Source organism: Chionomys nivalis, chromosome 19, assembly GCF_950005125.1.
Source record: "Chionomys nivalis chromosome 19, mChiNiv1.1, whole genome shotgun sequence".
Lineage (NCBI taxonomy): Eukaryota > Metazoa > Chordata > Mammalia > Rodentia > Cricetidae > Chionomys > Chionomys nivalis.
This window is the reverse complement of record NC_080104.1, coordinates 55877292-55999092: the sequence shown is the minus strand read 5'-3', so window position 1 is coordinate 55999092 and position 121801 is coordinate 55877292. Positions and strand designations below refer to the sequence as shown.

The window sequence follows — 121801 nt, the reverse complement described above, 5'->3', positions numbered from 1 at the left end:
GAGGCCAGCTGGAAGACAGGGTTAGGTCCTCCGTGTGTGGCCCAGAGCACACAGCCAGTGCAGCAGAGGCAAGGAGAGAGGGGAGAGGGGAGAATGGGAGGCACCTGTGGAAGGCGCCTGCTGTGAGATATCAGGAGGAGCCCCCAGGGGCCCTGTATTTCCAAATTTGCCACCCACATCAGAATGACATCATTGCCTATCTTGAAACTAAAGAGATACATGACTAAACCCATAAACCTACTGGTTTTCCATTTCTTGCTTTTCATTGGTATTTGAAATCACCAGCTTTGGGGCTAATGAGATGGCTCAGACAACAAAGGCGCTTGCTGCCAAGCCTGAGGATCTGAGTTCGATCCCCAGCACCCATATGATGAAAGGCGGGGATCGACTGCTCTACATTGTCCTTTGACCTCCAGATATATGCGTGTTCATCAGCCAGTCAGTCAATGTGGGAGAAAACGTCAAAGTTGGCAGTCACACAGGTGAGCTATATGCCATTACTTTATCAACTCTGTTGCAGGCAATGCCTTCATGTGGGGTTGGGGGGAGTTACTTTTCAGTGATTGTTGAAGCCACTGACCCTTCACTTGGACCCAATAGATGGCAGACAATGGATTACATTGTTAGAGTACGGTAATTACCGTGATGCCACTACGTTCTGAGTATGCATCCCAAAGAGAGTCACGTGTTCAGAGCCTTGCCCTCCATTTTCCTGTTCCCATCCTCAGACCACCTGCTTCTCTGCCCGATATATCCTTCAAACCCTACCTCAGGGAGTTGGATCTGAGACCTGGGTTTTCTGTGTTCTTCGTCTTGGGTCCCTCTCAAATAAGCATGCTCTTTTGAAAGATTCAGCATTGCCATGGGCTGGCACACAGATTAGTGGTGAACCCGCCATTGCTCGAGCGCACCGGGATGGAGCAAGGGGTGACGAGTGGCTTTGGCTTACCCGTCCCTAGCCACTGTCCAGGCCAGGTCGTGGGGTCACCCCGGGGGCCCGTTTTCTGAATGATTCAGACTGTTCCTTCTCCTCCCCATGCCGTTGGCTGTTTCTGGTGGCTCATGCACAGTCTGGAGCTTGGATGAACTAGTTTTGCTCCCATGGATGCATGAAAAAGCCACACATACAGCTTGGTTTCCTTCTTTACATCACTTTGAGATTTGTATTTCATTTAAATGAAATCCATCTTATTTATTCTTCCCTTTGCTTGTCAAGAATTGTTTGATTTTCTTTATTATCATTGGGGTATGGGTCATGTGCATGCCATGGCACATGTGTGGAGGTCAGAGGTAAACTTTGGGGAGTTGGTATCTCCTTCCACCTCATTGATTCTGGGTCTCTCTTGCTTCTGTCACTCAGATTGCTTCAGAATAACTGTGAGCTTCCAGGGTGCCTGGACTTCAGATGTGGGACCCTGCAGCTGACTTTTAGGCATTGAGGTGATTAGAATGGATCCCGTTGTATATGCTAAGCTAAGTGGTTACCACTAAGCCACGCCCCTCGTCCCTTGCTGATGAACTCAGTCACGTACTTGTCTCTGACTCCCCGATGCTTTGCATTTTTAAAATGGAAGTTCTGGGGATCTAACTCAGGTCCTTTTATTTGCAAAGCAGTCATTTTATAGTTGGGGGCCACCCCATACTTGTTCTGGTTTTGATCTTAATGTTTCCACCCAAAGTTCCTTCAGTGTGAACGAACCAGTTCTGCAGTCCCTATGGTAAAAACTCAATTTCAGTTTTCAGAAAATGCCCCTATTTTGCTCTGATTTTAAAAGGAGTGTGTAGCTGTGTGAATAACCATAGCCTGTTATTACTTCTTCTGGATTTTTAAGTAATGATTTTACATTTACGAGTGCTTTGCCTGCATGTATGTATGTGCCCTACGTGTGCACAGAGCCCACTGCAGCCAAAAGAGGGCATCAGATCCCCTGGAACTGGAAATCCAAATAGTGTTGACTGCCAAGTGGCTGCTAATCAAACCCAGGCCCTCTGCAAGAGCGGCCAGTGCTCTTAACTGCTGAGCCATCTCTCCAGCCCCTCTAAAAAAAAAAAAAAAAAAAAGAAAGAAAGAAAGAAAAGAAAGAAAAAGAAAACAGTCTTTTTTCATTATACATATCAACCCAAGTTCCCACTCCCTCCCCTCCTCCCTCCCCTCCTCCCTCCCCTCCTCCCATTCCCTTCACTTACTCCCCCACCCCCATCCACTCCTCAGAAAGGGCAAGACACATTGCTTTGGGGAAGGTCCAAGGCCCTCTCTACTACATCTAGGCTGAGCAAGGTATCCATCCAAAGAGAATAGGTTCCCAAAAAGCCAGTACAAGCAGTAGAGATAAATCCTGGTGCCACTGGCAGTGGCCCCTCAGTCTGCCCCAGCCATGCAACTGTCACCCACATTCAGAGGGCCTAGTTTGGTCCTATGCTGATCCCTTCCCAGTCTGGCTGGGGTCAGTGAGCTCCCAGTAGCTCAGGTAAACTGTTTCAGTGGGTGTACCCATCATGGTCTTGACCCCTGTGCTCATATTCTCACTCCTCCCACTCTTTAGCTGGACTTTGGGAGCTCGGGCCAGTGCTCTGAAGCAGGTCTCTGCCTCTGTTTCCATCAGTTGCTGGATGAAGGGTCTATGGTGATATTTAAGATAATCATCAATCTGACTACAGGGCAAGGCCAGTTCAGGCACCCTCTCCACCATTGCTTAGGGTTTTAGCTGAGGTCATCCTTGTGGATTCCTGGTAAATTCTTTAGAACCAAGTTTCTTGCTAGCACCATAATGGTTTCCTCAATCTAGATAGCTCTTTTCTTGCTCTCATTTCTGTCCTTCCTCCATCTCAACTATTTCGTTCTCTCAAGTTCTCCTTGCCCCTCCACTTCTCCTCTTCCCCTTCCACCCTCCCTTCTTTCCCCACCCCGATGTTCCCAATTTTGTCAGACAACCTTGTCTATTTCAACTTTCCAGGTGTATTTATATATGTTTTTCTTAGGGTTCACCTTATTACTTAGCTTCTCTAGGATCATTGACTATATGCTCAATATCCTTTGTCTATGGCTAGTATCCACTTATGAGTGAGTGCATACCATATTCATCTTTTGGGGTCTGGGTTATCTCACTCAGGATAGTGTTTTCTAATTCTATTCATTTGCATGCAAATTTCAAGATGTCATTTTTCTTTTACCGCTGAGTAGTACTCTAATGTGTAAATGTGTCACATTTTCTTTTTCTTTTTTTTACATTTGTTTATTTTTTAATGTTTATTTATTTATAGCATATATAGCATTCTGCTTGCATGTCTGCCTTCATGCCAGAAGAGGACACCAGATCTCATTATGGATGGTTGTGGGCTACCATGTGGTTGCTGGGAATTGAACTCAGGACCTCTGGAAGAGTAATTAGAGCTCTTAACCTCTGAGCCATCTCTCCAGTCACCAAGAGCACACATTTTCTTTATCCATTCTTCGGTTGAGGAGCATGTAGGTTGCTTCCAGGTTCTGGTTATTACAAATAATGCTGCTATGAATAAAGTGGAACAAATATCATTGTAGTATGATTGAGCATCCTTTGGGTATATGCCCAAGAGTGGTATTCCTAGATCCTGAGGTAGGCTGATTCCCAATTTTCTGAGAAACTACTATACTGATTTCCAGAGTTGTTGTACAAGTTTGCATTCCCGAAGATTCCAGCCCTTCTCTTGTTTTTTTTAAGACATTCTCCACCTTCTGCTCTTCTGGATAAGAAATCCAAAGAAAGTATTTCATTTCTCAGTTGGTAATCTGTCCTCACTTGCTGTCTGATTTTTCTCCTAGGGATGAAACAAATTCTGCACGTGGGTTTCTGGGGCTGAGAGGACAACCCATGCTCTGTTCCGATGACTGAGACAGGACACCCGGCTAGTGACTGAGCACATCTGCTTGCTGTGCCCTAGGGCTAGGCTGGGGGACCTTGGCTGGCCCTCTTCTGGGCCATCTACTTGAGCCGATGTGGGAGTCAGTGATAGCCCCATGGTTTCTGTGGTTGGGACTCTTTTTTGGTTAGGCCTGATGTAAACTGGTGTCCTGTGTCGAGAAGCCTGGCACCAAGAGGCTCTTAGATTGTAGCACTAGGGTCAGCAGGATGCTCAGCGGGTAGAGGTGACTGCAGCCAAAACTGATGACCCAAGTTCTATCCACGGGGCCCACATTGTGGAAGGAACCAACCAGTTATCTCTGACTACATAACACACACACACACACACACACACAAATATTATACATAGTGGCACGATCCCATCCCCCTAAATAAATACATTTAAAATGTAACAAACAATTTTAATGTTGATGTTGCCAGAGGCTGTTAGTAAGGAAGGCAGGCCTGTAGCTGGAGTCTGTGTCCACTCTGGTATCAGAAGTCACTGCCTTGCCAGTGTTCATGGGGTCTCTTGGGACCAGTGTGCCACAGTGGAGGATCGAAGCCCCTGAAGGAGAAGCCTGTGTCCATGGGAGTTTTGAGCATTTGTCCTTTTCCTGGTTAGTTTTATTGTGGACTTAACATAGCCTCAAATCACCTGGGAAGAGGGCAACACAATTAAAGAATTGTTTCAATCAGGCTGGCCTATGGCCATGTCTGTGAGAGACTGTCCTGATTGGTGTGAGCTGTACCGTCCCTAGGCAGGTGGGCCTGGCTAGATGAAACCAGGCATTGTGGTACACGCCTTTATCCCAGCACTTGGGAGGCAGAGGTGGGTGGGTCTCTGTGAGTTTGAGGCCAGCCTGGTCGACAGAGGGAGAGCAAGCCATGGGGAACAAGCCTGTCCAGCAGCACTCCTCCCTGGACTCTGCTTCAGTTCCTGCCTCCAGGTCTCTGACTTGAGTTCCTATCCTGGCTTCCTTTAATGACAGACCGTGATGGAAGTCAAAACAAACACTTCCCATAGCTACTTTTGGTTCTGCTGTTTATCACAGCAATAGAAAGAAAACTAACACAAAATCCTTAGGCTCACAACCCTATCCCAGGCCCTGGGACCTTCCCCACACTTGCCACCAATGTTGCTTTCGTTGGCCTGGCCTGAGATGCCATCTTGGGACATGCTGTGCTGGTCCAGGGTAAATAAGAGTGTTTTCTTGGCAGCACACCACAGTCCTGCTGGGAGGCTGAAACATAACTGTGTCCTATGGCCACTCCAGTGCCTGCTGGAGCCTCTGTGGCCCACACAACCCATTTAGAGACTGCCCTCCACTAATGGTCATTTAAAAATGCATGACACAGCTCCTGCCAGCTCCTTGGCTTTGAGGAAGATCGACACCATGGTCTCCAACAAAAGCTCAGGGAGCGGGGGACCTGGCTTAAGCCTGCCTACTTTTCCTTCACCCCAGAAATCTGCCAGAGCCTCACCCCAGTTTATGAGCTCCCCAACATCCCCATGTATCCTCTGGGATCAAGGACAACCCTCAGCTGCTCAGATAGGGTTGCGGACAGAAGGTGGCAGGCTCCAAATACTGAAAGCACACCCAGAAGCCATCGCTTATCTGCCTTCCTCCAGAGACTGCAAGGCACCGGCTCGTGGCCCCGAGTGGATTTCAGTAGAGGGTCCAAGCAAAGCACACTAGCTTTTTGGTCCTACCTCTTGTCCTAGAGTCTTACTTAGGCCCCGCTACTTCTGCAGGATTTGGTCAGTTGACCGTTCACATTATATCTCTAGATGCCCTGTCCCCAAGGTGCAGAGAGTAGAGGGTCCAAGCAAAGCACACTAGCTTTTTGGTCCTACCTCTTGTCCTAGAGTCTTACTTAGGCCCCGCTACTTCTGCAGGATTTGGTCAGTTGACCGTTCACATTATATCTCTAGATGCCCTGTCCCCAAGGTGCAGAGAGTGACACTTAGACAGTGTATTCCATCGTCACAGCACCGAGTCAGCAACCCAGCCCAGGACCCCTGCTCCCCGACCTCTCCCATCAGCTGGGTTCATGCTCCCTGATCTCTCCCCTTCCCTCCACTGGGCTTCCGCTGTCCCCAGATGCCTGTAACCAGAGACATGGTGGACCAGTGGCCTACGTGAGGACAGATAGTTTGTATTACCTCCCCTCTTTTGCCCCCTCCCTCATTCCTGCCCCAGGTCTTTGGTTCAGCAGCTTGTTGGATAAGAACAAGGATCCAGCTCCATGAGTAGCCTCCCTGCTCTCCATGGACCTGCACAGTATAAACAGCGACCTGAGCCGCAGTGTGGTTGACCTTGTTCCCAGTTTAGATGGTAGAAGTCTGGGAAGGGCAGTGTGGGGGTGTCTCTGGGGCTGCCAAGTACAGGGAATACTGTCCCCTATGATGTGCCAGCTCAGGACTGATTAGGAAAAGATGAGTTGCTGTTTACTAGGCATGTGTTTGGCTTCTGGGATGGTCCTCACTTGGTCTGAAGACTTGGGGCATCATCTGGCTGTGAGAAGGGTCTCTGAATGAGGGGGGAGTGACGTGGTGTGGGACAGGCATGCTATCTCTCTATGAAGACGAGGTTTTGACTATCTGGGACCTAGAAGAAGCATAGTTATTACCGGGTCTATTTAATGAATTCATGGCAAAGTAATGAAGAGTTCTGTGTTGGCGCTGTTAGGATTAAACAAGATCGGTCAGTGTGAGGTGGTTATTAATACCCCTGAGCTTGCAGCTGACAGGGGACCACGAAGGTCTAGGTGAGTGCTCGCTACTTACTAAGAGCTCTTATATCTCCAATTTCCCCCTCTTGTTAAGTTGCGTTGGCCTGATACTGGCACGGGTTAAACTGGTTTGCTTTGGCACATGCCAGCAGGCTTTGGGGCTGGCATTTACATATGCAGAGATGGCATCTGTTGCCCTGTTCAGGGTCAGGAAGAAACGCTGAACAAGAGAGTTGCCCTAGGATAGAATTCCACAGGAAAGTGATTCACAAGCCGTCAAGATGTATTTCTTGTGGTTCTGGGAACTGGAAATTTTGATGCTAAAATGTGGCAGCACAGACCAGCGGACCGAGAGAGACCAGACTTGCAGCAACAACCCTTCTGTGAGCAGAGCTCTTGGGACCTCATACAGCCACTCAGCTCACCCTGGCACTGCACTAGGGATTAAATTCCAAAAATGGGCTTTGGGGGCACAGTCAAACCCTAGTGACAATCACGAGGGTTTTCTTCTCACATCTGTTGCTAGGAGGGGTGACCGGGGCAAGCTTTCTGAGTTTTTTTTGTGACACACCTCACTTTGCGACTGGAGTCATCCTTATTGTTGCTGTGGACAGTCTGCTAACATTTCATTGGCTACTGGAAAGGTGTGCTGGTGACGAACTTCCTTAGGTGTGCCATCTTTGCTGGGGTTCGGCACTGATGCCACAGTGCTGCAATAAGAGGCAGCTGTCTGTCTTCCTGCTTTTCCTGGGCTCTGGGCTTCACAGCTGGTAGACTTCCCTGGGATGCTGTCTGGTCAGGTGGTATTGTGGTGGGGGGGAAAGGACTCTTCCAAACCTTCTCGGTTTATTCTCTGTGAAGGATCCATTTAGTTTCCCCGCAATGTTCCAAAGTCAGTTTTTTTTTCCCCAGAAAACAAAATTTCATCCTAATTTAAAATTTAATGTTTGCATTAGGGATAAGCATTTTCTTGTCTCAGTACTGATTTTTCCCTTCTTTTAAAAGTTTTGTTTGACCTTTGCTTATCCAAGCGACAAGTTAGCTCTGCCCTTTCTGTTCTCATCGGGGACTTCAGCTTTTATCGTTATTGATTCCTTCCTTCTCGTTTCATTTAAACAATATTTTCTAATCTTTCAAGTCAGTGCTGGGTTCATTTCTTCTCGTTCTTCCTTTAAAAGAATAACATTTGGGTCAAAACTGTTTTATGAGGCCTGCTCTAAGTCCTGCCAGCAGTGAACTCATCATCCGGGTTTTAGAACTAGTGTTATTGGGTTTATGTGTGCTATGGGGTGGGCCTTCGGTGGAGAGTTAAGAGGAGATTTGTAGATTTGCAGGTAGACTACCTGTTTGGCTTTGTTTAGTTTCCAAATTTTGTTAATTTTTGTTTAATGTCATCCTGGGCATTTTAGTCTGCAGATCTATTTCTTTGCCACGAGAAGAGGAACTGCCCCCTGCTGCCGGCTGCAAGAATGTCCCTTACATCTGCACTGTGGACAAGGTACTTGGGCTGTGGATGGGTTCACCTTCAGCTTCAGCCTCATTTGTGGTGGTTTGAATGAGAATATGCCCCACAGGCTCAGATATCTGAGTCCTTCATCCCTCGTTGGTGGCACTGTCTGGGAAGACTGTGGAACCTTCATGAGGGTAGTGCCTTGCTGGAGGAAGAACATCACTGGCGTAGTCTTTGAGTGTTTATATATTTCCCTATTTCCTGTTCGTTTCCTCTGTTTTGGGCTTATGGTTCAAGACGTGGGCTTTAAGCTTCTTGTTCCTGTTGTTGTGACAGCCGCCTGCTGCTGTGTCCCTAATTCCTCTGGAACCATGAACTCAGATAAACTTTCCTTTTGTGAGTTACCTTGGCCATGGATTTATTACAGGGACAGAAAAATAACAAATGTGGCTGCTCCTAACCCTGCTCAGCCATTCTCTTTGTTTCTCCTGAAAAAGTCTGCTGCTTTTGATATTTGAGGCAAAGTCCTACTCTGGAGGCCAGCCTGGCCTTGAACTTCTGACAGTCCTCTTTCATCGGCCTCCCGAGGGCCAGGATTACAGGTATGAGCCACCACACCCATCTCGAATATGTGTTCTTTAAAAAAAATGTATTCATTTTGCAGAACTGGGAGTATACCATGAGCTACAAACAGGCTAGGCAAAGTCTACCACCAAGCCCCTCACCCCAATCTTAGGAATCATCTTTGTGAAATTTTTCTTTGTTTAGTCTGCAGTTTGAACCTAAGGTCCTGTGCATGCTAAGCAAGTGCATGCTAAGCAAGCAATCTACCACTGAGCACAGAGAGATCTTTTTTGTTTTTACTTAGAGACAGGATTTTGATACATTGCTGTGCTGGCTAGTTTTATGTCAACTTAATACAAACTAGAGTCATCAGAAAGGAGGGAACCTCAACTGAGAAAATGCAGAGGTAGGGCATTTTCTTAGCGTTTGATGCGGGAGGTCCCAGCCCATTCTGGGTGGGGCCATAGTGATTGGTGGGGGAGGACCCAGCCCATTGTGGGTGGGGCCACCCCTGGACTAGTGGTCCTACAGGAAAACAGGCTGAGCAAGCCATGATGAGCAAGCCAGTAAACAGCTCACCTCCATGGCCTCTGCATTAGCTCCTGCCCCTGGTTCCTGCCCTAACTGCTTTTGATGATGAACTGTTATATAGAACTGTGAGCGAAACAGACCCTTTCCTCCGCAAGCTGATTTTGGTCATGGTGTTTAATCACAGCATCTGTAGCCCTGACTAGGACAACTGCCTTGAACTTTGCAATCTCCTAGTCTCTGACTTCTGAGAAGCTGGGATTACAGCATGTATCACCACATTCAGCAGCCGGATGCATTTTCTTAGAAAATCATTTTATTATTGTTTAATTATGTGTGTGTGGGGTACATGCACGCGACTGCAGGTGCCCATAGATGTCAGAAGAGGGCATCAGATCCCCTGGATCTGCAGTTACAGGTGGTGGTGAGCCATCCAAAGTGGGTGTCGGGAACCTAACTCAAGGCCTCTGGGAGAATAGTATGCTAGTTAGTTTTTGTCAACTAGACCCAAACTAGAGTCACCTGGAAGAGGGAACCTCAAGTGGGGAATTGTCTTCATGAGATTGGTCAGTCGACAAGTCTGTGGGATGTTGTCTTGATAAATGATTGATGGGGGAAGGCCCAGCCCACTGTGGGGGATGCCATCCCTGAACAGGGGATCCTAGAGTATATAAAGAAGTAGGATGAGGACAGGAGAGATGGTTCAGAGGGTAAGAGCACTAGCTGCTCTTCCAGAGGACCTGAGTTCAATTCCCAGCAACCACATGGTGGCTCACAACCATCAGTAATGAGATCTGATGCCCTCTTCTGGCCTGCAGGCATACATGCAGACAGAACGCTAGATTATATAATAAAGAAGGAAGAGGAAGAGACAGGCTGAGCAAGCCAGTAAGCAAGGAGCAGCGTTCCTCCAGAGTCTCTGCTTCAGCCCCTCCCTTCAGGTTCCTGCCTTGAGCTCCTGTCCTGACTCCCTGGACTCTAATCTATAAGCCAAATCCCCATTTCCTCTCCAAGTTCAGTTCAGACTTTGGTGTTTATCATAGCATCAGAAACCAAATAGAATAGGCAGCAAGTGCCCTTAACCACTGAACCATCCTACCCCACCCCAGGGTCTTCGACAAGAATTTTCTTTTGTCCGTGCGCTGAGAGATGGCACATCTGCCTTCCCTGGAGACTCTAGAAATGGACTTCACTGTCTGCTTAGGTTGAGGATATGAACACAAAGCCTCTGTTGAACCTGGGCAGAATGTTTACAAATCCTGGTGGGGGGATGGGCAGGATCAGCTCTGAGCGCCAGGCAAAGCTAGAATGGCATAAAGAATTTGTTGCTGGGGTCTGGAGAGATGAGGTTAAGAGCACTGGCTGTTCTTCTAGAGGTCCTGAGTTCAATTCCCAGCAACCACATAGTGGCTCACAACCCTTATAATGAGATCTGGTGCCCCCTTCTGGCCTGCAGGCAAACATGCAAGCAGAACACTATGTACATAATAAATAAATAAAATCTAAAAAAAAAAAAAAAAAAAAACCCAGAATTTGTTGCTGAGACATCCCAGGTGGGAACAGGGCAGGTGAACATTGGCAAGCCTCTGAGGACATAGGCCAGTCATGATGATGTCTGTCACCTTGGCCCTTGGTCCTGTTCTGTCCTGGAGAGGACAGCCAGCTGCTGGGGAGGAAGGAAGGTCTTTGCTCCCTGACCCCAGCCACAGTACTGGGGGCTGGCTAGAATAGCCACCAGCCCTTTGTGGGCCTGCTATTCCAAACCTGAATTCTGTGGTATGGAAAGCGTTTCAGAGACACTGGGCTTTCTGGGGGCAATGAGTGAGAACAGCTGAGGTTCAAAGCAGACCTGTTGGCAGCAACTCTCTGAGCCAGCCCAGCCCTGGAACAGTCGATAGACCTGGAACACTCAGGCACACAAGAGCCTGTGACCTGCTGCTTCCCTGGTGCCGGGCTGGATAACAGTGAGTAACATGTCTCCATTACAGTAGAGTCTGTGTGAGCAACATGTCTCCATTACAGTAGAGTCTGTGTGAGCAACATGTCTCCATTACAGTAGAGTCTGTGCGAGCAACATGTCTCCATTACAGTAGAGTCTGTGCGAGCAACATGTCTCCATTACAGTAGAGTCTGTGTGAGCAACATGTCTCCATTACAGTAGAGTCTGTGTGAGCAACATGTCTCCATTACAGTAGAGTCTGTGTGAGCAACATGTCTCCATTACAGTAGAGTCTGTGTGAGCAACATGTCTCCATTACAGTAGAGTCTGTGTGAGCAACATGTCTCCATTACAGTAGAGTCTGTGTGAGCAACATGTCTCCATTACAGTAGAGTCTGCAGTGCCCTGTCCCGGGGGTGACAGTGAGGACCAGAGGAGAACCAGGAGCCATCCAGGGACTGTGTGGCATCCCCTTGAAGCTGAATACGGCCACACTGAGCAAAGGGCAGGCAGTGGTCCTCCTAACCTTGTGCCAGCACCTTCCTGGTGGTGCCAAGAAGGTTCTCAGCTTGGGACAGGAGGGTGGCGCCCATGGCAGTCTTGGAGGCATGACTCCGGCTGGGCATCCTGTGGTAAGCTGAGAACAGGTGGCCCAAACAGCTGACACTCTGTGCCCTCAGGAGGACTGCTCTTCTCTTACCATTTAGGCCACCCGGGCTGGACAATGGACGGCACCAATTACGTAGGAACAACTGTAGACGTCCAGGGCAGCCAACTGCCCTGGTCCGACCTCTTCTGTGAAGTCTTCGTGTTCTCAGAGGTTGACAGGCTGGGTAATTCAACATTTCCTGGTCTTTGCTATCACCGCTGTCTGCTGTGTCACCCCAACTGGAGATAGGCCAGGGGCTGGGGTGAGAGGCACTGGCCTTGCTCCTGTGGCTAAGTTGGCTTTGGCTTCCAGGACAACAGCCCTGGCTGAGGTGAAGCTCAGGTGAGGACCTCAGTACAGTGGTGGCTCCTGGCCTGAGGTTCATGGGCACAGGCAAGGACAGATTTCCCGGGAATAAGCTTGGCATGGTGGGAGAGAATGAGGAGCCAAGGAAAAAGACAGCTGAGCTAAAGATAGAAACATCGAACAGTGTCGGGAACCGCTGTCCCCAGGGCCAGGTTGGATTTCTTTATTGATACTCATTTAAGAGACGTTGGAAGCCATGCTGTGCCTGCATAAGCAGATGGAGAGAGCCACCTCTGACAAGAGCACACAGGACAGGGACAGCAAAGAGGAGACCCCGAAGAAGAGGTCCGAGAGTGAGTGTGTGTGGTAGGGATACCCGCCAAGGTCCAGGAGAGCCCCTCAGTGAGACTGCCACCTCGGGGAGTGGCTGCCACAGCTTCTCAGAGCATCTTCCCTTTGGGCAGTCTGGGTTGTATGTTCTCACATCCTACCACCTCGACTCTGTTCCCGCCCTGGACTTAGTTTAATTTAGCAGGAGAATAATGTTTACATGCCATTTGCTTATCTCCCTATAACTGTCACTGTTTTTACCTCCCTGGCGGACTCTCTGAGCTCCTAATGAATACTCCTTAGGGAAGCATTCATTAAATGCCAGCAGAGAAGCGTCCTCCAGGGGATGGCTGAGTCAGACGTCTGGCCTGCATGCGCAGATGCTCCCAGATGCCTAGAGACTTCATGAGGGGCAGTGTATGTAGGGGGGAAATGCCTGAGACACCTCATGAATGACCTGAAATTCAGACAATGCCCCTTTCAAGTTGGGTGGCTTCTCAAAATAGTAACTGACAGCCAGCCGTGGTGGCGCACGCCTTTAATCCCAGCACTCAGGAGGCAGAGGAAGGCAAATTCCTGTGAGTTAAAGGCCAGTGTGGTCTACATAGTAACTTCTAGGACAATCAGGGCTACACAAAGAGACTTTGTCTCAAATAGCCAGATATAGATAAATAAATAAAATAAAACACTAAGCTGAATTTTGAGAGCATACAGATTGGCAGTCCTCAGAGGAGGGATGGGCTCATAAGTCCCTGTTCCCCGCTGGGTGTGGTAGTCAAATCTTAACAGAACTGCGGACAATGTTCTAACCAGGTGTGTCCGGCCCTTATCCATAACTGAGACAAATACCTGTGAAGAATGACCTAAAGGGCGACAGGTTGATTTTGGCTCAGTTTTCCAGGCATTGGTGAGCTCCATGGTTTGTGGTTTGGGATTGGTGGGAGGCTGAATGAACTTCATGGCAGCAGAAATCTGTGTGTGTGTGTGTGTGCGCGCACAGACGCACACACACACACAAAGTGGGCAGCTCCACTCCCTGATTTGGAGCCCTGGATTATATGAATGTAGAGAATGTCAGCTGAGGAGTGGCGTGGGCTCCATTCTTTCTGCTCCTGACAGTTGTCAGGAGGTCACTAGCTCCTTCACTTGCTTGTTTGACGGACCGTAGTCTAGAATTGTGAGCAAAAATAAACCTCTATCTGCTAAGAGGCTCTTTATCCCAGAAATGAAACTCGGTCATAGGGCATATGCCACAAGCCATAGGTCACAGGACAAGCCGTCTTTACTCCACCTAGGCTCCACCTCTCAACAGTCCCTTCACTTAGGAAGCCGTCATTGGGTTATTAGTCAAGAAGACTGGAGCGCTCCACCCTGGTGGCAAAGACGGGATAGCTGAGGGGCTGACCAGCCCTACGGCCACCCAGGCCCAGAGCCAGGGTTATGTGCTGGCCCACCCCAACATTCACCCCATCTGTGATCTGCTGGAATATGGGGTATGGTGGGGGTGGGGTGTCAGTCCTGTGGACCCAGGGCTGCAGGATCTCCAAGACACAGGGCAGCAACAATGCGGTATCCAGGAAGAGGCCCAGCAATGATGGTGCAGCAGAGCCCAGGGGCCTCAAATCAGACCAACGATTCTTTGCAATAAACGCCTGTGTGTAAAAATGTATGATAAAGAGCCGGGCAGTGGTGGCGCACGCCTTTAATCCCAGCACTCGGGAGGCAGAGGCAGGCGGATCTCTGTGAGTTTGAGACCAGCCTGGTCTACAAGAGCTAGTTCCAGGACAGGCTCCAAAAAAACACAGAGAAACCGTGTCTCGAAAAACAAAAAAAACAAAAAACAACAACAACAACAACAAAAAGTGTGATAAAGGGATTTACTGCGAGACTCACTGTGTCACACTGTAGCTTCCATGGCGAGATTTTTTTTCCTTCTTCCTTTTATTTCTTTCTTTTCTCTTAAATTTTAACTTGTTTTATTTTCTTTTGGGTGGAATCAGAAGGCATGATGTGAAAGACACAAATAATAATAATAATAATAATAATAGATTGGAGCTCTCACCATCCAATCATCTCTCTATGGCACCACCAACCAGATGCCAAGCCATCAATACATGAGCCTTTTGGGGAGGGATCTTCATATCCAAACCAAAACACCAGTTACCAACATCAATACTGTTAATACCATTCTGCTACAGGCCATTCCTCTCCAGGGGGACCCCACACACTATCTTTCATAGCCCCCACTTTCACTGTACCCCCACATTCCATGGCAACCTCTGGTCTCTCCACCTCTCTGGTGTTTGTTTTTCTACCAATGTTTCATGCTTGACGCAGCAAGGCTTGGAGGTTCTCAGCGTCCTCTCTGGAGACTCCCCCCAGTTGTTACAGTGACAGAGTTCATTCCTTTTCTTTGCTGAGTTAGTGTTCTAAGGTACAGCCAGGCCCCAGTTTGTCCACCCACTGAAGGACATCTATGTTGTACCCAATTTGGGACCACCCTGAGTAAACTGGCTATGAACATTTGCTAAGTTGCCGTTCTTTTTGACCCTGAACTTTGGGGGTGGGGCAAGCAAAGCCTTCCCTTCCATAAAGCATACATAATATCTAGACATATAATTGAGCACATCATGAGCTATCGGGAAAGACCGTTGAGTTCTGGGCCCATCGGCTTCCCAAACCAACAAATCAAACAAAGCGCTGTCTCATGAGAAGGGGATCTGGAAAAAACCCACAGGTATTGATTGATGGGGGAAGCAGCATTTTCTAGTAGAAAAGGGAAGGAATCAATGGGACCGTTTTTTGCCAAGTCCAAGTATTTTCTAAGTTCCTATGGGAACAGAAAGGCCCTAATAGACACTTTGTCACAGGAGAATGGCCCAGCAGCCCACTTCCCGTCCAGTGGAGCCAGAGTGCCACCTAGCACAGACTGCAGGCTCACCCTAGCCATTCCTCCCTTCAGAAGGAAAACCTTCCTGTGGCGCTGCCCTGGCTCCAAGCCAGTGCCCACATCTTCACAAGGAGCAGCTGTGGGTGTTTCCTTGGGGCAGCTGTACTCCGCTGTCTGTCCTGACAAACAAGAGACATGGAGAGCAGGCTGTGGAGCCCACACCTTCGTTCCCAGGAACTTTGAATTTTAATTTAATTTTAGCGATTATGACATAGTGGGGGAGGGGGAATATGTGAGCGAGAAACCAAGAGGCCGGAAATTGAACCCATAGCCTTGTGCTTACTCAATAAGTCTTCTCCTACCCAGCTACAGCATTAGCTAAAATTGAGAGAGAGAGAGGGGGAGAGAGAGAGAGAGAGGGAGAGAGAGAGGGGGGGGGCATTAATGAGGTATGCCTTTGGGTGTGTCTTGTAGCCTTTCCAGACAGGATTACCTGAGACAGAAGCCGTGTTCACAGTGTGTCACCATCCCAAGGCCTGGGGTCTTCCCTGTGAATTAAAAGGGAAAAAGGAGAAATCAAACTGAGGTTGGTCATTTCCCTATCCCACCCCCCACCCCCAGTCCTGGTCCTGATTTGCCCGGATGTAGGGAATTTCAACCATATCCTCTTGCCACCATAATCTACCATACCTTCCTGGCCATGGTGGCTGTATTCTCAAACCATGAGCCAAAATAAACCCTCCCCCCTCCCCTCTCCAGGGTTTCTCTGTGTGGCCCTGGCTGTCCTGGAACTCACGCTGTAGACCAGGCTGGTCTCGAACTCACAGAGATCCGCTTGCCTCTGCCTCCTGAGTGCTGGGATCAAAGGGTTGCACTACCACCTGGCTCTGTCCTCTCTTAGGCTTCTTCATATCGGGTATTTGGTTACAGCAACAAAAGTAGTGAATAGATCACAACAAGGCTAGTGTACGGTGAGCACTGTCTTAGTGACTGGAGAACTGTGACGAGACCCCATGACCAAGGCAACTTAGAAAAGGAAGCACTTAACTGGGGGCTTGCTTACCACACAGATGGTGAGTCTGTGACCATCATGGTGGGGAGTGTGGTGGAGGGCAGGCAGACAGGCATGGCACAAGAGCAGTAGCTGAGAGCTCACCTCTGACCTGCAGGCTGGAGGCAGAGAAAAAGAGAAAGCAAGCCTGGGTCTGATGTGAGCTTTGGAAGCCTCAGAGCCCACCTCTAGTGGTGCAACTAGTCCAGTAAAGCTATACCTGCTCCAACAAAGCCACACCCCTAACGCTTCCCACATGGTTCTGATACCTGGGGCCCAAGCAGTCAAACATATGAGCCTACGGGGGCCAGTCTCAATTCAGCACCACAAGCTCTCTCTCCCTCCCTCTCCCCTGATCTCTCTCCCTCCCCCTCTCCCCCGCTCTCTCTCCCTCTCCCTCCCCCTCCCTCCCTCCCTCCCTCCCTCCCTCCCTCCCTCCCTCCCTCCCTCTCTCTCTCTCTCTCGTTTATTTTTGTGGCACTGGCCATTAATCCAGGGTTTGGCACATGCTCAGCTTGTATTGGGCTATGCAGCCACCTCTCGTTCACTTCTTGTTTTTATGTTTTTGTTCTTTTTTCTCTTTTGGTGTGCCTGGTGTTTTGCCTGCCTATGTGTCTGTGCACCATGTGCACGCTTGGTTCCCACAGAAGCCAGGAGAGGGTGTAGGATCTCGGGGGGCCTGGAGTTAACCACATGGCTGTTTGCTGCCAGGTCGGTGCTGAGGATCAAACACAGGTGTCTGGAAGGTCAGTCAACGCTCTTAACTGAGGAGCCATTTCTCAGTCAGTCCCTTCTGTCTTGCCTTGAGGTCTTTTGTGTTCATAGAGTCAGCTAAATCTTTTTGACAATTTTCCCTGGTGGTTTAGCTATAGGGATGACCATCTGTGTCCTCACTATCATATTAAAGAATTTTCCACTTCAGGGCCCCGTGTCAATCTAATAAAGAAGTGAGGAGAGCTGGGCCTTGGTGTTGCACACCTTTAATCCTAGCACTTGGGAGGCAGAGGCAGGCGGATCTCAGTGAGTTCTCGGCTAGCCTGGTCTACAGAGTGAGTTCCAGGACAGCCAAGATTGTTACACAGAGAAACCCTGTCTGGGCCGGACGGTGGTGGCGCACGCCTTTAGTCCCAGCACTCGGGAGGCAGAGGCAGGCAGATCTCTGTGAGTTCGAGACCAGCCTGGTCTACAAGAGCTAGTTCCATCACTGCACCTTGATGTACCATGGCTGGTTGGCACCCACAGGAGGCCTGCCCTTTTCTGAAGAAAAATGAAGGAGGAGTGAATAGGGGTAGGGGGGCTGGGAGGAGGGAGGAGAAACTTCGGTTGGGATGTAAAAACAGTAAATAAATAAAACAAAAAAAGTGAGTAGCAGCTAGAGGGGCTAGCCTGGAACTTCCTATTTACTGTTTGTTGGCCATTCGTTTTTTTTTTTTCTTCTGGTTATTTGAGACAAAGTTTTTTGTTTTTTGTTTTTTTTTGTGTAGCCCTGGCTGACCTGGAACTTGCTAGGAACTCATAGAGATTCTCCTGCCTCTGCCCTCCCAGTGCTGGGATTAAAGGTGCATGCACTACCACTACTTGTTGTTGTTGTTGTTGTTGTTGTTTTTAAGATTTGCTTATTTATTATAGATACTGCATTCTCCCTGCATGTCCACCTGCAGTCCAGAAGAGGGCACCACATCTCATTATGAATGGTTGCTGGGAATTGAACGGCTGGGACCTCTGGCGGGAGCAGTCAGTGCACTTAAGTGCTGAGCCAGCTCTCCAGGCCTTGTTGGTTGTTTTTGGTGCCTTCTTTCCTGGGCCTGAGTGTCTTCATCTGACCCTATTTTCCCCCCATCTGAGGAGGTCTTCTGGGTCTTTCACACTCTGCTCTCAGGCCACGTGAGATGTTTTTATTGTCTGCTGCTACTTTGAAGGATAATTTGCATTTGGTACTGTTTGAAGCTGACGTGTTTTTAAATTTGGTATTTTGACTGATTCAGAGAGCAGGTGCGGTGGCTCATGGGGTAGAGGCTTATGCTGCTGAGTCTGACAATCTGAGTTTGACCCCGGAGTGGAAAGGACAAAACTGAGTCCTGAAAGTTTTCTCTGACCTCACACTCACACCACGGCATATACACATGCCTGTGCCACACATATGTAACACATGAAATAAATAATAAAAATTGTAATGAGTTTCCACCTCGTTTCAGATCTCCGGCTTCTGATAAGCAAGCCCCACCCTTATCGTTATGCCTTTGAAGGTAATGCCCATGTTTTTTTGTCTGCCTTACCCTTTCGTCTTCAGCTCTGCTCTGCAGTAGCTCACCTGCCTGTGATCTTTGTATGTGTCTGTCTTAGGGCTTTCAGTGTTGTGAGGAGACACCATGACCACCTCAGCTCTTTCAAAGAAAACAGTTAATGGAGATGGTGGCTCACCTTTTCAGAGGTTCAGTCTGTTATCATCATGACGGGGAACATGGCACCTTGCAGGCTGATGTGGTGCTGGCTACATCTTAACCAGAAGGCAACAGGAAGTCGACTGATTGTCACACTGAGTGAAGCTTGAGAAAAGAGACCTCAAAGCCTGCTCCACAGGGACACACTTCCTTCAAGACCATACCTCCTAATGGTGCCACTCCCTTTGGGAGCCATTTTCTTTCAAACCTCCACAATATCTCACTCAGAGTTTGCCAAGTTTTATTTTATTTATTTATTTATTATTTATTTATTTGGTTTTTCAAGACAGGGTTTCTCTGTGTAACTCGATTAGTAGACCAGGCTGTCCTTGAACTCCCAGAGATCTGCCTGCTTCTGCCTCTCAAGCACTGGGATTAAAGACATGTGCTGCCACACCCAGCTTTGCCAAGTTTTCTAACCTGTGCGTAAATAGCTCTCACTATGACTTTTTTGCTATTATTTTTAATTTCCCCCGGTCTTACTCTCACTCTCTTCTCCTTGGCAACTTCTGTTCCGTGGGAGCCAGCCCAGTCCATGTGCCCTTTTGGTCTCTGAGGTTTTTGCAGGTTTTTCTGTGTTAAAGACTATTCAAGGTGCCTCCCTCACCAGTCCCTCTAACTGGCAGGACTCCATCTCCAACACGATCAGATCATATCCAGTCCTTGCTGTAGGCTTTATTGGAGGGCAGGGACTGCCACAGCCTCTGATATAGGGCTAAGAATCGACTGTGATTGTTAAAGGGCTGCTAGAAACAAAAAGCAGGGGAAGGGACAAAAACCGTGCTGGCATGTAAACCAGAAGTCCTTCTGTCACTCTGTAGAGGTAGCCTGTGGCCTGGGGACAGGGTCTTTACTCTACGCTCTCAGGGGAATGTCCTGCTTTTGGCTTTGAGTGTCCTTGTAGCTCCCGAGAAATCTGGATCTCATTCCTGTGAACCAGAATTCCTGGAAAGGAGCAATGTGTGCAAAGGCTGACTAGTTACAACTACAGTGATGGAGAGTGTGACATTGAAGGTCTGGAGGCTAATTATGTTGTCACAGCCCAGCTTTCGCCCCCTAAATTGTCATTCATTGCTGATTGGAAGTGTCACCCCAGGCCCTGGCAGCCATCCTAAGCCCCTCTCCTGGGAGTTGCCATGGTCAGGACTCCAACCTCTGGGGAAGCCCGCTGAGCAGTGACCCCTCCCCAGGGAGGGTCAGGACCACTCCAATAGGCTATTTAGGCTGCTGCCCAAAGAAGGAATACGGGGTCTCCGGGGTTTGTGTGGTCTCCCCTGCTCTCTTCCCCTCGCCAGGCTTTCTTGGGGCCACCCGGCAGCACTGCATTAAACATGGGCATCTTTTATTCGGTCTAATTTGGCTGATTGGAATTATTTGTGTGGGCGGAGAGGCTCTTCTTAAGAATTATTCCTAACAATTGCCCATGCCAGAACTAGCGCCCTGTGACCAATAGATAAAAACCTTCGGAGCCTATCAACTTAGCGGACTAGCTTCCACCAACTCCAGAGCTAAGTAAGAATGTCACTTGAGACCAACAGGAGAGATTCCTCCATCTTGCTGTCAATGCGTCTTTGATGTACCCACAAATGTATTTTAAATTGTCTTGATTTATGACTTTTTATGCTCTGCTACTATAAAACGTCTTCAAACTGACTCCGTGGTGGGGGAACACGAAACCTGGGGTAACCTGCTTGGGATGCCTCAGATTTCTCCAAATCCTTGTTTCCTGGGCGGTTGGTCATTCAAATTTAATTCCAAAATAAACCATCTCTTATTCCATTAGAGGGAAGAGTTGTGTTTTTGCACCGTCATCCTACATGCTTAACTGAGCAGGGGCCACCTCTTGGGAGCCTTTGCAGTCTCTGCACCCCTCTGCCAGCGACAACTGCCCTAATCAGTTGCCCCGAAGTCCACACCAACACGCACCCAACAGCTAGGCCATGCTCACACATTCCATGCGCACACTGAATTCTATCTGCAAAAGCTCCCATAGGTCTATCTGCTTTATTTTTACGCTGTTCCAAGTAAGATTTGGTTTTGCGGCATTCCCAATACCCAGTGACTTCAAAGTAGTACCAGATACTGGTGGTCAGGGCTAGCGAAGGTGGGGCCCGGGAAGAGCATAGCCCTACATTTTGCGAGCCAAGGGAAAGAGTACTGAGTGTTGACTGTACGAGGAAACAAACTGTAAGGGCAGTGGGAAGTTGGCCTGCAAGGGGATGATGCACAAAAAGGATTCTGAGCTGTAGCTGGTGGATGGGAATGCTTTCAATCTCCGTTGCTTTGAGTTAGCACACTTGGCAAATCGGTGTTAACAAGCGTGCAGGGACTCAGCTTGGCACAGCGCAGCTGAGCTCGTCCAGAGGTAAAAACAGACCCAAGGTTTTTGATGGATTTTCTGAGGCATCCTGCAGAGGCCGGAAAGCAGGAAGCTCTCTTGGGGTATAGCGGGAATCCCGCAAGGAGCGGCGGTGGTGGCCCACGAATAGGAGCGAGGATGAGGGTCAGGGAGCATCTGCAGGTGCGAACCCGAGGTTCATCCAATTTAGGGAGGTAAGACGAAGTCAACCAAGGGTCCAAGGGTCCCGGAGCCTGGGCAGGTGACAAGCACGGGTCCCGGAGCGCAGGCAGGTGCACTACCCGCTGTCTCCCGCAGCCCTCGGGACTGCCCGAGCCTCGAGACAGAGCCGTCTTCTGCCCGGCAACAGCTGCAGCAACCTCACCTCGCTCCGCTCGCCCGCCAGGCACGCGGCCTTTTCCGTAGGAGGGCAGGCGGCGGCGGGGCCCGCCCCTTTGAGGCGCGCGCCCCGGAAGTGGTCACGCGGCGGCGCCGGGGCCGGAAGTGGACGCGGCCGGCGGCGGCGGGCGGCCGGCTAGGAGCTGCCTGGGGCCGGCAGCGCGAAGGCGCGGGCTCAGCGGGCCCCGCGCGGCCTCGGGTGCCCATGGGGGGCGAGGGGCCGGGCCGGTGACGCCGGACGCCCATGGACGCCCCTGAGGAGCCGCAGCCGCCGGTGGTCTACACCATGGAGAACAAGCCCATCGTCACCTGTAAGTGCGGCCGACCGGGTCGGGGGGCGCGGCTGGGCGGGGCAGCTCCCACCTAGGCTGACACAGTTGATCTCCGACCTTTCCACCGGTGACCTTCGACCCGCTGTGCAGCCGGTGCCGAGCAATGGGTGCTGCTCGGTACTGTCAGAGCTGCTGATCCGGGACTGGGCCGGCCTTCCCCGCGGATCGACTCTTTTGCGGGCTGAGCTGCGCACTGACCGCAGCCCCGGTGGGCAGGCCCCTGCTCTCCGCAGGGCGCAGGTGCTCTTCCTCAAGTAACAGACAAGCCAGAGTGGCACCCAGCTCTGGACGGTCGAATCTTCCTGTGCCTGCAGGCTCTTTCCTGAGACGACAAGGCTGCTCTACTAGCGAGTTCCCGCTCGGACAGCCCCTTCTGCACTTGTTCTTTCTCTCCCTTAATACACACACACACACACACACACACACACACACACACACCTGTGTGCGTGCGTACGTGCCCGCGCAGAGGGATTGTTTCTCTCCTACAGAAAAAGAAAATTCTTCCCATTTTTAAAGCATAACTTAAGAATTGAGTAGGTTTGCAAACCACGAACTCATGGGAAGTGTTGACATGTTAGTTGACGATTTGATGGCTTGCGGTGTTGTCTCTCAAAGTACAGGTGTAGGTATAGTCTCCCAAATATCACAGGTGTGATATTTGCCTGTTGGAAGTTCAGTGTGTATGTGACCTTATGAAGGTACTTTTTCTAAACAGGAAATGCTCTTTGCAAAACCTAGTGCTAGGTCCCGGGATTTCCCAGGTCCCCAGCACACCCTGCTCTGCTCTCTTCTTTGGGCCCTTGGAGGAATGGGCATGCTCCTCCCAGCCCCCTCCTGTAGCCTCCCAGACATTTCATAGTTAAAGACTTTCACTGCTTTGTCTCTAGGTGAACTTTCTCAGGGAAGTGGATGTGTCTCCCTTAGAGTTGGGAAGCTTGCATAGTTCAGCAGTAGCTCTCTCCACTCCCCCTCCTTCCCCTCCAGAATGCTTGGCAGCTGAAAGAAAGCCGTGCCAGACTTCATGGGAAGGCAGGTGGACAGATGTGGCAGAGCTGGTCTGGAGGCTGCCCCACCCTGCCCAGGTGCTCCCTGGTCCCCTCAGGGAAGTTGCACCCGATTCATGCTTGGATCCAATGTGTTCCAGGTACTGAGAACTTTCCCCCAAGTGCTATGCACAGTAGGAATCACGGATAAGCACTTACTACCTGGAGCACTGTCCATGCACCTGGTTGTATTTCCCACCCTTAACTTTGAGCATAGGCATTCCAACCCTCAGAAGCATTTATCAGTACCCTTCTGAAGGTAAAGCTCCATGCTCTGAGGTATCAGCTGTGACTAAAGGGGAGGGATTCATTACTCTGTTAGTGCTTGGAAATATGTGATATTCCCTTTCTTACCTTCCTGTGTATGGGACAGTGGTAGCATGCAGTGTGCCTTCCTGTAGGCCTGTTGGAGTTTGGGATGTTGGTGGGGAATGCCATGGCTTTGAGGTAGCATCGTAAGAAAGTGTGCGGATGGTGTCCCCAACTTGGAGGGTACAACTCTTCATTGGAGTTTCAGAAAACAAAGTAATTTCAGAGAATGATAAAAACAATCTCTTTAAAGTAAAACCTTTCTTTCCTTCCTTCCTTCCTTCCTTCCTTCCTTCCTTCCTTTCTTTCTTTCTTTTTTTTCTCTTGGAAAACCTGATTTGACAGTGTACACTCGATGCCATTTTTATGTTCCTGGGACTGGAGCTTTGGCGAGCACTCACCCTGGTTCCACTTCATTCCTTCTTTGTCTTTTTATGCTTTGAAGGAGAAGCAGTCAGAAGTCTACCCACAGGCCAGTTCACTCTTAACAACATTTCAATGCTGCACTTTACAATTCTCTTCGTGTTTGCTCCCCAGACAATGTTTCATCTTATTCAAAAAGTTCTTACTTTAGATCTCCTTGAACTCAGCCAGTCTGTTCATTTGAAGATGAAAGCAGAGTTCATGTTTATCATTTTGTGTATGTTCGTGGATGTACAGATTCATTACCTGTGGAGAACAGAGATCAGTCTCAGGAGTTGGCCCACCAGAACTTTGTACCTTGGCTTCTTTTTATACAGGGTCTCTCTGGGACCTGGGGCTCTCCAGTTAGTCTGCCGACTAGCGAGCTGTAGGAATAATACCTGTAGCTACCTCCCCATTGCTGTCACCGTGGCTTGCTTTTCACGTGGATTTTTAGGACCCAAGCCTGGATCCTCACGCTTCCCTGGCAAGCATGTTATGAGCTGAGCTGTCCTCCTTTGCCTTTTTCTTTGGACAGTGAATTCTGCTAGACTGTGGGCATGGGAAGAATGGAAAGTTCTCAAAAGGTTAGGGGGAAACAGAAGAGATTGTTGTTTGAAAATATTGCTGAGTTAATGTTTTGAGGCTACAAAGCCGTTTTTAAACCATAATTGGAAGATTCTTAACGTCCTGCCTTATGGGCTGTGGGGAGAGAGACCCCATCTACAGAGGGTCTGTTCGTGCCCTGTGTGGAATGTGCAGGGTCCCAGTTGGGCAGCCCAGTGAATCACCTCATCAGAATGATTAGATGCTACCATAGATTATTCATCATGAAACATGCTCTGATACTGAAATCCAGCCGGTCCAGTGGTTTACATGTTAAGTTTCAGCTTAGTTCCCCCCCCCCCCTTAAAAACTAGGTTTCTTTGTTTCAGAAAGAAAGACAGACTCCTAGGGGAGACCCGTGTGCTCATGCAGCAGAGACAGTTGATGTCCCACTGTCTGTAGCTTTCCTCTGTGGTGCAGCACGTGTGTTCACCTTGGGACACGAAACATCTAAGAGATAGCAGCTCACCAGGGACAAGTCTAGTGCTGTAGTTTTGAAAGGAGAAAGAAGGCAGCAGAGACCAGCGAGTGTGCTGTGTTTTGTACCTGGTTGGAGTTGGACTTTCCCCTGGAGGTGAGAGTTTATAGATTTGGATTTCCTACCCAGTCTGAAAGTACAAAACAAAGTAACTGTGAAGTGTGTTTTTCTTAAAATTAGTAAACATAGCAGTGGCAGTGCACACCTTTAATCCCAGCACCAGGAGGCAGAGGCAAACGATCTCTGAGTTTGAGGCCAGCCTGGTTTATAGAGCGAGTTCCAGGATAGCCAGGGCTACATAGATAAACCTTGTCTCAAAAAACCAATAAAAAAAAAGGTAAATATAGATGTGGGTGGGAGCAGGAGGGAGTCTGCAGGCATGGCAGGCAAGAAGAAGAAACCATATAATCACCTGCCCTGCCTCCCCAGTGGTGGGATTAGAACCCAGGCTCTCACAGGAGCCCAGCAAGTGCTTAGCTGTGGAACTGTATATCCAGTCCTGTCTTTACGTTTTGAGACTTACTAAGATACCCAGGCTAATCTTAAATTTGGAATAGTCCTGCCTCAGCCTTTCAAGTAACTTTTGAGATTACAGGGTTGCTTCAGCAAGCCTGGCTGTGTAGGCTTGCCTGCCGTCCACCCATGCTGGTTAGGAGTTCTTGTGCTTTCCAGGCCATTTGGCCATTTTTATTTTGGAGAACCTCAGCAGTGAAATGGACAGTTAGGTTGACATGAAGTTAGAGGAATCAGTGTATGTAAAAGAAACTAGCCAGGAAGAGATCCCTAAACTTTTTCAGGTCTCAGTATCTTTTTTTTTTTTTTTTTTTGGTTTTTCGAGACAGGGTTTCTCTGTGGTTTTGGAGCCTGTCCTGGAACTAGCTCTTGTAGACCAGGCTGGCCTCGAACTCACAGAGATCCGCCTGCCTCTGCCTCCCAAGTGCTGGGATTAAAGGCGTGCGCCACCACCGCCCGGCAGGTCTCAGTATCTTGAATGTCACAGAATGTCATCTGGTTATTGTATTTAGTAAGCCCTTCCCTCGGTCTGTTCTAGCAGTCACAGAAGGGCTGTTGTACTAGGAAAGTTCTTTGTTGGCGGATAGTGTCTTCCTGTGAATGACATGGTTTAGTAGTGTGAGTGAGGTTTCCTGGGGCATCACAGGGTGAGCTCTGTGCCCCACCTGCAGGGGGTGGGGTGAGAGACTGCAGGCTGAAGGATTCCCTGGCACCTTTCTGTGCCCCCTAGCACCATGAAAACCAAAAGAAACCGAAGAACCTTCCAAGGCCTCTCAAGAGCCCCACCCCTCCCAAGCTAGCCTGTGATGCGGCCTGGAGCTGCAGAGTCTGCCCCTGCCCCTGGCCTAGTGGTCTCTGTGGCACTCTGATTCTCTACCTCCCTCTTTTCCCAGCTTCTGGGGACACAGTAGTTCCTTGCCTGCCTTGTGGTACCTGCTCAAATGTCACTGACCCCTAGGCCTGCTTTGCCTATCATACCTCACTTGTGTTTGGGATCCCGCTGACGTCACCCATCTTTCTTGGCGCAGAGCTCCTAAGAGAAATACTTGTTTTTGTCTTTGCTTATTGTTTCTCTTCACGCTGAATCAGGCTAGAGTGTAAAGCTTCATGACTGGGGGCTTGATCTATTTCACTGCTGTGTTCTTGGCACCTTGAATAGCATTTGGCAAGTACTGGGTGCTGAGTCTGTTTGTGTAGCAGATGAAATAAGCGAGTGCGTAGTCTCTCAGGGAACATCCTGTGGGTATCTCTTAACGCTTCCATGAGGTACGTGCTTCTGATACCGTAATGTTCTTTTCCTCTGCACTAAAAGCTGTAGAGAAAACTCTCAGAGACTACTTGACTTGTTCTTAGGTAAACTGAACTTGCCCATTCTGTTTGGACTTTTAAGTAGGGGAATACATGTTAATCCAGTAAAGCAAACCTAACCGGTATGCCAGGGGCATGTTTGAAAGCTAGCGGCAACTGTGTTTGGGTAAGTTTCCTTTATTGCAAGTTAGTGCACAATTAACATCACAGCCAAACCGAGGCCTCTTGGTCACGGGCTGGCCTTGTGCTGAGGGAGCCACCTGGCTTTTAGAAGAGGCCTCAGAAGATGCAGTTGTCACTCCAGTCATCTGCAAGATCACAACATGCAGTCTGTTTTTGGCGTCTTGGAGAGACATTGTGCGTTAATTCGTTCTGCTGTCAGCAGTTCCTTCCACCGATGGCTGAACAGGGAGCCACCATGTGACCAGTCTGCCTCCCATTTATTTGGTCACTAGTTGGTGAACTTTTGGATTGTTTCTACACTTTGGCTCTTGTAGTCCTGCTTCAGGTTTTTGTGTGGACTTGCGTTTTTATTTCATAGAGGATTCTAGGATAATGGCTGCATCACATGGTGAGCTTATGTTTAGCTTTTTAGGAAAGTGCCAGCTTCTTCCCAAAGTGGTTATACTGTTTAACATCCTTGGCACTGTGCAGCTTCCCACATCCTCACTGACAGCCTGTTGTCTGCCTTCTCCCTGTAGTGGAAGATTCCTCTCTCTCTGTTTGTTTTGAGACAGTCTCACTGTGTTACTGTGTAGTCCAGGTTGGCCTGTAACTGGAGCTGTTCCTGCCTCAGTCTCCAGATGATGAGTGCCCCACACTACAGCCCTTAGTGAAATGTTTGTTGAAGTGTTTATTTTGAATTGTTACTCAATTTTATTTTCCCGATAATGCATCTTTTTTATCAGTTACATATTTGAAGGTATCTTCTCTTACTGTCGTTTTTTCCTTTTGTGTGTGTGCATGTACATGTGTGTGCATGTACATGTGTGTGTGCATGTGTGAGGAGGAGAGAGATTGATGTTGATATTGGGTGTCTTCTGTACCCTGTCTTTTGAGAGCAGGTCTCTTCAGAACTTTGTACTCACTGACTGGTTAGACGGACTGACAGACCTTCCTTCTGTCAGTGCTAGAGTTGCAGACCCCACAGACAACCACAGCCACCTTTGACCATGTCCAGCCAGACATGGCACTTTATCCCCTGAATCATCTCCCTGGCTCCTCTTTTGTTAGAAGAACCCATGTTCTTTAGAATAGTGGTTCTCAGCTTTCCTAGTGCTGTGATCCTTCAATACAGTTCCTCGTGTGGTGGTAAAATTATTTTGCTGCTACTTCATAAATGTAATTTTGCTGCTGTTATGAGTCATAATGTAAATATCTGATGTGCAGGATACCTGATGCGTGACTCCCGAAGGGGTCGCGACCCCGAGTTGAGAACTGCTGATGTAGCACATGGAGAGAGCAGTGGTGGGTGTAGGACACGTTGTGTGAGATGATGGGCTCTTGAAGAGTCCTTCTTCAGGGAGGGTGGACTACATTTTGGTTAGGCTGCAGTTTCTTGGCATGTAATTCCCACATGTAAATGAGGACAGTCCTGATTGGTTGTTGTTTGGTTAGAGCAAACCACTGTGTATGCAATCTCCCCCATTCAGATGGAGCAGCTCTGTGGTATAGGATTGCTTCTGATGTGTTTGGTGAACCATTCACTCTTCCTTAATTTCAGAGCTGCAGACCAGGCTTGCATTGGGGACACGTTCCCCCTTTTGATCTCTCCATCATGGCCTTCCTTTCACACGGCCATGCTCTGCCCAATCTTGGGGGGTTGGTCGGAAGTCTCTTCTTTAGTAGCTTCTTTGAGCTGAGCAAGGGTGCTGCATGCTTGGCCCTGTCTGTAGTTGATTACTTGGCAGGAGTTCCTGGCAGGCCATGAAAAGGGAACCGTACTTGGCATAATTTTGGGAGAAGGTTTGCATTGTCTCCTCCAGGAGGCTTTGAGAAGTGGGCTGTCCAGTGCCAGGGGGTGAATATTGTCAAAGTGTCACATGGGCTAGCACTCTTGAACCCTAGAAGACATAAACTTTACAAGAGGCTAAAACACAGGGAGTCCTGAAAGTATGACTAGGGAGTGATGGAGGCCAAGGTGCATGTTCCTGTCTGGAAGTAGAGAGAAGTTTGGGCTCCACAAAGATGTGTATGAATCTCAGGATTTCTGCATGCAGTAAAAAAAATACTGAGCTATACCATCTTTCAGTAGTACCCAGAAAGATGGAGGCCATGGCTGCCCCAAAGGGGTTAGGGTGTTCTGTACATGAAGGGCATATAGAGGGATCCAAGCAGGCTTTTGTGGAGTCTCTTGAAGAGAAAGTGTCCTTAGTTGATTACCACTTGAATAGGCTCTCCTGCCTCTCCTATGTTTTGTGGGAGACAGGATTTTAACCTGGACCGATGAACAGGGTCCTGACAAGTCGGTAGAGCCTTTTACATTGGCTAGAGTGACCACTTGAACAATGCCTTGTAAACTTTTTAGACGTGCCAGGCCCTGGCTTACCCAGGTCGGGCTGAGAATCTGGGCAGTGCTGGTAGAAATTTGCTTTGGGATATTGCTAATTACATTACTCTTTGCTGGGCTTTCCTGTTGGGTATCTAAGACCATGTTGGTAGCCCTAAATTAACCTCTTTGTTATGGTCAGTCCAGACTCCTTAGGAGTTACTCAGAGACTTAGGAGCCCCTTGGCCCTTTTTATCTGAAATGGGTTAGGGGTCTTACTGATAACATGACTTCCCTTGAAAGCAGTGAGGACCTTTCTCTCTTTGTAGAAGGCATACAGATCTGAGAGTGGAGGCGCACAGATGTGGGTCTTCACTTCTCTCTGATCAAGATGACGGTGGCTTTGTCAGCTGCAGACCCTTTTAGAGGGGCTGGGAAGATCACTCAGTGGTTAAGAGAGAACCCATTTACAGTTCACAACTGCCCGTAACTCCATCTCCAGGGGTCCTAACACCCTCTTCTGGATTCTACAGTCACACACTCTCCGCATACGTGTGTGTGTGTGTGTGTGTATATACACTCACATTCACAATTTGTAAAATAATAAAAATAATCTTCAAAGATACAAGCTTTTAAAAACATAGCTACAAAATTTGCACTTAAAGCATTTTTTAAAAATATGAGCTAGTGAATTTTAACTCACTGTGTCCATTGAGACAGATGTTTGCCATGTGGCCCAGCCTGGCTTCAAACTCGTGATCCTCTAGCCTCTGTCTCTGAGTGCTGGGATAGTAACAGTTGTACACTACCATACCTGGCCTCCCGTGTTCCTTTACTTTTCTAAAAACATAGTTTGGATTAATATTCAAATAAAGGCCTTTTTAAAAAAATTGTTTTATTTTATGTGCATGGGTCTTTTGCCTGGGTGTTTTGTCTGTGTACTGCATTTGTGCAGTGCAGCAGAGGCCAGAAGAGGGCATCAGATCCCCTGGAACTGGAGTTACAGAAAGTTGTTTAGCTTTTATGGGTGCTGAGATTTGAACCCAGGTCCTGTGGAAGACCAAACAGTGCTTTTAATTGCAAAACCATCTTCCAGCTTCCTAAATGAAGTTTTTAAGTAAGTTAATTCTCTTAGAACCTCTGCTCCCCTCTTCCTTTTGCCTTCCAGTATTTTTGCAGCCCTATTGCAGCTGTCCTTCAGAATTCTCACTGTTTTAGTAGCTGTAGCTAGGAGCTCAACATTTTATTCCTTTTTGTTTTGCTTTTGCAAGATTGTCTCATTATTGGTGGTGTGTTCCTCCATCAGCAGGTACACGATGTCTTATTGTCTTCCCACTAATTCCTAAAGACTGTAAAATGGTGAGATTCTAATTTGAGTGGTTTTTCCTCATTTATTAGTAGGAATACTTGAGTTAAAAGCATTTATACATTCCTATTTATAGTACTTGGCATGCCCTTCACAAAAGTGTCTTCAGAGCTGCCCCACTGTTCTCTCTCTCTCTCTCTCTCTCTCTCTCTCTCTCTCTCTCTCTCTCTCTCTCTCTTTCTCTTGAGCGGGGGGATGTTTGAGACAGGGTTTCTGTGTATAACAGCCCTGGCTGTTCTGGAACTTGCTCTTGTAGACCAGGCTGACCTCAAACTCACAAGATCCGCTTGTCTCTGCCCACTGAGTGCTGGGATTAAAGGTGTGTGCCTTCACCGCCTGGCTCACTGTTCTCCTTAGTGACATTAGCTCTTCCATTATCATGAGCATCCTTGGTGTGTTTGGCCACTTACTGCTGCTGCTGTATTGGTGTGTACACTTTTACCTTTGGTCAGTTCAGAGCCTCCGTCTCTGAGGCAGGCAGGGCACTTTGCTGGGCTCTGGACTGTTTAGCTCAGTGTGCTTCCTGCCTCTGATCTGCAGCCACCATCATCCAAGGAACCTTGTTTCCTTTTAATAGAAATGCAGTCTACAAGCTTACCTTGACTTGGACACTCGTTACTAGGTGTGTTCAGTGGGGTCTTTTTTTTTTTTTTTTTTTTGGTTTTTCGAGACAGGGTTTCTCTGTAGCTTTGGTGCCTGTCCCGGAACTAGCTCTTGTAGACCAGGCTGGCCTCGAACTCCCAGAGATCTGCCTGCCTCTGCCTCCCGAGTGCTGGGATTAAAGGCGTGCGCCACCACCGCCCGGCCAGTGGAGTCTTTTTGTATTTTCAAGATTGTTGGAGTTAAAATTCAATACGGCAAGACTTTATTTACTCAACTATTCTATCTTCTATACATTCTTTCTTTCTGGGGGGAACTCTCCCCCTGCATCTGTAACTCAACTTATGACACTATATGTAATCAGTATACTGAGGCTTACACAGCATTTACATTAGAGCTATTTACAGTGTGTGGAACAGTGTGTGTAGGTTCCGTGCAAGTGCTGTGCCACCTTATATTAGGGACTTGAACATTGGTGGAGTTCCGTATCTATTGGGGTTTGGGACAAGTCTCTTAGATCTAAGGGACAACTGAATTCTGCTCTCTACTTTGGCATCTCCTTTACCTAAGCATCCTAATGCAATTTTATGAAATGGTTTCTCTCACTATTTAAAATAGTATAAACTTGATGAAATGGCTCAGTAGGTAAAGTCACTTGCTGAAGTTTGATCCCTCAGACCCACATAGTGGAGGAAAGGACTGACTCCTGTCCCCTGACCTCCACATAGACACATGGCCCATGTGCAATGCTCCCCCATCATTTTTTTAAACATATAATCTAAAATAGAATGTGAACATTTTTATTTCCCTCTCTCAGGTGAGATATTGCCAACTCCACTGGTTTCTACACCTCTGCTTTTCCCTCAGTGTGCCTTGCACTGTGCTGTACCTGGAATGTGGGCCCAGCCTGAGGAGCTCCACTGTGCCCATGTCTGTCTTGTTTCTGGCCATGCCAGGTGCTATGCCACATTGCTGGATTTGCCAGGTTCTTTTCTTTCTTCATTGTGCAGTGCTGAAGCTGCAGTTAAACCCCATTGAGAAGGTTGTTTTTGAACAAAGGCTTTAGGGTGATGAGGGGAGAACATGAGAAAAGAAACAAGGAACCCTTCATCCAAGGCAGGGCTCTTCTTTTTTTTTTTTTTTTTAAATATTTATTTATTTATTTATTATGTATACAATATTCTGTCAGTGTGTATGCCTGCAGGCCAGAAGAGGGCACCAGACCCCATTGCAGGTGGTTGTGAGCCACCATGTGGCTGCTGGGAATTGAACTCAGGACCTTTGGAAGAGCAGCCAGTGCCCTTCACCTCTGAGCCATCTCTCCAGCCCAGCAGGGCTCTTCTTAACGTACAGCACTCACCCAGGTGGCCACAGTGTTCCTGTTTGCTTTGACAGAAACCTACCAGCTAGCCCAGCACTGGTGGTGCATGCTTTTAATCTCAGCACTTGGGAGGCAGAGGCAGGCGGATCTCTGTGAGTTCGAGGCCAGCCTGGCCTACAAAGTTAAGTTCCAGGACAGCTAAGACTATACAAAGAAAGCCTGTCTCAAAAAAAGTCAAAAAATCAAAAAAACAACCTACAAACTGGAGCCCTCGAGATGGCTTCTCAGGTAAAGGCGCTTACTATGTAAGCCTGATGACCCGAGTTCAATTTCCAGAACCTTTTGAAGGCTGCAGAAGAGAAAGTTGTCCTTTGACCTGCACATGTTGTTGTGGCATATGTGCTCACATGCTCACATAATGCATGTGTATGTGAGTGCACACACGCATAATAGCAATAAATAAAGTTACGTTAAAAAGCTACCATTTACTAGGGCTTTTCGTGGTCTTATGTTGCGACACAGTTATGCAATCTTTTCCTTCTGAGATTCTTCAGCTTCCAGATTAGTCTGGGCTCTGTGAGTTGTTGAAGGTGACTGCTGTCTCCTTAGTTAAGTGATGCTGGCGTAAACAGAAAAGGACCTTGGCACTTGTGTCTTGAGACTGGTATTCATGTGTCAGTCACATTTCCTTTTCTGCAAAACTCCACAGCATGAAGCTTGTGGCCGCGAAGGCACCCTCCTGTGTTCCCTCTCATCACTCCTACTAAGGGAACTATCGTCGCATAGAGCAGGAACAGGGGAAAAGTCCTCGTGTGGGAATGCTCACTGTTACGTCTGTGTGTGCCTGTGCATGAGTGTGTGCATGTGCACGTATGCGACATGCCTGTGTGGATGAATGCATGGACCAGAGTCGGGGCCAGGAGGAAGGCTAGATGGGACAGACATAGTGACAGCCAATGACGAAGGGACAGGGTCATTGAAGGACCACTGGGGGCAGGTTATATGTTTAGTACTAGATTTCCCTATGACAGCTTCCAGTGTGAAGTTTTTATTAGTGATTTTTTTTTTTATTATAGTGTTGGCATTGTGTGTGTCACAGCAAATTCCCTAGTAGTCGAGAACAGGCTGAGATAACTTTCCAGCCTGTGTCCTTGGGTGTTTTACTGTCCATCTGAAGGTCTGTCTTAGCAAATGCTGTTCAGGAGAGATTAATGTGTGTTGGCTGTCAGATCAAGAACATGCATGCTTAGGCTCAAAGATTGGCCGTCCAGAGAGATAGATGTTCCGGCCATGTGGGAGCTGCCTGTATTTGGACTGCAGATCTTGTTCACTCTGCGACAGTGTGTGTAGAAAACAGCTATTTCTGAAGGTGTATAGACAGCACGTATTAGGTACAGTGTGCATTTCTTTTGACTCTTTTGTTCAGAAACGGAACCCTAGGGTCTTTCTTGGAGGATCATCTTAGTTTAGTCTCACTCTTGTGTTTCCTACCTTGGTGGCAGGATTCTTTGGTAATGTGAGTCTTAGCCCTGGCCGAGTGCCTCCAGTCATGCATACCAGCCCTGTGGCTTAGCTAAAGTCTGTCCCTGCTCCCCACTGTGAGTGCTGTGGAGCAGAGTGGTCCCTGGAGCTCATCTAACTTTCAAAATAGATGTGGTTGGTGAGAGCAAGGACAATCCGCTCTTAAACAGCGGTTTGGCTATCCATGGCTTGGCTCCTGTTGCTCAGGTTTTACTGACGTACAGTGTCTGCGAGCACTGAAGATCTTCCTCCCAACACAGGTCTCCCAGGTCAAAGTGCTGACCTAGAAGAGCATGACACCAGGCCTTTTTGACCCTTAACAGCTATTTGACTGTGGCCTGTTGGGAAGCACCCTCCCTCCCCCACTGCAGTTCCTGTCTATACAGTGGCCTCCTTTACAGGCCGACTTGAAGTTTCAGGTGTGCTGGACCAGACCCTACAAAGATTACTAGTGCTCTTGTCAAAGCGCCCACGACCTCCTCACCCCTTCCACCGCCAGAGGACACTGACAAGGAGGATTGGAAGCCCTAATCAAACAGTGCCTCTCTTTTTGGGCCTTGGCTTCAGAACTCGGAGATGTGCTTTCTGCTGTTTGGGAACCCCATTCAGAGTGTTCTGCTGTTGCCTGGGTCATAGGGCACCTAGTTTGATGAGAGGAGGTGCTGTTGGTTGTGCTTCTAGCACTCTCTGGCCCCGCCCAAATGTAATTAGCCCTCCTCTTCTCTGAGTGTCCAGTTTTAATTTGCCTGGGCAAGGCATGAACATGTGCTCTTGTATCAGTAGAAGTCTCAGCTCTGGCTCTCCTGTGGGCAGTTTTCTGCTCTGAGCCTCAGGGCTGTTGGTGGTCCAAGCAGCACACTAAGGCGGTGCCCACCCTTGCACAGGGCAGCCATCTCATGCCACTCCTTACTCTAACTGAATGTTCGAGGACTTCTGTGTCTGCCCTTTAGTCTGGCTCCATTGTGCTTAGAGGGACTTCAGTCTAGGTGGCCCAACACACCCCTGTAACTGGGTGTTTTATCAGTCAGGTCTCTGTATGACTCCCTAACCTAGCTTTTTTTTTTTTTTTTTTAGTTTTTATCCAACTTTTTTTAATAATTCATTTTTTTTTGTTTTTTTCGAGACAGGGTTTCTCTGTGGTCACAACCAAAAATATAATAATTCATTTTTTATTGATTTTTTTTATTGAGCTCTACATTTTTCTTTGCTCCCCTCCCTGCCTCTCCCCTCCCCTTCAACCCTCTCCCATGATCCCCATGCTCCCAATTTACTCAGGAGATCTTGTCTTTTTTCTACTTCCCATGTAGATTAGATCCATGTATGTGTCTCTTAGGGTCCTCATTGTGGTCTAAGTTCTCTGGGACTGTGATTTGTAGATGGCCTAACCTAGCTTCTTGACTCTGTTACTAGTCAGCTCCGAGCACTGGGGTCCACAGGGAAGGAGAGCTGTGCTCATGGCAGTGTTTCACATGACCTTTTCGCGGGAATCTGGGAAGGCCTCCTAATCAGTGGTCGGAGGTGGCCCTTTTCATAGCCTTTTGAGTCAGGATGGTAGAATAGAGGTTTCTGGGTAGGGTACTTGGAAGCTGTGCTTCAGGAACTGTTTTAGGAGCAGCTGGCCTGCCTGTTACAGCCTGCTGCTCAGGGGAAGTTGCTCTGAGCCAGGCTCTCAGGATTCAGAGACACTCCCTTCTCTAGTGAGCTGCTTCAGGAATCTAGGAAGAAATGTTGCTCGTTTAATCTCCTCCCTGTGAGTGGAGATTAAATTCTTCTGAAAATGTCAGCACTCTCCGTCAGGCATTGGGGAAAGCACCTTTCTCTGCTGTAACACTGATACAAATACTTATGACTATAGTAATAGTAATGGCTGTGTGATCTGAGATACTTACGGTGGCTTGACTTTATATTCTTTGTGTGTGTACAGGTGTGTAAGTGTGCATCTCTGTGCATTAAGGTCGGAGGCCAACCTCAGGTGTCATTGCTCAGGAGCCATTCATTTTGTTATTTGAGAGAGTCTCTCACCTTCCTGTAAACTCACCTCATGGCCTAGAGGACTGGATGGCCAGTAAGCCTCAGGGTCCTTCTGTTTCCAGGGTGGGATTATAAACATGTGCCCCCATGATAGCCTTTTAGCAAGACTCCTAGGGACAGAACTCTGGTCCTCATGTTTGTGGGACAAGCACTTTGCAGAATGAACCATCTGTTCAGCCCTGTATTTATATTCTTATTCATTTATGGCTTCAGTGGCTCAGAAGACTTTACTCTTATCAAAGTGAGGCTTTGATAAGTGAGGGCTACTCGAAAGACCACAAGTTCAGGATAAATGGTGCCGGGCTGGGCTCCAGTCCCCCTCTCCCTGCCTCATCAGGGCCATTTCCTTTGCTCACATCCCTGGTGGCTCCCTGAGCTTATATATTTTCTTCTCATCAGGACACTGTTAGGTTGGGTTTAGTACCTGCCCCCTTAAGACTTAGTTCCAGCTGAATTATCAATTCCAAAGACCCAGTCATTCATTGAGGCTCCATTCTGAGGTGCTGCAGTTCAGACATCAGAGACATTGCGATCTTGGAAGACAAAGCTCATTTCCTGATAGGAGTGGAAGCCAGGTGTTATTGCAAGTTAAATCCTACAGTGTGGCAGCTGAGGCAGGTGCATGACCCCTAACACTCAAACAGGATACAGCTAAAGGCTAGTCAGTTACAGAATGCAGGAAGGGTTGTTCTGCAGGTTGCCCTTACAGGCCTTTCTGTGGAGTGGTTTCCTGTGGAGAATGACTTGGGGATTTCTTACTTTACTGATTTCTGAGAGAGATGACTAGCAAGTAAATGAACAGGGTGAAAACCACAGCAGACTGTAATGGCTCCTGCCAGGTCTCGCTTGGTGGTGGTGGTGGGTGGTGGTGGTGGTGGTGGTGTGTGTAGCCACACCCTGGCCCTGCTGGCCCTGCTGGGGAGCTGTCCTTTCCCTTTCCTGTCTCGTGCTGCACAGGCACAGGAAGCACAAAATGCAGGCGTGTGCTGCTAGTCAGGAGCAGGCAGTCAGCCCTCCAGCGCCACACTGGCCGGCACTCGCAGGTGCCCAGATGCACCACTTCTCTCCCCGGAGAGTTGACGCTGCAGTGGAATCTTCAGGATCTGCTTTCGGCTCATGATGGCAAAATAAGAAACTGTGCTAATGGCTCACATCAGTTCCCCATCTCCTCTTTAAAATCAATAAAGGCAGTTAGGGGAGTGCTTTCTCGTAAAGAGGACCCTGGGTATAGCAGTTTAGTTGTCTGTAGTAAACAATTCCTTTTTAGTTTGTGTATGCTATGGTCATGTTGTCATTTCAGGAGAGCCAAATGAACTTTTAAGTTCTGTTAAATTAGGATGCAAGCTGCTGAGTGCCAGTGTGAAATCAGACATATATATCTATATGTAACTTCCCAGGCCAAACTTATGCCCCTACCTGCTCACCTCCAATTTCACCAGTGTCAGGGTCTCGCAGATTAAGTACCCAGTTTGAGTTGGGATCATGGGTCTTTCCTCCTCTTAGTTGGGGATGTAATCTCATGGAGTTGGTGTGTTTCAGTGCAGTTAGCTCTGAGTGACTGTGTTGAGACGGAAGGGCCTCTTCACTTCTCAGCCTCCTTTGCTTGTGTGATGTTTTCGGCTCCTTTGTGGTCTTATAAAGCAGTGCCCTCAGAGCCAAGGAGACTGGGCCAAGCTGCTTCCAAGGCAAACCTCATTCTCTGCGAGAGCCATACATCCTTGTGGAGGCTCCATGAGGGCCCTGTTCACAGTGTGCGTTAAGTGCTGGGTTCCTGAAAGTAGTTGCTTAAATTTAGGAACAAAAGAACCTTGCTTTTCCATCTACTCTACTGAATGTAAAATAGCCTAAGAATATCAGCATTGTAAACTTTAAAGCATATTTCTTCTGTATTTATCTTAAAATGACATAACTGGATTTTACTTTGTTCCTGTTGTAGGTGCTGGAGATCAGAATTTATTTACCTCTATTTATCCGACACTTTCTCAGCAGCTTCCAAGAGAACCAATGGAATGGAGAAGGTATGGTGTCTGTTTGGGCTGGATTCTTCTTGGGGTTCAGTTGCTCGAGTGAGCAAGTGAGACAGCAAACGCCTGTGCTGTGAAGTGCAGGCCACAGGATAGAGCAGTGTCCTGACTGATCTTCCTGTCGGAGACGCTTGAATACTTGGGATACCTGGCCTGTCTAGCCCACTTGTCGTGGATGGGAGCTATTGTTGTTTTAGACATTGGATGACAGTTCTTTGAGTTAGAGATCTGTTCTGTAGAAATGACGACTGATTTCTTTCCGCTAGCTAATCAGTACCTGAAAAGTGTAGGGTGTTTACAGAGGAAACCGTATTCTTAGCATCTCCCTACAGGTAAAAGGTGTGGGCTACCGCTGCGTCACCAGAGTCTCTCTCTACCTGGGTGCCTTGGTGCCCTAGCCTCTTTTTTTCCCCCCTCCACATTCTCACTTTGTATTTTTGGCTGGTCTGGAGCTCACTGTGCAGACCAATCCTCCTGCGTGTCTCTCAGGTGCTGAGATTACAGGTGTGTCCCCCAACTGTCCTCATACTGTTCTTAAGGATGAGAAACCATAGAGAAAGGCATTGCTTGAAAATTAGATAAAAAATAGAAGAGAAGGCAGAGGCAGGTCCAAGCTAGTTAAGTAACTTAGTCCTCTAGTTGCCCTGTTTCTCGTGTGTGTGTGTGTGTGTGTGTGTGTGTGTGTGTGTGTGTGTGGCGGGGGGTGGAGGATGGGAGTGTGTTGCCTAGTGATTTGACCAGACAAAAATCATTGATTGAGAAATTGTCCTGGTAAGCCAGGACACTTGTAGAAATGTGTGGATTTTGACTGGCTAGTCCAGGTGACCTGATTTTAGTTAGAGCATTTTAAGGTTCCCGTGGGTATGCTATTGGTGTGAGTTTGACTCTTATGTGTGTCTTCTTTGCAACTACCTGCTTTGCCGAACTAACACGAAAGATTAGTGTGATAAAGCTGTCTAGGGAGTGTCTAGTATTTTTGTGATTGAGTTTGGTGTTTCATTTAGCCACTCACAACGGAACAAATGCACAGTGCTGGGGGAGTGCTCTTAGAGAAAACCATTCAGCATTTGAAAAGGTCTGATGTGTTAAGGAAAGAAAGCTGTTGAGCAGATTGATGTTGGGAAGGGGGTGGTTAGTCCCTGAAGAAATGATGTGATCTGTAAAGGATGTCAGGTAAGTACATTACTAACGCTCCTGAAGACACAAGAAGAAATGTGTTCTCTATTTCTTCCCTTTCCTCGAGCCCCAGTGGGTGAGTGTAAAGGACTAACTAGCAATTATTCACAGGGACAGGGCTTTTAAACAGCATTATGGGCTGAGATATGTATATGAACAGAAATCTATTTGACTTGTGGTTCTGGAGGCCAGGAATTCTGAGATTGTGGGATGGCTTCTAATGAGAGCCTTTGACTCCTTAAGTCTGAGCTTGTTCCTTATGTCATTTCTGAAATGGGGACATTATACATGCTGCTTCATAAAAGGCTGTCTCAGCACCAGGGAAATATAGACTAAGTCTCTACATGGAAGCTTTGAAGGACTCATAAGAGCAGCAGCAGAGAAGGAGGGGACGGCATAGCAGGTGCAGGATGTGGACGTAGTTTTGGGGAAGAAAAACAACTGGAGAAGTCGAGAAAGAATGTTAGATCTTGTTTTATCAGAGAAGACTAGTCTGTGACAGTGACAAAGTGTGGAACCTTAAAATGAAGGGAGAAGCCAGAGCTGGGAAGGAGGTTGGTAGAGGTGCAGACAAGGAACTCTTGCCTCAGAGTCTCTCCTCCTCTATATAGTGGAAGTAACTCCTGGTCACCTCTGTCGATGCCCAGAGGCTCCTTCTGTGTAGAGCTCTAGGACCACATGTCCAGGCATGTGAACAGTAGCCACCACAGTAGGGTCCTGTGCTCCTAGGCCTTGGGGCAGCCATGTGGAGCCTATTGGATTTGGGCAGAAGTCCTGCTGGAAGCAGGATGTCTCTAGATTGTTAGGAGATGAGAAGCAGTAATCCCAAGGAAACTTCCGTCTTTGAAGAAAAAGTGCATTTAAGTCAGGCAATGTGTGGAGCTTGGAGTATTTTGAAGTAAAAATGAAGTTCAATAGCAGAATGGAAATAGATTGTAAACTTTGAAGGCAGCAAAACAAATCATGCGGAAAGGAAATTTGGTTAATCTTACAGAAGACAGGGAGTAGAGACCTTGCAGATAGGAAGCCCGCAAGTATGAATATAAGTACGATCATGGTTAATGCAGACTCCGTCTGTTAGACACAAGAGCATCACGGGAAGCAGCAGGGGCGTCTTACGTTGTTGATGAGCCACAGGTGGCCTATGGGTCTCTCTGGCTGCTTCCGTGGGTTGAAAGGGAGGCTTGTGCCACTCTTTAATTTGAGCTCAGAAAACAAAAATCTGTTCTTTTGTAGCAATATCAGTAGGTCATAAAAGCATTAGGGCTTTTGAGAGCTAAATAACTTTCTATACTTTTGACACCTGGGACACTTGTCTTCATTTTTTAGAGTGAGCCTAGGGTAGGTGTCCCTGCGAGAGTGCTGTTCTCACAAGTTTGGGGCAGCCTTGCTCAGGGGACCCTTGGGCTACTGTACCTTGTGTTCTTGAATAAATGACAGGCCATCTGAAGAGGGGGCTTTAACATGAGAGCTGTTTGTAATCGTCCATGCAGGGTTTCTACCCAGCTTTAATTCATGAGTAGCATGTTTTTGAGGTCTTAGGTGTGAATGATCCTGTTTTGTCACAGCCTTAGTTTCTCATCTGTGTTTTTCAGTTGTTTTCTCAGCGACTTTTAAAAACTGTTTTAGGTCCTATGGCCGAGCTCCAAAGATGATTCACCTGGAATCCAACTTTGTTCAGTTCAAAGAGGAGCTGCTGCCCAAAGAAGGGAACAAAGCCCTGCTCACCTTCCCCTTCCTCCACATCTACTGGACGGAGTGCTGTGTGAGTACTGGCTGGGGCAGAAAGCCTGTCTGAGAGGAAGCGTGACCCCATGATCTAGTGTGTGGGCCTGTCTTCTCTTGGTGCTATGTTGTCCTGGTTCCTCAGACAGGTGATATTGTCCCTGTGTTCCTGCTTCACCTAACTGTGGCTTTCCTGGGGAATCCCTGAGTATAGCATGGTTCTGACTGTGAGCCCTGGTAGCTGTGGTTTTAATCAGCTTGAGCTTGTTCACCTTGTGTTGTCATGTCCTTTCTTCCCCACCAGGACTTGCTCCACTTGGTAGGCCCCATTCTTTACTCTGCTTGGCACTGTAGCTTTCACGTGTGTTTTGTAATTGCGTATTCACAAGCTCAGATAGGATTCTCTTGCCCATGAACTAAGGGGAAGTTCTGAGGGTTATTTCTTCCGGTCTAAGTAATAAAATAAGCACTTAGCAGTGTGTGAATACAGAAGTCATTTCCTCTGGGATTCCAGCCTGCTCTTGAGGCTGCAGCAGTGTTTTGTAACTTGAATAGAACAGGATTCTGGAGGCCTGTGCCTGGGCTTTGCATGTGCTAGGCCAGTGTGTAACACTGAGATGCATCTCAACCCAAGTACATTACCTTTTTCTTTTTTTCTGGGATTGTGAGTGGGGCTTCATTGCATGTGTTTTCATTTTTGTGTGTAGGAATCCTGTTGATTTTTATTCATATTGACCTTGGTGACCTCTTTGATTGTATGCATTAGTTTATTGATAACTTTCTTGGACTCCAAGTCTAGATCATGTGATGTGGAGAGAGAGAGAGAGAGAGAGAGAGAGAGAGAGAGAGAGAAAGAGCCTTCTACTTTTTCAGTTCTAACTGGTAGAATTGTTTCTCTGTTGAGAGGTCATGGGGACATCTGCCTCAGCCTGACCTTCTTAGTGGGATGTCCCTAGCTTCTCTCCGTTGGTAGGATTGGGACACATGCTTCTGTGAAGGAAACAGCATCTACTCCTACTTTTCTCAAGACTTTATACTAGTTTACGCTAGGAATATAAGTTGATTTTCCAAAAGGCCTTTCCCTCAATTTCCTGTGCATGTACGAGTACCTGGAGCTCTAGGCATGTTCTCCTATCAAAACAGACCCGGAGTCCTGGTACAGGCTGCTCCTGCTCAGCCTGACACTGGAGAATGCTCACTGGAGTCCTGGTACAGGCTGCTCCTGCTCAGCCTGACACTGGAGAATGCTCACTGGAGTCCTGGTACAGGCTGCTCCTGCTCAGCTTGACACTGGAGAATGCTCACTGGAGTCCTTGGGACTCTCTGCTCTCTATTCTCTGTTCACACAAGGTTGCTCTGTAACTTCTGGTTTGTGCTGTCTTTATGAGGCTTAAGTACTGATACATTTATTTTTATGTGTTTGTTTTGCCTGCTTGTATGTATGTATGTAATTATGTATGTGTACCACATGCATGTTTGGTGCCCGCAGAGGGATGAAGAGAGCATTGGGTTCCTTGGAATCGAATTAAGGATAGCTGTAAGCTGCCATGTGGGTTCTGGGGAATCAGCTTGGGTCTTCTAGAAGAACAGCAAATGCTCTTAACCTCTGAGCCATCTCTCTAGGCCCTCAATATAATCTTTGAGTCATAAAATAATTGGGAGTTTCTGTTTATGGTCTCTTTCTGAGTCCATTTATGTTGCATTGGAGCTTCTGGCTGTACAGTTTGTGGGTGTTCTATGTGTGAGACTGAGTCAGTATCTTCCTGTGAGATCTTCCTTGAAAGCTTCCTGGATTCCATGAAATTGGTCTGTTTCAGCCATTAGTTAATTTTGGTAGACTATGCTTTGCTTAGAAGTTGCTCATCTTGGGGGCTGGAGAGATGGCTCAGTGGTTGAGAGCACTGTCTGCTCGGAAGAGGTCCTGAGTTCAATTCCCAGCAACCACATGGTGGCTCCAAACCATCTGTAATGAGATCTGGCGCCTTCCTCTGGCGTGTGGGTATACATGAAGGCAGAAAGTTGTATACATAATAAATAAATAAATCTAAAAAAAAAAAGTTGCTCATCTTAGTTAAATTTTAAATTTGTTTCCATTGAATTGCACCAAGTGGTCTATTCTGACCTGGGTGCCTGGTTCTTAGTTCTTACTTTGTGTGTCTATGCTTTCTTTCCTTGATTAGTTAGTTTGTCAGAGATCTACAAATTCAATTTTTTAGCCTGATTTATTGTTAGTCTGTTTTCTACCCAATTAATTTCTCCTTTCATTTTTATATAGTTTGTTCTTCTGTTTATTTTTTAGTCTAAAATGTATGAATTTTTATTCTTAAATTTTTATTAATAACAGATCTTTATTTAACATTACAAACTTTACTCTGGTTGCCACTTTAAATACATCTTAGTGTCTTATTTTTCAGACATGGTCATCATTATTATTCTTGTGGTTGTTATTTTTGTGAGGGGTTGGTATTGGTCTTCATATGCTACAGGCAAGTGTTACACCATTGAGCTGTCTTCGCCAAACCAAGAATTTTCTGTTTGTATTCATTCTTCTATAGCCAGTTTTTCCTCCTCCTCCTCCTCCTCCTCCTCCTCCTCCTCCTCCTCCTCCTCCTCCTCCTCCTCCTCCTCCTCCTTCCTCCCCTCCCCTCCCCTCCCCTCCTCTTCTTTTCTTTTCTTTCCTTTTCTTTAAGACAGAGTCTCACTGTGTGTTTCCCTGACTGGCCTGAAAGTTGCTGGCCTTGAACTCACAGAGGCCTCCTGCCTCTGTCTCCTGAGGCAAGGATTAAAGGTGTGGGGCATCCACACCTAGCTTTTTCTAGGTTGACCTCAGTTTCTAGAAACAGTTAACTTTGCTAATTTGATTGCATTATGTTCCCAAAGACTTTTTCATGCTATTTCTGCTTTGTGTCACTTCATTTTCCTCTGTGACTCCGTTTGCAGATTGTGGTGGTAAAATGTGGGTCCTAATAGTCGTCTTCGTCCATGTGTTGCAGAGCCCCTTGTGTTGTGGCTTGTGTCCTGGCAGCCTGTCTTTACGTGCTCTAGTGATGGCATATTTTAGATCGCTGGCATCCTCCTGCAAACTATCTTTCTGCAGGTGGGAACGTGGGTTGAGGACTAGACATCCAATCTTCTTGTTTAAATGGGCAGCAAATTGGCAGGGCACTATTTCCTAATAGTCTCCCCCTTTCATGTTTTGTGTACACACCACTGTGGATAGTTTGGCTCTGTTGACTGTTGTCTGCTATGGGGCAATCAAGCTTTTCTTACCTATTGTATAGTCTGTTCTTTTGAAATAATCCTTTGCTGACACATTTTAGTATGTCAAGTGTGTAAGGTGTATTTTCTGAAGATGGTTTTTTTGGTATGCCCTGTTCCGCATATTCTTCTCTGTGTGCCCAGAGACCTTTCTCTGTTGAGAGGCTGGGTCTTGTATATATATCCTCTAGTTCAGCCTGGTTGGGCTGTGATTGTTAAAGCAGTCTATACTATCTGCTGGCCAGACCCCAGTCACTGTGCTGTGAGAAACCTTGTGCTCTCAGAAGGCTATGAGGAGGGACCCAGCCATTAGAGATCCACCCAACCTTAAAACATGCGGCTGCCCCCCCTCATTTTCTGTTTGCAATCTGTGGGCACAGTAGTATTAGAAGTTGTTGCCATTTGGAGTAGTTTTTACCCAGCGATAGCTGGAAATGCAGTTCAAGAGACAGGAAGAAGGAAAAGAAAGTGGGGGAGGAGAGGAGACATGGGAGTTTTGATTGAAATTGTCTTGTTTAGTTCATTATTGATTAAGAAAAATTTTAATCGTGGTAAGTTTTCTTGAACCTAAGACCTAAAAACAGAAGAGTTTTTTGATGGGTCAGTAAAATCAGCATGAGTCTATATCAGTATTAAGAGAGCTGAAAATCCAAAGAGCCCTGGAGTCAGACAGTGAGGGGAACTGTTAAAGGAGAGGGGAGGGCCTGTAGGGATGGATCAGCAATTAAGAGCACTGGTTGCCCATCCGGATCCCAGCACCAACAATGTGGCTCATAACTATCTGTAACTTCAGTGCTAGGGGACCTAACACTCTCTTCTGACCTCTGTGAGTACCAGACACATATATAGTGCACAGGCAAACATGCAGACAAAACACCCATTCAATCACATAAAATAAAAACAAATAAATTGTATACATTTAAAAGGAGTATGTGTACTTAAACAATAGTTGTTTCTAAAAGTGTTAACTCAAAATTTTGAATTGTGGTATCTTTTGTTGTTGTTGAACCCAAGGTATACGCTGAACAAGGGCTTCACCAAAGCCAGCCCCAGTCCTTGCATCTTGGTTTTAGTTTTCTAAGTATAAATGGAATTTTAAGTATGGTACATAGGAGCACTAGAGATGAACAAGAGGAATTCTGTGCTGTGGCTCCTTGGCTTCGTTGGGGAGGGGTGCTTTATCTGACCACTTGGGTTAGTCCTGGGAGAGAGAAGTGGAACTGAGTTTGAGTGGAGCAGCTTCTGTGAACTGGGGCAGCTTGAGGGAGCTTGGTCTTATGTGGAGAAGTCAAGGGGCATGAGGTTGGATCAGGACCCTAGAGCTCCTAGAGGCTACAGGGCAGCCGTCAGGAGGCTAGGCTCCTGGCTGACCCATGAATGTGTCAGCCTTATGGGGCTTAGGCACAGAGCCCTGACCAAAGCTCCTTCTCATTCATGGACAGTGTCACTCGGGTGACCTCAGCTCTTCAGCCTGTGTGCTGTATCTCATGCCTTTGGGTGCCAGAATGTACTGGGCCTGGGACCGGTGTGAAACTGGGTATGGCACTTCAGGCTCGGGCCTCTGGGCTTTTCTCCATTCCAGTTTACCCCCTGGCTGCCCCGATGTTTCAACATTCTGTGACTAGTGCCTTTTTGTTATTGATATCCCATGCGTTGGAGAGCTTGCCTTCACAGTGACTTATTTATTTTTAGGATACTGAAGTGTATAAAGCTACGGTTAAAGATGACCTCACCAAGTGGCAGAATGTTCTGAAAGCGCATAGCTCTGTGGACTGGTTAATAGTGGTAGTTGAAAATGATGCCAAGAAGAAAAACAAAACCAACATCCTTCCTCGAACTTCTATTGTGGACAAAATAAGAAATGACTTTTGTAATAAACAGAGTGACAGGTAAGCGTGTCTTGCATTTTACCCCTTTTGGTTGATGTCAATGATAACCATTGACTCAACCAGTCTAGAAAACTACAGTGCTTCCTGCACAGGCTGCAGTGCCCTGTTCTGGCCCCTCCCTGACGGCTCTCACTGATGGGAGAAGAAAAGCAGGAGAAGCTCTGGGGATTTTGGGAAGGAGGCTCAGCTGAGCCAGTGTGTTGTCCTAAGGTTTTCCCAGCCTGCCCTTCGTGTCTTTGCAGGTGTGTTGTGCTCTCTGACCCCTTGAAAGACTCTTCTCGAACTCAGGAATCCTGGAATGCCTTCCTGACCAAACTCAGGACGCTGCTGCTCATGTCTTTTACCAAAAACCTTGGCAAGTTTGAGGATGACATGCGGACCTTGAGGGAGAAGAGAACAGAGCCAGGCTGGAGCTTCTGTGAATACTTCATGGTTCAGGTACTGGCCTCTCCTGACTGTGGGAGGCAGCTCTCAGGCTACTTCCTGCTGGCTTTCAGAGCCAGCTGTGGAGCCCAGAGTGGTGTTTCCATTGTAAGCAGATGACTGTGAGTTCTGTGGGTCTCCTGCTGCCTCACAGCTCAACACTGCCCCACCTCATTGAACTCATCTTTGTTTTGTTTGGACACAAGGGCTTCTAAAGTCTGCTGTGAGTTAGACAGAGGCGCCCAGCATTGGAGAATGACTGATAAGGGTGTGCTGGTCCACTGTTGTCCAGACACTGGGGTTTAGGGTGTTTTCTGGGAGCATCCCTAGCTCCAGGCTCCAGTAAAGGATTGTGTTAAGCCAGTTCTTTACTGGAATTCACCAAATTATTTAGGCTTTTGAATTGTTGTTTGCAATCAGCCTTTTGTTTTTGAAGGGGAAAATTCTTGGGTTCCATGTGATGCGGAGCTGTAGTAGTGCAGGCACGGGACCCTTGCTCTTAGGATTCTCTGCTTTTCCCCCATCTTTTGACTGGGAAAGCATAAGCATCATGTTTAGATATCAGCCATGCATTCATTGCTGAAGAAATGGCATATTTTGAATAAATATAAGACCCGTCCTGATTAGAAATTGGATTTTCTTATTTCTTATTCTGAAGCATCTAAGGTTATTAGGAAGGTTTAGCACAGGTCAGGAGATTTGAGTGCGCTTAATATATATATATATATATATATATATATATATATATATATAATTTATTGGTTTTTCAAAGCAGGATTTCTCGGTGTTGCTTTGGAGCCTGACTGGCCTTGAACTCATAGAGATCCACCTGCTTCTGCCTCCCAAGTGCTGGGATTAAAGGCGTGGGACACCACCATCCAGCTCTATATGATCGTAGACACCTTTCTAATGGCTCTGTCTGCTCACTTTTGAAGCTTATTAAGCTTAGTCTAGGAATTCCAGACAAGGAAGGGGAATGACTAGATGAAGACAAATTGCCAGAATTAGGATAGAGGTCAGTTTGAACCATACATGATGGGATGGGTGGATGGATGGATAGATACATGGTTAGATGGACTGGGGAGGCAAGTGGATGGATGGGTGGGAGGGAGGATGGATATACAGATGCATAGGTGTGTGGATAGATAGATGAAAGAATGGGTAGAAGAGTGGGTAGACTGATGAATGAAAATACAGGGGCTGAAGAGATGGCTTAGCAGTTAAGCACACTAGCTGCAGAGGATCTGGGTTTGATTTTCGGCATCAGCATGGCAGCTCACAACTGTTTATAAGTCCACCTCCAAGGGGTAACTGACACCTACACCTCCTTCTGGCCTCCTTGGTCATTGCACACACATGGTACACAGACATACATGTAGGCAAAACATCCATATACATAAAGTAAGAGTTAGGTGCATGAATGGATTTCATGAAATTCAAGTCAGAGCTGTGTAGTTAATAGTTTAGTACAAACAGTGATTTCAGAATTTGAGAATGGTACTGCAGTTACATGAGGTGTCAGTGTGGCAGGAAACTGACGAAGAATTCTGTACAAACCATCGTTTTCTTGGCAACAGATATTTATAAATCTGAAAGTAGTTCAGATTAAAAGTAAGAGAGCAACCAAGGAGGGAATGAGGAAAGAGCCCAACCTATGCCATTGTGAAAGAAACCTGCAGAGGACTTTGCTACATGCTGCTGCCTAGACAAGCTTCTTGGAGTAGCCTGTTTCACACACAGGCCATGAAGGGGATGGCCAAGCTCTACAGCTTGAGGGGATGAAAAGGTTATGGATGTTGCTTATACATAAGTGTGGATGTACTTTACACTGCTGTATAGATAAGCTGGTGCACGCCAGCCAGGCATGTAATCCTAGTATTAGAGAGGCTGGAGGCAGAAAGATCACACGTTTGAAGCTAACCTGGGACAAATAGTGAAAACCTATCTTGAAAGAAAAATCTAATACCACAATTGAAAAGGATTAACTTCTTGTTCAGCCTGAAAAGCACTTGACAAAAAAGAAAAGAAAAGAAGGAAAGGAAGGGAAGGAAAAGAAAGGAAGGAAAGAAGTTAGGAGAATCCTGCAGTGTCTGTGAGACACTGTCTAGCATTGTTTTCAGAGGCAGCAAGACACAGAACTGGAGGGGTCCTCGGCTTCAAAGGTCAAGCTAGCTGCTTTCCTGCAGCTCCCCTCTGGGTTACAGGTAACAGCTGAATGCACAACCTGGTTACTGTGCCAGGAGTGTGTTGGATTTGCAGGCAGGAACTTAATCCTCATACAGAGGGCAACAACTCCACTATCCAGGTAAGGAACCAGATGAGGAACCCAAGGCCCAGGTTTCTGGTCAGCCCAACTGCAGCTGGAAGGGCTGATGAGGCTGGAGTCTGGATCTGAAGTGGGCTGTGGGTTCCATCTGTGTTCCTTATCCCTTTTTCTTGAGTGCTGTGTGGTGCTCCAGGCTGTAAGAACAGTGATTGCGGCCACATGGAGTGGATCTGAGTGCTTCAGTGTGGATTTACACAGGTGTGTTTGACCCTCTGACTTTTCCTTTACAGTAAGGCAAATTACAGTAATTACAATGATAGAAATTGGGGTCAGGGTGTGGGGAGAGGAACTTGGCCCCTGGCCATCCCTGTTTGTTGTTTCATCCAACAAATACTAAGCAGCTGTTTGTGCTGCACACACCAGTGCCAGGGTGATGTCTACATATCACGTTCATGAATCTACTGTAAACTGGTCAGAGTGGAAAAGGACGGCACCAGGGGTCAGAAGTGCTAGGACCTCAAGCAGAAGTCTGAACAGGGGACACAAACATCTTGGGAGAGGCCAAAAAATAAGCTGTGTGGAGATTAGTAGGAAGCTCAAGAGAAGAGGCAGCTGTGGACCTGGAAGAGTGAGAGGCTGGGTTATGATGTAACTCTGGTAATGTGACCAGCTATGTCCAGTGCTGCTGGAAGGCTAGACCTGGCCTTGGCTTTTCCTTCTCCCTTGTGTTCTCCATCCTCCTATGTGAGTGAGGGCTGATGTGCTATAGAGGCTTTGTGATCACTGGCTAAGTCTTTTTCCTAGATAGCATTGTTGCTCTTCATGGCTGATGTGGCTTCAGGAACTGACTGGTGTTTTTGGTGACAGGAGGAGCTTGCCTTTGTCTTTGAGATGCTGCAGCAGTTTGAAGATGCCCTGGTACAGTACGACGAGCTGGATGCCCTGTTCTCACAGTATGTGGTCAACTTTGGAGCTGGGGGTGAGTAGATGCTCCAACCACTAAGCCATTGCTCAGCAGTTCCCCTACTTTTCATTCAGCTAGTCTGTTTGTCCTGTAATTAATCATTTGCTGTTATTTATGCAAATTATAAAGGGTACTCTCATTCCTGCTGGAAATAAAATAGATAATTAAGAATTACTCATTGGGGGGCTGGAGGGATGGCTCAGAGATTAAGAGCATTGCCTGCTCTTCCAAAGGTCCTGAGTTCAATTCCCAGCAACCACATGGTGGCTCACAACCATCTGTAATGGGGTCTGGTGCCCTCTGCTGGCCTGCAGGCATACACATGAACAGAATATTGTATACATAATAAATTAATAAATATTAAAAAATGATGTTTTAAAAAAAAAAAAAAGAATTACTCATTGCCACTTTTTGAGGAATCTCAAGTAGTAAAATCACTTACAAAGCTCCTTTCAGGTTACATAGTTCTAAGGCGAGCAGATGTCCTTCTCTGTCTGCGGCCCTCAGCGTTCCTTCTGTGAGCTTACTGTGACACTATCCCAGGAGCACTGTTGATCTGTCAAACATTTAAGTCGTTCTAAATTCTTTTAAAATTACAAAATTACCACAATGAAAACACATACAAAGAAAGCAGCTGAAAGCCAGGGAGAAAGTCAGTAGGTAAAGAGCTTGCACTGTTTCATACACACACTCAGTGAAGCACAAGGACTTGACTTTAAATCCCCACAACTCATCTGAAAGCTGGGTGTGCTGGTGTGTGCTTGCAGTCCAATGGCAGGGGCTCACTGGTCAGCCACTCTTCCATTCAGCAAGCTTGGGATTCGGGCGGGGGGGAGGGGGGGACCCTGCCCTAAAATATGAGAGAGCGATTGAAGATAGCCAACACTGACCTCTGGCCTCCACATGCACATATGTGCATACATACAAACAGGTATACACATATACAGACAAATAAAAGAACTGGCTGGGTGGTGCTGGTGCATGCCTTTAATTCCAGTGCTTAGGAGGCAGAAGCAGGCAGATCTGAGTTTAAGGCCAGCCAGGGCTACACAGAGAAGTCTTGCAAAAAAACAAGTGATCAGGGCTGGAGAGATGGCTCAGTGGTTAAGAGCATTGCCTGCTCTTCCAAAGGTCCTGAGTTCAATTCCCAGCAACCACATGGTGGCTCACAACCATCTGAAATGAGATCTGATGCCCTCTTCTGGCCTGCAGGCAGACACACAGAATATTGTATACATAATAAATAAATATTTAAAAAAAAAAAAAAAAACAAGTGATCAAAAAAAATTTGCTAATAGTAATAAATAAAATAAGTCATTCTATTTTCATTGTTTATTTAGATAGAAACAGTAACACATATTGAGACTCTTAGAAAAAAGATTTTTTAAAATTTACCCATATGTGCATATATGCCTCTGTGTATATGCACATGTACATGCAGGTACCTAAGAAAGCCAGAAAAAGGTATTGGATCCCCTGGAGCTAGAGTTACAGTAATTGTGAGCTAACCTGATCTGGGTGCTGGGAACTGCACTCGGGTCCTCTGCAAGAACAGCAAGCACTCTTAACCACTGAGCTATCTCTTCAGTCTCTTGTTGAGACATTTTTCTCTTTCTTTCTTGTTTGTACTGTCATAGCATCTCTCCAAAGACCCAATCAAATGCCCAGCTGTTTTTGTTAAAGGATGCACAGTATTTGAGCTGTCTCCTAAGCATAGGTGCAGATGTCCCCTGGTGCTAGACTTTGGGTTGTTTTCTCCTTGCCCTCCCAATCTCCAGGCAAAGCTAGACATGTTTTTAAGAACCTTGTCATTGTGTCTGAAGGAAGCAGTGATGTCTAGGAACTGTAGCAACAGGTGAGAACCTGCGGAATGATGAAGTACTAGGACAGTCAGCTTACCTGGACCTGTCCTAATTCTGAGATGGGTCTCAAAGTGTCGCTAATTGACCCCTCGTCCAGACCAATCCTTATATAATAGTTTGGTTGCCTTACTCTGCTAATATCTAGATACCAGTCTATAACCAAAGTAAAACATTTACTAATTAAACTAGAGGAACTGTTTCTCACATTTATTTTTTTTAAAGATTTATTTTTTTATGTGTATTGTTGTTTTGCATATATATATATATATATATATATCTGTGTGAGGATGCCAGGTTCTCCAGAACTGGAGTTACAGACAGTTGTGAGCTGCCATTGCGGTGCTGGGAATTGAACCCATATTCTTTGAAAGAGCAGCCAGTGATCTTAACTGATGAGTCATCTCTCCAGCCCCTCTCACATTTGTTTTTGTAATACATATCCATATAATATATATACTTCTTTTGAATATAAAATTGTTCTTACACTTCTCACAATTTCTTTGTTTTTTCTCAATTAAAAAAAAAAAAAAGCTGGGCAGTGGTGGTGCATGCCTTTAATCCCAGCACTCAGGAGGCAGAGGCATGTGGAGCTCTGTGAGTTCAAAGCTAGCCTGGTCTACAGAATGAGTTCTAGAACAGGCTCCAAAGCTACACAGAGAAATCTTGCCCTGCACAATCTTAATTAATTAAGTAATGTGGGACAGTTTAAAATCTAAAAATAAGCCCAGGCCAAGTTTTGTAGCTGAATGAAAAAAAAGTCCATTGTCTCATCATGGACTTCTGGAGGGCCAGGCACCATGGACCTGGCACCGGGCACGGCTCTGGACGCAGTTAGGAGCAGTGCAGAATCCTGCTCTCATGGGGCGGCCTTTTGAACATGAATGAGATCAGCTCCATTTGCAGCAGGAGTAGTCATGGACATAGGAGGGATTTGAGAAAAGGGATGTCTGAGACCACCCCTCTTGGGAAGTGTCATTTGCCCAGAGGCCTAAATTAGAACATGACAGTGACCATAAATTCTGACAAAGCGAACTGCCTGTGTGGTATCACCAGGCTTGATGCAGCAGATCCACTTAGGTGATCACAAGTGGGTGTGGTCAGGGAGGCTACAAGCTGGGTTGACACATCAGCTGTTGAATGATGTCAGTTACCAGGTTGAGCATGGAGTGGCTGTGAGGTTAAATCATACAGATGAAATGAGTTATTATAGATTCTTTTTTATGTAATGATTTATTTGTATTTTATGTACATTGGTGTTTTGCCTGCATGTATGCCTGTGTGAGGGTGTTGGATCCTCTGGAACTGGAGTTACCGACAGGTGTGAGCTGCCGTGTGGGTGCTGGGATTTGAACCTGGGTCCTCTAGAAGAGCAGCAATTTCTCTTAACCATGGAACCATCTCTCCAGCACCATAGATTTTTGTTTTAAGATCATATTTAGTATCAAGGCTATAATTTAGACCTGGGGACCTTGCTGGGAAGCTGACAGGAATTGCCTTTCCTCTGGTCGCTGCACCCTCTTCCCTGTCCATCCTGTCCTCCAGTACCTCCCCTCAGGGAGCTGGTAGGAGGAGCTACGAAGTGAGTAAGGTAAGCGTAGATGCCCCCAGCTCTACAGCTTGTGAACATCAAGGTGACTGCCTTGCTCATTGTATACCTACATAGGACCTCTTGGGCATGGTAGGATGCTATGTACTTTGTTCAACCACCAATGCCATGATCCAAATGGGTGTACTTATAGGAGCCACCCCATCCCAAAGCACTAGGTGATTGGTGGGGCAGGGGAGTGGTAGCTATTCGGAAAGCTGCCTGCTCTTGTATGAGACCTGGTGGTTCTGGGCAGGAGCTTTAGTTAGGTGAAGTGCCTGCAAGTCAGCATCTTTCATGGTGTGTGTTTGTTTAGATGGTGCCAACTGGCTGACTTTTTTCTGCCAGCCAGTGAAGAGCTGGAATGGACTGGTGCTCCGTAAGCCCATAGACATGGAGAAGCGTGAGTTGATACAGAGGCAAGAAGCCACACTGCTGGACCTGCGAAGCTACCTGTTCTCCCGCCAGTGCACCTTGCTCCTCTTCCTACAGCGGCCATGGGAGGTGGCTCAGCGTGCCCTGGAGCTGCTGCACAGCTGTGTGCAGGAGCTGAAGCTCCTAGAAGTGAGTTGGCTCCTCTCCCCACTTACCCTGGGAAGTGTTGGGCCTAATGAATATGTGAGGAAGCCAATGAGTGGCAGGAAGGGGTTGAATTGTTACCTGAAGTGATAGATAGAAGTATCTTAACTCTTTTGAGAGTAATTCACCTAGGGGACTGATCTCTTCACTTTAGTAAGGTGGTGTTTCAGAGGCCTCTTTGCCCAGAGTCTTCACATGTGCATACATAGGATGTCAGATCCACATTTCTCAGTTAAAACCTCCAAAGTGTCTTTCCCAGAGCCATAGGATATTGTTACATAACCTTCATCATCCGTGCCCAGGGGCTTGTCATCCCATGACCTGCTGCAGGCTTCCCAAGGGATCATCCTTGTATGGCCCAGAGAGCCTGTGGAGAGCCATGTCAGTCACATGCCCCTTGCTGTGAACAGCTGACTGAATCAGCTTAGAGGAAATTTGGCCCACGGCTCTAGAGGTTTTCAGCTCCACATAATAAGGAGAGTATCTAATGGAGGCTCCTCCCATCTCAGCGGATCAGGAAACAGAACAAGCCAGACCCAGGGGCCAGTCAATAACCTTCAAGAGTTTGCCCCAGAGCCCTCCTCCACCAGCTAGACCCCCATCTCCTAAAGGTAACACAGCTACCAGCTGGAGGATAGTTCAATAATGAGCCTGTGGGAGACACTTCAGATTCAAGAAATAGATGTAAATTTGCTTTATTAACTAAAATATTGGTAGGGCAGTATTTCATAATGCAATAACTTTGTTTTATACCCTACAATACTAAATGAGAGGCCCAACATGTCTTTGAAATAATCTTAAAAGCTTTATGCATGTTGTGGTCATGTGTGAGGAGAGTGCGTGTTTGTGGTTGTACCTATTGCTCTCCACCTTATCTCTTTAAGGCAGAGTCTCCTGGGGCTGGAGCCGTGATGGCTCGTGGCTGTTCTTCCAGAAGACACAAGTTTGATTCTCAGCATTCACATGTCCGCTCTTAACCATCTATAACTCTAGTCCCAAGAGATCCAGTGCCCTCTTCTGGCCTTGTTGGGCACCAGGCACACACGTGGTGTATAGATATACATATTTCACATAAAATACAATCGAAAGAATTTCGCTGCACTGGAAACCCAATGTTTTGGCTAGGGTGACTGGTTAGTGAGCTCCCAGGGTCTGTCTCTGCCCTCCACCCTCCATCACTTGAACTTATGTATGTGCAGCCATGCCTGGCTTTTTATGTGGGTACTGGGTTTGAATTCAGGTCCTTATGCTTTCAGAGGGAACACTCTTACCTATGGTACTCCCTCTTTTTCTTTTTAATCCAATTATTTTTACCAAGTTATTTTTCTTTTATGTAATCAAGTAAGTAGGAGAAATAGTTCTCTACAGTGACTCCTGTGATGATACTTGGTGGCGGGGACCCTGCTCCAGTGGTCTCTGTGCTCTCCTCTCCAGGGTCTTTTGTTTTCCAGTGTGTACAGGGGAAATGGTATGTTCACTTAGGCTCACAGACTTGCAGCCTGTCGTGATAATGCCTCCCCGCTCACCCTAGTGTGGGAGGTGGGGATGCTGCCATCCCGACGGGCATGCTCTTGTGGGTTCTAGTGCTGATCCCCTAGCATGGCCTGCTTCTGATGGAAGCCGTGCAACCGTGAAGGGAGCTTTTTCCGTGCTAGGATGAAAGTGAATAATCTCACCCTTCAGAAACTGACCATGCTATCATCTAAAGCAACACCAAGGGCATCCCTACTTCTTTCCAGCCTCTTCCAGATTCCACACTCTCTGGCCTCAGGGGATCTAAAGGAGGCTGTCGGGAGTGTGTCTCCTGAGCACAAGGTGACCTTCACATGCCACCAGTGCAGGGTTCGCTTGTGTTTCACTTTGAGTAGATCCAAGTGGTATGTTCACCAAAACTGAGATATCAGCTACAAGATAAACCATGTCAGCCATCAGGGGAAGGTGCACTTAGAGTTGGTTGTGGGCCAGAGGCCTTCCTGGGGCTGTCACCAGTTGTGGTGATGATGCTCCAGGCAAACTTGGAGTGTTGAATAGAGTCTGTGGTGCATGTTCTAGTATGTATCTGCCTAAGCTATAGGAATTCTTTAATTCTAACACTGCTTTGATCTGTTGTAAAGCATTCAGCTGTCGCTATTGAATGTCATTGATGTCCTTTCTGCTTTGTTGAACAGTCTGTTCTTAGTGTGCCCATAAAGTCACCTGAGGTCCTGGTGCTCCCCTCTCACCTTCTAGGCAGATATAGCCAGGCCTCATGCTAAGCCAGGTGATAGTCAGCTTTCCATAGACATTTATTTGTTTATATTCTGTGTATGAGTGTTTGCCTGCGTGTATGTCTGTATACCATACGTGTGCTTGGTGCCCTTAGAGGCCAGATGAGAGCATTGGATACTTGGGACTGGAGTGATGGGTGGTCTTGAGCTACCATGTGAATTCTGAGAATTGAACCTGAATCCTCTGGAAGAGTAGGAAGTGCTCTTAACTGCTGAGCCAACTCTTCAGTTCACATAGACTTTTCCAAATAAGGTTTTAAAATATATAACTGAAAATTGTATGCAAACTAAGTCCTTTATTGTCACCAGACACATGACTCAAAGATATGTTTGTACACAGGTTACTCCTTTCTGTGGCGTGTGATAGGTTATCCTTCTGTAACTTTGTGGATCATGGCTGTGCTACACTGTCTGAGAGCATCCTCATGTGCACGTACTTCTGTCCTCGTAGGTCTCTGTCCCACCCGGTGCTCTGGATTGCTGGGTATTCCTGAGCTGTCTGGAGGTGTTGCAGAGGATAGAAGGCTGCTGTGACCGGGCACAGATAGACTCCAACATTGCCCACATGGTGGGACTGTGGAGCTATGCAATGGAAAAGGTACCTGCTACTGTGTGAGAAGTGTTTGCATTGTCTCTAAGGGTGCCTGTGTGGCAGGTAGCATGGGCTGTTAAGAGAAATTTAGCTTATTTAGACTAGTTTGGATACTCTCGTGTCCTTACAGTGCATCTGAACACAGCCATGGGTCAGAGTTTCTTAGTTCTTGTCAGCTCCTTTAGCAGATGACAAGTGAGACAGTGTCAGTGTCAGGGGTGGGCAGGTAAAAGTAGGCTGCAGTAGGCAGAAATGCAGGTATGGGCCAGTGTGTGTTGTGGGTGGACTGCAGGGGCAGGGCACAGTGGGGAGGGGTGCACATAGAGCGGTCATTTAAAAAGTGGGGTACAGTTAGCTGAATGACAGAGAGCGGATTTACAACCTCAGCTCTATTCTGGAACTAACCTGAAAAAGGTGTGAGCTTGCAGCAATCCCATAAGGGGTGCTATAAAATTCAGACCATTTAGATAAGAAAGCTAAGTTTTTCCCATGATGAACAGGAGTCAGGATATTTACTACATTTGTGGATTGCCTACTGACTTACAACAAATGAACTCAAACTATGGGTTTCCCTCAACAGCTAAAGTCCTTAGGGTACCTGTGTGGACTTGTGTCGGAAAAGGGCCCCAACTCAGAAGATCTCAACAGAACAGTTGATCTTTTGGCGGGATTAGGGGCTGAGAGACCTGAAACAGGTATGATCACTGCTGGAGCACAGTGGGGGCTGCTGAAGTGAGAGTGCAGTCTGCCAGAGGGGCTCAGAGAGTGTGCGAGTCTGTGGTGCCCGCTCATGAGTCATGTCCTATTTCAGTGTTCGTGGTGCATGTTTCTGGGAAGTCCAGTCTCAGAGAGCAGTTTTCTGGGAGGGTCCTGGGCTGTGTCATAAATTGGAAAGGAATAGACATCATAATCTGGGCCACACTGGTAAAGCTAGTGTTTTTGCGATGCCCGTAAGAGTCAGGTCACCACCCTGAGGTCTGAGAGGGAGTGAACACAAGGGACCATTGTGCTGCTGCCGCGTAAGGATGCTCTACCTTTGTGTTTCAGCCAACACAGCTCAGAGTCCTTACAAGAAACTCCAGGAAGCGCTGTCATCAGTAGAAGCCTTTGAAAAGCACTACTTGGTAAGTGTGGCAAGAGTCCCTCCTCTGTCCACAGAGCCACTCAGCCCTAGCTGGCTTTGTTCTGCATGGCCTTTGGTATTGGATGCACTGGTACTTTAGACCCCTCATTGTTGTGGTAATTTACTTAGTATGCTGGGGGACTCTGTATAAACACTGGGTAACTGATCACATGTTGGTGCCCCTGATGCCATAGTTAGGCACAAGCACAACATTGAAATAATTAAAATTTTACTCAATGTAGGTTTTCCCTTTTACTAAGTAGAATCTGTAAGAACAGATTGTGAATACTCTTCTTTGTGAAAAGTGCCCATTTGTGCTTGGGTGGAGCTATCATGCTGGATTTGAAAGGTTGAATTTGAGTGGTTCCAGGAAGCAGTGGAAGGCAGACCATGAGCTGGGAGCACCTGCAAAAGTGCTGTGTGGGTGGGAAGAGTGCCAGGATGGGTATGCGCAGATGGAAGCAGGGAGGGAGGTAAGTGGGCTACGCTGTGTGAGCCCATGACTGTCTCTCATCACATGCTTCATAACACGTGAACAAGTTGCTGACCATGTATGGAAATTATGGCATGCCATGTGACAGTTTGAAAGTGGATGCAGGGTGAAAGCTGTTTCATCACAGTATCTTGCTGCAGCTTTGGGTAAAGTAAATGTAAGGTGTGCCCTGAAATTTTAAGTACAGGTCTAGAGGGCAGTCTCGGTGGTTGAGAACATGCCCTGCTTGTGCAGAGGACCCAGTTCTCTTCCCGGGACCCATATTGAATGGCCTATCACACGCTCTCCAGGGGCATCCAGTGCTTCTAGCGCCTGCACTCAGGTTTACTCTCCCTCACCTGCATACACATCATGAAAAACATAAAGCCAAAAAACCAAACTCAAGTACATAATTGTGCTCTTTTAACTTCTTCGCAGGACTTGTCCCATGCCACCATTGAGATGTATACAAGCATTGGGAGGATTCGATCTGCCAAGCTCGTTGGAAAAGATCTGGCAGAATTTTACATGTAATTGATGGTGACCTCTTTGATTTTAAACATTTTACACGCATATGAGAAGGTTTATACGTAGAGTGTAAAGTTTGTGTAACTTGGTAGATAGGAACAGGTAGAATCCATTAGCCAGTCCTTGTTTTGACTTTGAGTTTCTTCCAGAACCATATGGGGATGTTTTTGGCTTATTACCGTTTTTACTGATCTTTGACCTACTATACTTAATTAACTCTAATGATACACATCCACATACATGTGCACAAAATCTTGTAATTAACTTTAATAAATAATGAGAAGTATTTCAGAGCCTGCCTTCCAGGTCAGTAAACAGTCGTTGGTCATGTAGTCTTTCTCTAGTGTGTCACAAACCCCCTGGATGCAGGTGGGAGGGGTGAGCTGGGAGTAAGCACAGGAACCTGCTCGTCTGCTGAAGAAGAGCAATCTTAGCCTGGCTTAGTGGGATTCAGCTTCAAAGCTGTGCAGAGAGATAGCAGTTCTAAAGGGGGAGAGAAGGTGTATTCAAAGCCAAGTTTTGAAATCTGTACTTAAAGTAAATTTAGTAGATGAAAACAAAAAAACTGGTGTAGATTGCTAGATCGGGGCTTACAGATGCCTGAGTGGCTCCAGGTATCCCTCACCTACCACCCTCACCTGCTCATTCACGGCGGGGCAGGAGCTATGAGCAGGTTCAAGCAGTCACTCTCCACTTCTGCATTTGGGAGAAACTATATCTCTGAGTGCTGTGAATTTAGTGCACTTGACCACTGCAGAATCCAGAGGCACAGAATCCCAGTGCCAGGCATTGGCCTGCTGTTCAGAACCTGGAGGCTCAGTTTACTTTGGCCACATACTAGCTAAGTGACAGTTGCCTCCTCCTTCTTGTTAGATTCCCCAGACACTGTCTGCTTACTGGAGATTTAGAGTGCTTTCTAGCACTAGAGGTTATGACTGAAGAGGTATGGAAAGTTCTGGACCTTTCAAACAAACAGTGTTTCACAGGAGAACCAAAAGAATCCAGAAAAAAAATGTATTTTGCTAAGTTTAAATTTTACTTTATTTGAGAAACATTTAATTTGGGACTTCTGAATTCTGATTATGTCTGGAGTAGTGGAAATGGGGATTCCTCCCCAAGGATGCCCTGGAGAGCTTGGCAGTATTAGCTTCTGGCTAGCCCAGCATCCTAGCCTCTGGGGAAGGAATGGGAGCCCTGATCTCCTCGAAGTATAACAGGCCCTGGTGAATCTGTGGTGTAAACTTTACTTGGTTTTATTCTGAACATTGGTGTGGCTTCTTTGGAACTAGGAAGGCCTTCTGGTTTTGCTTGTCTAATCTTCGGTGCTCTCAGTCTCTGTAAGCAGCTCGTATCTGCCCAGTCATAGCTGACCTTAGCTCGATGGCTGGGCCATGTAGACTGTTGGCATGAGTCCAGTGTGGTGTGGCAGCATGGCTGTGGCTAGCCACCAGGACTAGGGACATGCCCTTCTCTTTTCCCAGCCATCCCACCTGCCAGTAAGAAAGTGTTCTTCTGCTGACCTTAGCCTAGCTAGGAAGAGTGTACAGTACTCGTGCCAGATGTCTGAGCAGCAGCGTGTTATCAACATGAGTCTACTGCTCGGAATGTACTCTGGCCATCCTTCATGGCTCCTCACAAGAGGTGGTGAAAAGGGCTGTGGGAGGAGCGGATGTGCGAGTGCCAGGGTCTGCCATGCTGGCCCCTGTGGTACCTAACAGACTTGTGTTTGCTACCTTTGCAAGGAAGAAAAGGTCACCCCAGAAGGCAGAAATGTATCTTCAGGGAGCTTTGAAGAATTACCTGGCTGAGGGCTGGGCCCTTCCTGTCACACACACAAGGAAGCAGCTAGCCGAGTGCCAAAAACACCTTGGGCAGATGGAAAAGTATCCTTTGAGTCCAGTGTTGTGAAATAGGAAGTCACTGTCTGATACATGGTGGCGTGGCTCACAGTGAGTGTGCTGGTAGCTCCTGTGGAGCATAGAGCAAGTGTCCACTCTTCTTTAAATCTAACTTTGAGTTTCTAATTTTTTTTTTTTTTTTAAGTGACAGCTCTCCTTTGGGCTGTACTTTGAAGGCAAGAGAGGACATTTGGAGCCCTTTTGCCCACTGTCCTACTCGGGAGGTCCTCACTCCTGGCCCTTAACTCTCCACTCCAGCTACTTGCAGACCAGCAGCCTTCTAGCCAGTGACCATCATCTGACAGAGGAGGAGCGGAAGTACTTCTGTCAGGAGATCCTCAGCTATGCCAGCCAGCAAGAAGACAACCCAGGTGAGACTGGTGGCTAATTATGTGCCTCAGGCGTTTTCCATGCAGTATGGAAAGAGGAGGAGTGAAGCCATAGCGCCTGCCTGTGCACCAGCCCTGGGTCTTTCTCTTTGGTGAACTTGAGTGAGACTTCACCCAGACAGGTTAGCATGCTTCTGTGAAACGGAGGAGTGCTCCAGACTACTTACCACACAAGAGGCATTCCCAGGGACCAAAGGGGTCTGATACCACCTGGGGCCCAGGCTCAGGTCTTTCTGATTTTCTTAAGAATGCTACCATGAATTGCTATAATTTTTATGTTTTATTTTTTGAGACATGTTCTTACTATGTAGTCCTAGCTAGTCTGAAACTCAATATGTAGACCCAGCTGGCCTTGGACTAGAAACAGTCTGCCTGCATCTGCCTCCCAAGTGTTAAGCATGCATTACCACGTGTGTGTGCATGCACACATGTGTACGTGTGTGTTCATGTGTTTTTGGAGACAAGGTTTCCCACTGAACCTGGAGCATGTTGTTTCTGGGCTGGCGGTCAGAGAGCTACTGGACTCTGCCTGTCCGCTCCCAGTGCTGCAGTAGCAAATACGCACCTCCATGCGGCTTTTATGTGGATGCTGAGGATTCAAACTGAGATACACGTGTGCATACACCAAACACTTAACCTACTGAAGAGCCACATATCACTTAATTCTTAGCATACATATTAAACTTGGTTATATGTCCCAGTTCTTTCGTTTGTTTGTTTGGTGGTGGTTGGTTGGTTTGTTTATTTGTGACAGGGTTTCTCTGTGTAGCTTTGGAGCCTGTCCTGGAACTAGCTGTAGACCAGGCTGGCCTTGAACTCACAGAGATCCACCACCCAGCTTCAGTTCTCTTTTAATTTAAAACATTTACTCTCACATCTTGCTTTATTGAGATAGAATTTACATATCATGAATTCCTATTTGAAGCATGCAATTCGGTGGCTTTTAGTGTGTGCACAGATGTGCATATCCACCACCACAGTCCATTCTGTCACCTAGAACAGAGTCCTGTACTTAACCCTTCCAGCCCTGCAGCCCCCAGCCCTGCTTTCTGTAGGCTCCCATTACATGGAGTCTCTCGTGACTGCATTCTTTGACTCAGTGTTTTCAAGGCTCATGGGGTGTGGCATGTATTACTATACCATTTTCTTTTTATTCCCAAAACATTGAGCCAGCTGTCATTCAGACCAATCCACCCTCTGGAATTTGTTCCTGGGTTTCCACCTGGGAGCCTCCAAACTGCAGACTCTGGAAGGTTAGATTAGAGGGATGCACTTGATGTTTTTGTGTAGCCAGATGACACTTGCATAGTTTTGCTCCTTGTGTTTAGTTGACTAAGAGCCCTTTTAAAAAGAGATACTGTGTTCTCTTCAGGCTACCATTGTAAAATGCTGTGGCACAGGGCCTTAATAGCAGGCATTTGTTTCTGAGTTCTGACATAGTAGAGTTATGTTCTGGTGAGAGCTTCTTCCTTGCTGTGTCCTTCCATACAATGCAGAAGACAACAAGCACTTAGCGATGTCTTCCTTTTAATGCCCCTTGACCTCATTTAGTCTAATTACCTCCCAGATACAATATCCCAGTACCCTTGTTCTGGGGGCCAGGGCTTGTTTTATTCATCACAGATGTCCCTGGGTTGGGGTGCATAGATTGGTCAGTCTATAGCAGTTGCTGAGTATGACAGAATCCTCCACAAGGTTCTGGCTCCCGGTTGTGTGATCACCGGCTGCAGAGGTGGATCGCCTCTTCCTTTAACAGAGCCACCTTCCTGATGTTCTCAGCAGCATCAGGATGGTGGTTTGATTTACAGACCCCAGTGTGCCTTCTTGGCTTGCTGCTGTGTGGGGAATGATGGGAGTGAGGGTATTCCTTCCTGCTCCCTGGTCCCTTTGTGTGAATACAATATCCAAAAGTGTCTGCCCGGTCTTCAGCTATGGCAAGTCTGCCTTAACTTGTGGACAGACTTTGGTTGGTTGGTTGGTTTTGGATGGATCAATCCACAGCCGCAGCCATAGCTTCAGCTTCATGACTGCTAAGCATAGTTCCACCAAACCCATCTCCAGACTCTCCTTTGGTTTATCAGTCCTGTTCAGTGGTTCTGTAGTGTTGTACTCTCCCTAAACATCGCCATGGCACTTAGGAGAGGATTCTCACCCATCTTCGTGTCTGCTGAAGATGTCTTCATGCTTTCATGTCCCCTCACATCCCCAAACTATAGGCAGCTGTCCCTCTACTGTCTCCATAGTCTGGCAGATGCCGGGACTAACTTTCAGGGCACAGTGGAGCACTTGGCTTCTTTCCTAGGGATCGTCTAAGAGCTGTTTCGGAGGGTGTTGAGTCCCTGGGGGTGACTCTAGGGACCAGACTGCTGGCCAGTTTTAGTTTGAAATGGAGGGAGCAGCTGTTCTTCACTCTTCCTAAAGTGATAAAGCAGCTGCGGAAATCTTCACCGCTGTTAATTTCCTCATCCACAGAGTTCTGGAAGTGCTGTCTAGTCTGCTTTTGTGATAGAAGAAATGTGGGAGGTTGGGAAGCTTGCAATCTTTGTTCTAAATAAACACTGAGCTGGCAGCACCTTCCAGTGCTAGCAGGAGATGTGGCTCAAGTGTGAGACATGGAGTATGTGTTTGCAGGTCACAAGGTGGTGCTACCCATGCACTCCTTTGCACGGCTAAAGGATCTCCATTTTGACCCTCCCAACGCTGTGGTCCATGCGGGTGGTGTCCTGACAGTGGAGATAACAGTTTGCAGCCAGATGCCTATCCCTGTCCACGTGGACCAGATTGCTGTCAACGTCCACTTTAGTATTGAAAAAAACAACTACCGGAAGACAGCTGAGTGGCTGACCAAGCACAAAACTTCCAATGGGATCATCACCTTCCCAGCCGAAGCCTCCCTGTTCCCTGCATCTCAGAACAGCCTGCCTGCCCTGGAGTTGTCGGAGATGCTGGAGAGAAGCCCTTCTGATAACTCCTTGCACACCACAGGCATTATCTGTAGGAATGTCCACATGCTCCTGAGGAGGCAGGAAAGTGTCTCCTCTCTAGAGGCACCCTCCGGATTGGCCCTGGAGGATGGCGCCCATGTCCTGAAGTGCAGCAGTGTGACTCTGCAGCCAGGAGCCAACAAGATAGAGTTCAGGACCCAGGTATGGGTAGGGCTGGGCTCAGGACATGGCTCTCAAGTTGGTGGAGATGGGGAGGGAGCCTGAGTACACTGTGAGGTCCTCTGTGGCTTCCAGTGTTTTTTCTTTATCCTAGAGAAGATTACACAGTAGTTTGACTGTTGATAAATTTTTGAATGAAGTTCGTTCCTAGTTTTGTTTTGTTTTTATTTTGAGATAGGCTCTTACACTGTAGCCCAGGCTGGTCTGAAGCATGTGACAGTCCTGTCTCAGCCTCTTTACAGGCATGAACCACAATTCCCAGCTACTGAATGAAGTTTTTATGAACATTTTTGGGTTTTTGCTTAGCTTTTTAATTGGCTGGGTTATTGGATTTTCTTAGCTAGTTCCTGTGTGTGTGAAGATATCCCCTTACTTTGTAAGAAGATTTTGAAGGTGACCTGGCCTATAAGCTGTTCCCTTTGAAGGCTGTATGGTGTCGGGACTGTAGACTTTGCTCTGATGGAGCATGCCCTTTTTGTTTGACCTCATACACAGACAAGATCTAAGGAAGGTGTTTTTGCTCCACGTGGGTATGGTCTTCTAGTAGCAATCATCCCTGTTGAATGTCTCACTTAGTACCTTTCCAGACGTGGGCCACAAACAGGTCCTTACCGTGTCTACCTCATCAGAGGCTAATGTTGACTCAGAAGCATCAGTTGCTCAGAAAGGGCTTGAGAGCCAGATGTTTCTTGGAGCAACGTAGGTGCAGATGTGATGGGCAGGGAAGATGGGTGGCATTTGAGTAACAGGACAGCCCGTCTTTATCTTGGGAACTTGTAACACCGAAAGGGTTGTCTTACCAAGTACCTTGTTTTGCCCCTAGGCCAAGGAACCGGGAACATACACACTGCGACAGCTACGGGCCTCGGTGGGCCCTGTGTGGTTTGTCCTTGCACACATCCACCCCATTGTACAGTATGACGTGTACTCTCAGGAGCCTCAGCTGCATGTGGAACCCCTGGCTGGTGAGTGGAGCCGAAAGCCACACAGGAAGCCACCAAGGGTTCGAGGGAGGGTCTCAATACCATCTCTCCCAGCTCCTTGCTCCTCTCCTAGAAAGAGTAGGGGAAATGGCCTGGAAGCCACTGGCTGCAGCTCTGTTCAGTCACTGTCCTGTGATTGTTAGCCACCATGCATAGTAACCATGTGTATCTGAAAGTAAGACACAAAGGTGTTCTGCAGGGAACTTGTACACCTGACTCCCTTTTGGTAGCAGCACAGAGAGTGTATTTCACACTCTAATCGGGTTTCCTCTTTGAAAGTTTTGAGTGGATTTAACTCCACAGCATGACCCTAAGAAACCCAGAGATTCCGACCTGCCGGTATGCTTTCAAAGTAACAGGAGTGGCATTCACAAGACTGCTGCCATGTGGCATGTTCTGGAACGCCAGAGAGGCAAGGTCTTAGACTGGGAAGGCCTTTATTTGCAGCTTTCTGGTGCACATTCAGATGCACACACAGGTGCACACGTGAACACATGCACGTCCTGTCTTTCCATGCAGAGCCCTGGCTGCCTCGAGAGGCCAATACTAGATGCAGTTGCAGATCCTTGACTTGAGCCCTAGCTATGAACCATGATAAACCTCCTATTTAAAACAAAAGGAAAACACAGCAAGGAAAGCTTTTTCCTTTTTTCTTTGTCTGTTAAATCTCCTTAGTTCTTTCTACATCTTCAGTTTTCAGCTTCTCCCCGGGCCACCAGCAGATGTCCTCAGGTGTCATGCGCAGTTGTCCCTAGGGGCTCTTCCTTGGGAACGTATTGGCCACAGCCTGAGCTCTGCTCCTTGGAAGCCCTGGCCCTGTTCCCCTTTATGCTGTGGCCTTGCCTCCCTGTCCTGCCTTTCTTTCTTGTCTCTGGCCCCTCACCCCTCCTCTGCCCTGCCTGATCCTCTACTCCATTCTCCTGAGCAGCTCCAATGCCCACTTCCTTACTCTGTCCTGGAGCTGCCTGTCTGACTTGGTAACTTAGTGAACACTGCAATCTCTCACTGGGGCACCCTCCTCCCTCAGGTTCACGGTGTCCTTTGTTCTCAGGGAAGTTCTGTGACTGGCACTGAGAGGAACAGGTGAGGCAGGAGGGAGAGGTGCCCAGGGCTAATGGGCTTTTAGCGACTCTTTTCACCTCTCCACAGCTCCTACAGCTGCTCTCTGGGGGACAGCGATCCTAACTGCTGTCTTGTTTCATTTAGATAGCCTTTTGGCTGGCATTCCTCAGAAAGTCAAGTTTACTGTCACTACGGGCCATTATGCAGTAAAAAACGGAGACAGCCTCCAGCTCAGCAATGTTGAAGCCATGCTCATCTTGTGCCAGGCTGAGAACAGAGCCGTGGTCTACTCCAACTCAAGAGGTAAGGCAGCCAGGGCTGGCGCACTTGTGTTCAGACTCTTCGGGGACAGAAGACTAGCCAGGCGTCGTGGCCCTGACACTTGCGGCACCTTGTCTTGGCTTCTGAGGTCAGCATTTATAGGTGGCCTGAGCTAGCCTCTGAATGAAGCATACATATAGGGACATATCCTGAGCATGGTGTGTTCATTAGGTGCCAAGTGCTGCCAACCTTGAGTGCAGTGTCGGAGCTGAACCATGTTCCGCAGCGGTGCTTCTCCAGGCCTGTGCACCCCTGCACTAAAGAGCAAAAACTAATCCCTAACTTTCTACTTCTTTTTCCTTGGGGCAGGAGATGGTCTGCTGTAGTGGTATTTCATTTGCATTTTAATAAATACGATCAGAGAGCAAAGCAGCCCCACTGATCAGCCTTACAGACCAGGCATTGGTGACACACACCTTTAATCCCAGTAGCCACATTAGGTTGCCACAGAAACCAGGCGGTAGTGGTGCACACCTTTAATCCCAGTCCTAGAGAGGAATATAAGATGGGAGGGAACGGCTCTCACACACAGTCTTGTTCTGAGATTCCAACAGGCAGGTGGCCATTTCAGATTGAGGTAGAGGTTAGAGCCAGTGGCTGGCTGTTTTGCTTTTCTGACCTTCAGGTTGAACCCCTATCTGCCTCTAGGTTTTTATGAGTCGAGCTACAGTCCGCTATGTGATGGAGCATGCAGCCATGGGGGAGCTGTCCCTGCCTGTCTGCACTTTAAGCAGTGCCTGGCCTGTGAACCTCCTATGGAGCCCTGTCTAGGGTCTTGGATTTTCCTGCCTAGCATTGTCCTCATTCATGTGCACAGGACAGCAGGAGCTTGGCAGTACCTCCCATTATGCCTATTCCCTGCTTGACAGGGGAATGAAACAGAGTCGTGTCTGAGGTGACTTTCTGTCTCCCACAGAAGAGTGTTCCTCTGCTTTGCTCCGGATCCAGTCCTCTGACAAGGTCACAAGCATCGGTCTTCCCACTGCACCTGCATACCATGTGATCGAGTTTGAGCTCGAGGTTCTGTCTTTGCCTTCAGCTCCAGCAGCTGGTGGGGATACCAGTATTCTGGGGACACCAGAGCCCCACAGGAAGCAGAAAGACATGCAGAGGACTGACCATTGCATGGTCACCACAGATCACAAGGTAGAGAGGGTCTTGGGTTGTGCGACTAGGCAGTAGCCTCTGCCTGTCTGGGTAGGAGGAGTGTGGAGCCTGTCCTCCTGTGCTCCCCTGTACACTCATCTGGACTGCAGCCACCATATAAGACATCAAAGCTCTGACTTCACTGCAGCTAGAAAGGAGTCACCATGACACTGGGAGGGAGGGTGGATCCATGCATCCTGTGACCAAGCTGCAGGAGTCTATGTCACACAGACCCAGGGTCAGCTCAGCCAGGGATACTCCATTGAGGTAGGCTCTGGGGCTGGCATTTGTTAAAAGTTACTCAGAGAGATTGTTGCTCTGGTCAAAGGTGTATATGAAATCAGCTCATGGAGTATTGCAAGGTTTGTCCTCCTCCTGTGACACCGGTTCCAATTCTGTGGCCTCTTTTGAGCCTTGTACATTGTGCAGTGTGGGTACAGGAACAGTAGGACAAGTAGGACAGGCCTCGGACAGCAGTCACTTTAAATGCATTGTGGCTTAAGGTATAAGATAGTCAGTCTCTGTAGAAGAGATTTTCCTTCCCAATCTTCAAGTCTGTTGCTGTGATAAAACACCATGACCCAGAGAACTTAAAAAGGAAACCTTGAATTTGTGGCTTACAGTTTCAGAGGGTTAGAATCCATGTCCATCATAGTGGGGAGCTTAGCAACGTGTAGGCAGGCATGGAACTAGAGTAGTGACTGAGAGCTTAGCCTTGATCCACAGGCATGAGACAGAGCTAATTGATATGGTGGGCTTTTAAAACCTCAGAGCCTGCCTCCAGCGACACTGCCTCAACAAGGCCACACCAAGTATTCAAGCACGAGCTTGAGGGGCCATTTGCATTCAAGCCACGGCACAGTCTCTTAAGAGTAGTTAAGAAATTTCTCCCTGCACCCTGTGCAGAGAATGCAGAAGATAAAGATAATGTCTGCTTTAGTGGGAGATGTCGTTTGCACCAGTAGATTTGCCTATTCTGTGTGGGGATAAAAGCAAACTCAAGACCTCTCCTCTCCCGCCCCTAGGAGTGTCTCTCTTGCTCTCTACTGTAGCTCCACTTTGGTCGGCCTTTAGCTAGGTTCTGTCAGACAGGTGAAGTAATTGGATGATTGCTTGCTTTCCAGTGGCTCATGGTTGTGTGAGCCGTAGGACACATGCTGCACAGTGAGGAGCATTTGGACCCCAGATGCATGAGGCACAGGTGGCCTTGCTCTTTCCTGTCAAGATGTCTGTGCTGTGAGCTGAGCTGGTGTTCTAGGACTGTTTCCAATTCTGTCTCCATTTCTTGCTGATTCTGCAGCTCCTTGTTTTCCTTTTCACTTGTTCATATGAAAATATGTCTGATAGAATTTCCTCTTGGGACAGTGATGGCGAACCACAAAAAAGCCACTGTGCAGCTGGGTGGACGGTGATACGGTTGCGCTCTTGGACGGTGGCTTAAAGGTGGCCTCTATTTCTTCACAGGTATCCATTGATTGCCCGTGGTCTATCTACTCCACTGTCATTGCACTGACATTCAGTGTGCCCTTCAGGACCACACACACTCTGCTCTCTGCTGGAACCCGGTAAGGGGGGGATGGGGGCCAGCTCTGCTTCTTCCTCACCCCCCCCCATTGGACAGGGTGCATAGCTTGTCCTTGTATGTCACTGGGGTTTTTACACATTACCAGAGTAGCTCCCTGTGTCATGAGTACCAGGCCGTGTTCCCAGCTTCTCCTCTACCTCACAGCTGATATGTCAGTATAAAGTTTTAGGTGAAATCCAAACCAGATCTTGTTGGGGATGTTCAGTCATACTGTGAACCCCCATTTTGTATTTGCATTTATTAAATAAAATTAACCTTAGGTCAGAAGACTGAACTAGCAATTAGTTGACAGAAAGTGACCATAGAGCATCAGAGAGCATCCAGTAGAGATAGAGACACAGGAAGTAGTAGGGATGGATTTGGAGTGGCATGGGTTTTTCTGTTTTGGTGGAGCTGAAGCATGGATCTTTCGGAGATGCCAGCAAGGAGAGACATTTTGCTTTTTGCTACTCAGCCTCTCTGAGCTCACAGGTTTTCATCCCAACCTTTGAATTTCAAGTCTTACTTATAAATAGAATGATAGAGATTTAGTTAAAGCTCCCTTTAGTGGCAGCTACAAGAGCCAGTGCCTGCGGGAACAGAATTCTCATCAGACTACAACCTTAGTGGCCAGGCCACTCCTAGAGAAGCAGGCTGGTAACTGTGGAGTTGTAGTTGCTGGCTGAAATAGCAGTAGATTAGGGCACAGCCACTGTGCCAAACTTAAAACAACAAGATCTTCAGCTGATTAACAGTCTCTTTCTACCCCCCTCTCTGTTTTAACTACCGACTTTCTGGCAGACTTCAGCGTTCAACTTCTATAAGGTGCTGTGTTTTGGGCTGCCCAGTGCCTTCCCATGGGTTTGTGTAGCTAGCTCTCTACCAGATACCCGCAGGGTAGAGTTTTTGAAGCACTGTCACTTGGGGCCTAGTTCTCAGCTGCTCCATTCGCTGCATAGTGTTCTCACTACACTAGTGTCCCAGCCCCGGATGACTCGGGTGTGCTGGTGTCTTCTGGAAGGAGCCACATTGCCTAGCTGGGCACCCACTCTAGAAGTATCATCAACCCTGGGGGGCGTCTAGAGATGTCAGCAGTGTCGGGCCGTACAGTGTCTGCTCTTCCTGCTTCAGATACTTCCCTCTGACTGTAACAGTCCTCTTTCTCACAGACCGATGGGATTTGGCTAAGTTTTAAGAATGAAATGTTATATGAACAGTATTTTTCTCTTCATGTAACACACATTACATACAAAGGTTGAAACCTCAGTAATCTCTAAAAGAATATGGCTGCTTCATTTAAAGCAGCTAAAAAAAAGAAACAGCTGTAATTATGCCTGTCTTGTTACTGTGAACAAAGCAACTTCAGGAAGGGTTTACTTGGGTCGTAGTTCTGGGGACACAGTCCAGCATAGCAGGGAAGGGGTGGCAGCAGAGCAGTGGGCAGCTCCTTGTCTTGTGTCACAGTCAGGAAGCAGAGACGTGGGTGTCGGTGCTCCACTTGCTTTTTCCTGTTTATTCAGGCTGGGATGCCAGCCATAGAGGGGTGCCGCTCTAGTGAGGGTGGGACTTCACCTCAGTTAACCTGATCTAGACACCCATCTTAGACATGCACAGAGATTTGTTTCCATGGTGATTCTAAGTCTTTATTAAAAGACTTGCTTTTCAGTGTTCTCCAGATAGCAGAAGTGAGCAGGGAAGGCCTGAAGTGGGAAAGGGTAGTCAGGCTTCCCCACAAGAAACCTACTGGCCCTTAGGTACTGCACACAGTACCACACATCGGATCAACTTCCTCAGATCCGTTTCTCACAGGCTTCCTGTTTAAAAGATTAGTTATTTATTCCGACATCTTTAACTGTGTTCCAAAATGAAAGAGTTGACACCACACACTCTTCCTTCGTCTGTCATGATTCCCTCGGACAGGGTCTCCCTTTTGCATAGTCGAGACCCGGGTAAGAGCCCTAGTGACGCACTCTGTTTCTGTGCTCTAGGAAATACGTGCAGGTCCGTGTCCAGAACCTGTCAGAGCTGGACTTTGAGCTGTCAGATAGTAAGCTGGAAGACATGGGTCATGCTGTCGACCTGAGGCTGACGCCCCTGAACACGCAGTCTCAGCAGGTAACTGCTCTGGTCTGAGCGCCATATTCTCAGCAGGTCAGGGAAGGAGACCAGGGGGACTAACTGCAGCTGAGCAGAGCCTGATGCTGATTGGATAAGCTTTGGGCAGGAAGGAGGGCCTGGGTCAGAGCTGCAGTACCGTGTGCTGTGTAGCCCACCTGTCCCCTCAGCCTTCTAAGCCCACCTGCGGGACATATATACATATGTATGTATGTATGTATGTATGTATGTATGTAATATATATGTTGCTATGAGAAGCTCACAACTGGGCCCTCACTTCCTGGCATTTTTTGCACTTTCCTGTATACTTTTGGACAGTCAGTGTTGCTGGCTTTGACCATTGTTCCATCTCTGTTGAACCTGTCCCTGAGCCTGTAGGTGTGGCCCCTGGTGTTTAGGCTATGTGTCTGGCTAGACTTGTTCCTAAGTTACTTTATGTTAATAGGAAGTGATTGACATGGATGCAAACTGGGTGACAGTCATATTAACCTTCTGTCGCTGTGCTACAGTCCTTGAGAGGAAAGAAGGCTTCTTTGGTTCCTGGTTCCAGAGGTTCTAGTTCATGGTCACTTTGCCTGGTTGCTTTCGGTCCTGTGCGGAGGCAGTCCATCATGGGGGGGAGAGCGTGGTAGAGCAGAGCTGCTGTTGCCCTGGCCTTATGGGAACCAGAGAGAGAGAGAGGAGAGAGAGAGGAAGGGAGGCAGGGCCCAAATGTTTTCTTCATATCCTTCCTCAACTACTAGCCCACCTCCTGAAGTTTCTACCACTTCCAGGAAGTGCCACTGGTCCGGCTTTGACAGTGGCATTAATGTCCCATTATGGAGCCATTTGGGAGCTTGCTGTGTACTAATCATGATTCTGAAAGCTCCTTTTCATGCTCGCTGATGCTGTGAAGCTTATGTAGTCATAAGGCAGAGTTCTTTTACCAGCCAGGGGCCAGGCTCTGTGTCAGACCAGGCAGGCAGGACTGAGACATGGTAGGTGCTGCTAAATCACAGGAACCCACAGGCTCACAGAAGACTGCCTGACACGTGCCCCTTTGCATAAAGCGAAAGGCCTATGTCCTCCCCAGGGCTCCCAGAACTGTGACCAAAGTTGTGCTTCTCATTACAGCTTATTCACAGCAAGCAGTCCGTGTTCTTTGTCTGGGAGTTGACGTGGACTCAGGAACCTCCCCCTCCTCTGCACTGCCGGTTCTCTGTGGGATTTTCCCCAGCTTCTGAAGAGCGTCTGACTGTCTCCTTGAAGCCCTACACTTACGAATTCCAAGTGGAGAACTTTTTTGTATGTAATCTATTATTGGGAAAGGAGGTTGGGATGGAAGTATGGGCACTTCATGTTCTTGATACTCCAGAGGTTCAGGTGGATTCTTTCAATATGCTGGAGCCACAGCTCAGGGAAGGCTGTGACCTCTGAGCAGCTAAGCCCATGCCTGTCCACTTTGTGGTACGTGTCCTTCCTGGGGTGCACCTGCTCCTGATAATACGATGGTCTGTGGCCTTGACCCCTAGCCTTCTCATGCTGTCCTAACAATCTGGAATACATGTTAGAGTCATTTCATCTCTGTCCTGAGCTCCTGCTCCAAGCCTCTGCTTTCAAACACAAAACAAGGAAGTGTTACAGGAGAAAGTTAATTACTTTCTCCTAATCTGCCTCTTGTTTGAGTGTGCTGCTTTGAATGGCCGTGAGCTGGGCACACAAGCCTGGTTGGGTTTGGTTAAGTCAGCTCAGTTCCTTGACTTTGTGCTAGACAGATAGAAAGGCATTTGTGTTTATAGTTCTTGACACTAACCATTTTTATTTTCTACCTCCCTCTAACAAAATCAGTCTAATTATTTTGAAGCCCATATTTTCAACTCTGTACATTAGCCATCGAGTTAAATACAGCCAGTGTTGTGGCTTGTTTTTATGTAGTACCAACACACAGCTCCGATATGTGACGATCAGCAGTCAGGAATCACTGCTGTGGAGGAGTCTGTCTGGCTTCTGTTACCACTGTGTCTTTTCCCTTCCTCTCACACCAGTTCAGGGGTCCTGCAAGCTGAGAACCAGGTTCCTCCTGAACAGTTGTAGTCACGGGCCTTTGGTGGGCTGCTTTCTTAACTATGTTCTTGAGACTGAAAGTCAGTCAGGACCTTTGTGTGGGAAGCTGTTGAGGTGTCTCTATGTGTGACAGTGCTCAGCATGTGCCTTCCACATGTCCTAACACTCGGTTATGTGGCCGTTTTTCAGAGCTTGTTAGGGAATACTTTGTGTTCCAAAAGTGCCTCTCTCTACTCATCCATGGCTACTCCTCATTTCCTCCTTACCCAGGTGAATCTGTAAGCTACAGGCAGGTCTGTCTGTGGACCTACACCTCCTCAGAGTTTCCCACCCTGATACCGTGTGACATGTGATTAGCATCCTTTATTTGACAGTGTTCTCAAAGCTCGTCCATTTGGAAGCACATGTCAGGACTTTGTTCCTTTTGCTACATGCTATTTCACGCATTATCAGTGGCCAGAATCTTCCTCTTGATAATGTGCTCCTGCGACAATGATGCTAGGGAAATCCACACACGAGTTCTTCTGTGGACACACACAGGACACGTAACTGGTTCTCTGGAATAAATACCCCCAAGTGGAGTTGGGTCACAGTGTAACTCTGGGTAGGCTTTTGAGAAGCAGGACTCCAGCAGCTCTCTGGGGGTCCAGGGGTTGCACCTCACAGCACTGCAGCTGCTGGCTCCTTAGTCAAGACCATCCCGAAGAGGTTGCAGAGTGTTTGGGGGGTGAGGTGGGAAGATTCCCAAGAGGCCAAGTGGTATGTGCTTTTGTAGTTACAGGTCATCTAGAGAGATGCTGGCTTGAATCCTTTGTTCACTTACATTAGATTGTAAGTTCTTGGTATATCTCAGGTGTCTGTCCGTTACTGTATATAACTTGTAAACATGTACCCCTTCCATAGTTAACATTCACTTGCTTGACGATATCCATGGAAGCATAGAAGTGTTTGCTTTTGATGAAATCTAATTTTTCTCCCTTCATCACTTGAATCTCTGGTTTCAGATCTAAGAATCTATCACCAAAGTCAAGGTCAGAAAGGTTTCTAAGGGCTTGATAGTCTTGGTGCTTGTGTTTACATTTTGTCTGAGCAATTCTGTTCTGTGACTCATCAGTTGTCCCTATGTTCCCACAGAATATGCCTGTGACTGGTAGTTTTGTACTGGAAAAGCCTGGTTCTAGTCACAGACTTGTAGAGTCAGCAGTCCAGTGACAGAGACTGGTGCTGACACCTCTCGGGAGTGAGCTCCTCCTGCAGCCATTTACTTTTCTCCAGAAACCAGTGCGAGAGGATAACTTGAGATCAACTCCACTGCCACCGTAGATGGCACCTTTGAACCTTTAGGAAATGTGTCCTCTGCTAGGCTCAAAACTCATTCCACCTAGTGTATCCAACTAATACCTGGTGTAGGATGTGTGAATGGGTAACCTTGTATCTCTGCTGAACACCCAGAGCTGGCCTGTGTGGATGGACTACTCAGCATTCTGCAGCACCCCTGCCCCCCACCTCACCCCAGTCAGAGGGCTGGGTTCGTGTTCTCATGTCTGCATGTGTCAGTTCCCAGGGCCCCATAATGGGAGAGCAAGAGAGCAGCCCATCAGATTGGTGAGCGTTTGCCTTTCTCTGATCAGACTTAATTGAGTGTTTGATAAGAAAGTCACGACCAAGGCTGCCTGAGAACTGGTTTACCTTCATGAATCCCCAGAGAAGTTGTCATCTTTCCATGAATCCTCAGAAGAACATGATTCTTGATCTCAGATACCTCCGATATGATCTGTTGCTCTACGCATGCCAGGCAGAACCTGAACTGCCCATGTGTGGTATGAGCCTCTCACCTATGCCACCAGCAGCAGGCAGGTTGGGAGCCTGGGTTTGTGCTGGGTGTTGATAAAATACTGGTTTGTGCAAAAAAACATCAAGAATGAGGCTGATAAGGAAAAGGGGGTTATAGACCAAATTAACCCAGAGGTTTGTGTTAACTTTACTAGTTCTGGTAATGATGTTGTGTTTTGGCAAGAAAGCATCTATTCTTTAGTAATATTCAGTGTTAATGTAAGAGGTGAGATGGCAGGTTGTCTGGAATTTGCCTCTGAATATCTTAGGCAGATTTATAAACTCTAATGGAGACTTAGATCAAGGAGATAAAGCAAATATTAGTAACCTTGATGTGGGAGAGACACATGGAAGGTCACTCCACTGCCTTTGCGCCCATGTTTTGAAAATGCCCGTGGTTCGTTGGCTGAAGGGAAAGGTGTTGCAAAAAGCTTGAGCTTGATCCCTGGAAACTGTGAAGAGGTGGGAGGAGAGAAGCAGCTCCACAAAGTTGGCTTCTGATTTCCACACACATGTCATGGCGTGTGCATACTCATGTTCTCCTCTCACCAGCAATAATAAATGTAAGAAGAAAAGAAAAGAGGAGAAGGCCATGTCTCTAAGTACTAGCTGCCTAGGTTGCTCTGTGGCCACGTAGTAGGGGTGGCTTTCCCTGTGCTGAAAAGTGAGTGGACAGCTCTGTCCTGGCCCTCAGCAGCCTTTCCTCTGGCTACTGGGTAAGCTGTCCCTTGTCCTCTCTGTCCCTTCCTTCCAGACACTGTACAGTGTGAGAGCTGAGATCCTCCCTGCTGCAGGGGCTGAGTACTGTAGGACGGGCTCACTCTGCTCCTTGGAGGTGTCTATCACACGGCTCGCCGACCTCCTGGATGTGGACAAGGATGAAGCCCTCGTGGAGTCTGAGGAATATTTTTCCACCAAGCTTATGTATGAAGGTAGGCCTCAAGCATGGTCTCCAGTGACATGCGGCATCCTGGGAGTTCTAGAATCCCAGCATTTGCCTGATAGATTCATGATACAGCACAGTCTGGGCTGACTGAGCACAGCTCTGGTTTACTGTGCATTCTAACAGGCACCAGGCAGGAGTCTAGGGACTCAGGACCACGGATGCATCTGCCCTCTGTGTAGGGTTAGCATCCCACCATTACCCTAAAGCTGTGTCAGTGTGCTCACAACAGCTGAAGCTCCTGACCACACACTATCCTCTCTTATTCTCCCCAGGCTCTGCAGTCCTCACAATCACTCTAAACATGATTGGTGAACCAAATATTTATAGTTTTTAAAATAATACGGCAGCAGAATGGCTCAGTGGGTGAAAGCACCTACATGGAGCTCCTGCTCGATGGCCTAAGTTCAGTCCCTGAAGCCCACAGTGAAAAGAGAACCAGTTCCCAAACATCCTCTGATGTCCACATGTGTGCCATGCCATGTCTATGCCTACATACATGCACATACATTAATAGTAATGTAAAGATTTTTTTTTAACACACCAATGTTCTAGGTGTGATGGTGCATGCCTGTAACACCAGAACTTGTGAGACAGATACAGAAGAATCGGGAGTTTAAGGCCAGCCTCTGTTAAAATGAATTCTAGGCCAGTCTGGGCTATTTGAGAGTCTATTTCAAAAACAGGCTTAGAGAAGTAGCTCGATCACTAAGCCAGCACAGGAACCCGAGTTCAGTCTCCAGAACCTACATGGAAAAGCTGGGGTGGAGACAAACACTTGTCTTCCCAGTGCTGGGACGGCAGAGACAAGCAGACCTGCCAGATTAGCAAGATCCAGGCCAGTGAGAGGCCATATCTTCAAGCAAGGTGAATGGTGCCTGAGGAATGACAGCCAAAGTTGACCTCTGGCCTCCACATGTGCAAACACAGGAACATACAGTGCACATGAAATCAAACAGGGCTGGCAGATGGCTCAAGAGTGAAAGTGTGCTCTCTGCAGCCTAACAACCTAGTTCAACCCCTGGAACCCACTCTGGAAGGAGAGAACTGGTGGATTCCTAAAACTTGTCTTCTGACCTCCCATGTCTGCAGTGACATGTGTGTATCTGATTCACACAGTGTATCATCATGTACATACAACAATAATAAATCAAGCAGTACAAACACATAACATGACATTCATTTTTCATGAAAAATAACTCTGTTCCCAAGTGGAAAAATGACAGTGCTGTGATGTCCAGGGTCTTTGATCTCTTTGCTGTCTAGCTTAATAAGAGGTAATCGAAGTTCTGTGCTTCATCTGTCCACTCTGAGGAGAGACAGTGTAGTAATTGAATTACCTGAGGAAGCTTTTACAGACCACCACTGCTTAGAAGTGGGAAGTTGCTCATTTCATGCAGCCTTCCTATCTGTCCTGCCCTGAGCACTTTTTGGCCAGGTGTTACTTTGTAGCACCATGAGTGATCATTTAGAAAACATAGTTTCCTAATTGTGCACAGTTGTAAAAATGTTTCATTTCACTCACAGCCTCAGACTCCACAGCTGAGCAGCTCACCTGCACAGTGGCAATGCAAACTTCGCAAACTCCATTTTATGCTTAAAGTCTTAAGCATTATCAGTCATGACAAATAATGACAGGCTGGTTTTTGAGGGGAAGGTGGTGAGGGCCTCAGACAGAGAGAGGCTCACTCTGTAGCCCAGGCTGGTCTGGAACTCATGGAAGTTTTCGTGCCCCAGCCTCTGAAGTTCCGGGATGACGGGTGGGAATCGCCCAGCTTTGCTCTGAACTGTTTGTTTTGACATGACACAGTAGCCTCGTGTGGTTCATTTTCAAGAAAATCTATCTGCTGGATACTAGCACTGATGCCCATAGTTCTCCAGTCATTAGCTCACGCACTGAGCTAGTGTGGTGTCAGCCCACTGCAGCACACAGTGCAGAACGCTCTCCACACTTCTGTTCTCGCTGCCGTCCTGCAGCTCAGAGTGTGAAAAGCGTGAAGCACCAGACTGAGGTAGCTTGGATTCCTCAGCTACTGACTGATGGGGTAAAGCCGTAAGCTCTGGCTACACACAGGGTTTTGATGGACATCTTGACTCCTCTTCTGAAGAGATTACAAGTTAAGATGGGGACAGTCTCAAAGTGATAGCATTACAGGAAGAGTAATGGATCTGAGGGTGACAAAGGTCAGGATGAGGGCAGGCAGCCCATGTCTGTGGTTCTGTGGAATTAAACCAAAAACAAACAAAAAGTCTGACCCAAGTGCCTTTGAAAGTGGTGGACCTTTGAAGACTGCTGCCTGGTGGCCATGCTGTTCACAGTAAGGGATGGCTGGGTTCGTGTGTGACCTCTGTAACTGTCAAGACACACTTTACAATGCTTTTGGACTTGCAAGATGGTTTGGTGAGTCAAGATGCTTGCCACCAAACCTAGAGTTTATCCCTGAGACGACATGGTGGAAGGAGAGAACTGACTTCTGCAAGGTGTTCTCTGATGTCCACATGTGCTCCATAACACATGTTCACGCACACCAAAGAAGAGGAGGAGGAGGAGTGAACTGAACAACAGATGACTGTGACTGCGGAGGGTTCTCAAGGACTTGTCCGTTCCCAGCAAGTCCATGCTGGTGAAGAATGGGGCCTGTGCCTTCATCAGAACCAGCGTGACTGTGCCATGGAGGCAGCAGCCTGGCGCTCACTTGGAGATCGGGGCACCCTGCAGCTGCCTCCCTGCCTGCCTCATGGCCACCCCACCTGCCTCTGTTGCTCCTGGCCTTCAAGTCACGCATAGCATAGGAAGCTATGACCTCCTTGCTGCTTGTCTGCTTCTTGTGGGAAGGGTCTTTTCCTACTCACCATCCTGGCCTGGGCTGTCCTTCCTCACTTGTTGTCTTGACCTCAGACTGGGTGTCAGGATCATCCTAGATCAGTAAGGGGTGGGAGGGGGTTTAAGAGCCAAACATGTTGGACAGCTGGGCAGTGGTGGTGCACACCTTTAATCCCAGTACTCCAGAGGCAGAGGCAGAGGCAGGTGGGTCTCTGAGTTTGAGCCCAACCTGGTTCCCATAGTGAGTTCCAGACCAGCCAGACCCTGTTTCAGAACAACAAAATAATTTATGTTAATGACAGCTGCCACATACTGATGACCTGCCGTGACCAAGCTATGTAATGCAAAGTGTACCATCTTTTTACATCCTTGGGAAACATCTGAAGGTTGATGGCATTATTCTCACTCCATGAATGGTGGCACCCAGGAGCAGTATCCAGGCAGTGCTGAGCAGCTTTCTCTCCCTGAGACAGGTGCCTGTGGAATCCAGAGGAACAGGTTTTCATTGGCTGTGGCTCTACACATCCTCAGCTGGCTCCATTGCTTTGGGACTGAGGCAAGGCAGAAACGTGGTGGTTGGGGAGTGTGATGAAGGAGTCTGCTTACTTCGTGGCATGTAGGAAGCTGAGAAAAAAAAAAGGATCTGTGGACAAGATAGACCCTTCAAAGGCCCTTCTTCTCCATTGACATTCCTCCAACCAGGCCCACCTCCTAGCAGCCATTTGCATGAACTCATCATGGACCCCACTGATGGAGTTAGCACTCTTACAATGTGATCCTGCAGTAGCACCACCAGCTGAGGACCAAAGCACAGCACAGATCAAGGTCTTGATGCAGCTACTTCCAGCAGCCTAGTTTATACTGCCTCACTTGTCTGATGGAAAGGGTGGTTTTCTGTCTACATCTAATGTGATCCAGTCTAAACTAGAACTGAATGTTGCACTGAAACAATGGTGTGCCTTGATTGTTCAAGCACATACTCACTGTAAGGTGTGCTTAGGTGAGACGTGTGCTACAGCGAGGCCGACTGTGAGGATTGGAAAGGGTGGGGGTCTCACTTGGCTGTCTGTACAAATGGTGTGTTCTCCTCATTCCAGTTGTGGACAACAGCAGCAACTGGGCTGTGTGTGGGAAGAGCTGTGGTGTCATATCCATGCCTGTGGCTGCCCAGGCCACTCACAGAGTCCATATGGAAGTGATGCCTCTGTTTGCTGGTTACCTCCCCTTGCCTGATGTCCGGCTGTTTAAGTACCTCCCCCACCACTCTGCTCATGCCTCTCAACTGGATGCTGGTAAGGCATTTACAGAAGGACAGATGCTCCCCTCCTTACATAAAGTAGGTCATGTCCTGATAACCCGTCCCAGGTAGAAGGTTACTACAAGTCAGTTGATACACTGCCCAGACCCACTGAGCATCTAAGAATAGCCTCCTCCCTACCTCCTCTGTGCAAAACCATTTGCACAGAATTTGTGTAAAAGTACAGATGTAACCAGGAAACAGGCAGGCAGATCTCTGCAAGTTCAAGGTTAGCCTGGTCTATAACAGAGAAACCCTGTCTCAAAAAACCAAAATAAATAAATAAGGAAATAATAAATAAATAATTAAAAGTACAGATGTAGACAAGATAGGCTTTAAAACAAAATACAAAATTCCCAAATTGTGGGCTGCACAGTTTCCTTAGTGCTAGCCTGGTGTGTCCCCAGCCTTGGCGATGGAGGGTTGGGGGACGAATGAACAGACGACTAACTGGGGACAGTGGTTTCTGCCACTACTTGGTATTTTTTTTTTTTTTCAATGTTTACAATATTCTGTCTGTGTGTACGCCTGCAGGCCAGAAGAGGGCACCAGACCTCATTACAGATGGTTGTGAGCCACCATGTGGTTGCTGGGAATTGAACTCAGGACCTTTGGAAGAGCAGGCAATGCTCCTAACCTCTGAGCCATCTCTCCAACCCCACTACTTGGTATCTTGAGAGAACCAAACCACACTGCCAGTTCAGAGTCCAAATCTGAAGTGTGATTTCTACTAAACAGTTTGAAAGCTGTGGGCAGAGACCTTTTAGAATTAATGATAAATTCTGTATTTAAATAGACTCTAGCTTCATGTGGTAGGCTGAAACGCTAAAACATATTTTCAGGGCCAGTAGAAGTGAATCCAAATCCCAGTCTGTTGCACTAGTTTTAAAAACCACAATAATTGTGTAACATTGTGACACTCAGGTGACTCGCCTGCGTCCACGTGATAGTCCAGGTTGGCTTCCCCCTTCCCCAGGCTCATGCTGCGGTGGCTTGGTCTGACTTCCTATGTATTCCACAGACAGCTGGATAGAAAATGACAACCTGTCAGTGGACAAGCACCTAGATGACCAGCTGGACTGCAGCAGCGTGCGGAGTAGAGGCAGCACACACTCAGCTTCCAGCAGCGAACATAAGGGCTTGCCCATGCCCCGGCTCCAGGCACTGCCCGCTGGCCAGGTCTTCAACTCCAGCACGGGCATGCAGATCTTGGTCATTCCCAGTCAAGACGACCACGTCCTGGAAGTCAGTGTTACCTGACGATGTCATGGGCCAGCAAAGCCAGAGTGGCCGTGAGTGCACTTTAGGGATTGTGGCTGGACTGTGGTCTGTGGTAACACACTAGCTCTAACCAGACTTTGGCAGTTCTGCCTAGCTACAGACGCCGCAGAGAACAGTGTCCTTCAGCTGCTCAGTGGAGTAGAGAATCACCTCATGTTGTCTATGATACAGGATTCATTTTTATTTTTTCATCCCTGACCCTGTCCCCATGCTGGTATCCCTAACTCATGTACCTTCCCCAACAAGACTGGTCTCCTCCCACAGCCTTTCTCTGGGTGGCTCCCGTCCATTTCCGTTTCTCCCAGGTGGACCTTGAGCAGACTCCACAGCCTTCTTACGGCACTGTGTGCCCTTTGCTCATACAGTCCAGCCCCTTGGCGACTTGTGGGCCTCCTGAAGGATGAAACCCTGTCCTACACTCCAGATTCCCTAGTTATGATTTTATAGTAACACCTTTTAGGTGGGGGTGGGTGGGAGGAACATAACCCCTTCTGTGCCTTGGGATGCCCGGCAGATCACAAGGTCCATCTGTAGAAGCCACATGAAAGGCACTGGAGAGACGGCCAGAGCACGGGGAAGTGTGGTGTGGAGATGGCTTAGGCTAGACGTTCTGGATCCCCGATTCTCCCTAATGATTGAATATCATATGCACTTGGAATTAAATCTATATTTATTATAATTGTTGGATGTGGGGGTGAAATGCTTTCTCTCACTTTAAAGTCTGCTCATGTATTGTAGCTGTATAATCGACATCTTTTGCACCTTAAGTCTTGGAACTGAAGACGCTCCGTGTGGAGTAAAGATGAGAGAGGTCTCTCGTGCTCTGGTCGGTCAAAGGAGGTCTCGGCCTGGTGGGGCTTCTGCAGCTCCCCTGGGTCGCAGTCATACCGCACCAACGGGTTCATTTACTTTTGGTTGTAAATTTAATTGTACATATTGTTGATTTATTATTTTTAAGAGTACAGACTAACTGATGTAATGTTTGTGTATAAGTTGCACCAAAAATCAAGGACAAAATAAATGTGTGTTCGTTTTTACTGGTGTGGAAGTCATAGTTTGTAAATACATGCTGTATGTATTAAACATTTTCATTCCTCTGAAGTGATGTATTTTTGTACATATGAGATAGAGTGCTCGGGTTCATTGGCATGGCTTACATGAGTGGAACTTGAGATGCAGAGTGGAAGAAGAAGGAGCCGTCTTCAGCAGTGGTTGCCCCCCAGGAACCCAGCTTGGGAACAGGGAATCAGGAACACAAGGCAGAAGCCAGGAGAACCAAGCCAACATTTTCAGTATTTGGTGTATTTCCTTTTTAACTTAGTCAGTAAAAGACAGTGTTATCCCTGCCCCCGATCTCTCATTTGCAGGAACTGGAGGAATGCATAAAGAAAATAAACATTTATTGAAACATGCGCAGTTTAAAATTAATAAGCTTGGACAAGCCAGTTATGCATACGTACTGAGTGTTTATGGCCCTCTGAAATCTGTTTGCTGTCAGACTCTACAGTTTTCCTGCAGACATCAAAGACCATGAAGGAGGAGGTCTCTGAGACTTGCCCTGTCTGAAAAGCTCCCGCCTGGCCCTGTTAGCCTCCCTCTCCCATGTGTGGTGAACTGCTCACCTTTAGAGCTTGGAGTCTAACCCTGAGGTTACCACTCCTTGATTTTTCATCGTCCTGAGTTCTCTCAAGATTTTTTAATCACATATATTTAGAATAAAACAATGAGAAATCTAAAATGGTGATGGTAGTTCTGTCATCTGGAAATAGGATGAAATCAAATCTGTCAAGGAATTTTTTCCCCTCTCTATAGCTACCCAGAAACTACATGTGTGTTTTCAAGATGGGAGATGTCACCCAGACTCACCCTTGTTTCTTCTGTTTGTAGAAGAGCTAGGAGACTTGCTGGATTCTGTTGTAAGGGTGTGTGTGAGATAGGCTAGAGCTTGGTAAAGATGTAACTGATGGTAGACGTTGGAAAGCCGGAGAGGGAGTGTGTCTCAGAAGCAAGTGCACCAGTGTTTACAGACAGCTGGTACCGCGTGTAGCTACAGGCAGGAGGAAAGAAAGTCCGTTATAATTGTGAATTTCTTGGGGTCTCCTGTGATTGGAAGAATTGTAACTTCTGATTGTAACGTAGGAATTGTATTTAATGTCTCCTGCCTACAGCCCCATTGTGCAGCCTGGAGTAGGTGCCTGTACGTTTCAGGCAAGAATAGAAATCACATGAAGAGGCGATAACATGGCTTTTTCTCTAGAGTTTAAAACAAGGTTAAGTTTTTTTAAAAAAATTAAACTTGCCACCTTTTATGTAAGAACTGGGCAGATCACTGTAAATCCCTTCCATTGTGGTGTTTAAAATAAGCCCTACAAGACTTTAAGATTTTATTTCTCATAAAGACGCCCTTTCTCTGTAAGACAGCTGGCAGCTGTTCTCTGGGACTCGGGCTAGGGAAGGTAAAGGCTGCCTTGACAGCCAAGGAGTTGGTGCCATTTTCGTAGTATTCTGTAATATGACAGAGGCCAGCCACTGTACTAAGATTGTTATAAGTGTAAGCATTAAACTCTTAAAAATACACATTTTAAGAAAAAACTCCGTTTGAACTTGGTTCTTTTGCGATGGCTCGGTCACAGTTCAGTATGCGGTGATCTGCCGGAGCCCACAGAAGCTGCACAGCGAGACCCAGAGATTAGCGGGGCTCTCTCCTTGGTCCTAGGGGTCTCTTTGAGCCAGTTCTCCCAGCGCCTGCGTAGTGCCGGCTGGCGGCGGGGAGGGGGCGGGAACTCTCCGGACGCTCTTGTCGTGGCCCCGCCCCGGAATTGCGTTTCTGCACGCCGGAGGTAGTTCGGATTCCGGAAGTGGCTCAGGACGGACCCCCACGTGTGGCTGCAAGATGAAGTTCGCTTACCGGGTGAGCAGGGGGCTGGGCGGGGGCAGCGGGAGGGCGAGCGAAGGCTTGGCGGACGCAGGAGAAACCGAGGTCCTTGGCATATCGGCCGCCTGTGGAAGCACTGGTGGGCCTGCCCGTCGCAAGCTGTTGCTCCTGTTCCTCTACCAGTCACACTGAAGTTCCGACTCCTCTAGAGTGGGTCTCAAGGGCTGTACCCAGCCTGTTCTCACTCATCCTCTCAGACGTTACAGAATTAGCTGCTGAAAGAACCTCAAGCCACATCCAGCTCTCTGCAGGGCCGCCAGTCCTAGGAGCAGTCTCCACAGCACGCCTGGAACTTGTCACACCTCTTAGAAGCCAAGTTCTGCCCAGTATTGTAGCGTTGCATGGCTGTCCACTTACAACCCAGGCCTTGGCCTGACCGATTCCTGCCTTAGGTTTCAGCCTCGGCAGTCCGTCTTAGCAGCTACCTGACTGCACTCCTGACCCTGCTGTGTTTGGGTATCAGTCCGATTGGCTGTGTGCCGTTTCTCTTCATATTGGACATAGCACACAGGTCTGGGTGTCTGCACTGAGCTGTGTCTGCTGGATGGCAATGCTTGTGTTTGATAATTGAACGAGTAGATTGGAACGCTGGTGCATAGTACTGTTCGGTGTGGTGAGCTCCTCCTGGAGCCTTGTTCACTAATGCAGCTTCTCTGGTCTGGAGTGGGCATCTTATGCCCTTCTGTGCCTGGCAAAGGCCTCTTGCCTTAGGAGTTTCTTACCCTTAGTGGGAACCCTGGGCTCCTGAGAATTAGGTTGGGTTCTTGTCCTGCCTGGGTGTCAGGTTCTTTGCCACCTCTGCAAACGCCTCCCTTCACCATTTCAGAGAGTTGGCACTGTTTCCTTTGTTTTAAGACTGCCTCATTTTCTTCGCAGTTCTCGAATTTGTTGGGTACAGTTTATCGGTGTGGAAACTTAAATTTCACCTGCGATGGGAATTCTGTTATCAGCCCTGTGGGAAATAGAGTCACTGTGTTTGACCTTAAGAAGTAAGTATGGAGAAGCAATGTTAACAATGACAGCTCTACCCTACACATGAAGGCTAGCTGTCCTCTTAGCCTTCCTCTATGTGGCTTGCAGGGCTACTAGATGTAGGAGGCCACAGGTCATGGTAGAGTTGGCTGTTGGGATACCCAATTTTTGTTTTAGTGTCTGGGATACCGACATTACCCGTAAAGAGAAAGGAAAAGTCATGAGCCTTTCAGCTCTTGTCTGCCAAGGGACCCTACCTCTTCTGCGGAGGTGGTGACAAGTAGGGTTAGCTCAAAAGTGAGCACTTGTATCAGGGAAAGCCTCTGAGGACCCCAGGCCAAGTGGTTTGGAGCGTTCAGGCTGCCCTGGACTCTTGCTCAGTAGCCTTGGTGGTTCCTGGCTACCCTGCTGAGATGATGAGGTCTAGAATGGGCAGCTTGGCAGCTCAAGGTCAAGTTTAGCTTTGTGAGCCCAAGCAAATGTGCAGTCCCCTTTCTGTCTGGCTGGGGATGACTCAACTCTACCCAAGATTGTCTGAGGCTGTGGGCTGACCCTGTATGGCCTGGGCAAGAGACCAGTGTTCCAGGCCCCTGTGCTCTCTGTTCTGCTGCCTTAGTTTGTTGGCTGGCTCTGGACCTCCGCTTCCAGGCTTTGTAGGATGTGGCAGCAGTGGAACCTGCTCTGCCTGTTGGTGATGACTGCGATGGCTCTATAGAGTCATAGACATCTTCTATGTCGCTGTTTCTTTAAATAGCATCTTCTCAGGGACTTTGGAGTAAAGAGAACCCGTTTATTAAAGAAAGCTCAGACAAAATAATGAAATTAGGATCTTGTTTGGACTTACAGATATTACACACACACCCCGCGCGGCCCAGTCAAAGCTTGCTTCTTTTCCTTTTGTGTACTTTCCCTGTTCTCATTTCTTTAAGAATATCCAGGGTCGGGGCTGGAGCGATGGCTCAGTGGTTAAGAACACCACCTGCTCTTACAAAGTCCCTGAGTTCAATTCCCAGCAACCACATGGTGGCTCACAACCATCTGTAATGAGATCTGGTGCCCTCTTCTGGCCTGCAGGCAAAGCACTGAGGATACTGTATTCATAATAAATAAATCTTTTTTTAAAAAAAAAAAAAAAAAAAAAAAGAATATCCAGGGTCAATGCCAAGCCTACCTGGGAGGGCAGGAGGGAATGAACTCTAGCATAAGGGCCCCGATGGCAGGAGAGTCAGCTGTTAGTCTAGCTGGCTCCCTTGTCTAAGTGCATGAGACCAGTTGTGTAAGGTGTTTTTGTGTTTCTCAGCAACAGATCAGATACGTTGCCTCTGGCTACTAAGTACAACATCAAGTGTGTGGGGCTGTCTCCAGATGGTCGCCTTGCAATCATCGTTGATGAAGGTAATCAGTCCCCGTGTGGGTAGGCACTGTGTGACAAGGGCATCACCACAGCCACGCTGAACTTCATTGCATGGGTGCAGGCAACCTGTGCCCATGTCCAGCACCTTCCTGCATTTCATCGCAGATGTGCTGCACCTGGGGTCAGGTGGCCACCTTCTTGCTCTGGCTTCTTGCAGGGGGCGAGGCTCTGTTAGTCAGCTTGACCTGCAGGTCTGTGCTGCACCACTTCCACTTCAAGGGTTCCGTGCACAGTGTCTCCTTCTCCCCCGATGGCAGGTAAGAGCATCAGTCTCCTGACCGGGTGTCACTGTGGGTGCCACTCTGCAAAGAGCAGATACCGGGTACTGATCTTGGACCAGCTATTGTCAGTTCCCTGTATCACCTGTGACCCTGTTTCCTCTGCAGAAAATTTGTTGTTACCAAGGGCAACATTGCTCAGATGTACCATGCCCCCGGAAAGAAGCGAGAATTCAATGCATTTGTTTTGGACAAAACCTATTTTGGACCCTACGATGAGACCACATGCATTGACTGGACAGATGACTCCAAGTGAGGCTGGGGGGGCACCTTGGACCGTCTGTCCCTGGAGAGTGCAGTCTCCTTCCTGTAAGCCATGGCTGCATTTTAAAATGTGCCATGTGCCTTCTTTTCGTTAAGTCCAGTCTCCAACAGTCAGACTGAGCTAGCTCTGAGTGAGGCCTGTAGTATTCTTCCTTCTCTGATCTGTCACTGGAAACCTAGTAGAATGCAGATCTTTGTAGAAATAAGAGTTGCAATTCAGAGCTGGGCAGTGGTGGCTCACACCTTTAGTTCTAGCACTTGGGAGACAGAGGCAGGTGGATCTCTGTGATTTCAAGGCCAGCCTGGGTCCCGCCTCACACACTGATTGTCCTTACCCTGAAGGCATTTGCGGGTTTCTGTCTTATCTTGGGTGCTGAGGTGAGGTTGGTTGCACTTAGAGAAGGGGAGTGGCCCTGTCATGGCCTCTGAGCAAGGTTCTCTATCCCAGATGCTTTGTGGTTGGAAGCAAAGACATGTCCACATGGGTGTTTGGAGCTGAGCGCTGGGACAACCTCATCTACTATGCCCTGGGTGGACACAAGGATGCCATCGTGGCCTGCTTCTTTGAGTCCAACAGTCTGGATGTACGTACGCCCCTTGCTGCAGTTCCTACTCTGCGTCTCCATGAGGCTGCCGCTAGGTTGCTTGCGGGTCTTTTAGGATTCGCCCTGGACACTCTTGGTGGAGTTGGAATCCAAAAGCCACACTGGAGGGGGCACCTGATACAAGGGCCCAGGCATCAAATGAGTGGCCTGTTTCCAGCCCCGGTGCTTCTCTTGCAGCTGTACTCACTCAGCCAAGATGGAGCCCTGTGTGTGTGGCAGTGTGACACACTCCCTGAGGGCCTAAAGCTGAAAGCCCCTAGGGGCTGGAAGGCAGACCTACTTCAGAAGAAGAAGGACGAAGAGGAGGAGGAGGAGGATGAAGAGGAAGGGGAGCGAGAAACCACCATCCGAGGGAAGGCCATGCCAGCTGAACAGGAGAAAGTTGGGAAAGTGAAGTACTCACGGCTGGCCAAGTATGTCTCCAAGTCTGGGTACTCCGGTCTATGCTCCTGAAGTGGGGACTGTATTGGGGAGCACCTAGAGCTCGGTCCAGAGAACAAGCTCCTTGTCTGTAAACCTGGATTGAGGTCCTTAAGGAGTAGGTGTAAGACCCTGTCCTAAAGGCTAGAGGACCTGCTGCCTCATGGTCTGACAGGTCCAAATGAATGACGTCATATACAGAGACTGTTCATGACCACGGAGAGCAGAGTTCATAGCTGTAGGTGAGCATATGTGTGGGATGGGAAAGCACCGCCCTGCTGTGTCAGGTAGGGGTGGACTGAAGGGCTCTGTCAGATCTCAGGATGTCCCAGGTAGAGTCAGGACGTAGACCAGGAAGGGGTGTGCTTGACCTCATCCTAGTGGGAGAGCATCCACTGTGCCTGTGGGCAGGTGCCAGTGTGGAAGGTTAGAGTCTGCGGGCAATAAAGGAAGAAAGCGCTGAAGAAGACTCAGGAAACATAGAAGTGCTCCCAGGGTCACCCTTACATGCAGACAGGACTCGCTAGGGAAGGCAGCGTGCTAGAAGGAAACACTGGGCCTGGCAGCTGCTGGTGCTGCTTCTACAGCACAAGGCGCAGCTTGCTCTCATGTGCCTCTGACCCAGGCTTCTGGGTGTGAGTGGAGACCCAGACCCACCCCGAGCTTGAAGACAGAGCCTGTGTCCCTCTGTCTATTAATCCAGGTACTTCTTGAATAAAGAAGGAGACTTTAACAACCTTACAGCTGCTGCTTATCATAAGAAGATTCATCTTTTGGTCACGGGTTTTGCTTCTGGAATATTCCATCTGCATGAGCTCCCAGAGTTCAACCTCATCCACTCCCTAAGGTGAGTCTGGCTCGCTGGGGCACTTCTGTACACGCACAGTGAGGCCCAGGGTGAATGTGCCTGCTGCTTCCCACCAATCTGTGCCCTCCGTGCCAGCCACAGGTGTCGGTCTCAGGTGCCTGGGTATGGGTATCCATCTTCTGTCTTGGTTTTTTTCATTCTGTTCTTACCTCAGGAACCCAATGAGTTAAAGTGCTAGTTCCTCAAGTAACCGCAGGAAGGTGCCAGTGTGCAGGGACCTGAGCTCCTGCAGCGGGGAGGAGGGAGCAGCGGGGGACAGGGTGGCCACTTCTGTTCACCCTGCCCTTCCTGTGCCCTTCTCTGCTCAGTATCTCCGATCAGAGGGTTGCTTCAGTTGCCATCAACAGCTCTGGGGACTGGATCGCCTTTGGCTGCTCAGGTTGGTTTCTCTGCTCTGCAGTAGAAGGGAAACTTCCACCCTAAAGCTGACCTGAAGTTGAGTCTTGGGACAGAGCCTGGTGAAGCCAGACTGGAGCTTGTAAGGCCACACTGTACCTCCTGTAGTAGAAGCCAGCTTCCCTGGGGAGAGTGACTTTCCTTGACCTATCCTGAGCAGAAGCTCAGCAGTCGAAGATGGTGCATATGGCAAAGAGTCCCTGAAGGCTGCAGACTGTTGATCTTCTGAGGCTCACACTTAAATGTCAGTCCTTCAACAGCCCCTTGGTCTTGGCCTTTAGCAGGTGTCCTGGACCTGGCCTCTGCTCCAGTCCAGCCGCCTGCCCAGCTGCAGGTGGTGGGGCCACTCCCCATGCCCTGGGCTGCCTTGGGCTGTGCTCTTAGGGAATGCTCAAGGTGAGCCCAGCCCCAGCTGACTGTACCGCAGGAGTAGTTGGGGACACCCTGTCCCATGCTGTGTGCAGAGGTAGGCGTCCAGACAGTACCTCAGCTTTCCTGTACCCACAGGCCTGGGCCAGCTGCTGGTGTGGGAGTGGCAGAGTGAATCCTATGTGCTCAAGCAACAGGGCCACTTCAACAGCATGGTGTCGCTGGCCTACTCCCCTGATGGGCAGTATATCGTCACTGGTGGGGACGATGGCAAGGTGGGCATTGGGCTTCATTGGGCTGAGCTGTGGGTAGGCCAAGTGGGCGGAGAGTTGGCTTTGATTTCTCGGGTTTAACAGCCTTAGTGGGCCCCCAAAAGACTATTTAGTGGACTTTGAAAGGAGAGTGTCTTGAGTGTCTGAATGTCCCTGTTTCTGACTCTGTAAGGGTAACAATGGCAGCAGCCAGCATCTGAAGTGGCAGGCGCTTACTGGGCCTAGAACTCTATTACCACCCTCACGTGCCCTCAGTCTCCACTTTGGGGGGCAGGTGGCTTCTCTAGACGTCACCTGGTACAGCCACTGTGCCTGTGTGTGAGGCTGCATGGACAGGGTCTGGGGTGACTGTGTTGATGGCTCCCGTATGCTCCTGCTATAGGTCAAGGTATGGAATACCCTCAGTGGCTTCTGCTTTGTGACTTTTACGGAACATTCCAGCGGGGTCACCGGTGTAACATTCACCACCACTGGCCATGTCATTGTCACCTCTTCCTTGGATGGAACTGTGAGGGCCTTTGACCTTCACAGGTGAGTTCCCCTCCAAGCACTAGGGCTCCAGTTCCTGTGTGGTCAGGCACTCCAGAGGTACAGGTGTGTATTGCAGTCTGCTTTGACCTTATTTGTGTTCAGGTACCGGAATTTCCGCACCTTCACGTCTCCACGCCCCACGCAGTTCTCTTGTGTGGCTGTTGACTCAAGTGGGGAAATCGTGTCTGCAGGGGCTCAGGACTCCTTCGAGATCTTTGTGTGGTCCATGCAGACAGGCAGACTTCTTGATGTAAGAGCCATCTGGTCCCCTGGACCATGCATGGACTTAGGGTGCTGGGTGGCAGGTGGGCCGGACTGTCACTGCTTTCCGCCTTATAAAACCAATGCAGTGGCTGGGGCTCAGGGACCTGGGTGCAGAGCTCAGCCCAGAGCTCCATGTAACAAGCCACAGCGGTTAATGGAGGGGTCGGCCTGGCCTTCCTGCACTCCCTCATTACAGCCTGCATCAGTGCTCCAGCCCTTCCCACATCCGCCTCTGCTTCTCTGCCTCTGTAGGTTCTGTCTGGCCACGAGGGGCCCATCAGTGGTCTTTGCTTTAACCCAATGAAGTCCATCCTGGCCAGTGCCTCTTGGGACAAGACAGTGCGCCTATGGGACATGTTTGACAGCTGGAGAACCAAAGAGACCTTGGCTTTGACCTCTGATGGTGAGCTATGGCTGGGGTCTGCAGACAGGCCAGGGCCAGAGCTATTTTTCTCCTGTCGCTCTCCAGCCTTGATCTCCTCTAGAGTGCCCCCTCCTTGATCCTAGCTGAGTGTTTGGCATGAGCTCAGTGGGGGTGGGGTGAGAATGATGCTAGACCCGCAGAGGCAGCAGCCCCCAAGGTTGGTGTTGGGACCAGAGGAAACTGGTTGTTTGGCCCGTTGGCAGGCTGCGTCAGGCTGGGAGCCCTTGGGCTTTTGTCAAGTTCCCTGTTGCTTTCCAGAGCTAAAACCACTGAGTCCCTGGGAGTGCCCTGTGCAGACTGTGCTACCGGGACCTGTGTGCTTCCTGCCTCAGACCTGTCCTTAGGTTCTGTCACTCTGTACTGCCTCAGGGTAATCTGGGTGTGATTCACCTCCAGCCCAACAGCCCTTCTGTCAGACTTGTGTGTCTTGGCACCAAGCCCCCTCTGCATCATCACCGAGGTAGCCAGTGGTGCTGGTTTGTTCCTGGCTGGACTGTGCTGCCTTTCAGGGTCGGTGCTGCTCTCAAGGAATATCCCTACTCTCCTGGGCCTGATGTTGGTCTCTCTCTAGCCCTGTCAGTGGCTTTTCGGCCTGATGGTGCAGAGCTAGCTGTGGCCACACTGAACTCACAGATCGTCTTCTGGGACCCTGAGAACGCTGTACAGGTGGGCTCCATCGAGGGCAGGCATGATCTCAAGACAGGCAGGAAGGAGCTGGACAAGATCACAGCCAAACATTCAGCCAAGGGCAAGTAAGTCTCAGCTCTTCTGACAAGAGTGGGGGGTGGCCAGCACAGGGCACAGAGGCTCCTTTGCCGGCTTGTTTGCTAAATGCAACTAGTCCCTAGTGGAGGTAGGTGGGGCCTGAGCCTCTATAGCAAAGAGATCCAAGGAAGTCCATATCATACCCATTAAGGAGGTGCTGTGGATTTGCTGGTCTTTACACCTGCAGATAAGGAGTTCTCCAGTTGGCAAGCCATTGCCATCAGCCTGGTGTGGTCCCAAGGAGAGGCTAAGAGGGCCGATAGCATGTGTGCTGCTTTTCCTGCCCTCTTGTGCCCAACTAGAACCACATAGTTCTGACCGATTCTGGGCTGTCTCTCGTGGGCCCCCTAGGTGGTGCCATCTGGCTATGTGTTGCTTTGGGGGTCATAAGGTTGCTAAGGTTGACCAGAGAACCTTGAGCAACAATAGTGTGAGTGTGTCACTGTGGGGTTCCTACCTACTCCAGGTGACTTTTGAGCCCACATGTCAAAGTGCTTAGTGCTTGAGGAACTGTGTCTTCCAGGGCTTTCACTACCCTGTGTTACTCTGCGGATGGGCAGAACATTCTGGCAGGAGGCATGTCCAAGTTTGTGTGCCTTTATCACGTCCGGGAGCAGATCCTGGTGAAGAGATTTGAGCTTTCCTGCAACCTGTCTCTGGATGCCATGGAGGTAAGCAGGTGTTTTGGCTCCATGGGCCTTGAGTGGGCCAAGGGGTTGGCACATGGCGTATGGCCATGGTAAAGTGGGAAGGCTATACTGGCCTGACTGCCCAGAAGAGCCCACACTCCCAGGGCCTGGCATCTTTACCTTCTTTGGGACTGATAACTGCTTGGTTAGGTTGCTTGGAAGACAGGAGCGTTTGGCATAAACTGGCTCAAGACAGTTAACAGGCTTCTTCAGAGCCCTGTGAAGGAAGAAACTAGGGAAGGAAGAGAACAAAGGTGTTGAAGGAGCTGCGGGCCTCTTCCCACAGCCCGGCTCCCGCATGGTTAGCTTTATACCCAAAATAACAACACACGCATTGTATTCTTTTAAACACTGCTTGGCCCATTTCTATTCATGTGTGTAGCACCCCAAGGTGTGCTTACCGGGAAGAGTCTAGCCTACGTCCATCCTGGGTTGGAGCTTTATTGCGTCTGCCGGGGAGAGGGGAGCATGGCATCTGCTCCAGAGAGCAGCTGTCGAGTCTGAGCTCACTTCCTCTTCCTCCCAGCATTCTGTTCTGTTTACTCCACCCACCTATGTTTTAACCTATGAGGGCCAAGCAGTTTCTTTATTACTTAACCAATGAAATCAACAGATTGATATGACACTCCCACATCACAAAGGCAGGTCTTAGCCAGGCACAGCTTTCTGGTGTCCCTGCCCTCTGTGCAGCCCCAGTGTTAAAGGGCTGTATCCTCACTACCCTTTGGGTATCTGCCCTTCTTCACCAGTCTGTGCCCTAAACCCTCCTCATACTCAGTTTGCCTCCGGAGTATGGGTGAGGCCTCTGAGCTAGCCTGTGACTGCCTGCAGCTGTCTGTGTGCATGCTCTGGAGGAAGGTTCTGTGGGCAGGGTCCACGCATCAGTTAAGGCGTGGTTGGTGATATGGGCGAGCAATAATAGGATGGCTTCTATCCTAGGAATTTCTGAACCGAAGAAAGATGACAGAGTTTGGCAATTTGGCACTCATTGATCAAGATGCTGGGGAGGAGAATGGCGTCGCAATTCCCTTGCCGGGTGTAAGGAAAGGTGAGCAGATGTCCTTTACCTGTCCACCACCTGCTTTTCTTGATGACACTGCTGCTCCCTCCGTGGGACTGCAGTGAGGAGTCTAGCTGTTTCTGCATTGTGCCATTTTTCTGGAACCTGGGTGCCTGGGCTGCTTCATATGGGAGAAGGCCCCATCTCTTTGCTCCGGAGACTCGGTGCTAGGAGCCACCCAGATCCCAGATAGACTGTCCCAGTAAACATGAGTCAGAAGCTGGAGTACCACCTTTCTGGAGGCTTTCCCTGGGCCAGCCAGAGCCGTCTGCTGGCCAGCAGATGCCCTCAGACCTGTGCACTGATGCCCAGCTCCCTGAGGCACAGCACTGTGACAGGGTTAGAAGGGCTTCTTCCCTCCTGAACTCTGAGAAAGCTGTTCTTTGTAGGTCCCTGTGACTGTCATTGGGCAGCACAGTGGACCTGAAGGCTGACTGCAGAAGGCAGTCAAGTAAGTAAGTACAATTGTTTTTCCTCCTCAGGTGATATGAGTTCCAGACATTTCAAACCTGAAATCAGGGTAACTTCTCTGCGCTTCTCTCCCACTGGTGAGCCTGGGTAACCCTCATTAGCAGGTGCCGATCCTGATAGGTGTCAAGGCCTTCGTTCTCAGGGGCAGGGTTAAGCTGCTGCTGGCAGGTTCTAGGCATTGATGTCCTGGGGATAGGAAATGGCTGGTTCCATGTTTACCCTGGCTCTTGATGTGGACAGCTTTTAAATTCCTTCCCTACCATACTAGCTATAGTGGGGTCCTGAGCCCTGTTCCTGGGAGTGGCAGTCTAGGTATCCTTCCTAGGTGGCAGACTCTCAAAACCTCAGCTACTGCTAGTGCCTCTCTCCTTCAGTGTGTTCAAGGGTCTGCCCAGGCCTGAGGCTTGCTAGGTTTGTATCCTCCGTTGCAGCAGCCAGGGTCTAGGGTCCTGAACACTGCTGCAGTGGTGGAGGGGACAGGGTGAGGTATGGTGTGTTGTCGTTCTGTGTCAGACACGTTTGAAGGTGATCACCCTGTGTCTCGCTTCCCATTGTGGGAGGTAGACCAGCTGTCCATAAACCACAGCCTGAGGTCCAGATCTGTCCCATCTGCCCTGTTACACAATTGTGCAGCTTTGGTTTTCTAAGATAGGTCACTGTTGATTGATTATGCCCAGTGTGTGGGCACACCCTTGGCGTGGGTAGCTTGAGCAACTGCAGCACAAACTATGGCCTTCAAGGCTCAGGTCTGTCCTGTTGTTCCCTGTTTGGGAAGCCTGCTGACTCCTGGACCAACCCGAGGAAGTGGGCATCTGAGTCACAATCCTGGGAGAATGTCTGCCAGCAGTCTGTTGACAGCCACTCTGAAGTGGGGCCTAAGTGAGCTTTCAAGTTTTGAGGAAGTTCCCGTGCTGCTTGCTCTATAGGGCGCTGCTGGGCGGCCACCAGCACAGAAGGGCTCCTCATCTTCTCTCTGGATGCCCAGATGCTCTTTGACCCCTTTGAGCTGGACACGAGTGTGACACCTGGGCGGATCCGTGAGGCACTACGACAGAGGGAGTTTACCCGTGCCATCCTCATGGCCTTCCGGCTCAATGAGAGGAAACTGGCACAGGAGGCCCTGGAGGCTGTGCCACAGGACGAAAGTAAGCCAGGACCACCAGCCCTGTTCTGCTAATACAGAGGAACTCCATGTCCATTCTTCCTGGCAACTTCTTTGCAAACTGAGCCTGGCTTTTCTTTTGCAGTTGATGTTGTCAGCGCTTCCCTTCCTGAGCTGTATGTAGAGAAAGTGCTTGAGTTCTTAGCTGCCTCTTTTGAGGAGTCTAGGCACCTTGAATTTTACCTTATATGGACCCAGAAGTTACTTATGTCACACGGACAGCGGCTGAAGTCCAGGTATAAAATGGGTTCCCCCTTGCTCTTCACCTGCTAGTCAAGTCACCAAGCCATTTGATCATGGCCACAGGGAAGCTTTCTCTGCACACGCACACTGACAACTTCTTCTTTCCAGGGCGGGGCACTTGCTGCCTGTGGTCCAGTTCCTTCAGAAGGGCCTCCAGCGGCATCTGGATGACGTTTCCAAGCTGTACGTGCCTGGGGTTGGGGCGGGGGGGCAGGGCAGGGTAGGGCTCGTGAGGCTGATACTAGTCAGGATTGCTCCCTGTGCTGTCTGATTTGGGGACAGAATACTCTGGTGTCAGAGTGCACGTTCTGCTCTGCTGGGTGAACTGTGATCTGAGTGTAATGATCACCTCTGGCTGTCTGACGTTAAAGTGAGGACACCAAACACTTACACAGTTGGTCGGGTGGAGGTAGGATATGCCTGAGATGTAGTGAGAGCCTGCCACCCTGGGGATGGCCACTTCAGAATTGCAGGACCAGGCCGCCTAGCCTGGATTCACACATCGTCTCTGGGCAATGAGAGGTGGCTGTGCATCTTGCTGCCAGGTAGAGTTGATTTCTGGGATCTGACCAGTGTGTGCAGGTTTCCCTGGTATGGCAGTGTTGGCAGAGTATATACAAGTATATACCGTACTTGGACAGTGCTAGCTAGAAAGAGCCCATGTCAGTCCTTCCTTTCCTCAGCCTCCTCCTCCAGGTGGTGTGTGGTGATCTGTGAGATATCCTGTCTACTAGTCTCTCCATTCAGGTCCCTGGGAGAGGCTGGCACCTGGGCACTGGTCCCATAGTCCTCCTGATTATCTTTATAATGCTTTTGAATCTAGAGCAAGCCCTTCTTCCTTGTGGCCATTTTTTCCTGCCTAGCTGCAGGAAGACTGGTGTTGGAGGTGGTTGTGCTAGGGTATGGTGGTCTGCTTGGCTAAGCTTAATTAATCTTTCCCTGGCTGATGCATCCCTGACCCCACAGATCTGTAAGAGAATACTCTCACATCTCCGTTTCCTCCTCCAAGCCTTGTTCCTGGTTGTTTGTTTGTTTGTTTTGCCAAGGCATAGTAGGCATTTTTAGCTTTGTGTACATTTGCAAAGCAGCCTTGTTTGATAGCCATGGCACCCACAAGTGCAAGGTGCGGCTTTTCCTTTCTGCTGGATTTTGCTCTCAACCATGGCTCTGGGAGATAAGGTCTGAGACTTCCCCTTAGTCCTGTGAATGTAGAGAGTCGGCCCCTGGCTCTGTAAAGGCTATAACGGAAGGGCCAGCAAGGAAAGCAGGCCAGACGCTGCCCTACACGGGGTGCAGCAGGAACTGAATCAGCCTGACAGAGGAGGAGTAATTTTGGGGAACAGTTGCATTCAGTCCTGCTGGTGGGGGCAGAGTGGGACGCTTGTGCTGACCTAATGTCCTGTGTCCCCAGCTGTAACTGGAACCGTTACAACATCCAGTACGCTCTGGCAGTTTCCAAGCAGCGGGGCGTAAAGCGCACTCTGGAGCCTTTAGACACAGAAGAGGACACAGACGCGTCTGATGATGACAGTCTACACCTACTCGGGATGGCTGCGGATGATGAGGAAGAAGAGGGGATGCTGGTGTAGAAGTCCCACCTCACGGCCTCACTGACTGACTGACTAGAGATGCTGGTGTAGGAGCCCCACCTCACGGCCTCACTGACTGACTGACTAGAGATGCTGGTGTAGGAGCCCCACCTCATGGCCTGACTGACTGGAGATGCTGGTATAGAAGCCCCATCTCACGGCCTGACTGACTGGAGATGCTGGTGTAGAAGCCCCACCTCACGGCCTCACTGACTGGAGATGCTGGTGTAGAAGCCCCACCTCACGGCCTCACTGACTAGAGTCAGTGTAGACTCCCCAGTGTAGAAGCCCCACCTCACTGCCTAATTGGAGATGGAACCACTGTGCCCCTGAGCCCAGAAAGTGAGCGATGCCAGAGGCCTCAGAACCCTGCGGCCAGACTCTTGCTGTGAGACTGCACACGCTGCCATGAGGCAGCAAGCCAACCTTTCAGGTCCAGGACTGGGATGCATACCATGGGCACGTGTGTGCTGTAGGCCCAGAATGCTGGCGTTGTGGTGATCCTGCATATAGACTTCTGAGAAGTGTGGACTTGCAAGCTTCTGTCGGTTATTTATATTTTTAATGCGGACTTCTGAGAATGAACCCTTTTTCCCAACTTAGGGTTGGAAAGCTTTTTTAAAAATGTGAGGACTTCATTTCTCAACTTTGAGTTCCTGATGTTTATAGTGTGTCCTGGGTGAGACATTGTCTTCAACTAAGCGGGAAAGACCAGAGTGGCTGTCTGCTCAGGCCTGTGGCCCTGGTCATCTATAGGCATACAGAGTGAGCCAGAAAGTGTGCTGAGCTGACGCAGGAGGGTGGATGTGACAGCTCAAGGCTGGCCAGGGAAGCCTGCCCAGACCAGGCCAGTGTGCACAGGTTACACGGGAGAGGGACAGTCCCTTCATGCCAGACCAGTGCCAGTGTGCACAGGTTACACGGGAGAGGGACAGTCCCTTCATGCCAGACCAGTGCCAGTGTGCACAGGTTACACGGGAGAGGGACAGTCCCTTCATGCCAGACCAGTGCCAGTGTGCACAGGTTACACGGGAGAGGGACAGTCTCTTCATGCCAGACCAGTGCCAGTGTGCACAGGTTACACGGGAGAGGAACAGTCCCTTCATGCCAGAGGGGCGCTCTACTGATACTTCAGTGGTTGACCAACTCTAGCGTGTCAGCTCACCAGTGAAGTCACCCACAGGTCTCAACTCTCATGCCGGAAACTGCCCACTGGCCTCTGTCCAGGCCACAGGAATGGATCTATGTGACACCTAGTGTCACAGTTGGGGTGCGCCATTGTCCTGGTCACCTGAAATACACTCAGGCTTGACCACGGTATGGAGAGAAACCAGAGCTCAGCCTGGTATCTCCGGGTTTCCTGTTCCTACACTGTTTCTGTGTATAGCTCAGAATGGGGGGTGGGGGCTCACATCTTGCCTGCACAGGGGCAGGATCCTGGCTGCCCAAATGGGGCCTCACTTGTTTTAGTGCCTTCCTGAGATTTCTGTTTGCAGCAGTGGATATAGTTTTTTTGAAGCCCTACCATTTTTGTGTGTGTGGTGCTGACCTTGGAACAGGGCTTGGGGAGTGACAGGCAGGTACTACCGAGCCACACTTCAGCCATCACCCATCTCGAACTTGAAGTTTGATTACTATACCAGAAGCAGGGCTCAGTCACCCTTTGGAGTTCCTTTCAGGCCTGCTTCTTGGTAACCATGCCCATTCCACCCCTGTGGACGAGGTCAGATGCAAATTGCTGCCACTCCATTGAGTATCTGTACCCTGGCTTCCAATAAATATTGGACCACCACGCCCACGTCTGTGCACTCCCTGGCTTCTACATACGCTCTACTCCCCAGGCCTATTTCCTATGTCTCCTAAACGTGAAAGGGCTGCCATCTTAAGATAGAAACACCGGGCAGCTGGTTTCCAAATGCTGTGCTAAGGACCACCCCCCAGGAGCTGAAAGAAGCCACCTTTGACAGCTTTCACGGTGGTAAGGGACCGGCAGTCACACTTTGGGAGCTCTGGACACTGGACTGTAACAAGCCTTCCATCAAATGCAACCACCACAGCTTTAATTCCAGCACTCGGGAGGCAGAGGCAGGCAGATCTCTGTGAGGTCGAGGAGCGAGTTCAGGACAGCCAGGGCTGTTACACGGAGAAACCCTGTCTCCAAAACAAAAACTGAAAAAAGAGTAGGTAGGTGCTCAGCTCTCCTCTGAAGCAGCCAGTGCACCGTGATTGGCAGAACCATGACCAATGAGGAACTTGCAGGGGAATTCAGAGCACACTGGGTGATGGGAGAAGCTAGGCTTGCGCAGTTACGACCCCATTGTTTGGGGAACTATGCTGTTTACGGGCATTTTTGGTGATTGCACAGAATGGAGCTGCAGTGGGCAATCTGGGCGGCCTACTCCACAATGAGTGCCCTTCAAGCACTAGGCAGGCAGGGCCCAGCCACCAAAACACTCACGGCAAAGTACTAAACTGGCAACTGCCCAGACTCTTTTCCCCTTGCCCTCTCAAAACCGGGGAAGGGGCGTGTCCCACATATGGCCGTGCATTGGGCAGGTGCAGTCCCGCCTACCAGTATCCTTTGTCGGGGTGGGGGCGGCGTGTTCTGAGCTCGGCGGCCGGCCGGGCTTGCTCGATAATCTCCAGAGCAATTAGCCGCTATTCCTGCGCTCCGTTGACCACTGCGCAGGCGCGGTCCCGCCACCGGCCCTCAGGGGCGGAAAGGGCGCGCAGCGCGCTCCTCCATTGGCCAGGAGCGACTCCGCCCTACTGCGCACCAACAACGCTGCTGTGTGTCCTTCGCTATGGCCGCCGTCAGGGCTCTGGTGGCGCCGAGGCTGGCTTCTGCGTTCGCACCGCTGTCGGGACGCCACCATACTCCCTCCCAGCGCGCTGCCCTTCACAGCTCCGCACCGCGACCTGGGGCCAGGGTGGCGTTGGTGAGTGCATGGCCAGACAGACCCCCAGGCCAACCTCCTCCCCTGGCTCACTCCCCGCAGACTGGGGTCGCCCAGCTGGCCTCCCAAGGTCGGCCCCTGTAGGGATTCAGCCTTCCTCTCCCCTTGGTGATTTCGTACCGGGCCCCTCGCCCTCGTCAGTGCCTCTCCTCCTGCAGGTGCTGTCGGGCTGCGGAGTCTATGACGGAACCGAGATCCACGAGGCCTCTGCGTAAGTCCTCAAAGTTCGTAAACACTCCCTTGGTTTAAACGGCAGAAGCATAACCACATACAGTGGGTTCACATCGTGTTAAATTCAAGCCCACAGTTAGCACAGGCAAGACTAAAAGATGCCTCCTGGGCCCTGGGTGAAAGCAAAGTGCCTGGCAGCAGCCTGGGGCCCGGAACATACCCCTCACACACACCAAAAAAAAAAAAAAAAAAAAAAAAAAAAGGCAACATCTGCTGAGTCAGCAACCGCCGCTGCTCACCAGTCGGTAAAAGGAATTGTAGAGACCGCTTGACACACCTACCTACGTGCTCCGGTTCCACCCTCCCCTCTCAGAGGTCTATTAGTGGTGGGAACTGGTTTATAAAAAGCAACAAGGTGTCCTACAAATTAGGAATCCCCCCCTCACACCCTGCACTTGGTGAAAGTTCATTTGTAAAATGAGTCTACAGGACACATTTGGAAGTGACACCATGATGGATTTTCTCCACATAGGATCCTGGTCCACCTGAGCCGAGGCGGGGCTGAGGTCCAGATCTTTGCTCCTGATGTCCCTCAGATGCATGTGATTGACCACACCAAGGGACAGCCCTCTGAGAGCGAAAGCAGGTATGGGGGAGGGGACGGACCATTCAGGACCCCTCTAACCAAGGCAGCTTCTGTCCTGCAGCCTTCTAGGTTATGCGGTGGAGCGTGTGTTCTTCACACCAGCCGTCATCCAGCTGTTCCAGAAGGGCACAGTGGTTCTGACCTCCCAGCGAGCATTGCAGGAATGGCAGTAGCCACTGTTGTCCTCCCTCTGGATGTGAGGTGGTCGTGGTGTGTTCTTGCTAGTCGTTGTGTGGCTCTGTGTTGTGTCCCTGTAGCTAATTTACAGCTACTTTTTTAGATTTGGTTTTGGTTTTTGGCTTTTTGAGATAGGGTCTATTTGGCCCTAACAGGCCTGGAACTCACTGTGTAGACCAGTCTAGCCTTGAATTCATAAAGTCACCTGCCTCTTCCTCCCAAATACTGAGATCAAAGGTATGTGCCACCATGCCCAGCACAACTACATTTTTGTTGTTGTTTTGGTTTTTCAAGACAGGGTTTCTCTGTGTAACAGTCTTAGCTGTCCTGGAACTTGCTCTGTAGACCAGACTGGCCTCAAACTCAGAGATCTGCCTGCCTCTGCCTCGCAAGTGCTGGGATTAAAGGCGTGCACCACCACCACCTGGCCACAACTACATTTCTTATCCGAGGCTTGCTTGCAAGGTGGCCTGAGGGTTGAGACTGAAAGAGTAGGGAGAGGAACTAAGCTCAGGCTGTCTGTTGGGATCCCAGCCATTTCCTTCTCTGTCCAGGCCCCAGGCCCCTGAATCTGCCCCTCCCGCATTGTACAAGCCCAAGTGAGGCAGCGGTAGCTTCCTGCTGTGTCTGATGTTCAGGTGGCTTCAGGCATCCTTAAAAGTAGTTTTCTACAGTACCCCCCTCCGGAGCACTAACTTCTGCCTGCTGTGGATACTTGGTGGGCCTCCAGTTCCTACTGACCCCTGATTCCAGGTACCCTAGTGTGGATCCTGAGGCCAGCCTGCAAGGCTTGTTGTTTTTGTAGGTCACTAGAATCCTGTCACTGTCTCCAGATGTTGCCTGGATGTGCTAATTGGGGAGAATTCAGTCTCCACATGTGAGCCTACTCATTTCTTGAGCCCTGTCCAAGAAAAGTCCCCAGTGGTGCCTATGTCCTGGCCCTGCCTACACCCCCATCCTTTGCTCCTTCTGTGTTCTTTCCAGGAATGTTTTGGCAGAATCAGCAAGGATTGCCCGAGGCAAGATCACCAGCCTGGCCCAGCTCAAAGCTGCCAACCATGATGCCGCCATTTTTCCTGGAGGCTTTGGAGCTGCCAAAAACCTGTGCGTGTCCAAGTGTAAGGGTCTAGACCACAGTAGTGCCAGCTCTTTTACAAGGGGTGGGCTGAGGTCACTTTAGCAAGACCAGCAGGGGCTCTCTACTTCCTAGGAGCACGTCAGTGCCTGGAAGCTGTCCGGATGGGCTGGGCAGTCTTACTGACCTCCATGCTGTGAGTCAGGTCTCAACAAACTGCTGGCTTGTCCTTGCAAGTGTCAGTTCTCACGCAGAGCTGTCCTTCCGTGGTGGTTTGAATGACAGTGGCCCTAGGCTCGTAGGATTGAATGCTTGGTCCCTATTTGGTAGAATCCTTTAGAAGGATTAGGAGGTGTGGTGTGGTTGGGGAAAGTTATCAAAGGGGGTAGACCTTGAGGTTTCAAAAGTTCACACCAGGCCCATATAGTCGGTCAGTCCCTCTGTCTGTCTGTCTCTCTCTCTCTCTCTGCCTACCAACTTGCAGATCAGATTTAAGCTCTTAGCTACTACCCCAGTGCCATGCCTGCCTGCTGCCATGCTTCATGCCATGCTTGTTGTGGACTAACCCTCTGAAACCCTAAAAATGCCTTCTTCTCTGAGTTGCTTTGCTCATAGCGTCCCTTCACAGCAGGAGAGCTGTAAGCACGACACCCTCTCACACTCTGGCGGCAGGAAAGGTGGCCTTTTGTACTTCGCCGTCTGGGCTGTTGCCGTGGGAAATAGTAAATAAACTCAAGGCAAGATGAGTTGGAGTCCTTTTCACAGCTCTAGGTGGATTTCTCTTGAGCATCCGTGGAAGCTTCTGTGGGTCTAGCCTCAACATGACCTATTTGAGGGGTGACCACCCGGCTCGTCGGGGAGAGCCTTGAGCAGGCTCTGCAGTATCCCCCGGCATTCATTGGATGGCCTGCTCCCAGACGGGAAGGACACAGGGCTTCGTGCTCTGAAGTGTCACCAGTCCACCTTTGCTTGTTTTGGTTTTGTTTTTCGACACAGGGTTTCTCTATGTAGTCCTGGCTGTCCTGGCACTTGCTCTGGAGACCAGGCTGGCCTTGAACTCACAGAGATCCATCTGTCTCTGTCTCCCGAGTGCTGTGATAGGCACTATTAAAGGCACGATTAAAGGTGTGCTACACACCACCTGGCTCCAATCCACCTTTATTAATCTGAACCCTCTGACTGCTTTGTTGGGTCATCAAAACGTCCCTTTCTCCAGATTCTGCACACCACCAGGCTCTTTGGTAGCACCCACCCACTCCACCCTGAAACCAGTGATTCTGGAGGTACCAGCCCTAACCGAGGGCCTGTGTGCTCCATCCTCACAGCGGCAATGCAGGTCATGGGAATCACTGGATTCTTTTCCCTTTACCCGGACCACTGTTTCTTGGAAGGCTGGTCTGTGTTCCTTACTTCTGCCTGTTAACTCCTGCCTCGTGGAAGATTGTCCAGAAGCTGTGCCTTCTAGCACAGCTGGGCCGTCTTGCTCACTTAGAGTGGGCTCGGGAGCATGTGAGGTGGTGAGTCTCCATGGCAACTTAGGAGTCTGAGCCTCAGTACCTGTGCCTGAGCCCACTAGCCCCTGTGAGGTAGCTGCCATTTTCCTTTTTAAAGACCTTTGCGAAGAATGGCAGGCCCTCGTTGACACTGCTTTGAACCCCTGAGACCACCAGGCTGGCATCATTGAAATGTAGCCCGCATGTGTGGCAGCAGGTGGCTAAGCCTTAGTGTGCACATGTAGTGAAAAATGACAGGCTCAGCAATGTGAGGTCATGGGTGGCTGGCCTACTAGCCTTTGGCGTGACAGGTGACGGGCTTCGTGTGGACTCACGGTCAGGGTAAGGGAGTAGCGTCGGGCTGCAGTGGGAATCCAGTCGCTCCAGGCACTGCTGCCATCTTTGTGTAGCTCTTAGAGAAGCTCCACGTGTATGGGCGAGCTCATCGCTGCCAAGAGCGTGTTAGGCGCTTGTTCTTGCTTTGCCTGATGTACTTATCTGTGGTCTGCAGCTGAGCTGAAAACTGTTCAGCGGTGGTGTAGACGCCACATGGTGGCCAAGGTGCTGTGAGTCATGTTTCTTGTCACCTTGGTGGCTCAGGTGACTTCCTGTAGCCTTGCTTGTTTTTAAAGCATCCTAAAAGGGGCGGGGGAGTGGTGAGTGCACATGTGTTAGAGTTAAGAATTTAAAGGGTGGAAAGATTTGGTGAGTTTGACTGACAAGAGTCAACACCTGTTAGTGAGCTGGTCCCTTAGAGCCAGATCTGCAGGACACGGCATGGGAGGACCCAGAAGCTGTGTTCTGACAGAAAGGCGCACACATGTGCCCAGTGCCAGGTTGCATTCTCTAAGGGTATTGTAGTAACTCTTAACTGCTCAGCTGCCCTGACCGTTGTGCTCCTGTCTATGTGTTGGCTGCTACTCTTAGGCTAATTATGTTTCTTTGTCTAGAACCCTCTCTTTGAGATTTTGGTTTTGGTTTGCTGCCCCTGGATCTTGAAGGCAGAGTAGTCACAGACTGTCCACCCACCTCTTGCCTTTCCCCTGCTGGCTGGTGAATGAGAAGCTGGATACACAGGCATTCAGTGTGATAGACTGCCCACCTGGCATGTGGCCACGCTGGGGCACACTGCTGTCCAGCTAGCCACCCGGAGACTGTGGGGCCACCACTGAGCAGAGCCTCTCCTCTCATGGCAGGAGCACGTTCGCCGTGGATGGGAAGGACTGCACGGTTAACAAGGAAGTAGAGCGCGTCCTAAAGGAGTTCCACGGGGCCCGGAAGCCCATCGGGTAGGTGATGCACAGGGGTTCAGGAGGATGCCAGAGGGTAGTGGGAGTTCCTGGCACATTACCAGCTCTTGGTATGGTAGCTCCACCAGCTGGAACCCAGTAAGACCAGTGACGGCCTGGAAGTGTGGTAGAAGTGGGATTGGCCCCTAGGTAGGGCAGCCATGTGAGCCCAGCCCATGTTCACTAGGCCCAGCTGCCCACCTCCTGTGTGTGAGGGCTGCTCACTTTGGTTTTGAGTCTTACCAGCTTTGGCCTGGAACTCACTATGTAGACCAAGCTGGCCTTGATTGAACTCACAGAGATCCATCTGCCTACTGAGTGCTGGGATTACCACCCGTGCCACCATGCCCAGCCGGGGCAGCTCACTTTTGAAGGTCATGAGGTCATGCAGGGCTGTTACCTATGCTAGGCACTCTACACCAGTGATCCTCAACCTTCCTAATACTACGACCCTTTAATACAGGTCCTCAAGTTGTGGTGACCTCCAACCATAAAATTATTTCGTTGCTACTTTATAACTGTAATTTTGCCACTGTTAACAATCATAGTGTAAATATCTGATGTGCAAGCCCTGTGAAAGGGCCGGTCCACCCTACCCCAACCCCTGGTTTAAAGCCGCTGCTGTAGACCGTGGGCCACCAGATGGCAGTGCAGAGTTTGGCTTCCCTGACCCCTCAGCTTCCCTCGCAGCCATCTGTGCCCAGGGCTGCCCAGTGCCACAAGCCTGGGGCAAGGCTCCCAAGCAGCAGTGCCTGGGGACCAGACATCCTCAGTCCTCGCTCTCAGCGTGCTCCCCGTGCTGACACAGCTCCTTCAACTTTCAGCTTGTGCTGCATCGCGCCTGTCCTCGCAGCCAAAGTCATCAAAGGTGTCGAGGTCACCGTGGGCCACGAGCAAGAGGAAGGTGGCAAGTGGCCTTATGCTGGAACTGCAGAAGCCATCAAAGCCCTGGGGGCCAAGCACTGTGTGAAGGGTGTGACCATATCCTTTCTGGCGGTCGGTCAGTGTGGTGTCAGGTAGCACATTAGTGTCATTCATTTGGTCATTGAAGGTGTCTGTGGCGGACAGCCTTCTCTCAGGGATTATGGTTGCTGGGTTTACTTCAAGGCAGCCCCTGGCAGGAGGACAGGGCCTACCTGTGTTGAGGGATGGAGCTAGCTTGGTATGCCACAGACAGGCTGGTGGAACACTGACTCCACAGCTGGCCAGGGGATCCATATTTCTACACGTCAGCCTGGAGTATACAGCTGCAATGCCTGGTCCCCACAAGGTTAGATGGCCTATGAGGAGTGCAGGCTGGGACCTGGAGGATTAGGAACTGTTGCTGGTGACCACAGAAGGAAATAAGACCAGTGTGGGAGAAGTGAGCAGGGCTCCTAGCTAGGGTGAGTTTTACCTCCCCCCCCCCCGCCGTGTGGGGCCAGCATGCAGGCTGTTATCAGGTAGTGCCCCCTCCCCAGTAGGTCACATTTTCTTTCTCTTGAGTACCTGTGAGTCGGGAGCTAGTCCCACTTGTTTAGTTGGGTGACAGCCGCGCAGCAGGTGCAGACTCGGTACTGTGGTGTCCTTGAGCAGCAAAGGAGCTGCAAGACAGGGCAGGTGGGCCTCTTCCCCGCAATTCCCTGTGGTCCTGCCCGGTGCTGTGTTTTCCCTAACAGCTCCACACGAAGCTCATGTAGACCAGAAAAACAAGGTGGTCACGACCCCGGCCTTCATGTGCGAGACAGCACTCCATCACATCCACGACGGGATTGGGGCTATGGTGAAGAAGGTGCTGGAACTCACAGGAAAGTAGCACTGCCTGGGCTCCATTCAGCAAGGACAAGAGTTGCCTTTTTATTAGAAGAATAGTTGCTTTCTGCCTGAAGAAGGAGCTTTGCCTCCATCCATGATGGGCTCGACCCAGCTCCTTCTACCAGCAAGAAGCTCAGAGCTTCTCCATGGGCTCCAGTAGCATCAGGAGCTTCAGCAGTGGGGGCCTGCCTCTCTGTATGTCCCCATTGGAAGGATCTGCCTGAAGCACTACATTCTACAATCCTAGGTCAGATGGACGGGGGGCTCAAGTTTTAAAAGAAGAAAACATTTTAGGTTTTCATTATCAGACCACCATGTGATAACCAGACAGACCTTGTTTGTGGGTAAAGAAGCGTTCTTGCGCCCAAAGTAAACACAGGCTAACTGAAGCTAGGGGACTTCTGTAGCAGGCAGTCCCTGCAGCCACAGAATAAACTCCTTTCCACACTGGAAACTACTTTCAGCTGTGTCTCAGGCCTTCCGAAACTAGTGAATGGTACCCATACCATGAGGTTTCGATGAGTCTCAGGGAAACGGGGAAGTCCCCAGGAGTGGGCCTCCGTGTGCTGGCCCGCTGCCGGGTCTAGGAAGCTGCCCCAGGCTGTGAGATTGTGGGACCTGGGTAAAGAAGGAAAAGTGAAGGGCGGTGGTGCCCTCGTACTGCCCTCTGCACTTGTCCCCTTATGGAAAAGTGTCAGAGTGGTCTGATGGAGGTCTGAGCACACTTCATCTGTTCCAGAACATTCTCTTCTGAACAGCCAGGCAGCCTGAGGGTTCCTTGGCCTTGGTAGCAGTGACTGCAGCTCTGCACTGTAAGACTCCTTTAGCTCAGTTATGTCAGATGCTGGGCAGAAGCGGAGTTAGGCCAGGCAGGGAACCTCCGTAACAGGATGTTTGCTGTCTCCCGGTACCCTTCTTCACATACACAGCCACACACACAGCCACAGGGAGAATGGCCCTTGGCTGCTTCTCAGACTGATTCCTCCAGAGACCATGATTCTTGGTGGCCTGAGCTTTAGACCTCTTACCAGGACCTATGGCATACACTCATGGTCCCTACACTGCGGGCCAGGTAGCCCCCTCCTGGGTTACCTGAAGAGCCTACCCCTGGGTCTGACCTCTTCACTCCCCAGAAGTGAACCTCTTGAAGCTTCATATATGTATACAGCTTCTCTTAAGTGAGTTTCCACAGTGGACATACAGAACCGACACCATCCACCCAAAGCCCCTGCTTCCTGCCTGTCTAGTCCACCCAAGGCCACCCAGAGTGACATCCCTGTCCTGTGACGTGTGTTGCTCTGCTCAGCCTTCCCCATCCAGCTCCTGGATATTTCTGCTTCAGCCTTCTGTTGGCCCGTCGGCCCACCTGGCTGTACTGAGTTGGCTGACGTAGGCGCTAATGAGCATCCTTGCGTCCTCGTGGGTCTCCTGTGCTTCAGCACCGCACCAGCTGTAGGCTGCTAGACTGGCTTTTCCAGCAGAGCCCAGAGGGCACTCAGTATTTCTCCCACCGTGATTGGTAGATGCACCATACAACATTCACTACACTAGGGCTCGGGATTGCAGCTGGGGCTGGGGGTGGTGTCTCCTGAGGTGCTTGCTGCTGTTAGTCACCTCTCTGCCCTCTTGGCCTTCTGGGCATCCCCTGGGCAGAGTCTGTTGGTGCTGCTCCCCACTTGTCTGCTTTTCTCCAGCTAGAGATCTGCAGTCTACTGACAAATCTTCGTTTGGTAAGCCACGTCCATTGGGTGTCTGATGGGCGGGTGCTCAGGTTTACTTCTAGAGAGGAAGCTCCCACCCCAACATGTTTAGGCTGGCATCTGCTTGCCCCCTTGCTGAGCTGTGCCAGCTGAGCATAAGGGTACAGTGGCCTCTGAGCACCCCAAAGGAGAGTGGTACCCCCAGAACCTGCACCCACTTCAGGCCCTACCCACCATGTGGCCTGGATGTCCTTAGATGTTCCGGAATGTCCCGTGTCCACAAGTGGAACTTGAGCTTAGGCGTGACCTGCTGCCTGGGTTTTGTCCTTTCTCGTGTCTGCCACACACCACAGGTAACTGAGAGGGGAGTGAGCTCATGAGAGACCCCCAAGGTCAAGGTCAGCGCTGTTAGGCAGTTTCTGCTCAAGTGCTCAGCTGTGCGGATGGGTTCAGTTGGCCCCATGGACATCCTCCCTGACTTCACACAGAAGTGACCGAGTGTGACCAGCACACCTAGCATAAACCAGACCCCTGCCTGGACTGTACTTGTGGTGGTGAGGAAGCATTCGGTGAGGCCTGAAGCCAGAACTTAGTTATTAGCACCTGGAAACAATCGAGTCCTCACTGCCAGATGCAGTCCACCGAATAAGAGACCATGCTCCTCGCTTTCGTGGAGCTAGTAAGGGCATGTTGGCAGATGACCTAGGTGGGAGTGGACACACTGACAGGGAGGCAGGGAAGGGGTCAGGGGCCACCAAGAACAGAAGCAGCCAGGGTGAGTGATTTTTTTTTTTACATTCTCTGAAATACTTCATTCGTTTCTTTTTTTTGTTTTGTTTTTTTTTTGTTTGTTTGTTTGTTTTTTCGAGACAGGGTTTCTCTGTAGCTTTGGAGCCTGTCCTGGAACTCCCTTTGTAGACCAGGCTGGCCTCGAACTCAGAGAGATCCACCTGCCTCTGCCTCCCGAGTGCTGGGATTAAAGGCGTGCGCCACTACCGCCCGGCCACTTCATTCGTTTCTTAAGGATTTATATTTATTTTATACCTGTGTGTTTAGCACAGATGTGCATGTGGGGCTCCGGGTTCTCCTCCAAGTGGATTCTAAGGACTAAACTCAGGTCATCAGGCTTGGTGACCTTTACCCAGAGGCATCTCCCTGACCACTTCTCTGAAGTATTTGAAAACTACACTCTTATATGAATTATCTGTCAGTAAAAAAAAAACTAACTATAATAACTACTTTATTTTTGAGATCTGTGATTCTGGGAATAAGTCCTGTCCCTAGAGACAGGTCCATAGAGTCGAGTCCACGCTGCTCATTAGTAAGGCTGTCATTTTATGTATCACCACTAGGGGGCACAGTGGACCAACCTTGGGACCTGCAGGTTCTCAGAGCTGATCATGACCAAGGGCCTGCTAAACTGTCCCGTACTCCACCCCCACCCCCATATCCTACAGTTTATCTTCAGAAGCCCTCGTGGGAATCCCACGGCTCCTGCCTTCCAGGTCTACTTCACAGGTGCCTCCATTTAAGCCAGCAAGTCTCAAAATGAGTTCCCAGGGGCTCCTCTTGTCTTCACCCCACCTGCCTTGGCCACCCTGAGCACCTACCTCAGCCTCTCTTCTCCTACCCATTTCAGGACCCTTGAAGCTTGGGCCCTGGAGTCCTGACCAGGGGTGGCAAGGGAAGGAAGAAGGGGCAGACACACATGGAGGAAAGCTGGGGTCCGGGGTGGGTGTGCACACGCGGGTAGAGGACACCTACTTCAGCAGGAACCTCGCCGTGTTTATTATGTACAGCACAGGGGGAAGGGATAGCTAGTCTCCCCGTGTCTCTGTGGGCGGGCAGGCGGTCTCAGGCTGTAAACACCTGCTAGGAGGAAGCTGCATTTGCTCATTTTTACAAATTCTGATCAATCATTAACACTTGTGTGGACCCCGAGGCGAGCTTTGCCAACCTTCTTGGTCCTCACCTCGGTGAGGTTTTGCCCCTCCTGCAGGACTGAGGCTTTGGCACCCTTGACATAGCCGTGCCCATGTCAACAATCCGCACGCTCTCGGGGCTTCCGAGGACTTCTGCCCCCTACAATACCTTTTCTCGTTGATTCTTCTATTTCCATCCTTTCCTGACTGTGGAGCCATCACTCAAACCCACTTGCCATCACACCAGGTATGGCGGCACATGCCCGGAATCCCAGCAATCAGAATTAGGAACTCCAGGTCATCCTTGGCTGCACAGAGAATTGGAAGCCAGCCTGGACTGCATGAGACTGTCTCAAAAAAAAAAAAAAAAATCTAGCTTTCTTCTTCTGTGATCAACTGGGGCTTTCCAAGCTTTGCTTTGTGCATTTAAGTTTGTGCTCCAGTTTGAGCTAACGTGAAGGTGAAAGATGTGCTTATATTCTGGCTTTTTGTTTTTGAATTGTGTGATGGGTTTTGTCGTTTTTAATTTATTTCTACTTCATATGTATTGGTGTTTTGTCTGTGTATGTATCTGTGTGAGGGTGTCAGATCTCCTGGAACTGGAGTTACAAACAGTTGTGAGCTGCCATGTTTGTACTGGGAATTAAACCTGGGTCCCCTAGAAGAGCAGCCAGTGCCCTTAACTGCTGAGCCATCTCTCCAGCCCTGTATGTGGTGGTTTGAATGGGAAACATCCCCCATGGTCTCAGCTATTCGAACTCTTGGTCCCTAGTTGGTGGTGGTGTTTGGGGAGGTGCAACCTTGCTGGGGGCAGTGCATCACTGGGGGTGAGCTTTGAGGGTTTGTAGTCTCACCTGCTTCCTGTTCTCTCTGCCCCATGAGTGTGGATGCAAAGTGACCAGCCAGTCTCCTGCTCTGGCTGCCTGCTGTCATGCCTCCCCCTCTGGGATTGGTGAGCCAAAATAAACTCACAAGAAGCTTTTGGTTAGGGTGTTATATCCAGAAACAAACGAAAAGGGAACTAATAAAACGTAGATATCCACAAACACCACCTTTTGGAAGAACTTTCTTTGCTTCCCTGTACTGCGTCCACTGTGTGGTCGAGGCCAGCTGGCTGTATTTCCGAAGGTCTGCCATGGATGCCCAGTGCTTTCCCATGGCTGTCTGCCACCACCTTCACCACACCGTCATTTCAGCCGGACAGCACAGCAAGTGTCCTGTCAGGCCCTGTCGCTTCCTGTGGTTTGGTCTTCAGCAACGTGGAGACTTTTCAGTACACACTTCATAACAGAACCGTTCCACTGCAAAATAACCTGCTGAGACTTCAGCTGGGGTTGTGTGAGTCCACGGACGAGGCAGCGGGGTCCTCGCATGGACAAGCACAGCCTTTGTGTCCGAGCTCGTGGGATAACTGTTTCCTTAGAGCTTTGATTTTTTTTCCACCAAAGTTTTGGGGTTTTTTCATATATCTTGCACCTATCTTGTTAGGTTTATACCTAAGTGTTTCAGACTGTAGGTACTAGGGTCAATGTTACTGCATTTTAAATTTCAAATTCTAGCTATTTGTTGTTGGCCTGTAGGAAAGCGATTGGCTTTGAATTCTGCAACCTTCATATATTGCTTCTTAGTTTCAGGAGAGGTAGGTAGGGGAGTGTGCGCGTGCCTGTGTGTATGTGTGTGTGCACGTGTGTGCACACACCCATTCTTTTGGTTTTCTACATAGATAATCATTTTTTTCCTTTTCTTGCCATATTGCATTGACTAGGATTTCCAGTGTGATACTGAGGAGGAATGATGGGAGGGGCATCCCGCCTAGTTTCTCGCCACTGTGTGATATTAGCTGTTCGTGCTCTTCGGATGTCTTTATTGAGTTGAGGAATGTCCCTTCTACCACTCATATTGATGGGATTTTCTTCTTTAACCTCTGATGTAGATGATATACCCCATATTCCTGGTGTTGAAGCAGCTTTTTATATCTGGGCAGTCTCACGTGGTCGTGGTGTGGGATCCTTTCCTACATCACTGGCCCGGATCTGCTAACCCTGCTGAGGCTCTCTGCCATCTGTTGTCGTGATGTGAGGTTTCTTCTTCTGTGACGTCTGTCTGGGGTGGGTAGGGAAACGTGGGCCTCGCAGATGAGCTGGGACACATTCCTTTTGCTTTTGTCTTCCGAAAGAGAGAGTCGCAGTTGCATAATGTCCTCCCACAAGTGTAGAATTGTCCAGTGAGCCTCTGGGCCTCTGGACCTGGGTCTTTCCGTTTGGAAAGTTGACAGTCACTTCTGTTTCTTAGATAGACAGATTCATAGACCTAGACAGACAGACGGACAGATGGCTGGAACCTTTGTAGACTGTTGTCTCTTCTGTATGAGTGTTGGCAGGTTGTATGCATTTCACCTATTGTGTGCAATTTGTGGACACGGTGTTCACAATTCATGGTGACCCCTCTCCTGTTCCCGATATCGTCTTTAGTTTGGCTAGGAACTGAAGGAGAACATTGATCTTTTCAGAGAGCCAGCTTTAGGTTTTATTGATTCCATTTTGGTCTCTTTCTCTCTTCTCTCACTTTGGATTTAATTTATTCTTCATCGTCTCTGATACACACATTCCAGGGCAGATGTTTTTTCCCAGTCACAGTTTGCCCTGAATCCCACAATTGTTGTTAAGTTCTGTTTTCATTTTCATTTAGTTCAAAATGTTTGTAAAAATTCTCTCCAGATTCCTTGACCTATGTGTTATTTATGAGTGTGTTGTTTAATCGGCGAGTGTTTGGGGATTTTCCAGCGATGGAATTTAATTCCGTCGTGATCATCCGAGGATGTCCCACCTCTGATTTCTATCCCTTTGAGTGGGGGATGTTCATGTCCCCGAGTGTGGCCTGTACTGAGGGCGTTCCTTGAAAGCTAGAGAAGAATACATTTCTGCTAACTGCTGGACCCAGCCCCCAGAACTGTCCATCATGGTCGATGGTATTGCTGACCTCAGCACTGTCCTTCTGACTTCCTTTCTTCTGGAGAGGCGCTGCAGTCTTGACTAATCGTGGGTGTATCTTCTGCTCCATGTGGTCTGTGAGCGTTGCCTCAGGTCTTGACCCTGCTAGGCACATGTCCGTTCTAGCATGCCACAGATTGCTGTATCTTCGTGGAACTCACTTCACCCTGACCCTCTATTATTGTGGAGGGTCTCTTTATCCCTGATACTTCCTTGCTCTGATGCTGACCCTCTCTGAAGTAATTAATGTAACTATGGGAGGAGGAGGTGCGTGTGTTACGGTGAGCATCTGAAGCGCTCTGTTTCCTCCGGCTCTACCTCTTCCTGGTGTTGAAGGCTGATTTTGCTGCCTGCCACTGTGTAGGTTGGCGCTCCTTCCCCCACTTGGCAGGATGTTGAGCCCCCTCCCCAGCTGATTTTCACCTGGAGCCTAGCCTGAAGGAAGAGCTGTTTCTATGGCTTCAGCTCCTGGCATGCCATGTGTCTCACCGTGGGCCTTCTGTCCTGAGACTGCTCTTAACCTAAACTCAGTTCGGGTCAGTTCTGTGAGTTCTCAGATGGGGCCCTGGCCTTTGCTGCCTGGAGCCGCCTCAGGGCTACAGAATGAAGGCCTGCTCCTGGCTCTGATTTCTCCCAGGGCTCCTCCTGGGCCTCTGCTGCTTTCATGGAGTCACCAACCCTAGATGGGAAGAGGAGAAAGGGTCAAGGGATAGTCTGAAGGATGGGTGGGGCCTGAATATTCCCAGGCGGTCTCAGCCATGTCTTCAATCTCCTTCGTTCTCATGACCTGCTGGCTACTTGAGAGATAAGGCACTGAAACCCCAAGGCCCCACTGGGACCACAGGCTGGAGTGTACCATTGCCACAGACCAAGTGACTGCAGAGCCATGGATGCTGGGGAAAGTTAGCACCTGGCTGACATCTTGAGCAGAGGAAGGGAAGCTACTTGAAGTCACCAAATTTGGGAGGAGAACATTATACACCAGGAGGCAACCTAGGCAGGAAACTCGTGACTTTCCTTCGCTCTACTGATCCTAGGGCCATGTCCCCATGAAATGCAGCTCTCCAGGGGCCATTCCTACTCAGCCTTGAGTCCCAGCACCACCACAAGTGACAGCACATGCAGCCTGAATCAAAGCTGCGTCTGAGGGATGAGTGAGCAGCTGCTGCAGCCGACCAGGCAGCTGGGTGCTTGTCCCAAATGCCCCTTGCCAAGTGTCACCCGGTTCCCAGACACCTGCCCATCCAGGATGGTAGTGGGAGGAAAAGGAGCTGGGTGGTGGGGTGGAGAGCTGAGGCCTCAGGCTGAGCAGAACTCTGGGAACTTAAGGTACCCAGGTGAGCCAGGGCAGACTGCTGGCAGCTGCCAACTGGCTACATCCCTCTTACCCATGGGGTTGGGTGCTGAGAACCAGGAGGGAGGATCCGAGGAGGAGCCACGGGAAGGGAGTTCCAGAGGAGACAGCAGGGGGGCTCCAAGTTAGAGGTGAAGCAGTTGTGTGATGGCTGATTGTGGCTGTCACCTTGACACACCTGACCCTCAACTGAGGGATGCCTCCATCAGCGTGATCAGTAGACATGTCTGTGGGGCATTATCGTGATTGCTAATTTATGTAGGAGGACCCAGCCCCCGTGGGTAGGACCGTCACCAGGTGGTTCTGGGATGTGTAGGAGAGGTAGAGCATGAGGCTGGGGACAGTCCAGTAAGCAACCTTTCTCCGCGGTCTCTCCTTCAGTTCATGGCCTGGCTCCCCTCGGTGACAAACTGTTGCTTGAAGGGTCAGATGAGACAACCCTTTCTTACCCGCGTCATTTTTGGTCATAATGTTTATCATAGCAACAGAAAGCATACAAAGACACAGGAGCCAAGCAGTGATTGTACACTCCTTTAATCCCAGCACTCGGGAGGCAGAGGCAAGTGACTGTGAGTTCTAGGCCAGTCTGGACTATAGAGTGAATTCCAGGACAACCAGGGATACACAGAGAAACCCCATCTCAAGACACATGCATGAAAGCTATCCTACTATCCAAGGCCAACAGGCATGGTTCCTAGTGCCGTATCACAGGCCTGGAAACATGAGTGGCTGGCTTGTGGGGTGTAAGTTAGGTGGGCCATAGGATGGGGAATGGCAGACAATGGCCAGGCTGCCTCCTGTCCCAGAAGCCATTAGTCTGTTGCTCAACAGTGGGAACTGTCTACTTAGAACAAAGTACAGCTATGAGAAAGCCAGGCCACCAGGCTGAACACTTAGAGAAGTTGTTCAGCCCCAGCAAGGAATGGCAGAGGGTGAGTGGGGACAGGAGTGAGCTGAGCAGGTGTTGGTGCTGTCCTGGCTCTAAGAAGCCTCTCACCACTAGGCATGAAGAAGCCAGGAGAACCAGAAGCCGGCAGGGAGTTAACGCCTGCCATCTGTGGTAAGGACCTGCTGTTCTATGCCCTGGGTCTCCCGGAGGTGGGGGTGAGGCTTCCGCTCCTGAGACTCCTCCTCATCTGAGCTGTGGGTATGGTAACTTGAGCACCCTTTTGCCGGTGATGGTACATCTCCACCCTGGGTGCTGTTTGCCCTCTGGCATATGCCCACAGAAAACCCGTCACGTAGCAGCGATCCTTTTTATGCTTGCTTGGTTTTCTGGGTAGTTGTTTGGAAGGGATTGTGTCTGACTCATACGAGCTATTGTCTGGACATGTATGAGGTACATGTGGAGTCCAGGGACAACCACAGAACCCACTTCTAGATTTCTATGAGGTCCAAGCGAGATCACACATAAGCAGGGCTCTAGAAATGGCACACCCTGTCTGGTCCTAGTTTACCAGCTTCGAAGCCAATGGTTGGCTCCTGATACAAGTGATGTTGGCAATAATTACAGGAAGATATGGGGGAGCTGGGTAGGAATGTGTGTCTCCTATCTGGGACCTTCTGGGCCCTATTCTAGCTCCTTCACCCCAGCTGTCAGGTCTATTCTCAGTTCCTTGGTTACTCTCAAGGTTTGGCTCACAACCTCATCTGATCCTTTAGGCTCTCTGGAGCCTGCCAGTCCCCTGTTACTCACAGGCAACAGACATGTTTTAGCTCATCTAATCACTGCATACCTGCAAAATGAGCATGCTGGCATCATAGGGTCCTAAGTGTCAGAGAGCTAGCCCCTTGCAAGGCTGTGAAGGACCCATCCTAGGCCTTCTCAGTGACTGCAGGGCATCCTGGGTATCAGTTAGTGTGGAGCAGCACTGTCCTGACTGTGGCCTCCACTTCCTTATGGTCCCTGTCTCCTCATGACCTCCCTCCTCTCCTTATGGCCGCTGTTTTCTCATGACCTCTGTCTCATGACAACATCTGTCTCATCATTTCTATTCCTCATGCTCTCCATCCCCTCATCCTCTCCGTCCCTCATCCTCTCCATCCATCCCTCATCCTCTCCATCCCTCATCCTCTCCATCCCCTCATCCTCTCCTCCATCCCTCATCCTCTCCGTCCCTCATCCTCTCCATCCCCTCATCCTCTCCATCCCTCATCCTCTCCATCCCTCATCCTCTCCATCCCTCATCCTCTCCATCCCCTCATCCTCTCCATCCCTCATCCTCTCCATCCCTCATCCTCTCCATCCCTCATCCTCTGCATCCCTCATGCTCTCCATCCCTTATCCTCTCCATCCCCTCATCCTCTCCATCCCTCATCCTCTCCATCCATCCCTCATCCTCTCCATCCCTCATCCTCTCCATCCCCTCATCCTCTCCATCCCTCATCATCTCCATCCCTCATCCTCTCCATCCCTCATCCTCTCCATCCCCTCATCCTCTCCATCCCCTCATCCTCTCCATCCCTCTCCTCTCCATCCCTCATCCTCTCCATCCCTCATCCTCTTCATCCCTCATCCTCTCCATCCCTCATCCTCTCCATCCCTCATCATCTCCATCCCCTCCTCATCTCCATCCCCTCATCATCTCCATCCCCTCATCATCTCCATCCCTCATCCTCTCCATCCCTCATCCTCTCCACCTTCTCATCATTTCTGTCTCTTCATGGCCTCCATTTCCTTATGACTTCCACATCTTCATGGCCTCCTCCATATCCACAATGTCCCCTCTTAGAGGACCCTAGTCCTAAACAATACAATTCCAGTCACATCCGCCGTTAGAGAAGGTTCCATTCTCTGAGACTGATATGTCTCTAATGAATTCTCTGAGGATACAGATGAGCCCACTCACAGAACAAAACTGAGGCACGAGTGGGGTGCATGTCAAAGACACAGTGGTTCACAGGAGGGACCTCAGGGAGTTCCTCATCAATACCCAGTGCCTATGCCTGGATCTTCACAGGCAGGGCTGTGTCCCATCTGCTACCTGGTACTCCTTATTCCGGGACTCTGGCTGCAGGACAGCTGTTCAGGCTACTTCACAGGACAGACAATGCCAAAAACGCCCCCGGTGCTGGCTCATGTCCTTCACTTTAGTTTCTCTGGAGCCACTGGAGCCCCTAGATTGTGTGGGCCTATCTGTCTTACCAGATGGCATGGACCAAGCCCCAGCTCTGTGACAGGGCCAGCACTTCCTGAAGGAAACCATCGCACAGCAGGGCTGTTGACCCCCTCACTCTTGGACTCTGCTTGCAGCTTCCTGAGAGACCCATGCGCTTATGTGTGCCCTTAGCTCCTGGCTCTGAGAGAGAAGGATGTTAGTCTTCCAGACAAAGAAGGGAATTTGTTTGGATTGTCCTCACATTGCAGCATCTTTTCAGTATTTTTTAAATGTTCTTTTACTGTTTTCTGTCTTGTGTCATGCATCCTTGAACTTCCTGGTTTGAGCCAAATAGCAGAAGTACTAAAATATTTCACATTGAGCATCTTTTGGTGTTTCTGACAAGGCCCCAAACAGGAAGTTCTAGGGGTCTGTCACAGAAAGGCTGTGTTCTGGCCTCCATGGGTGCCCCAGGACTCCAGGCAGTGTCTGGGAGATACTGAGCCTGTTTGGATTGAAAATGACACAGAACACTGTTGATTTGTCTGGATTAAGCCTCATAATTAATTTACTATGCTACCATAGCAAAGGACACACATTGAAACTTCAGCCATAGCATTGATGTTCCCCCTCTCAATTGGAGTGCCCAGGCCTCATGCCCAGCTCTGCATATTCTGTATGACTGGGCGTGTTTCAGTCTGGTCTTCTGCAGTACTCATATGAGGAAACCAGGGATACAGTCATGTTCAGAAGAGACCTGATACTTCCGAAGGACATCACTGTTCCTGACATAAGCCACCTGTGAGGTCCCCAGGTGACCAAGTCAAGAGAAGGGAGGGGTTCCCAGTGCATGTGGTAGGATCACAGAGGAAAGATGGCAGTGAGGAAGGAAGTGGAAGGAAGGGGCGGGTAATCCTGTCCAGGACTGATTCCATAGGGGACCTGATTTAACTTAGCAGCGTGGGCAGGACCCCCATCTTCCTCTCACCCACAGACCTGGAAAAAGAGTATGGAAGTCTTGGTGGCCTCAGCTTCGCTTGCTGGATGCTGGTGACAGGGTCATGGGTAGTGGATGAGGGACAGGGAAGCATAGCTCCTGGGAAGGGAAGTCACTCTCCCAGTAGCCTCTGCAGTGGGATAGCAGGGTGGTCACCTACGGGAAGGGCAGTGTGTGTTTGTCTTTGCTTGGACACTTGAATTGTGATGTGTAGGGTAAATCCCTGTGCCTTTGGGAGCCTCTCATGGTTCCTGACCCCTCACCTGACCCAGAGGTTCCTATGGAGGGCCAGGCCAGGGCAGGTGCTACCTGACCACAGAGCAGGTGACAGGGAGACAGTCACGGTCACTACCACGCTGTCTGGAGAGGAAGTTGATCTTCTCAGGGGATTCCCAGCCAGGGACTCTTTCGATTGGGGACAAGAAAGACTAGTTCTTTATCAAATGAGTCACCAGAGACACAGCTGACAGCGAGTGAAGAGAGCACACGGGCCAGATTTCCACACTGTAATATTGAAGGACCATTCATGTCTCCGCACGATGTCAGAATTTATCAAATAAAAACCACGTGTGCAAGCTAGGTTGGCTTTATTAGCTGCAGTCTACCAAGCAGATCTGATCTGTTCTGAGGACAGTTGGCAAACATATTCGCTCATTCCAGTGTTGATCGCTACTATTAACTTTTGGGTCACAATTACACATCACACAGCGACTCAGTCTCCATACAGACACAGGGGTCTCAGAATGGCCGCAAAGGGTTAAAGCAGCAGCCCCTGACTTCAAGGAGTTTGAGAGGCTTCCTGGAGACAGAGGCAGACAGAGATAAGAAGAATCATGGCAGTTAGAACACCCTATTAACAGCTTGCACGGGGAGTGGCCCACAGGGGGGAACTGAGCCTTGGAGGCGAGGTGCTGGATCACGCCCGATGGCCAAATAAATGGACAGAGGGCTGGAGAGATGGCTCGGGGGTTAAGAGCACTAGCTATTCTTCTACAGGGTCTGGGTTCAGTTCCCAGCACCTGCATGCTTGCTGACCAACCCTCAGTGACTCCAGCCCCAGGGGATCCGACATACATGCAGGAAAAAAAACCAAAAAACAAAAAGAAAAGGAAAAAACCAAAACAGACAGAGAGAGACAGTTTGAGAAAGCAGTGACCAAGAGTGAGGGCCAGGCTGAGCAGAAGGCCCAGGAACAATGAGGAATCTTTTGATTATCAGTTCCCTGACACTCCATCCCCTTCACCAGCGTTAAGTGTCTTCCTCCCGGGATCCAGGTAAAGGTGTTGACACCCTTCCTGTGATAGACTTTTAATACAGCCATGTGCTTATATGTTCCCAACCTGCACTTCTAAGTTTTTAGGTGGTACTTTGTGGATGTGCACATGTGGATGTGCATGTTTATATGTGTTTATGTGTGGATGCATGTAGAGGTCAGAGGTCAATATTGGATGTCTTCCTCAATGGCTGCCCTCTGCCTTATTTTTTGAGAAAGGATCCCTGAACCAGGCGCTCACCGCTTGGGCTAGACCAGCTAACTAGTCAGCTCCAGGACCCGTCTCTACCTCTCCCCAGCTCTCAGTGTGTGGGTACATGCTACCACAGCCAGCTCTTACATGGGTGCTGGGGACCCGAACTTGGACCTTGCCAAGCCTCAGTGGTACCATTTTGCTCTTGCCTCGTGGGTGGCGCTAAACAGGTGGTGTCTCTGTGCAGCAAATGCGGTCATCTCTCCTCCGCAGTTGCAGTCACACGGGCTCTCCCAGGGAAGGACAGCCTGAAAGCCACTGTGCCAACCATCATGTAGTGACCTTGAGGACTTTGAGGACAGCCTGATCTTCATGCCCCTCAGTTCACTGCTGCACTGGAGCTGCATCTAGAGCCTGCATGGCTCCTGGAGAAGGCAGAAGATGAGACAGCCTCCTGGTCCAGGACTCCCAGATCATCTGCCCAGGAAGGGGCTTTGCATCCCTAACTGGGAGGGAAAGAGTCTGAGCACACATGGACCTCCTACCCTAGGCCTGACTGTATCCCCAGGACAGAGACTGGCTTCCTTCTAAGGGTTCCCTGCCCTGGTGACCTACCAGAATCAAACAGCACCAAACTAAAGGCAAGGCTTTGTAAGACTTTCTCGGAGGGAGAAGGAACGCCTGCCCCAGGTCTGTCCCAAATCCCCATCCCTGTTCACCATTAAGTTGCTGTTGTGGAGACAGTGTAATCAGGTTAGTGGAAACGGCAAGAGGAAGAAAAATGTATGGAGTTCGTGCATCCTGGTATACACAGCCGCTGCCTAGAATGCACTGTGGCGGCGTCCCTGATCTTGGTGATGCGTGTGGCCCAGTGCCCCCTCAAAGTGTCCTTGAGGCCACAGCCATTCTTGCCACCTCCCTCAGGACTCCTGTTGTCATAGCTGATGTTGGAGTGGTGTTCAGCTTCCCCAGTGAAGACAGAGCCCAGAAGGGTGTTTTAGTCTTGAGGACTTTCTCCTCAGGGTGTTTTCTGAGAAATGAAGACACTGTATTCAAGGACATAAAGTCCTACAGCAGTTGTCCTGGAGGACAGAGCCACCTACCCATGGACATCATGAGCGCACAGAATCCAGTTAGTGTGGGGTCCTCCCTCGGCCCAGGGAGCTTGGCTGGCCTGGACCTAGGCAAGGAGGCCCCAAAACCTCTCTAGGAGTCCACAGAGCTCATTACAGTGAGTCCCCACTCTCTGTGACCTCTTTTATGGCCCA

The 121801-nt window shown here is 49.1% G+C and overlaps 3 protein-coding genes across 5 annotated transcripts; all 3 read left to right on the top strand.

Moving 5' to 3' along the window:
- The first annotated feature begins 21596 nt into the window (after nucleotides 1–21596).
- Nucleotides 21597–82514, top strand: Trappc10 (trafficking protein particle complex subunit 10). 3 transcript variants are annotated; one of them, XM_057794760.1, is made up of 23 exons: nucleotides 21597–21810; nucleotides 37754–37835; nucleotides 40647–40782; nucleotides 45693–45889; nucleotides 46132–46327; nucleotides 49446–49557; nucleotides 53342–53553; nucleotides 56287–56433; nucleotides 57008–57122; nucleotides 57475–57551; nucleotides 58461–58552; nucleotides 60293–60433; nucleotides 60707–60819; nucleotides 63469–63983; nucleotides 64825–64966; nucleotides 66191–66349; nucleotides 67284–67513; nucleotides 68978–69078; nucleotides 71066–71192; nucleotides 72306–72476; nucleotides 75823–76000; nucleotides 79933–80127; nucleotides 81154–82514. In XM_057794760.1, the coding sequence occupies exons 1-23, from the start codon at nucleotides 21744–21746 to the stop codon at nucleotides 81390–81392; spliced, it is 3744 nt and encodes a 1247-aa protein (XP_057650743.1). In that variant the 5' UTR covers nucleotides 21597–21743; the 3' UTR covers nucleotides 81393–82514. The 3 variants fall into 3 exon arrangements, with proteins under 3 accessions (XP_057650743.1, XP_057650742.1, XP_057650744.1); XM_057794759.1 differs by having other exon boundaries at nucleotides 53306–53553; XM_057794761.1 differs by lacking the exons at nucleotides 21597–21810; nucleotides 37754–37835; nucleotides 40647–40782; nucleotides 45693–45889 and having other exon boundaries at nucleotides 46190–46327; nucleotides 53338–53553.
- A 1749-nt stretch (nucleotides 82515–84263) lies between these two features.
- Nucleotides 84264–99183, top strand: Pwp2 (PWP2 small subunit processome component). The gene is made up of 21 exons (XM_057751830.1): nucleotides 84264–84324; nucleotides 85225–85337; nucleotides 86621–86715; nucleotides 86892–86991; nucleotides 87121–87264; nucleotides 87725–87860; nucleotides 88059–88294; nucleotides 89005–89148; nucleotides 89478–89548; nucleotides 90073–90209; nucleotides 90589–90737; nucleotides 90840–90987; nucleotides 91254–91404; nucleotides 91997–92177; nucleotides 92714–92861; nucleotides 93819–93927; nucleotides 94422–94487; nucleotides 95337–95555; nucleotides 95658–95808; nucleotides 95924–95998; nucleotides 97227–99183. Exons 1-21 carry the CDS (start codon nucleotides 84307–84309, stop codon nucleotides 97402–97404), a joined length of 2769 nt encoding a protein of 922 aa, XP_057607813.1. The 5' UTR covers nucleotides 84264–84306; the 3' UTR covers nucleotides 97405–99183.
- A 962-nt stretch (nucleotides 99184–100145) lies between these two features.
- Gatd3 (glutamine amidotransferase class 1 domain containing 3) lies at nucleotides 100146–107464 on the top strand. Its single transcript, XM_057751845.1, has 7 exons — nucleotides 100146–100343; nucleotides 100520–100572; nucleotides 101065–101178; nucleotides 102340–102459; nucleotides 105120–105212; nucleotides 106037–106193; nucleotides 106879–107464. The coding sequence occupies exons 1-7, from the start codon at nucleotides 100209–100211 to the stop codon at nucleotides 107005–107007; spliced, it is 801 nt and encodes a 266-aa protein (XP_057607828.1). The 5' UTR covers nucleotides 100146–100208; the 3' UTR covers nucleotides 107008–107464.
- The last annotated feature ends 14337 nt before the right edge of the window (nucleotides 107465–121801 follow it).

Excerpts from the sequence above, each read along its gene's own strand:
- Trappc10 (XM_057794759.1), top strand. The coding sequence starts at position 21,744 with ATGGACGCCCCTGAGGAGCCGCAGCCGCCGGTGGTCTACACCATGGAG. Across the intron at positions 45,890-46,131 it reads TGTAATAAACAGAGTGACAG|GTGTGTTGTGCTCTCTGACC; the intron begins GTAAGCGTGTCT and ends GTGTCTTTGCAG. Across the intron at positions 60,820-63,468 it reads CCAGCAAGAAGACAACCCAG|GTCACAAGGTGGTGCTACCC; the intron begins GTGAGACTGGTG and ends ATGTGTTTGCAG.
- Pwp2 (XM_057751830.1), top strand. Across the intron at positions 86,716-86,891 it reads TGCAATCATCGTTGATGAAG|GGGGCGAGGCTCTGTTAGTC; the intron begins GTAATCAGTCCC and ends GGCTTCTTGCAG. Across the intron at positions 91,405-91,996 it reads CTTGGCTTTGACCTCTGATG|CCCTGTCAGTGGCTTTTCGG; the intron begins GTGAGCTATGGC and ends GTCTCTCTCTAG.
- Gatd3 (XM_057751845.1), top strand. The coding sequence starts at position 100,209 with ATGGCCGCCGTCAGGGCTCTGGTGGCGCCGAGGCTGGCTTCTGCGTTC. Across the intron at positions 105,213-106,036 it reads GGGGCCCGGAAGCCCATCGG|CTTGTGCTGCATCGCGCCTG; the intron begins GTAGGTGATGCA and ends TTCAACTTTCAG. Across the intron at positions 106,194-106,878 it reads ACTGTGTGAAGGGTGTGACC|GAAGCTCATGTAGACCAGAA; the intron begins ATATCCTTTCTG and ends ACAGCTCCACAC.